This window comes from Dermacentor silvarum, chromosome 6 (genome assembly GCF_013339745.2).
Source record: "Dermacentor silvarum isolate Dsil-2018 chromosome 6, BIME_Dsil_1.4, whole genome shotgun sequence".
NCBI classification, from domain to species: domain Eukaryota; kingdom Metazoa; phylum Arthropoda; class Arachnida; order Ixodida; family Ixodidae; genus Dermacentor; species Dermacentor silvarum.
In genome coordinates this window covers 117692640-117836818 of record NC_051159.1, presented here as the reverse complement: position 1 = coordinate 117836818, position 144179 = coordinate 117692640, and positions in this window count along the sequence as shown.

Below are 144179 nucleotides of genomic sequence, written 5' to 3'. Positions count from 1 at the left end.
AGAAAAACTTCCACACAAAGGGGGTCGCAAACCTTATATACCAAGCATCGAAGCGCAAAAAAAAATAGTGCGTATTTTAAACATACACACGGCATATTAAATGTGACGTATTTAGGCAACTTGGGGCATGTTCCCGGCGCCATACATTTACGTCTTCGACCTTCGACGAGTTAACGACTATTGGTTATAAAGATGTGCAGATGCGATACCGATAAAAAAATCCTCATCAAGGCAAAGCACTTGGAAGTGCGCCGCGAGTAACACTATTTATGAACGCAAGCGTAGCTGAGTCTGAGCTCGTGTGATTCAATATGGCGGCGCCAGCGGGGTTGTCTCCACCCTGAACGGCGGCGCTGGCATCGAGGCACCCTAGAGTGGGACCGATCGCACTGCCTCGATGCGGTGATCTTGTGTACTTCGTAGACAGGATGTGACGAGTCAAGAAGTGACGCTATCCACCATACTGTGGTCATTGGTTAACTATGTAATGTGTAATTTACGTTAGCATGCTATTGGGAGTACTGCACAAAAATCTACGAAATTGCGTTTTGCAACCACTTTAAGTATCGCGCACTTTGGTGCGTCAAGAGCCGCCTCGCGGAAGCTGCTGTATCCATAAAAGTGACGCCTCCGAGATCGGACCACACGCCGCCCGATTGTGGAGGCCATGGTAACGCCATCAACAGGCTGATCAGGCTTGGTAACCGTGGTGCGCCAGCTTCCGCGATTGCTCTGCTGCTATTGGTGCCACCATAAGACGTCATGGAACAGTGAAATGTGGCTTCATCTAGAGCCGCGGAAATTTGAGTGGCGGGTAAGTCCCACTTTGCTTGCATATCAAATTTTCTGTGACCCATGACTTGGGACTGTGTGGGTCAATTTTCATAATTCCTCTTGCTCAGCGTCTCATGCTGACGTGCTCAGTATGGATACAGAGCAAATATGGTGACCAACAAAAAGCGTTGCAATGCCCATTTAATCAAAGGCGAGGGTGGGCATGTCCTGATTTGAGTGCAAGGCAAGGCATACAGGGTGTCCCAACTATCATGCACCAAACCTTAAAAATATGCGCACGCGATGTAGCTGGACAGAACCAAGGTAACCTTGTTTACCGTCGCTTGGAGATACTCAGATTATTAAGGCGAAAGCCTTATGTGTCTCTTCGTTCAGTCGACCTTCAGCGTCCTTCAGTGAAAACGATGACGACACGGTGTAGTAATTCACATGCTACACCCAAGGAGGTTTAAAAAAAAAAAACATCTTTTTTAAACCTCCTTGGCTACACCGCCCCGGTATTGTGTCTTACCTATATATACAAATGCTCACGCAACAATTCTGATGGTGCGCGGGTCACCGGTCGTCGTGTTAATAAAGATAGAGTTAATTCAGGCACTCGAACCAATGACCTTCGGTGGGAGTCGAACCCTCGAGCTTATTTTGATTCGAACCCGGCCACCACCTTTGGCGTTAAGTCAAAGTTAATTAAGGCACACCAAATAATTAGAGTTAATTAAGGCACTCGAACCCGCGACCTTTGGTAGGAAGAAACAAGTAATAAGAATTAGCAACGCATTTGAATGAAAATGTCAAGTAATTTAACTTATGTCTCTTGAGCGCGCAGCCTTTCGACTTCACCTTCTTTGGCGTATGCTAAAGTGACTGCCATTTTTTTTGCAATCTGCCTAATTAAATAATTAGTCAAATATTATAATTAGATGAAACGTGTCAATGAGAAAATCGTAGAGCGGCGTGAGAAACTTCCGTTACAGCTTTCTGTTGCTCAATACGTGCTGCATAAAAGTGTTTTTCTGAGCGTGAAAGTAGCCCGCGGATACACACGAAATTACCGCGCGACTGGTCGGTCGAGGCACTTCGCGTGTATTCGCGGGGTTCTTTCACGCTCGGAAAAACTTTTTCTTTTTGCAGGCAAACGAACTCCACGTCTCTGGCGACCCTATAACCCACCGCCCTGGAGCCGCGCATGCGCCGTCAGCGGGACAACACGACAACGCCGGCGACACCGACGGCGTGAATGCGCCTCGAGCATCCCTATAATTGCTATCGCAAAAATAATGCTTGGCTTCACACAGATTCCAAGGTGGGCTTTGGAACTGCATAACATTTAGGGCACGTTGTCACTGACAGGAGTTTTTTTTCGGTGACCGATGTTATCGGCGACTAGAAAATCCACGTCGCGCGACCAGAAAATGCCCTCGTCGTGCCAATCGGTCTGAAACGGATTTTCGTCACCGGAACTAAAAAAAAAAAAAAAAAGCATCGCTTCTCGCAAGCCAATCAGAGCGCGCGATTTTGCCATGCTGACTCATGACAGCTAAGCTGCCCTATTCCCACAATGCATGGAATGTGCATAATTTCTTTTGGATACGCGCATTGACAGAATACTCTTGCACTAACCATGCATTTGAAACAAACCTACGCAAAGTGACCTCGAGAGCTTCCGTGCGCATGGACAGCGTGTCTCGCGAGAGTTGGCGGGCGGCAATGAACATTTCGTCGCTCACGACGTCGCGCGTCCAGGAATGGCCCTATCAGTGTGATTGGGGCTTTAGAAATTGTCACTTAACTGCGAGCGTGATGACGCTCAGCACCGCAGCAGCCGAAGTACAGCCGTCATCAATAAGAAAGGGAACGGCGATTATATATATATATATATATATATATATATATATATATATATATAAGTAACTGGATTTTTCAATGGGCCAAGCGTATTTAGTTGTGCTTCTGATTTTCCTATATATATATATATATATATATATATATATATATATATAAACGTTGATAACCCCTCATGCATCTGTTAAAACATGGGGAAGTTCACACCTAGCAAAAATAATTAGGCTTTCCTTTTCATGTTGATGAGGACCGTGCATAGCCATTTTGATGGTTAATGAAGTCAAATATGTGCTTGCTCTGCTAACATACGCAGTCTGAAAAAAGCATTCGTGCTTTCTCTGGTTGGTCTGCAGATTTTGTCTACATACCTAATTAGTATTAGGCGCAAACAGAAAACTAAGGTCTAAAGATAAAATTATTTAACCTTCCTTCATATCCTTTCAGTTGACATCTCAATGCAACGTACATATATGCCTCCAAATGCTGTTTTAATGTTTTCGACTAGCCGATACCGACAGAAAGAAGGTGCTGTGGTGTTGAGTCTGTGCACGGCCGCTGGAGAAAAAGAAAAGGTGCTGCCTGCCGAGTCGGGCGCGCTGCAATGGGAGCGAACGTGACAGCCGTAGTTGCATTGTCGGCCGCTTGGCTGGGCCGACGGCGCTAGCCATCGGTGATGGAACGCGTCGGCTTGCACGCGCGACGGCGTTCCAAGTACGTTCCTGACGCTTTTATTATGCCGATGCCAGGCAACAGCCCCCGACGTGTGGCGCCGCGGCGGATCACACCGTTTACGATACACGCGGTAGGACGAACATGGTCTGGGACTCGTTACGATATAAATGCACGTTCAAGCCGCGGCCGGGCTGTCCGGGTGTTGATGGCGCGCGCGCTGCCCGAGCACCGCGTGTGCTCACATGATCACATGGTCGCATGATCACATGGTCACATGGTCACATGATCTGCTGTGGTGGCGAGGGGGTCATGCGAGCGCAAGAAATTAAATCGACAAGGCTAGTGCCTCTACTATTATTATGCGATCCTAGAAAGTAATGGGAATGATGGGAATGATTACGTTAGAACTCACTACAGGTGGGCCGAAAATGGTTTGTTTCGCCAAGAATGCTAATGGTGCCAGCGAATAGCGACGTTAGGACTCAGCGTTACGTCCTCTATCAGTTGCAGAAAACATTCGCAGCACCGCGAGGACGCAAGGCTTAGGAGAAGCGCGACTTTTGCTTCGTTCACACACGTGTCGGACATTGCGGAGGCCACCTTAACACCTCCCATGTCCTCTGGGGTTCCTGCTATAGTACGCAACTCCATCCCACTGACCCCGTCCTCCGCTGAACTCACCAGCCTGTACTGTATACAAGACCAACAGGATGTGGCGGATGTCGTCATCGCAGCAGCTGAAGTAGCCGTCAGCGAGACCCATGGACGGAAGTGTTTTGACGGACTTAACTCCAGGAATAAGAATATATTTTTCTCTCTCTCTCTCTTTGTCCCTAATTTCCCTTTGAGAACCTTTATTTTATTTTTTAGGTTGAACGCTGCTACGAAGTACGTCGGCCACCAGTGCCCCTGTTTCCAGCTGTTTCTCACTTACGTCATGGTTATGTGTTAACAGTATACGCATTACGCGTTCGATTTCAATTTCTCGAATGTCATTGATTGGCAACACTGGACGCATGTCATGGTAACTATAGTGTGCAGTTGGTTTCGCGAACAATAATACGGTAGGAGCGTTTATCGTCTCTGACGTCACAAACATAATACATTGTTCCTCCATCAAATTCTAGAGATCATGTGCCTTCTACAGAGCTAAAGTTTCGTTTTTGTATACAAGTCCTTTTTGTTTTCAGCACTGGTGGACGCAAAGGGTGGGGCCTTGCGGAACGCCCCCACCCCCCCTCCCGCGCTCCCTCCTTACCTCCATTTTCTCTAAGATTTGATGAGGCGTCCCCCAGAAACTGGATGGAGGAGAAGGAGCTTGGTGGGGGATTAAACAAGGTCATTGACTCTTTGCTTCTTCGCTTTCTTCTGCCTCGAACACCTGATCTTTTTCTGTCTTCCGAAGAAAACTCTTGAAAACTTGGCCTGAAGCATTAACCTTGTACTTCGGAAAACCCACTCTGGTTGAGCTGGAGGGAGTTGTGCAAGAAATGCCCACAAGTTTGAGTGTGCTGGTTCCAAACGGGTACTGTCTTCTATTATGCCTACTTTGAAATTCACAACAGCGTTGCCTCGTCTGGAGCTTGTACATAGCGTTCTAGGACAAAATAAGCACCATAGACGTCCACATAGTTGAAGGAATTAAAGGACCTCGTAATGCGAGAAAAAGGTTCTATATATTTTCGGTCTGTTTTCAGAACTGCGGCCGCTCATACTTAAGGATGCATAATTTTGCGGACCCATGGCGTTCGCAGCAAAGCGTTTTCATTCTTGCAGGAATGCTTGCATGTTGAAATAATGAACGTCACTAAGAGCGAGAAATTGCTCTGGAAAAGAATAAAGGGAATGCAAACGTTTCATTGGTCCATATTCGAGCGCGCATTGCGAAGTAATGGTTACGCACGGAAGGTCTCTGCTCCCGCTTGATGCGGACCTTGTGGAGTTTTGCTGTAGCAGCACCTAAATGATGCTCTTAGAGGAGATGCAGGGATAATAGTGCTTTGCTCGGTGATCCTCACTGCCATTAAGTAAATCACCTACGCTTATTTCGTAGGTGCAATGTGAAAATATGCTGCTACAAAGAGTGTATATACGGTATGTTAAGGAAAAAGATGGGAGGCACGAGAAAATTGATTTTATTTGGTTTTTGCGTATAACAACTAATTCACGTAATTAGACGTATAGACTAAATGAAGTATTTTAATGAGTGTATTATGGCGGCGTGTATGCAACGCTATATCACGCTCAAGAAGACGCCAACTTGCTTCAACGCCTGGATTAACTGTCGCCATCACGAGGTTCATGTGCTTCGTCCTAAAAAATAAAGTAAAATAAAGGCTGAAAAACATATCAATGTAATGGAGTAGGTGGCTTCAACTGTATGTACTAGTACTGGTATGTACAACTGTGTGTACTAGTATGCCTTACTTCATTGTTTTGTGGTACACATTCGGTGATTCCCTGTGCTGCCTGAACAACCAACAAGCACGCTGTGCTTAGGTTGGACAGGAAATGAAAACCTATGTACCAAATGAAGATGAATAAATTTTGATTTGATTTGAACTGGGGAGCTGTGTTTTCTAGGTAAAATGAACAGACGGAAAAAGCGCCACCGAAGCCCTACAGTGACTGCTGCATTCTCATTTTATCACAACAGAAACACTATGAGAGAGGAAAAAGAGGTCGACTTGTCTATTCAGAAATGAAGTAGAAAATTCCGGTTCTTGGCCAATCCTCCAGAGTGGGTATGTGCCACTAACACCAAGGCTCTACATGTACATCTACATCTACATCTAGAAAATTCACGAGAGCACACTGATAGGAACCCAACTTAATCGGCGAAGCACACGCTTTCATCCCCATATCCACATATACCAGACCCCTCCCACCATGTTCGTCAAATGTTATTAAGGTAACATCTAACCAAATGATTTCAGCGGATATCTTCAAAGTGGATGTCGCTTGCCAGAAATAAGAAAAAAAAAAGAACATTTAGTTAAGTACGGGGCTATGCGCTCTTTCTTACTTCTTGTATTTGTATGTTTATTTCAGAAAATGCCAGCACCAAGTAATCGCCCTTAAGCTCTACCGGAGTCCTTTTATACTTACGCTCCACTTATTAATTAATTAACTAAGTAATAATTTACCTACCTGTTTCTTAAGCTCTTATGAACTCCGCGCTGTTTTAACTTACACACTTAACCCTTGTCATATTGTGTTCTCATATCATATCAAGGGTCATATCAAGATCATTCCTATCCCCTCCTCGTTCCTCACCCCTGACTCATTCTTCGGAATGATTATACTGGCACACACCGGTCGGAAAGTGCAATGGCGGGTCAGCAAACATTGAATTTCTTCTTTTTTAAAAGCGAAGCTTTATATGCCTAGGCGAAATCAGTATATGGCTAGGCTAAATCGCCTATGTACAGAAAACTATCATCATCAGCATTGGCTCGAGCGTCGTCGTCTTCTTCCGCAGCTGACTCGGTGGGGCCCCTCGGGTTGCGCTCTTGCTCGTGCCACTGCTCCCGCTTTCGTCGTCGTCGTCTTCTTCCACAGCTGGCTACGTTGCCGCTCATCATTCCAGCGTATAATTTCACTTCTCTTCTGTCGTCGTAATGGAGAGGCCGTGTTTACGAGTGTATGAGCCATTGCTTAAGGAGGTATCAGCCATTCACTGTCTTACGTAACGGACAGATTTAATTTTGAAGCAATTTAATTTCGAAGAATCGCAAGCGGCAATGGTGGGCGAATGCTGCTAACCCAACACCACCTAGATAGCACAAGGCCTACGCACTCCCTTCCATGACGTCACGCTACCTGGCCCGACTGCCATAGAATCTAATAGGGATGCTTCCGCGTAAGCAAACAGTGATTGTGACGTCACCGCTTTCGTCACGCCAGCCTTGGCAATGGAAATTTCGGGCCAGGTACTATGACGTCATATATCGGAGTGCGTAGGCCTGTGCTATCTAGGTGGTGTCGGCTAACCACGCCGCCGAGCAAACTCGAGACATCGAACGCAAGCGACAACGGCGGACTGCGGGCATACCGTCAGCGACGTCGTTCTCTCCGTCGCAACCGAACGTGTGTGTAACCTCATAATTGAGGAATACTTTAATGAACCGTTGGAATTAACCCAGTCGTAAACACCTGGGCCGCACGTTTAAGCTTCGCTGGTTAACCATCTTCACGGACTCGAAGGGCCGGCGAATTTTTTTTTTAATTTAAAGCGAACATTGTCCGCTTAGCGGGGTTATTTTGCTGCCTGTAAGGCAGGTTGACTTCTGGCGTTACCTAGCTAGGTCGACTTTTCTAGCCCGTTAATTACTTGGAGTATTCCTAGACTACATATCTCATCGAGATGACCAACAGCCTACACTGTAGATTTTGCAAGTGCAGCGAAGCGATCGCACATACTTCTTTGTGAATGCCCTCGTTTTAACCAGCAAAGAGCAACTCTCTGCTCTACAATGGGGCAGGTCGACAAACGCCAACGCAGCGAAACCAAAATTGTGGGACATGTGCCTACACGTCCGTCAGCGTGAGCGGCCGTGAAGGCACTACTACGCTACGTAAAATATACAGGATTGCGTGGCAAATTGCAACTGGTTGACGCAGCGTACTCGGCAATGTAGTATGTTTGTGTACGTGACACTGACACTTGGCATAGTCACACTAACACTGTGTGACAATGCCGTTACTTGACAGACGCTGTCCTATGTTGTTCATTCTTCTTGTCTTTACTACCTTTTCTCACCTTTCGTACCCATGTTCTCCTTCCCAGCGCAACGTAGCCAACTGGCGCTACTTTCTGATTAACCTCCCTGTCTTTACTTTTATCTCTCTCTCTCTCTCTTCCATTTCTAGGTCGAGCATGCTAAATTGGTAAAACACTATAGAGATGGCGAGATACAAGCTATGGAGAGACACAGTATTTTAACAGTAGAAATTCAGGTTGGCATTTCGTCCCGAGGGGTGGGGGAGAGAGTTAAGTCGGAGAGAATAGGATTGTGAAGAGCGACGAAAATGGGTAAGACGAAGGACGTGGAAAATAGGGAGGTAAGGGGGCACGCAAGCGAGAAAGTGGGAAAACAGTCACCGGGTATTACAACAACCTTGTCTCCTTAAAGAGCAAAACTCAAATATAACATCGGTTAGATAAGCTGGAAACAATATTCTTTCGGCTTACTCGAAATTCGTTCGGGTGCACAGAGAAAAATTCAGCGCGTAGCGGCTTGAGACAAACTACAAAAGCCTAAAGATGGATAAATGTCGCAAATAAAACACCAGAGAATAAACACGAAAAAAAAAGTATATATAGAGAATTAAACGCCAGAAAGGTTTCACTTGATATTCGTACGCTTACACTGTAGCGAAGTTAATTTTAGAGCGTGATGAAACTTAGAAAGCGAGTACGCGTGGCTCAGGGAGTCAGTAATATTGAAGCTGCGCCGTTTGCTTATGTATATACTCGTATATAAAATATAGAAGACAGGGCTGACACTTCGCTCAGGCTGAATAGATTAGCAGGGTTTTGCGTTGAGTGTTCAGATCGCGTTTCGTGCTTATTACTGCGTTACATATGCATGCTTCTTTCGGAATACAAAACACAACAGTTCATACCATGCCACCATGCCCACATATATAGTGACGGTTCATACCACCAAGAGTATAGTAGCAAGCAGGCCAAAAAATGAAGCCGAAGACGCAGCAAAAAAAAAAAAAAAAAGAAAAAAAAGAAAAGAACAAAACAAAAAAGCAGACATTGCTAGCTGCTTAGCTAAAGAAACCTATTTTGAGCCTCGTCAGATGTGGGCGGCGTCAGACTTTTTAATATCGTGCCTACGCAGCTGCCGTCTCACGGAACGGAGTGAAACGAAACAAGGGCCGACATATCTTCCAGCCGCCAGCACTCGTTGCGCGCATGAGGCCGTCAGGTAGCGCGTAGTAAGTCGTCTTGACATTTTATGCAACGATGTACTGGTGCACCGGCTTCGAAAGGGATCGCAAAGTGAGCTAGTGGCCGTGATAGCCATACTCTATGGTGATAACCAACTCTATGGTGATAGCCGATGATAACGTTGAAATCTATCCCAGCAGAGCATCTTGCTGCCCTAGTTGGTGTCTTCCACTCACGTTCCGTGCTGAGCGATTCAAGCGCGATAATATGCCTGTGCTTCTTGCGCCATAGAGTTTTCTGCAATAATTACTAGAGGAAAATCTGGCGCTGCAATGGTTAAGCTACTGTGGGAATGATAGGTAGTTCATGGATTTGTCAGATTTTCATGGTTGTCGATTCAGACATTCTTGTGGCTTTGTTTATCGCGCTTTATCTGCCTTCAATGTCCTAAAGTTTACAGCAATCTATACTTTTTCCAAGTGCAGAAGTCTCCGCGAACACGCGCAATCGCTACTAATTGCAGCGGTTCAGCCTGTCGAGGTGGCCAAATCGAAACGCGCCCAGTGTCTCAACGCGCTGGCTTGCCCGCGATAAATGCCCCCTGTCGATGCATGCATCCGTGGCGTAATGGTTTTAATATCGGGCCTCTCTGCTAGAGGTCCCGCGTTCGAATCCAGCCGTCGGACAGTTTTATCAACGCTGATTTAACTATTTCTTACACCGTACTTCGTTGAGAATGACGAGGCCATAATCCATGTACTGCCGTTATTACTAGTACACTGTGCCATTATTCCAATATTCCTTGCAGCGGCCTTTGACACTAGCGACAGAGTTCCCTCTATATATAGAGTAATATACATATATGTAGAGTTCCCTCTATATATTATAGTAATTATCATATGAAACCATATCTTGTGCCACCGGTGAGCGCTGGTTTGGCCAAGTGCAGTCACAATGCGTCAGAAATGCCCTCGCTTTCATCGCATACCAGAATGCACCAGCTCGGTGGCGCGGAAAGCGCCGGCCTTCATGCGGGCCGATTATCGCGTTTGAGCACTTGATCATGATTGTTTTTTTTTCCCCTTGTTCCTCACAAAATACAACAGCTGACATAGAAGAGACAGGGCGAGTGGTTTGTCTTGCCTATTCTATGTCAGTTCTTTTTCTCGGCGAAAAAATAAGAGAGTTCCGAACAGCAACGGTGATCTTTCTAAAGTGAATATTTTACTTGGAGCACACTGACAACTCAAAAAAGAAACGCGCAAACAAATATACATACGAGCTGACCTAGCACTATACCAGGACTTATCAACAGTATATGCCCATACAACGTGCATTAATAATAATAATAATAATAATAATAATAATAATAATAATAATAATAATAATAATAATAATAATAATAATAATAATAATAATAATAATAATAATAATAATAATAATAATAATAATAATAATAATAATAATAATGATAACATGTCCATAATCAATTTTAACACGCACGCACGCGCGTTGGCTTTCTCTCTTTCTCTTACTCTTTTCGTTAATTTTTTTTTTACTGCAAGAGCAGTTAAAACTTCACATATAGATTTGCAATGTTCGTCTACCTGTGCGCCTGTCCTCCGTTACGCTGACGACGGCGACGGCCGCTATTGTCAAAGCGTAGTCAGGCCACCTTCCTCATCCTGATCAATTCACGATCGCAATAATATAGGGCAAAGAAAGCGACAACCTTGCTCACGAAAGCCGCTGCACTGCTCGGACTGAGAAAAGCCCAAGCTCGAATACTGAGCCAAGAAATATGGTACCTGCAAATTGCCTCATAAACGCTTCTGTGAACACATAATTATGCTCGGATCTGCAAACAGAAGAGTGCGTGATATTAAAGCGAGGCTTTCTCTTAGCCTCTTCGCCACGCTTTGCGGGGCCTGTCTGTTGCGTGTTTTGGGCCACTTGATACATGCCACTTATATGTGGCCCGAATAGACAACTAGGTATGTGTGACAGTTCGTGTGCAGCTGGGTGTGTCAACATTCTTGACAACTGCCCCAGAATAGGTACATGCCACATGTATAGACAAGCAGAGCAAGAGGCAAGAAATGAGGTCGGCAACAGAGAATATGAGATTTCGGCTGCATAGAAGTGAAGAGGAAGGAGGAACGAAGTGAACACATTTCACTCAACATCCAAGAAAGCTTCGCTTGTCATCGATTCACACGTATGCGTGAGATGCGCCAATTTTATTTTTAACGATTTCATTATTTCAGCACATTACGCGTTACGTACGAACGTCCCGGAAAACGGGTAGCCGAGTAAACGATTGCGCACTTAAGGCAAGACATGGCCAAACCCAGCCACTGGGATTCAAGTACCCGAATCAAGGTACCCTTTGGAATGAGACGCGTCACCACGGCCCTATCACGGCCCTATCAGACCACGGCCCTATCAGACGAATTGCCCTTACGAAGACATTTTTTTACACAGTTTATAGAGTGTTCATTGACATTTGTCTATAGTCGATTTAATAGACTGCTCATAAACAAATTTTATAGAGTAGTCTATATAGAGTCGAAGAACTTATAAAGATTACACTTTTTATCGGCTGTTGTCGGTAGAATGTCTATAGAGAAATCGCATAGACTGCTCTATCGAAAAATCTAAGGGCTATGGTTTTGCACTTTTTATGAACTATCGTCTAGTAAATTTCTATACACAAATGCATATATAATATTTACAGACTCTTTATAGACATTGCTTTACGCTTTTATCGAATATTCCTTATACAGTCTCTATAGAAAAATTGTACAGAATGGTCTATAGACTGTTCAAATTAATTTTTGTAAGGGAACATTCGCGCTTGGTAATTCGTGCAAGGTGTGGCGCCGTACACAGATAATCTGTGAGTAGTGGCGTCTGTGCGTGTGTTTCGGAGGTCACGACATGGAATAATGCAGAGGACGAGTACGACGCTGTGTGCATCGCAAAAGAGCTGTTCTTCGCAAGCTAGTGACGTCAGTGGTCGACAGCCTGATACTGCCTCAGTAGACGAGTTCAGCACCGCAACAATCGTTGAAGTCAGCTGTTGTATTACTATTTTTAGAAATACTCTTGAGGTACGTACGTCGAGCTAAGGGCGGTCCCTGAAAGGTTCACGTTGGTCGGAACGGCATTCTCCCACTTTCCACACGTGCCTGTACTGTATAGCGATAAACATCTCAAATAGGAGTGCGACCTTTCGCAGACGTAAAGTATTAGAGTCGCCGCTGAAGGGCTTTCAGACGACTTCGTCTCAGCTTCATCGCGTCTTTTGTCTTCTTACTTAAGCCGCGGCACTACTGTCAAATGCCGTTCCGGCAAGCTGGCCTGACAGCGAGCGGAACTTCTCGAGTATATAGCCCGACACGGTGGGTGAGATCGGGGACTTATACTATACGTGGGAGACCCACATCCTTCAGATTCTCTTATGTCTACGCTGGGAGTTCAGGAGTTTGAAAAAAAAAAAAAAAAAGGACAGAAAGTGTCGGCATTAAAGTGGATGGCGTTCTTTTAGAAGGAAGGTGATCGTACTGAACGTGGATGGACGGAAAAGCGGTATTTTTAGCGGGGTTTCCACGGTCGGCTTCTCGGCGCCCAAAAGCGGCGCAGCGAAGCGCGCAGAACTAACCCCGCGCTGGTGTGCGATGGATAGCCTCAGATGTGCGGAGCGAACTTGAGGGAAAATCCAATCTCCAATGAACTGTGTGTGTGTGTATACGCTATGTTATCGCTGCCAATTCGAGGGCGCTGCGCGGCGTAGCTGGCGGGCCGGGCCGGTGGCCGAGCTGCGCGGACGTCTGTCCGTCCGTGTGGGTGCGCGCCGGTGGACCCCGATTACCGCCCACTCGCTCACTTTCACGGAATGGGGGCCTCGGCAGTCGCGCGTGCCAGCTTTCTTTCTCTATCTTTTCTTCCCCTGCGTTGAGCGCGTGTATATATGCGTGAAAAAGGAAAAGCTGTTTTTCCGATTGGTGTTCATGCGCAACAGGGACGAGATATGAAGCTTAGGAAGAAAGAAAGAAAGAAAGAAAAAAAAAAAAGAGATCCTATTATGAACTTTGCTTTCGCCGCTCTGTTTCTTGTGCCGGCCCTTGAGAAGCAAGTGTGTAGACGATGCCGAGTTTGGCGCCACTCGAGAATTTAGCCACGCTCCATTGTATAATGCATAATATGCTTGCTCTTTCCTTTTAGTGCTTCGCGCCTTTCGGCTTCGCCCTAGAGGCGTAGAAGCAAAGCTGTTTTGTCCGATTCGTGGCGCAGATCTCTGCGAAGTGTTGCATCTTTCTCGGAGCTGCCTTTGTGGTGGTCCCACGGGCGTGTAAACACGTGCAACCAAATCGATTCGAGACTTTTGAAATGGCTTTCGTGTATCCTGAAGCCAAGGTCATAATGAGATGGCTCTGCTTAAACTTAAGAAACCGCCACACCCGACGCCGCAGTTGTCGTCGGGGGAAGAATGCAGGTGTACGCGTAAGACTTCAATTTATAAAACGCTCTGGAGATTTACAGGGCTGTCTTACGTGCTGTTTTGAATTTTGATGAACTCACGAGCGCGATTGGAGTCCCGCCACAGGGTCCGGTAACAATTCTTGCCACTCGTGAAGAGCGCTTGAAACGTTTGGCAAGGCGCTATTCAGGAATACAAAACTTGAATTTGGCTATGAAAGACATATTTCACGCCCCCACTACGGCGTGCATTATAATCAAATCGTAGTTTTGGCACGTAAAACCCCAGAATTCAATTCATAGTTCACGCACAATAAAGGGTAATCTGTGCCTTTAATTACGACAGTGCACGGTTGGCCCAAAAATCGAAGTCGCCATCCAAGCTCAATGTGACTAGATGCTCGAAAAAAAAAAGATAATCAAATTTACCCTGACATAAATCTTCACAGAAAGCAACAGATTCGTCCTAGTACCGGAACCGCCATCTTAATGGGGCAGTCGCGCTATTAAATGAAGTAACCAGGAGGTTAACACCTGACAGGGGCAGAACTAATTATTTCATGACTCAAATCGCAGTGCTGGTTGTTTACCAAACAAACTATCGCTGAAACCCGCAAGGTGAAAAAAAGATCCATGAAATGGTAGTTGTGAAGTGATAATGGGTACCAAGCAGAGAACTTTCCAATGATGATGATGATGATGATGATGATGATGATATACTCTCATTTGGAAGGGGATCGTGGCATGTGCCACTACACTCTCTTAACCTTTCTGGTGTATTTTAAATTTCAAGTCTTCTGTTAACAAACGGTTCTCCATCTTACACGTTTTTATAGAAGTAATTTGCCTAACGGAGTCTCAAGAAAGGGAAGCACAGTGGGCTGAACCTGCGGCAAGCAAAACTTTAAGACTGGCAGACGCGCGCAGCACCTGCATAGGATATCGAGTCTGTACTGTGGCTTATGACGACTCCTCTCAGGTGTGCGCAAATGCTCTCGATCCTCACCAGCATGTTTTTCACACCGCTTGCACGTGATCGATGACTCTTATCCGCCCGAACAAGTGCAACCGTTGTTCATGGTTAGCGAACTCGGATAACGAATCATCGTTCCAACGCTTCCAATGATACACCACCGTATATACCCCTACCCTTGTGTTGTCGCTTATAGTCATCCCATAGACTGACTGTGACTGAGTGAACGTGCCGCCGACTATGTGCATGTACAATTATACAATTAAAACGGAACTTGTGAGAAGGGTTGCTCTCAAATGCGCATGCATGAAGGGCCCACGTGAAAGTATACGAGTACTGCTTTGTTGATGTAATTTTAGTAGGCATCTAGGCGGCCGTTATACGCTGTCTAATTTAAAGAGTTTGCATGCGTTCATATGGCGAACGCCCATATAGAAGATAAAGATATTGGGATTCCTTTGATCATCATCGGCAGGTAATCAAACGCTGGTTGCTGGCTTCTGATGGCGCGCTTGCCATCGCTCACATGCCTGTTTAGAACAACGTATCTCGCTGCAAAGGAAAGGCGAACTTGTGTCCTATACGAGTACTGTGTGCAAGTATGACAGAGAGTGCGATCAGTGATTGTGAGAGTGTTATCAAATTCTAGCAGACAAGTACGTCTGAGCGGCAGCGCGTTTGTGCAAGGCTCTAGAACGGAGCGATGACGGCTTCGTTAGCTAAACAAACGTCTCGACGAGAGATATAACGCCTCGTGGCACTTTTTCTTATACCTGCGCTTTTCTTTTCTTTCTGTGCAGCCGTTACCATACATTTAGTTGGATCTGCGCCGCACGGCTCGATGCACTGCTTTTGGGACGTCATGCGTGTGACGCAGCGCTGTGTCGCAAGGGCTACAGGACTGCGTTAATGTTTCCACGTCCCCCCGACTCGGCCCCGCGGGAGGGCGCAGCTCCAGGCAGTGTGAAGCAGCAGCTGGCTAAAGCCGTGCACAGTTGAGCAAGTTACGGGGTGGTTGGCGGGGCCGCAAAAAACGTATCCCTATAGTGTTCGAGTGTTGAACACCTTGTACGATGTAGAGAGGATCATTCAAAACACACGCAATCGCCAATTACGGTGGACGGCCTTGGCGGTTGCCCAGCAGTCTGAGAGCAAGGGCTTTATTCATTGCGAAGTTTATTTTATTACTGCGATAGCAATTTTACGGACTCTCCAAGCGAAATTTTCGCTTCAGCGTCGGCGTCACTGTGAGGTTCTGTATATATTTAGGTATGTTATATGCCCCACCAGGCTACATGACATGTGGTTTATGCGGGTTATATTTCCTCACCGGTCTATCACTAAAGTTGCTCCTACTAGACCTTACATTCTTGACAAAATTATTCCCCAGAATTTTGAGAATGGCAACCCACAAACAAATGCCATGAAACAAAGCACCGACAGCGCATGCTTTTATCTTAGATATTCTCGGACTTAATTATTAAAAGTGCGAAGCAATAACAGAGCACTAGCCTGAAAATGATGCAATTTTATTGGCGTGACTGTGCACTACCTCCAGGATCAGCCCAGGAAAGAAGTTTGAAACATATCCGATAAGGAAAATTGCTGGTGAAGTCGCCAAGAAACACGTTGGCTTTAATTAATAAAGATGAATGAAATTGTCTTATGACACGATTCAAACAGAGGACCCCTATAGCACAACATCTCGTTTTTACTTAGCTTAAGTTTACATCAAATCATACTGCCACTGCTGCTACGAGTCTTGCACCTCAAGTAATATTCTAACATGTTGCTATTGCACTCATTGCTTCGCCCTTATAACAGAAGTGTGATAATTTTTCGGCTTTGGTAGGGGCTATTCGCTGGGGAAGTACTGCGAGGAAAGAAGCATGACGCCTTAACAGCCTCCCTGCTTCCTTTTAATGTGAGACTTCAAACAAACCACATGTGGCTGAGCCATCCTGCTCTTACAATTGATTGAGCAGTGCACTGTTTAATGTTTTATCTCATTTATTTCACTCTCTCTCTCTCTCTATGTGACACTGACACTGTGCGTGACTATGATACGCTTCGACAGATTGTGTGCGTCGGCCACCAACACGGATAGTCTTAAATAGTTTTTATTGTGATAGCAATTATATGGACACTCTAGGCGCATTTTTACCGTCGGCGTCGCCGTGATGTTCCGTGTAAGGTCCAAGGGTATAACACTGTCGCCACGCGCCGCATGCTCTATGTGCGAGTAAAAGCATGCGAGGGGAGCCGATGATCGCGGCTCAATCTCGCGCGCGCAAGGGAGGAAAGCGGGGAGGAAGCGCTCCGTCTTCTGTCGCGCGCAAGGCACCGGGGGGAGGGCAGGGAGTGGGTGGCGTTCTACTGCGGCAGCAACTGCTTATTGCGCGGTCGCGCGGGATGTATCTTTAAAACGATATGCGTTGGGGGCAGACTCAAGGTGCGCCGACGGCTCATACCTTTGTGCGTGCTGTGTTCTCGTCGCTCAGTTTACGTTGAAGCGATAGACAGCACGAAGGTCGCTTCGTTGGCAGCTGCTGCCGCGCTCCCTCACGTCAGCGTTTTGACAGCGAGTGTCCGCGGTCATCGAGTGTGTTGTGTTTATGTTTTCCTGTGCGCGCTGACACTATGCTTGTTAATGAAGTAATTGAGTGTTTACAAGTTTATACGGCCGATAAAACTCCTATCCTTACTTCGTATAGCTGTCTACTAATTTGCTATCGCGATCGATGCTCTCCTTCCGGGCGAAACTGCGACTTTTTTTCCTTCATTTGTTTTCCCCTTATTTGTTGTACCATTCTTCCCTCTCCCCTGTTCAGAACAGCCATCCGCAGGTATGCTTTGCTTAACCTCCCCGTCTTTCCTTTCCTTTTATTTTTCTCGCTCTCACTTTCTCAATTGTCTCCCGCAAATTGGGGCTAAGGATGCTGTTAAGGGCCTTGCCCACCGGCGTGCTTCAGCATCACATCGTCCTAATTGCACGGCCGGCTGTTTGTCGTTCTCGACACCAGAGGTCACGGTAGGCTCAAGTGCACGCTGGGCATAGAGCGCCGCCGACTGGCGTAAACCTCACCTTCTCGATTGGCTGGAGGGGTCACTACAGCTGCCTCTTTGCCGCACGGTTTTAGTGAGACCAGGTATACGGCAGCTCTCAAGCAGCACTTCACACGAGGAGGAAGGTGGGACGAGGGAAACAAGACAAAAAGATTAAAGAAGGAGCTAAACCCGGACAACGCGCTAACGCGGGCAGCTTTGCACGGTGCTCTCTCTCTCTCGTTGCGACGACGAGCGCGAGCACGCGTGAAGGAAGAAGACTCCAACCGCGTCGGTGAATTCCTGCGGCTGCCGCGTTTATCGAGGCCGGCCCACGTTAACGCGCGTCCGCACGCTGCGGCGCGCTCACCGCAAGCGAGTTCGCTGCTGCAGGGTTGCACGGCGGGCTTCCTAGCTACCTCTTCTCGAAACGCCACGCGCTGCTCGTTCTTTTCACGACGATTCAGCCTTTCTTTCTATTTCTTACTTTCTGTCCCCGCATGCCTTGTTCTGTTCGTGCGCTAGCGCACCCGTGTGTGTGCGTGTGCTCGTGTGTGTGTACACGTGCCTTGTAAGAGCCTGCAGGGACCGCGGTTCCCGCTTCCTCCTTGACCCAGTGCTCTCTCTCCTCCTTGACGTGGCTTCTCTGTATCTCTCACATCGCTCTCCACCGTCTTCTCGGAGATCACGCTGAAGCGCGTCAAAGAAGCGTGCGAGACAGAAATTACGCCGTATATACATGTAGTGCGCGTTATTTGCAGGCTCGCTCGTACTAAGATGCTGGAGCGCGGCTCCTGTCGCTCCTTTGCGGACGTCCGCGTGCGATTTCGTTGCCGAGGTCCTAATTGGGCCCTTCCTGGCGAAGGGCAAAGCCTACCGAGAGTCGCCTACCTACCGAGCGAGCGGCTTCGATTTCGGGCGGTGGCCCGCGATATACCCTTGATTTGCCCGTGGCCCAAGGTTCGCGCGCGTCTTTGCTCGTTTGCATGGTTCGTCTACGGCAACGCGTCGGGGCTTTAAGGAAGCCGATTGCAGTGCCGAGAGGCTTGTGAGCTCACTCGCTACCGAGGCTGCGGATAAAACTATTTTTACACGCACCACTGCCGTGCACAGAAGTGCAATGCCGGTGCAAGAAGCGCACGGGTCAACGCAGAAGGGTCTTCGGACCACGCTTCGGGCCTTTCGATGCGCACCTGGTGCAGTGAAGTGGCACGCGGGAGAGAGGAGACCATCAGCCTAGGCAAGCTGAACTCGAATAAATGCGTGGAGGTCAATTCACTCGCTAGGAAGCCACGACATTTGTTGTGAGAACGAACTCGGTCCGGTTTCAGGTGTGAGACGTGCGGACTCGGAGGTCATGCTTTAATACCGCCTTTGTTGTCACTCACGTAGAGGCTGTGCTGCAGGGGAACGCGCGTTGATGAACAGTGGAGGAAAAGTACCGGAAAGTCTACAGCAGAAATTATGCCGGAAACATTAATAGCGCGGAACGAAAAATCGTTAAACGCATGTGGATCTACATATACTGACATGGTCAGCCATGCTATGCTTTCGGGTTTACAATAATTGCTGAAAAGTGAACTTGTGTGCGGTGGAACCAATAAAAGATGGTGGGAAAATTGGTGGAAAAAAGCAATTTCCTGCCATTTCTTCCAGCGTATCCTGCTATATATATTGCTAATCTCATCTGTTGGTTCATTTCTTCAGACGTTCAGCTTTACTTGTGCTTCCGGTATCGGAAAACAATTGCAGGCAGCTTAGCGAAATGAGCAAGAGTAATTGGCAGTGAAAGCCGGCACTCGTGGTCGCCGCAAAATGTAACACGAAGAACGAGAATTAAGCAATAACCTCATGCCGAAAGTTTGCTAGGGCACTGCACTGGCTCAATTCATCACGCTGGTGCTCATCCAGTGTAAAAATGAACAACAAGAAAAAAAAATAACGCAGTGTTTACGGACTCTTCCACTTGCGGGGAACATGAAGCAATAGATAATTTTCTCATTGATTGTCAAAGATATTTCCATATATACCTATTCACAAATTTTGTTTACATTATTTTATCATTCATTTTTCTTGTTGTTACATCCAACTACCTGGTTCTTGGCCAATCCTCTATACTGGATATGTGCTACTAACATCTAGGCTCTACGTATACGATATCTGTCAGTCGTTAAAGGGTGACTTTATGTATCATTCTTAGTGGCGTCACTAGGGGGGAGGGGGGCGTAGGACCGCTCCTGGTGCAGCCCTCTGAGCTGGCGGCTGTGGTGCGGTCGCCAATCGAGCCTGCAGAGGGAGTGTGTCGCAGGGTCTAGCGGGCACAATTTCTAGAACACCTAGAAAATGTGACATTCCAAACTGCCAACACATTGTTTCTTTTCATTTTTACAGAAATAATTGCTGAATTACAGGCACAAGTGGGAGCCTTGCTCTTTTAAATTATTTCACATTCCATATACAATGTGTACCTTACGAAATGGGAGAAATAGGATGCAGTGGCAAGAGACTGGAAAAGGAAGGGGGGGGGGGGGGGGGGGGGGTGACACGCCGAGCAGCCGAACCGGGTGTCGGGATGCCGGGTGACATCACTGATTTTTCTTTCTATTTCTCTATTTTCTTTGTAATGCATGTGACATGTACCATTTGTGGGCGCACTTAAGACCTCTGAACGGTAGACGATCATTCACGTAGGTTTTGTCTTATTTGAAAGGCAATTAACACTTGCCTCAACGTATGAACGTGGTCTATAGCTTGATTGCTGGATGCTTCTCTTAACATGTGCTGTATCTCTGCATGCTTCTTTCCAGATTTTGATCATTACTTTAATAATTTGATCATCAAAGTGAGTCATGGCGCATATTGCGGGAGCTATTCAGTAGTAATTAAATTAGGAAAAATGTTTGAATAAACACAGTGGAACGATGCCTTGGACCACGTTATTTTCAGAACATTTTGGCTCGCACAGTGGTAGACTTAAATATAGCTTGTAGCGATTCTGACATGCTTTTGGCTGGATTCGGTATGTATGAATATTGGCTTATGGCAGGATGAACCGAAATGGGAACAAGAGTAGTTCCTCTAAATGTGAGCTATCCTGGTCAAAATACAGAACAGGCTTGCTTGTTTTCATTGCTCTTTTTGTGCCTGTTTTTTTTTTTTAAAGCGAAGCTTTTCTTTGTTTACCATTCCATCGTTTCGCCTGGCTTGGTCTGTTTGTCGTCGGTCGCTGGTCGGGTTCTTGCCGAGTAGATTCGCATTCACTTAAACATTAAGCGCATCCGGTGGCAGGATTCCAGCCTCGGCCCACCAGCACAGCAACCCGATGTTCTAACAATTAGGCCACAACTGCACTTTTTTATTTCTTTAATAGATGGGAAATCACGTATGGAAACACCACAAACAAAAGTTAAAAATCAGTACATCTTAAACAAAATACCTAAAAATCGGGCAAGCATACGTGTGCATTCGGCATCTCCGTCAAATCTGGCGGCTGCTCCTGCAATGGTCGCCGCGTGTCGATGATTATGATAGGCACGCCTACAACACGAGTTGGCTAATAATGACCACGCCAACTAGTTTTGGTATGATCACTGCTTTTGATGATGGTGATGATCTCCATACAACAGCACATGCGCATAACTGGGTGTTGGCCAAGAAATGAACGGGCTGTAGAATGGCGTAAGCCCACAATGGGGTATTGGTCAACAAGCGGGACGCACATATCCTGTCAATGCCAACTACCTCTTTGAGATCGTTGCCGCGTGTTGTCGATGATTATGGTTTCCCTACTATGGCACATACTCACAATATGGACTGACCGAGAAGTGGCCGATGCATTCAAAATAATATTTGTATATACGACCTCGCCAAGGCTTTCGACACCGTCAAACACAAGCACGTCCTCTACTCTGTGTCGAGATTGAACCTCGGCGAACGCTTTCACGCGTACGTCAGCTCTTTCCTCAGGGATCGTAAGGCCACGATCAAGTTGGGCGAGATCAAGTCGGACGGATACGCGCTAGGAGCCCGCGGCACGCCTCAGGGTGCGGTGCTATCCCCACTGCTCTTCAACATCGCCATGAGAGACGTATCGGTCCGACTCGACCGAATCGGGGGCGTCAATCTCAATCATGCTCTCTACGCGGACGACATCACCATCTGGTGCGGCGGCGGGTCGGACGCAGCGGTGGAGCGGGCTCTGCAAGAGGCCCTGGACGTCACGGAAGTATTCCTCGAGGGCACGGGACTGGTCCTCTCGCCGACCAAGTCGGAGCTCATGCTGTATCGGCCCAACAGACAGTACCGCAAGTTCGACACGCCGCTGGATCAAGTACCGATCGATCTCAGAACGAAGACGGGTCGGCGACTCCCGAGGGTTGATTATCTCAGGGTGCTCGGACGGGTCATCAACGCAAAGGGCAGCAACGTGCAAACGATCGCGTGCCTGAGGGCGAAGACGGAGAACATGCTCAGACTCGTTTCACGAGTGACGAGCCAGAGGGGTGGCATCAGCGAAGCCGACCTCCTAAGAATCTACCACGCCTTCCTCATGAGCCATATCAACTACGTGGCTTCCGCACTAAACTTGTTGCGATCTGAGAGTTCAGAGAGTTCAGAGTTCAGAGTTCATTTATTGCATGTACAAAGAAAAAGAGCTTACATATTATATACAGTATCAGGAGGTCCCAGAGTAAGAAACTGCCAGGGGGACCTCCTATCATTAGTGGATACATAAGAGTATTAGAACAGCAAGAAGATGGCGAACAAACAAACAAAACAAGAGAGGAGAACAAGATTGACGCACTCATCAGGAAGAGCATTAAACGAGTGCTCGGTATTCCTGTGACGACCAGCACGGAGAAGCTAATGCAGCTCGGGGTCCATAACATCCTGAGCGAAATCGTAGAAGCACAGAGAACGGCACAGATCGTTCGCCTGTCTGTCAGCAAGTCCGGCCACCGAATACTCGAGATGGCGGGCCTCACCGCCATGGCCGCGGAGTCGTGCGCCGTCCCCCTCCACCAGGAAGAAACGGACGCCTTTCGAGTCTCCACATTCCCGAGGAACGTTCATCCACAATGAGGCCAGGCGCGCAGCCAGGGCCCGAGCACTCATCAAAACTGCCCTGCAGAACCCAGAGCTCGCGTGCTTTGTCGACGTGGCGCAGTATTCCAGATCAAACTCGTATGCGGCCACGGTGGTTGACCCCCAGGGCAAAATCCTGAATGCAGCGTCCATCCAACACTCTACGGCGTCCGTCGCAGAGCAAGTCGCAGTGGCGCTGGCTCTGTGCGATCCCGGGCGCACCCAGATCTTCACGGACTCCAGGTCGGCGGCGATGGGCTTTCTCGCCGGCTCCGTCTCGCCCGACGCTGCGGCGGTGCTTAGGCCCCGCAAGCCAGGCACCGTCCGTCACGTCATCACTTGGTTCCCGGCTCACATGGGCCGGAACGTCTCTCCCGGATCGATCAACCCCAATGAGCTGGCCCACGACCAGGCGCGAGGTCTCGTCAACCGCGCCGGTCTGAGGGGCCCGGATTCGCAGGGGATCGACCGGACCACGGACCCGCTGATTACTTTCCACGACATCACGGCTCACTACCAGCTGGGACGCAGGCAGTTCCCGGCTCCTCACCCGAAGCTTGGCAGACCCCAGACCTCGGTGTTGAGAATGCTTCAGACGGGCTCATTTCCGTCTCGATCCAGGCTGAGCCACTACACTCCGGGTGTGGATCCCCGCTGCCCCGACTGCGGCGAGGAAAGGTCCACCTTTAACCACATGCTGTGGCAATGTTCTGCGTTGCACCACTCGCCTTTCAACAGGCAATAAGACTGGGAAGAAGCCGTCAAGAGCGACGACCTTCAAATCCAGCTTTGGGCTGTCCAAAGGGCCTGCGAAAGGGCTGAAGATCACGGTCTTCCGCCCCCGGTGCAGGTGCAGCCCGCGACTACGACAAAGCAGTCCCTTAGGACAAAATAAACTTTCTTGTCCGCCCGCCCGTCGAACCCACAGCCTCCCGCAGCCGAGGCGGGCGTTCTCCCACTAGGCCACGGCTTAGTATACGACCTTAGTATCTAAATTTTCAAGACTTGTAGACTAAGTGCCTTCGGTAGGCCTGGGTCGTGCCCATTCATACAGTCGCAGGCTTGAGTCGGGCCTCCTCATGCAAGCCTGGGCCCGAGTCTAACCTTGGCTTAGAACAAAAAGCACCGCATATCCACGAAGTGAATGATGATGAGTGGGCGAAGCACCGGGGGATCATTCGGGTAACCGTGAATCCCTCCCCGTACATTGCCCACTCGAACATGCAAGTGAGTGACAACACATGTGTGCAGTATATACAACGTTGTTTTATTGGTCGTATATGGTATTGAGGTGCGGACTTCGTTTTCCCTTCATTAAGACTGCCTTGTGATCGGTCAGTGCAGCAGCACGGCGACGCCGGCAAGCGGACCCAGAGGCGGCGAGAGTGCGGGAAGCGACGGCAAAATCTCTACCTGAGGTTGGTGGCGCCGATGCTCGGTTCAAGCGCGAGCTTCGCGAGCCCGCAGTTCCGGGTCCGCTTGCCGGTGTTGCCTACTGATGCAGCTTTGCGAGCCCTCAGCTTCGGGTCCGCATGCCGGCGTTGCCGTGCTGTTGCAGCTTCGCGAGCCCTCAGCTCCGGGTCCTCTTGTCGGCGTTGCCGTTTTGCTGCAGCTTCCCGCGCCCTAGACTCCGGGTCCGCTTGTTGTTTGCGTCGCCATGCTGCAGCAGATTTGCGAGACCTCGACTCCGCTTGCAGTTGAGCCGCCACTCTCACCTTTTCATCCATAGCGGGCGCGCCGTTATTAGAAGCGACCGTTATGACATGGCCGAAGAGAGAAATAGAACGCGCGTCGGGAACGAGCGCTTATATAGCCCTTGTGCACCGCAGCGGCCCTAGCGGACTCCATGCAAACCAGAGCTACGGACGACGAGGGAGGGACAAGGCTTGGCCCTAAGGTGCTTCGCCCCTAAAAAAAGAAAGCAGATCCCACGCCCTGTGGGAATCGATGTTGGGCGAGGCAGTGTGCGGGGAGCCTACTATGTTAACGAAACGACCATGAAAGCACCAATACGTGGGCGGCTCTTTCAGGACCCACATGACGCGCATGTCATGAGTCCTCAGGAGTCCGTTTAGCTACACCTAAGACCTGTTAAGGCGAAATCCTTAGTCATGCTCTCGACTATGACATCGACCATCAACCTCTAGCCTTTTCCTTAGTAGAACATCCGAACCCATTTGAGTGGTTTTTGAGTGGTATTCTTTTTTCGATGACTCATTGTCATTTTTTCCGAGTCATGCTCATGACTATGCTTCTACCATTATCCTTTAGTGTTTTCTTCACCTAGTACCCACGTCAGAAGTCATTTGAGTGGTTTTTGAGTGTTAATCTTTTTCGCTTAGTCACTCTTATTTTTGCTGAGTCATGCTCATGACTAGGACTTTTACCACCATCCTTTAGTGTTTCCTTCACTTAGTACCCATGTGCAAACCCATTTCAGTAGTTCTTGAGCGTTAATGTTTTTTCGCTGGGTCATTGTCGCTTTAGGCGGCTGTTTTATGACTTACATGACACGCATGTCATGACCTATCTTTTGTGTTCGTCATAAACTGTTATCATACTATGCCAATTTTGGTACCTACCAAGTTAACGAAACGACCATGAGAACACCAAGACGTCGGCAGCTGTTTCATGACCTACATGACACACATGTCATGATATTCTTGTCATGACCTATCATTTATGTTCGTCATGCATGCACTCTTGTCACAGTATACCAATTTTGGTAAATACCAAGTAAACGATACGACCATGAGAGCACCAAGACGTAGGCGGCTAGATAGATAGATAGATAGATAGATAGATAGATACTGTCAAAGTGGTAAATGTTCGCCAAGAATTTCTTCGCATTTAATAAAAATTCACCGACGATTGCGGTACTCCCTAATGCGAAATTTGAGCGCAGTTTTACACGTGTTTTCATTTCGCGATACGCGGACAATCTGTTTCGTGCGGCTCGTTGCAAACGTATCGAAGCGTTGTGCGACTGCCTCGCTAATCGGGAGATCGCGAGAGGCGGCGCGTGGGTGACGCGTATGCGCGATTCACAGCAGCCGCCACCGCCGACAGACGGGCCATACGACACGCGCTACTCTGGCGCCATCTCGTAGCCATCGTCACCGCACTACGCTTTTTTTCTCACGCTTTCGCTATACCTTCATCCGCTTTCCGCCTTGCGTCTTTCATCCGCCATTGTGCTCCGCGTTCGCTTTCATCTTTCGATGTGCTTGTTCGCTCGGTTACGCCACCGCCGAAGCTTGCCGCAGCTCTAAAGGAAATGTAGAAGCACGAACTTATCTAAGATTTGTCGCATTGCGCAGCACGGGTACGCGAGAGCACACGCACAGGTCACTTTCATTTGCGCCAAAGACGCAGGAATAAAATGGCCAAATGTTGTGTTCGTCTGCGTTCGTGGCGTGCGTTTGCGTGCGCTGTACGTGACACTCGAGTACGGCGCGAGGAACGGCCGGCGTGCCGGTGGCGGCGCCTGCCGCGGTGCTCCGGAACTGATGGCGCTTCTCATAATCGCCGGAACATGACGACTGCATGGTACGGCAATGGAATGTAGCCGCCGAGTCGGATTTCTGGCGGGACAAGAACTGGGGCGGTATTCTGTAAGAGTCTACCTACAGTGGACTGTCCATTTCGGCGGCCGCTGATTCGCTGCTGCTTGATGTGCAGGAAGGTGCCAGCCAGTCTCCTTCCTGCACGTCAAGCAGCAGCGAATGAGCGGCCGCCGAGATGGACAGTCCACTAGGTACGTAGACTCTTACAGAATGCCGCCCCTGGAGAGCAGTTCTGTGCGATCGGGCGGTGTCGGTGCGGTCGCCGTACTGGCGTTGTTCAAATCAAAGAAGCTTAATTAACTTGACAGCAAGTTTATACCATTTCCTCAACCGCTTCACGAAAGCTTCGCTTCACATTGATTCCAACGTGTGCGTTGGATCTACGCAATCTTTATTTTGCAATTTTCGTCAAACGCATAATAGGGTAAAGTGATTTTTTTCGCAAGTTTTGTAAAAGTTACATGCAGTCGAACCCGGCTATATCGAATCTGAAGGGGATCACAGAAAAGTTCGATATACAGGTAATTCGAAATATATAAAAGAAAAATTTGATACAAACATTTTCAAGAAAATGTTACTGCCATTCGTTATACACAATAATTCGTTACATGTGGGTTTGATATATCTGGGTTCCACTTGGTGCTTTTTTTTGTCTTCTTTTTTTGCGATACTGCATGTCTGTACTTTCATGAAGCATTTTTTTTCTTCTTTCAGTTCAATTCCGAAGAGGTGCGCGCGACAACATCTGACCACATGGCTGTCGCTTACTGTTATCTTAGCAATTATTACAGGGCCCCGAGTTTTAAAGCAGTTGTCACTGAAGTTTAGCTATGGCGCAAATGCAATATACGCTTAGCTATCAGAAGCAACTAACTTATTCCGCAAGCGTTACTACTAGCAGTTATCTTTTTCTCCGCTCTAGTTTGCAGCCCGTTTCACCGGCTGGACTGTTGCAACCGACTGATGAAATGTCGGCTTGCTCAAGGGCACGTGTACATATCTTAGCTGCAGCATTCCAAAGCAATATAGCTCTTGATCTTTACAGGCATGCGCAGGTCCTCGTGGTATGATTTATATGCTCCAGCCGGCCAACCTGTCCGCAATGTATTATGCACATTTATTAGCATGCTGGTCGTTCGCTTCTCTACCCACCTTCCTAACTACGTTTTCGTACAGGTGCTCAGCCATGATGATCACTATGGCGTGTGCGCACGTTGCAGAAAGTGAAACCACACGTTAGCTCGTAGTGACCTTTCGGGGCTGACAGACCCGACTGCACGGTTGCTTCTGAACCGCGCGCGTTTAAAGTCAGAACCTGCGTCGGCGGCATAATTTACGGCATTTCGCTTTACGAGCCACGGAACAACTTCCTCTTCCTCCTAGGCGGCGCGCGCGCGGAAAATCATTCGGCTTACGAGCGTGTTCCCCCCCTCCCCCTCCCTCTGATCCGCCTTGAACCGTGCAACAGGTCATGAGGGGTCACAGATGTACACTGTGGGCAGCGTTTCCTTTTTTCGACGCCTGTTTACGCTGGAGCTACTTGAGACGTTGCACTTATAAAACGCGTGGGGGGAAGCGCCATACCTGTAACTTTCAAATGTAGGCTTCTGTGCGGAACTTCCATTAAATTGCCTGCATAGTTCAAAGAAAGGGGGCACTTCTTTACATACATACATGCCGCGAGAAGAAATCTGCCGTTCGGCAAGGTGTGATGACACCATGACGGCAATGCGACGCGCACTTATCGCCGGTGCTTGCCAATGAGACGACACATAACCTGTCACAGGCACCGCACCTCGTTTACCCGAAATTCAGTCAGAAAGTGACTCAGAAACACACAATTCTTGCTGCAAACATTTGGGAATGGGTCATGAGTCCTAGGTGCGCTCGCTCAACGCTCCTTGCATCCGCTTTTCGTTGTCGTATTTCTTACGGTATACTATCGACTGGTCGCTTTCGGACGCTGTATATACGAGTACATTCTTAGCAGTACTTGTATAGCTGCGCTTGTTGGTGCATATGGTGTTGGTGCAACCGCGCTCGTCCCGTTCTCTTTCTTCGTCCGTGTTCCAAGTTGCGCTCCTTTATATTTACTGTATATACACTCGCCTGGTTGAAATCAAGTGCTCGGAACACATTGTCATGTTTCATTCTTCCTCACAATGTTTGGAGGCACTCTTGATAGCCATTTCACCCTGTGATCACGAGTTGCAACCGCTTATTATTGTTATTCTTGTTGTCACTGTAAAAGCACTGAACTCGCTGTGGTCTTACGTCATTATCGAAATGTTGAAGTATTTACGTCGAGGTTGGTCGACATGTCCCATATCAGCAAGTCTATAGGCCATACGTTCTCTTCAGCTTCAGACATCGCTAAGGACGCCATTATTAATATTTTGACTATGCACGTCTGAATGCTATGCTACCATGACGACACATGATCACCACATGCCTAGGGTTGCTCAGATGAGTGACTCACTGAGGACAGCGAGTCCTGGAATTTTCCAGTGAAGCTGCCAGTACGACTAGAAGCACTCGAAAAAGTTATATACGTGTTTTCATGGTGTCCTGGAAGAACTACATCATTCAGCGAACTTATGTTTAAAGGAAATGGGGGACAGTTAGGTGTGATGGGCCGGCAAATTTTAAAGCTTGCGGGTTAATAGAGGGCTTAATGACAATTTCTATAGCCTCGTTCACTGCCTGTTTAGAGGCGTTATACGGAACACTTAAGAAGTATACCCACTGATCTTGAAGGACCAAAGACGGCATCAATTTTACATTTGGGCATGTTATGAGTAACTTGTATGGAAAGTGTGAAGTTTGTAGATTAATTATGTGCTTATAAACTAATTACTTATTTTGCGTTTTTTTTTTCTATAGATCTTTAGGCTTCATACGAGCGGCGTAGTTGGTTTTCCATGTCCCATCGGTCAACTTAATATAGGTGTTGTTGTTTACATTTCATTGAAAGAGCAAGCATGTTGTGGGTTATCCAAGCAAATCTTTAAATTTTGTATGTTAAATAGTCTTTGTAGGTAACCTTGTAGTTTGCAGAAAATATTTTACAAACGCTCTACAGCTTAACAAGCGCATATTACAAACCGCGTACACATTTTTGCAAATGTCCTGAAATAACTCAACGTGCCGCAAAGTTGATATTTTGAGGGAAGAGGGCCGATATTCTGGGAGATGTGGGGAGAGATAGAGAGAGAATAAACTTTATTTGCGCCAGATAGGTGGACAACGTTACAGGAGTGCCAGTTTCTTACAGGTTTTGAAGAAAGCATTTTTAACGGAAATGCTCAAAAGCATTATATGGCCTTTAACCGAAATGTTTCCCCGAGTTCGATGAGAACTGTACGGGAAACAAAGTTCAGATTTGGTTAAAATAGGGGCCACCTTAGGAGTGATGTGGCGGAGGAAGGGTAAGGTATCTCGCTTAGTTTCGAACTTTAGAAATAACTACTAAACCATTGTTTTCTCTCTATGCGTTATACCAGGCGCCCACGCGGTGACCTCGGGGAACTAAACAAGTCACCTTTTTTATATTTTGTGGAAGTAGGCGGCAGTTTATGTGTTATTTGTATAGGAAAAGTTAAAGGTGTGTACGTCGATTACAGTCCTTGCAGTAAATTACCTGTTTAACTGCTCCAGAGCGTTGCTATTGCGTTCTAGGAAATAGGCGTAGGTTTTAGCGGGGTGTAGTAGAAGAACTATAGAAGCCACCGATATCAAGTTTGTTGAAACGGGAGGAAACGACATGGCTGTTGGGCACGCGAACTTAAATGTGTGTGCGCGTGAAGTAAGGTGTTCGCTAAAGGTTTCGTAAGCAAGTGCTCAAAAGTGCTATCCACGGACAACGTTTTTAAGTGCATAGCTTATTTATACGAAGAAAAAAATTGGAGGACGCTTAAGCTTCGTCTTTAAGAGTGGAACATGATAGCGTTATCGGGCCCCGTTCACATCACATTTTTCTTTGTGAGTTTTTTCTTCAATGCATCACACAACGTGGGAAAGTCAGCTTACAAACACCAAGCTTACACCGATGCCGTTAAAGTCGGCTTCACTTTTAAGTACAAATGTATTGCTGGGAAGATATTTTAAGCCGTCTTATGTGAAAATGTGAAGGCCCTAGGACCTTTTTTATTATTTTATTGATTGTTTGCTGTTGCCCCGAGGCGCGCGCGTGTCCAAAACGCATTAGGCAGGTTAAGTGCCAGTTTGACCTGCCGAGGACGCGAGCGTCATCTGGATGGTGTTTTAGCAAGTATACTACCTGGGTGCGCCGCTGTTCTATGGTAGAAATGCTGGAAAAGCGTTTTTCTTCGAGTTTCCTCGTCACCGAATTATGTTTTTCTCGTACATACAAATTACAACTCGACGCTATCATGTCAGCAGGTTGTGGTTAATTCGTACTTTACAGTTTTCTGACGAATATTACATTGAGAAATTCAATTTTTGTTCACTAATGCCTTGCGCCACATGGAGGGACTGCGCGGTCGGGGTGGTTCTGTTTTTTTTTCCTTTCTGGGGTTTTATGTGCCAAAACCAGTTCTGATTATGAGGCACGCCGTAGTGGAGGGCTCCGGATTAATTTTGACCACCTGGGGTTCTTTAACGTGCACTACAACGCAAGCACACGGGCGTTTTTGCATTTCACCTGCATCGAAATGCGGCCGCCGCGGCCGGGATTTGATCCCGCGATCTCGTGCTCAGCAGCGCAATGCCTTAGCTGACTAAGCCACCGCGGTGGGTGGAGTGGTTCGGGATGGTTTTATTGGCTCCCGACGCCGACAATATATTTTCTGCAACACGGGGTCCCTAACGCTATCGCGTTAAAGTATTCAAGAACCATGCATGGTTAGAGGCAACTGAAATTTTTAATGCTAGCTGCTTAAAAGAAACATCTTCACTGGGAAATGGGCTGTGATTCGGCAAGATGGCACAGGTTCGCTGTCTTTTTAACAGCAAAGCTGTTAAAGCTGGAGGAGAAACGTCCGAAGTCCGCAGAAAACTCCGCGCCGTTGCCTAGCAACAACCAAGCCACAGCTGCGCACTACCTGCCCCAACCTCGCCTAGCTGCGCATGCGCCGAAGCAGTAGCAACGCAGCAGCCGCCGCCAAGCCGCGCCCCCCGACGGGAGCACTCCGTGCAGCCGCCGCGCCGAGCTACTGCAACAGCTGGTAAACCTTCTCCCGCCACGCCGAAGCTATCGAAAATAGCTGGTTCGTGTCACCTAGCAACCATCTACGTCATAACTGACGTAAACACCCGGTGTGCATGCACTTGGCCTTGGAGTTTGCCATAAAAGGGACTGCACCTATAATGTCAACTTTCGCTAGATATCGAGCGGCTAGCCTCCAACGCTTTCGGCGTCGGCAAGCAACAGCGTTCTTGGCACTGTGTCGACTTGGTTAGCCTGCCTGCGCTTGTGGAATGCCATGAACGCTGTCGCTCGTAGGCGCCGACGCATCCAGCGCTAGTCACGCGAAATGTCACGAAAGGGAAGATACCTCCGAAAATGATCGCTCGAGAATACCTTCTCTACAAGCGTAGTTAAGATTAAAAAAAAAGTGGGCAAGTTTGCACTTCGTCGTGCAAAGCTTAGGCACAGCGAAACTGTCGATCTTGAAGTCCAGTAATGCGAAGCGATAGCAAAATACTAGGCCAAGCAAAACCTACTTACAAACCTAGCAGCAACCAAGTTAGAATTTGTTTCCTCCAAGCGCGCGCGATAAAGATCGCCGCGGTGCACGACCGACAAGATCCTGCTGGTTGGAACAAAAACGCCATTATTTAATTAAATGGATACCCACGCATGATCAATATCTAATACTAATCAATTTATTTGAGACTACAAATAAGCTCGAGAGTTTACGACCTTGTCCTTCCATCCTTTCTTTCTTTCTTTCTTTCTTTCTTTCTTTCTTTCTTTCTTTCTTTCTTTCTTTCTTTCTTTCTTTCTTTCTTTCTTGTAGTCTCTTATCAACCGCTATTGCTGCTAGCGTTGGGAATGACGCGATCGTGTAGAATAAAGCTCAAGATGCGATGGTCGGTGGGCCGACGCAGTGACGAAGTATATTCGGTCGAAGGAACCAGACAATGGGTGGTGGCGTCATGCCTGCTGTGCGCGCTGCAGTTTTTATGTTCCAACCAACCTCAAAAAGGACCGCTTGTTTGCCGACGCTTCGTTCGAAGCTTTCTGTCGTGCCACGTTTCTTGGCAAAAAAAAGGAATTCATGTGAGAATAACCCTCGACGCAGTGCCATTCGCTTCTACGAGCTGCCGAAGAAAAGCGTGCGCAAGTTTTTCCGATTATATACGCATGAAGGACGAAAGGTAAGTACGCCGTCTCGCCTGTATGCATGTCCGCACGAGCACATTACAGTTCTGTGGGCACACAATTTGCATTTTTTTGCAACGCAAGAAAAAAGCTCGTAAGTTTTTTAGCGGCAAACGAACACCGCGAATCGCGTGAGTTTTTCCCAGGCCAAGTTAATGAGACGTATAGAGAAATGTTTAATACCACGGGTAATAAAATTATGAATGGAATGCCGTTTCCAGTTCTGCGCACGCTCGTCTTTCTGCGCGGCAGACAATGAAGGATTCTAAAGCCTAAACGAAAATTAATGAAAGCTCATCCGTTTCGCCACCACTTTATAAGCTAACTCAGGAGGCGTCCCGCTTCGTTATTCGTTCCAACTTTCAAGACATAGCTGTGCCTACACGTCGCAATTTGTTTTATAAGCATGCACATTCCGCAGAGACCGAGTTGCAGATATCGCACTAAGATGCCGTGCGGCGCTCGCGAGAAACTGGCGCCGAAGTGGCGTAAATTATGTCTCCTTGTTTTAGCTGCACTTACTGCACCAGTTCTCGAGAGTGCCGTGCCCGTTGCCGCAAGAGCTCCTGTCATGCGAGTGCATCGTGTCACTTGCATGCGTCGTGACAACGCCTTCTAGATAGCATTCCTGTGCACTCTGCTCTGTGACGCAACGCTACTTGGGTCGAAGTTTCGACTGCCAAGCCTGGCGTAAAGAAAGCTGTAACGTCGAAATCACCTGAAGACAAGAACGCCGAAGCTGCTGTAAAGTGTGCGAATTGCCCTGGCAGCCACTAAACTACATCAAATGACTGCCCGAAGATTAGAAATGAAATGAGTATTATTTGAAAGGTGATTCGAACACATTCTATGTAAAGAAGTCGCAGAAATTTTCAGCCAGCGTAGGGACCATTCGCGATACAGACACCAAAAGAAACAATTGCACGTTCCATCGAAATGAAAAGACTCTTCCAAACCAGGCATGTCTCTCCTACCATGTCTGCCTTCGCCCATCAGGCAGAAACCTATACCTAATATACCTCAACGGTTTTCTTTTTCTTTTTTTTTGGAGGGGGGGATGCTAGCTAGAGCCGCTTGCGTATGTGTAACAACAGCTGAACAGCAGGCCTCATGCTTTACGTAATCTTAGGAGCAGGCAAATGGCTAGTAAGCATTCAGTGAATGCACCAATGCGACCAATGTCTACATTCCGTTTCGCGAAGGCTATACAGACTTCTCACACGGCTTGCATTCGTGACCAAAAAGAGTAAGCTACATATGGAAGAAAGACATAAGTGCGCGTCAAGTAATGCGATGTAACATTAAGTCTCATGCTGTTATATCGGATTATATGGCGCAACGCTTACACAGTCGTTGCAGATCTGAATCTATATTTACTGTCGAATGTATGTTTGAATCTATATTTACCGTTTCTGCTACCAGTAGACGTAGCGTGGTGCTTGCACTCGCGATCGTTACATAATGGATCGCATACTGGTAGCCCAAAGGTGGCCAAATAATATGCGACTTGACGAAGCGTTACGTCCTCTAGTTGTAGTTGTAATATATAAAGTAGAGATAGCACAGGGTCGGTATTTTGTAGTGATGCCTTTCCGGTGCTAATGCCTTTTCGCGCTTATTGCACTTTGTCAGTGATCAGAGCAACGGTCCACTCACGTTATCAGCGGGATCAGCCAGCCGTGAGCGGTGGATGATAAGACTAGCATAGAATAAGTCATAAAGCAACACTACAAAATACCGACCCAGGGCCGGTATTTTGTAGCGATGCCTATAAAGTAATAATGCCTTTTCGCGCTTATCGCGCTTTGTCAGTGGTCAGAGCGACAGTCCGCTCGCGTTATCAACGTTGGTATCGTGAGCGGACCGTCGCTCTGACCACTGACAAAGCGCGATAAGCGCGAAAAGGCATTATTACTTTAAAGGCATCGCTACAAAATACCGGCCCAGAATTGCGTCGCTGATCAATAACGAATACAACACGACACGCGTGGAGTGATACCTCCGCGACCACACTACTTGCATAGCTTCTGCGGGGTTCCCTGCTAAGTATGAAACAGAGTATAGCATCTATCAACACGAATGGGCAATGGGTCGATCCAGAACACCGGAGTGGTGGGAGGCGAGGGAAGCATTGGTGGGGTAAGGCGCAGAAACAACTATTCTCTATAGCATCGACATTTCGTATCGAACTTCGCACAACAACAGGAGGGTTAAAACTTCGGCACTGCGTGATATTCGTGCCTCAAGCGCGTGCCCGATGGTTTGGTCAAAACTGCTCGCGCGCCGCCGGAGGCGGACACGTTTGACACCCGGCGCATATTCCGCCTCCGCGAAACACACAGGCGAGGCGGCGTTTTGTGATGCGTGCAGACGAGGAAGCACGCGCAGGCGCGCGCGCTGTGCTGTGCCGACGCGCGTTTCTTGCAGGCGCGACTGTGCTCGCGTCGGCGCTATCTTTGGATCGGTTGGGAAGTTTTCGTTAAACATTTTTTGTTCTTTTATCATTTTTTTATGGCCCCTGCCCGGCCGTCGCTTCTTCGAGCGCGTGCGTAGTAATGCACCGCCGCGACGGAGGAGGAAGAGGATGTCGTTATTCAAATGCGGCGGGATTCTTGACGTGTGTGCGCACGCCCCCGCGTTGCCCGGTGTACGGGGTGCAGCGTGCGTGACGCGACAGATACGGCCAGCGTAGGAAAGTATACGAGCGGCTTCCGACGCTGTGTGTGTAGCAGCAGGCGGTGCGTTCCAGGCACCCGTTTACACAGGGGGAAGAGACCGCGGCAAAAATTTCGCGATTAGGTAGGCTAAGAGGGTCTTAAATAGGTAAGAGAGAGAGAGACAGACATAGCTGATGTCAAGGATGGTATAGGTCGGACAGCTTTTCCTAATTGGGCCTGTCGTGGGTTATAGACGTGTGGTGTATGCTTGAGTGGGCTGGTAGTCGTGACATATTTCGATTGCGAATGTATAATGCCGTTTGAGCTGTTTTGACGGCTGTTTGGTTCGTTATTTCTTCTTTTCTCAGGCTCTGAACGTTGTCTTCGTGCCCTCGAGGCCCTTGCTCGTCGCATGCGCTGCGGTTCGCGAGGAGTATACGTTTGCTCTTGCATGATTAAGGGCGCGATTGAGTGAGAGTTACTTGTGTTTTTGTGGCTGTTCCAGCCGGTGCTGTAGACGTAAGCACGCCTCGTTTTGATCTACAATCTACGCTAGGGTAGATAGCTAGAAAACGAATAATGAATTTTCCAATAACCAAGAACACGGCACCGCCACGCGTTACCGCCACACGAGCAAGTTCGCAGAGGCCGGGCGAACGATGTTTTGCGCAGTAGACTACACTGGAGGAAGCATCTTCGAGAGAAAAGTAGTGGTGCTTGCGCAAAGCGATCCGGATGAGTGACACTGTGTGCACACAAATGTTTCTGAAGGATTTTTGATGAGACATTTGGCAGCACCGAGTTGGCAATATCTGTAGACACTTACCAGATTATAAAAAGCCAAGAGACAAAAAATGATATCGTGATAGCGGCATTTCCGTGACTAAAAGCGACGTGCCCGATGTGCCATGATCACAAAGGTCATCATAGAACTATTAAATTTCACGCCAAACTAAGGTCTTTAAAAAAAATTCTCCACTTACCTTTTCCTGTGAAAAACGCCCAACCTACCCTACGCCTGCGATTTTCCTTGTTTCATCACTAAATGTGTCTCGCTACAGTCTTCAGCTGCCTTTCTTTTCTGCTCATGCTGTTACTCTGATGGGACGGTTGTCATTTCCACGCATAGGTCGCCTGTCCGACTCCATTTCTCCACCAAACGTCGACTGGAATATCACGTACTCGCTTTTGATGCTTGATTCAAACAGCTTCCTTTCCGTGTCTCCTTGTTACGCCTGTCACATTTATCATGTCAATCATTGCGCGGTTTTTAGGCTTCTGAGTAGCTTTTATTGTCAGTTTCCTGTTTTCCATCCCGATGTCAAACACTCGCAGGATGCAATGGCAAGGTGCTTTCCTCTCCAAAAATATTGGCAGAAAGGTTTCGTTCGTGACATCGGAGCGCCTGCCAAAATACCGTGGCTAATTGGCAAGAGCTGTCTGACTGCTAAAGCTGCCCAACCTTCCCGCGAGTCCATCAATGTCGCGCAACGCCGAAGTTTCCACCACTCTCGAGCATCGAGCAATTAATGGAACGAAGCGGGCACTCAAGCTCTCAAGCGTCGCCCATAAAAACTGAGAGGGAGTGCGATATGGTTGAAAGTAAAGAAAAATGAACGCTTTAAAAAAATAACGATAGTTGTTACATTCGCACGACCATGAAGCATCTCCTGCTAAGTTAACGAAGCCTCTTGCACGTGGATATGTGTTCGCGTGGGCGACAGCGGTCGAAAACGCGAGCATGGGAATGCAGAACGGTCAGACTGGCGCCATGCTGACATTGAAGTTCAGCGAGACTCTAGTAACCAGCAGGATGATCGGCAGCGTAAACATTCTCGCACGGAAGCGCTGTCGTGTCGCCGTTCCATTTTCTGCGTCAAGGGCTAATAGAAACGCCAGCCGTAGCTCTAATGGAATTGTGATGCATTGCGATCTACGCACATCTGGAGAGAGACGCACCCAGACGTATAGCGACGTTGCTATTAGTCGCTGCTGGACGTGAAAGCAGCTTGACTAATGGTTTTAATACAGCGTGCGAATGCTGCTACACACGTGGCTTCAATTATCACCCACTGCACCAGCTCTAATGCATTTCTTGCGTAAGCTGAAATGTAGGGACGCAGGCAGCTCGGATTCCTACGAGCTCGTTAATTCATATGTTTGCAAAGTATGATATGTCCTTACTCCGGGCAATAGGCCGACTCAAGATGTCTCGTCCTAGAGGTCAATACACGTGCCATAGTGTTAAAGTAGTTTATAGAGTCAGAACTATTCTTAAATGATAACTTTTTTTTAAATCTCCGTGTGAAGAAATTTTACGGCGACGCTCTTAATGCGACTATATAAACGCTCAATACCGCTATATGCGTGTCTTTACTGCGTTCTGCAAAACTTTATCACTCACGAAGTTCATATTGTCACGAGACAATGAAGACGCTGGTACGGACGACACAGGATTTTTATGCGGAGTCATAGTGATGCAGTCTCCTCCGGGAGCTGCACGGCATAGTTTTCCGGAGCGTAGGTGCCAGGCCGCGCAGGAGACGAGGACCGGCTGTGCTTGCTACTATAGAAATCGACGACCTTGTGGTGACATTGAACGGCTAAACCTGGAATTTGGAACGACGGCATCAGCCTATTGAAAAATCCATATGCCCCATAACCCCCATATCCAATAATCCGATATGAAACATATAGGATCCTATACAAAAACCTGTTTTTCCTATATGTCGTATGATGTTATTGGATATAGGAGTTATGGGGAATACGGGGGTTTTTCAGTAGGGATATATATAGCCTGTCGATAATGGTGAGAAGAGAAACTTAGAATGTTGCCTTCAGGACGACGCCAAGCTCCAGTGCTCCAGTTTGAAGGCGACGACCAGAGACTGCGTCTGTGATGGGCAACGTGTCCAACACGAGAGCATTTGAAGCATATGGATCGAATTTCTCAGTGCTCCAGACAGCCGGGTTTCGGTTGCGCGGAGGGTAGACCTGGTTTAGGGTGGCAATTCTTAAGAGTGCTTTCCTGTGTGTACGTATAGAACAGACTGATCATAAACCCAGGTTCATGAACTCCTGGCGGACGACTGGTTGCATGAGTGACACGGTCGGCTGGTTGGCTGATTGAGCGTCTGCAAGAACGTCGGCAAGGGTCATTGCTTTTTGTTCGCGGCGGGCGATGCTGGTGGGACCTTCTGACGCTGTAGACGGAGTCAACATTGGTGGGTCTTCACTCGGCGATGTGGCGACGCTGTTGGGCAGCCGCAGGTGGAGTTACTCTCTGTAGGGAGCAGAGTTGCGCATCTCATTGAACGCGCCGCTCGCGCCCCTATTCGCCAAATCTGGTCACATGCGTAAAAAAATGTGGTTGATCCCTCTTATATAGGAATCGGTATAGAACACGAAAGTGAAACGTGTCTTCACAGAAGTAGTGTAATGTTTATTGCACATTGATATATAATGTCTATTGGTGTTTTGTGGCTAAAGCGCCCTTAGGCGTTGATGCACCCACGCTGACGCCTGGTGGCACGTCTCCTCCATCACGACTACCAACGTCGATGACCATGAGCAACCGTCGTGCATATGGAAGCTGCACTACGCTGCACACGCTAGCACAACGCGAAAGACGAAGCACGTAACTGACACACTAATACAACGCGCAAGACAAAGCACGTAACTGAATCGTCACCGAGTCAAATCAGCGCGTACAGCGCGTCGTAATTGCAGCCTCCGCGATCAACTTCAGAAACATTTTCAGAGCTAATTGCGGAGGCCACGCTCCGCTGTGCTGAGTACGGTGAACGCCACCTAGGTGGCGTTGGTAGTGCTTCTTGATGCCAGCGTCCCTTCGAATGCTGGCATCGAGGCGTCGTAGTGCTGAGACCACCGAAGCGTTCACTGTCGGTGCGCATTAGTGTCATAATGCAGTACTTCTCTTTCTGCTCGTAGGCGGCGGCACCGCCCCGAGCAAGAGCGCGGGTACACGGAGGAGTGTTAAGCCCAGACCACACGTACGCTTGCGGACGCGCGCAAGCTCGCGTCTACGCGCCTTGCGGTTGCCGCGCCTAGCGAGGAATGGCGTTTTGCATCCACAAAAACGCGCGACAGCGCGCGCTCACTGGCATCACTTGTTTACACCTTGGCAGACGCCACTTCGTATTTCGTTGTTGGCAGTGCTTCAAAATGCTTCGATATTTATAAACGTAATTTTTATCTTTTTGGAGCTGTTAGATCAGCCCAAAAAGTGAAGAAGAAGCACTTTCTTGCATGGTATAATTCTGCTTAACTGAGAGTTGAATGTACCGCGCCGTCGCTGCGTAGCCAGGCGCGCCGACGTGAGGCAGCCCAGGCGCGCGATAACTGAGAGGAGCTGATCAGCGAGATCGCGCCGCGTTTCGACGCGTACGAGCCGTGCCGCACCGTCTGCGCATGCGTGGGCGCGCGGACGCGAGCTCGCGCGCGTTTGCAAGCGTACGTTCGGTCTGGGCTTTAGATATATAAGGCGCGTCTGTGTAGCTCTCTGCAAATGCGTTTGTGGCGCAATGGGTTAAACGCTCGGCGATCTATCGTCGCGGACCGAGAGGTCGTGGGTTCGATTTCCAAATTTTGCATGTTTGTGGAACTTTTTCTTCTGGTTTCTTTCTTTGTATTATGTTCACTGACGTATTTCCGTGACGGAAATACGTCAGTGAATGTTGGTGGACCCCGGCATAAAACACTTTCGTGTTAAAAGCATCATTTTGAGGGAAAGGCAACATCATGGCTCCGCCTGCACCATAGAGTTTCTATGGCCTGCACTGATGTACAACGCGCCACCTGGCCTTCGCGGAATGAAGGAGCGAGCACACTCGGCAGCTGAGCCTCGCCGTATCCTGCACTCAAGAGGAGTGGCTTTGCTGCTTCACACAGATGCGTCGGTGGGCAAGATGGCGTACCTATGCGCAACTCTGCTCTCGTAGGGAGAATATACAGTAACTCTAGCCGCAGGAACTGGCGGGTGATGTGGCGACTCTTCGCTTGTTCGAAGCGTTGACATTCCTTAATAATAGCGTCGACCATGGTAAAGTCCTTGAAGACAAGTAGATTAAAGTTGTCATCGATTATTACCTTCAAGATGTGAGAAACCTTGTCAGATTCAGCCATTCTGGTGTCAGATTTACGCTCCTTTATAGCGACTGCTGACGACCGAATGGCGAGAACACGTAGGCCTGCTCTACTAGGTCTTGACAATTCGCCAGGACCGTCCCATCCCACTTCTGGGCAGTCCGGCAGTTGCACAATGGATTTATGAAGTGGACAGCTCGCATTGTGTCGAGGATTGCGTTGCTGATTTGTCGAAAAGAAACGAGAGTTCAGTAAGCGCTTATCAAGTAATCCAGTTGTCCATACTTCTAAATTCAATCAATCAATCAATCAATCAATCGGTCGGCGGTCGCCATTTCTCGTGCTACAATTCCTTCTGAACCGACTGTTAGCACTAGCCCACGAGGGCAACATGAGTATATTACTTGATAGAGGGGCATGGCACGGGTAAACGTCTCCTCCCTTGCCAACTAATGACTCGGAAGAAGAAAGACTTCTTTTCTCTGACGGTCGGTGCATTGCTTTCTCGGTGCGCTGTTCATGGCACCCACGTCGCGTTGGAGGTAAGCACGAATGTCGACGCCAAGGTTGAATATGGAGATCCCCCTCCGCTTCCCCCTGGCGGGCCGGATGTATTCCTTTCGCTCCAAGGTAGTGCGCGCCGCAACTGAAGTGTTTGAATAACAAAACCGCCCGCGGAGGCCTCTTCACGAGCTCATGACCTCACTCTACGCGAGCACCCTACGCGTGCTCGCGCAATGGCATTATCATTGGCACTCACGCACTGGAGTCCCACGGCGGTTTACTTGGCGGTCGCGTCTCCACTGCATCTCCTTGGTACGGTATGCCCACAGTTACGTTCGCCTCGTCAAGGCCTAAAATCGAGCCAGGTTCGCCTGCTGCAAATTCACGGCACTCTTCGATAAAACTACGCAAGGACAAACGGTACAATAATGAAGGATTGCGTTCATTTTGCGTTCATTTGTTGCATAGCATAAGCAACACGCCCTTTAACATTGAAGTGTTCGGAAAACGCCCAATCAGGCGCTCAGGTTTCACGTTCACGCAGCTTTATCCTGAAAGCAAATAATGGGCTTGCTTTTTTTGAAAGGCGGTCTGACGGAAACGCCTCGCTCTTCTTCGTGTCTCTGGTTTGTTCACGTGATGAAATCTTTGTGTCATCGAAAGAGGGGCTCAGGTGAAGAAATTGTCTGTCGAGCGTGTCAGGCTGAACACCCCCGTTGCAACTGCGCTGCAAATACCTTGACCGCTATTGCTGGAACACTAAAGCTCCGGAGATGTAGGAAGCTGTAGTGGTTCTCTTTATGGCAAGAAAGGAGCCAGTTTCTTCCATAAACCAGTGAACCTCCTCCAGTAGACATTACGCGAAGATATTATATAGAGACTACCGCCACACAGTCCGTACCCTTAATTGAGACGATTATAGTCATCGTACGCGATTGCTTGAGGCGTGTTTGGGCGTCACCAGCTTCAACCATCTGTATGACACATCACGATTTCGAGGTTAGTGCTGGAACAACAGTTCTTAACTAGGCTCTAAAGTGGGCGGTTAGCTGTGTTGATGTGACTTTACCATTTCTTCTTTTTCTTCTTTCTGGTGTTTTACGTGCCAAAACCAGTTCTGATTATGAGGCACGCCGTAGTGGAGGGCTCCGGATTAATTTTGATCACCTGGGGTTCTTTAACGTGCACTACAACGCAAGCACACGGGCGTTTTTGCATTTCGCCTCCATCGAAATGCGGCCATGCTGAGCTACCGCGGCGGGTAACTTTACCATTTCGAAGACGCTTAGCTACCAATATAAATATTTTCTCAGCGATGGTCCATATCCCATATCGCTAACATCTTGCGTCGGTAAACTCATGGAACATGTGGTTCTCACACGCCTCACGAGATACGTGGATGATGGAGGACTTTACCCACATAGCATGGTTGGATTTCGACCAAAGTTATCGACGCAGGATATTATGCTCCAACTGAAACATCACATTATAGATGCTGGGCGCGAAAACTCTAAGATACCAAGGCGATACTAGGGCTTGATCTAACAAAGACCTTTGACACTGTCACGCACAAGGCAGTACTACAAAATCTCCAAGAGCTGGATGTAGGACGTAAAACATACGCGTACATCAAAGACTTCTTGACGGATCGTACGGCAAAGATTACAATTGGGGGAACCAAATCGAGGAGACAAAACTTGGTAATAGGGGTACTCCGCAGGGGTCGGTCCTATCTCCTTTTCTATTCAACGTGGCAATGATTGATCTTCCTGCGGGACTCGAAAAAATTGAAGGACTCGGACACAGCCTATACGCGGACGACATTACCCGCTGGGTGGCGGCTGGAAGCGATGGGCATGTGGAAGAGATCCTCCAAACAGCAGTAAACATGGTCGAAGACTACATCAGAGACAAGGGACTGCGATGTTCCTCTAAAAAATCAGAACTTCTGCTCTATAGACCCACATGCAGAGGTCGAAAAAGGATTAAGGAAAGGCCGGACGTTGTCGTCACAGTAGAAGGCACCAGGATACCTATAGTGGAGAGCCTAAGAATACTGGGACTCCGCATATCCGAAAACGGTCATAATGGAGAAACCATTAGACTACTGGATAATAGTGTTCACCAAACAATTAGACTAATAAAGCGGATATCCAACAGGAACTATGGCATGAAAGAGCACAATCTTATTCGATTAATAGAAACATTCGTAATCAGTCGTATTGTATATGTGGTCCCTTACCTTAAACTCTACGCTGCGGAAAAAGCCAAGATAGAATGTATCATTAGAAGGGCGTATAAGCAAGCCTTGGGACTTCCAGCAAATACGTCAAACGACAGGTTGCTAGCACTCGGCATGCACAACACATTAGACGAACTTATTGAGGCCCCAGAGAGTAGCGCAGTATGAAAGACTTACGCAGAGTTTGACGGGCAGACACATCTTATACGACATCGGAGTATCCTACGAACCACAGCACGGACTGCGGGGAGACATCCCAAGGAAAATAAGGGAACATCTCTCAATACTCTCAATCCCCAGAAACATGCACCCGGAGATTCACGAAGATAGAAGAATCGCAAGAGCGAGAGCTCTCCGCAAAAGATTCAGTAGTGCTAGGGACGTGGTCTATGTGGACGCGGCGGAGCACACAAACAGACAGAGTATGTCGATAGTTGCTACCAGTCTAGAGGGTGACTCCAGAGTTAGTGGCACTATAAAAACAGGAAAGGCTGAGGTGGCGGAGGAGGCTGCCCTAGCACTGGCAATAACCTCCACGGAGGCCAACATCATAGTCAGCGACTCCAAGACCGCCGTCAAGAACTATGCGGAAGGAAAAATTTCGCCGGAAGCGCTCAGAACTTTAGCCAACTTTCGTGAAGATCGAGATGTTTGCATTATATGGGCACCCGCACACTCATCCCTTCCCGGGAACGAAATAGCGCACAACCTGGCTCGAGAACTGACGAACCGAGCAGGTGACACGCAAATACTGGGAGCGGAGAGAGACCGGATGACCAGCTTTACCGAGATAACCAAACACTATAAATTGGGCAGGGCCCGTTTCCCCCCGGCACACTCCTCGCTAAGTAGACGGCAAGCGACAGCATGGCGCTTGTTGCAAACAGAAACATATCCGAACCCGGTAGCCTACCATCGTTACTATCCAGAACTTCACACCGATAGATGCAGATTCTGTCAAGAAAGGGGCGGAATTACAACATACGGTTTGGGCTTGTCCTGGGACGCCCACACAGAATAATATGCACAGGGCCAGAGAGCAATGGAGACCGCGCTGCTCAGCTCTGCACCGGAAGACTAACTTAAGGCAATCCAGCAGGCCGAAGATGCCGCCAGAGCCAACGGACTCGATCTCGAGGCCGTCATCTAGGTAGAGAGGCTTAGGTCTCACAAATCTGCTACACAAATAAAGTTTATTCCTCCTCCTCCTCAGCGATGATCATGATGGTGAAACTCAATGTCAGTGCGCGTTTCAAGAAGAGCGCTATCCACGGTGATGTTGGCGTTAAAATGTACAATTTCAAATGTCTTCTTGTTATTCCTTCATGCCGTTCGATGGCCAGATGGTACTGTCGTGTTTTGAAAAAGTAATTTCACCGACATCGGCTGGTATCTATACAAAATAACAGGTGACCAGGCACAAATAACAGGCACAGCTGTGACATGACCAACATTAGACAATATTCTCGTATTTAAATGCGTCATGACAACACCTTCGCATCAAAAGCACAACATGGAAGTATAACCTTTGTCAATACTCGGTGGAATATACATGGACCATTTAGCACATAATGATGGCCATGTTTTGATACTTCAGTAGCTTTTGGGACACTGCTTTATTCGGGCAAGTGAGAAGGCGGATGAAGTAGCTCGTAATGGGCATCCTGTAAATAAGTTTCTGAGGTGTATTTCAGTAAGAGCGGCATCTGTTTTTATACTGTAGCTATTTATAGCTGCAGTCGAGGTTTCTTCAATACTGACGTGGGAACTTGGAAAGCTTCTGGGCCGCTCACTTCGATACCCGACTAAACGTACAGCTCATATGAACAAACCTACTTTTGTCTCAGTAACCAATCTGTATTTCACTATTACGACAACTGCAGTGCCGCGGTATCGCTTGAGCACATGTTGCGTGAAGGCAGAGTTCGTATGGGCGATCGCTCGAACTATCTACGATCTTAACAAGGTAAAGATTCGACCAATGCCCTCAACTTCAACGCTTATATTGGGTCGATGGCCCTGTCCACCAAAACTGGGCAAAGCTCTGCACTTCTATAGTTTCGACACCTTGATACAGCAGGCCTGTTCTCGAATCTGTGTCTCAACCTTCTCCACTTATCAAATATGTTTGCACAGTATTAAGTGCTAATATTACACGTTCTGAACTAATAACCTGCCTTTTCATCATCTACTGCGCTCATACTAACGACAAGATCACACGAAATCTGAGCTTTATTTTTTTCTGTAACGTTTTCTTTTTGTTCTACTACCCACATTGTTCTAGTGCCTTCCTCTACGCCTGTGGGGGCCTTCCCCGAATACCTAGCTAGTCGCAAAGATAAACTATTGTGCTCCCTGATGCAATAACGCGATTATGAAGACGGCCGCGTATTGTTTACCAGAAACACACAGGCGCAGAAGAAACAAAAATAGGCTTGTACTTAGCACTAGAACACTCTAGGTATTGTGATGTGCACGGTGGATTTCCTAAGTAGTACGCGAACTCTATAAGTAATGGATTTGCTCACGAACGCGTCCAACAGTTAGTCTTCCCGCAAGGATCGCGAATAGTGCTCAATGAATCTTCACGCATTCTTTTCACATTTCTTTGAGAGGCAGAAATGATGGACACATGGTGACATATTTGGCGCCGAACGAGACGCCCAGGCGGAGAAACTGCTGGCCAGGTCTGCCCGGCTAACGCCAGCTGTCGCAATATCACCACCACCACCACGACCACGTATATGGAACGATTATCGAATCATTACATTTCCTCATGATTTTTAAGAGGGGTCACTCAGTTCACTGAGAACTACAACTACTGGCGGCCTATGCGGTAGCCATGTAGTATACAGGGTGTCCCAGCGATCACGCAGCACGATTTAAAAAAAAGAAGAACGGCGTTGCGCGAAGCAAACCTAGCGCGTATTGTTTCCAATACAGTGAAGTAGCCGCCAGTAATTTTTTCGTTCATGAGATTTAATTAGGTAATTGTAATTAATTACCTAGCTCGAGAAGTACTGTCCTAATTATCAAAGTTTCAATGAGAAAATTGTAGAGCAACATGAAAAACTCTCGATACAGCTTTCTGATGCTCAATACGTGCTACATAAAAGTGTTTTTCCGAGCGTGAAAGAAGCCCGCGAATACGCGCAAAGAGCCTCGAGCGGTCAATCACGCTGCAATTCTGCGTGTATTCGCGGGCTTCTTTTACACTCGGAAAAACACATCTATGTATCACGTATTGAGCAACAGAAAGCTGTATCGAGAGTTTCTCATGTGGCTCTACAACTTTCTCATTGACACTTTGATAATTAGGACAGAACATCTCGAGTTATATAATTAATTACAATTACCTAATTAGATGTCACTAACGAAAAAAATATTGGCGGCTACTCCACTGTACTGGAAACAATACGCACTAGGTTTCCTTCGCGTAACGCCGTTCCTCTTCTTTAAAATCGTGCTGCGGGATAGCTGGGACACCCTGTATATACAGTGAAACTCGGCGTGAGATCGATATATTAAGTACTTATTACCATATTGGCGATATCAGCTTGATCGGAAACAGAGAAGTAATAGGCTGCTGTTCGTGTTGAGAAATGTGCATGCGAAAGGCTTTGCACCTGAACGGTCCCAAAACAAAATTGGGCGATAATTAGCCCGGCATTCCGATACAGTCACGACGTGCACGTAGTAGGTTGCCCTGGGCAGACTAGGTGTCAATGTGACTGCTCTATATTATGAAAGCTTGGCACGCATTTCTGCATCGCCGCCATCGATCGTGCCAATAATACTAATTAGGCGAGAAACTGAGGTCGTGTTCCCGCGAAATATGAGCAAAGAATCAAGTGGAGCGAATCAAATTACCGAGAAGGCCTTGCGCGATTTCACGGGCGTTGTTGGGAGGTCAGCCATAAGGCAAACCTGAGAAATCGTGGATGTGAGAGTGTGAGAGAAAGATAGAAGAAAAAAAGTAACGAAACACAGAATTTTGGTTATTGATGCCAAAGGCTTCTGGTGACTGAACAAGTCAAAAGTTAATTTACGTATGGGAACCGATACGGGGTGCCTTGTTTTTATTGCGACAGCAATTATATGGACACTCAAAAGCAGATTTCTGCCGTCGGCGTCGCCGTCGCCGTCGCCGTCGCCGTGAGGTTCCGTATGACGTCATTTGGAGATGAAATCGTCGCCGCGCACCGAACGCTTTATGTGCGAGTGAAAGGGCGCGAGGGGCGCGTCTTTCACGGGGAGTGAACGCACGGCGGAGAACAAACGCGCGTTCTGCGCCGTGCTCGCTTAAGGGCTGCAGAAGTAGGCGTCTCTTTTCTCCTTTACAATCACCATATATGTAGAGCAAACGCGCCTTCTTCAGACGCGCGAGAGGCCGTGGGGGAGGGGGAGGGAAGGGAGGCGACGTTTAGCTGCGGCACCAAGTGCCTATTTATATCAGAGGCTCCAGCAACAGTCACCAACGCCGCACCCATTTTGAGCTAACGCGGGCAAAACGCCGATGGCGTCGACAACAGTTCTGCGTGTTGTTGCTACCAAAGCCGCTCACCTTACTTCGTATGACATTTCTGTGTTGCTATCGCATTCATTGCTTCGCCCTTAGGGCGAAACTGTGACATTTTTTTCCTAAGATGTGTTTGTTTTCTAGCATTCTACTTAACGAGACGAGTGTTCGTCGAATTCTTGACTACGCGAACTGCAGAATCTCGGTGCGTCCTGTATACTAAGAGGCGGATGTAGCTTTGAAATTCCTCCGGGAGAGTAAATTGTTCAACGATTCTGTTCCTATACATCACCAAGTTGTTTTTGACGACGAGCGAAATGCTGTGTAATGACAGACACTATGGGAAAACCGACTAAAAGATAGAGCCTGTTATCAAAAGACAAAGTCAAAAAGTATAGTTGCCTCCAGTATGATACGCCTTATTTCTTCCGAGATGCCTATTTTAAAAGAGTTGCGTTGATATTGTGACGGGCAGCTGTGTCGAGAGAAACCTGCGTTCAAAGCAGTGCTACACTACGCGCCAACCATCGATTGGGTCAGGATCTGTAGACAGCGATTCGCGATGTTACGTGGGCCACAGTTAACAGGTGTGGCAGTGACGCCATTTGAAACCTACTACTTAGAACAGCGCCGTGATGCTTGAAGTATAGGCTGAGGACCTATAACCTATGGGGCACTACGTTCCTACTAGCTTTAAAATCAATAGGACAGGCCAGTAGCCTTCGCATTCACGTTTTCATGACTGCGTGCTTTGCAGTAGAAATAGCTCGCCGAAATGCCATCAACGCTGAGAGTGCTAAAAGCTTGCCTCGCCTATGATCATGGCCTGTACTTTAATTCACATTAAGATCGCGAAACCGGAACCAACATGACAACGCTACTTTATAGGGCCCCTCACTATGCCTTATTGCAAATTTTGGCCGCACATTGGAAGTTGCGGTCGCCATTTATGAAGCGTATTGCAACAAACATTTTTTCAAATTGGCTCATTATTAGAGGAGATAAGATAAATTGAAATGCCGCGTTGCCATGCTGCCTGCAGGCTAGGTTAGCTGCCAACGTAGACACTCTACGCCTTTGCCTCGGCTAGCGTACGCGAGTTCCATTTCATCCCGGCCTTCTCCCACACCTTAGCCGAGAAACAGCTCCATGTTTGCTTCACAAGTTCCGCCTCATTTACTATAGCGAAGCTGTTTATGGTTAGGCTCGTGTGCGTGTGCAAAAATGGTGGCCGACCCTGGTGATAGTGCAGAAAGGGTCGAAGCGCAATGGCACATACCCCTCTAACACCGGGTGGTGGGCTCCGGGACCTGTAACGCGCCCTTGAACTATACCCTTGTCACACCTGGGACCCAAAGAGGTCGCAGGAACAAGGGTAACAACGATCAGATCTTAGCTTGAAATGCCGACGCGCGTCGTCCATGTCTACGTTCGCACCACCCTCTCTTTGTCGACGTTCCACTGCTTGCGTGTCTAGTTTCCTGCGCTCTCCCGGGGCGGCGGCACCGTCGCGCGTGCATATGTAGGACAAGGTGCCGTTGTCCATTTTATTGCGATAGCAATTATATGGACACCCCAAAGCAGATTTCTGCTGTCGGCGTCGCCGTCACCGTCGCCGTGAGGTTCCGTATGACGTTAATGGAGATGAAATCGTCGCCGCGCGCCGAACGCTGTATGTGCGAGTGAAAGGGGGCGAGGGACGCGTGTTTTCACGGGGAGCGAACCCACGGCGGAGAACAAACGCGCGTTCTGCGCCGTGCTCCTTTAAGGGCTGCAGAAGTAGGCGAGTCTTTCCTCCTTTACAATCACCATATATGTAGAGCATACGCGCCTTCTTCCGACGTGCGAAATCCGTGGGGGTGGGGGGGGGGGGGGGAGGGAAGGGAGGCGACGTTTAGCTGCGGCATCAAGTGCGTATTTATATAAAAAAAGTTGTCGCAGTTTCACCTGAAAGGTGAAGCATCAATTGCGATAGCAAATTTGAAGAGAGCTATACGGAGTAATGATAGCAGCTTTATCAGCTGTATAAACTTGGACATGCAGCAGCACCGGCAACACGCAGAACTGTTGTCGACGCCGTCGGCGTTTTGCCCGCTTTCGCTCATAATGCGTGCGGCGTTGGTGACTGTTGCCGGAGCCTCTGATATAAATAGGCACTTGGTGCCGCAGCTAAACCTCGCCTCCCTTCCCTCCTCCTCCCCCCCACGGCCTTTCGTGCGTCGGAAGAAGGCACGTTTGCCCTACATATATGGTGATTGTAGAGGAGGAAAGAGACGCCTACTTCTGCAGCCCTTAAGGGAGCACAGAGCAGACAGAACGCGCGTTTGTTCTCCGCCGTGCGTTCACTCCCCGTGAAAGCGCGCGTCCCTCGCGCCCTTTTACTCGCACATACAGCGTTCGGCGCGCGGCGACGATTTCATCTCCATTGACGTCATACGGAACCTCACGGCGACGGCGACGGCGACGGCGACGCCGACGGCAGAAATCTGCTTTTGAGTGTCCATATAATTGCTATCGCAATAAAATTGTGAGGCGAGAAGGTGGTAAAGACTTCCGACGCTGCTCGACGAGTGTCCCGTTCTGATGTCGAAAACCTTCGAGCCGCCCCCAGAGGCTCCGGCAACAGTCACCAACGCCGCACGCGTTTTGTGCGAACGCGGGCAAAACGCCGACGGCGTCGACAACAGTTCTGCGTGTTGCCGGTGCTGCTGCGTGTCCAAGTTTATACAGCTGATAAAGCTACTATTATTACTCCGTATAGCTCTCTACAAATTTGCTCATGCGAATTTGTAGAGCGACAACTTTTTAAATTTCACTTCTTTCGTCGTAATGGGGAGGCCGCGATTAGTGCGCACTGCGCACTCCCGGCGACGATTGCATTCTCGTCTCTGTTCCTACCGTCGCTCTCCGTAGGCGCGCTGCCCCTCGGGAGCCCGGGCTATACGCGGCCTAACCATTCAAGCGTGCGGTGGAGGCCGCGGAATCCCAAGGGATCCCCGCCGACCTCCTCTAAGCCAGCGCAACCGGTCCTTGGACTGGTCCCCTCTTTTTGGGTGAAATAAAGAATTCACCACCACCACACCCATTCTGTGTCACCTGTGTGTCGTGTGCTAAACAGCTTCGCTGGTCATCCACATTCCCAGAGTGGCATAGCTCTTGCTTTTTAGGGGCGAAGCTCCTTAGGGTGTGGGTCGTTCCCTCCTCTGTAGTAGTAGTAGTAGTAGTAGTAGTAGTAGTAGTAGTAGTAGTAGTAGTAGTAGTAGTAGTAGTAGTAGTAGTAGTAGTAGTAGTAGTAGTAGTAGTAGTAGTAGTAGTAGTAGTAGTAGTAGTAGTAGTAGTAGTAGTAGTAGTAGTAGTAGTAGTAGTAGTAGTAGTAGTAGTAGTAGTAGTAGTAGTATAGTAGTAGTAGTAGTAGTAGTAGTAGTAGTAGTAGTAGTAGTAGTAGTAGTAGTAGTAGTAGTAGTAGTAGTAGTAGTAGTAGTAGTAGTAGTAGTAGTAGTAGTAGTAGTAGTAGTAGTAGTAGTAGTAGTAGTAGTAGTAGTAGTAGTAGTAGTAGTAGTAGTAGTAGTAGTAGTAGTAGTAGTAGTAGTAGTAGTAGTAGTAGTAGTAGTAGTAGTAGTAGTAGTAGTAGTAGTAGTAGTAGTAGTAGTAGTAGTAGTAGTAGTAGTAGTAGTAGTAGTAGTAGTAGTAGTAGTAGTAGTAGTAGTAGTAGTAGTAGTAGTAGTAGTAGTAGTAGTAGTAGTAGTAGTAGTAGTAGTAGTAGTAGTAGTAGTAGTAGTAGTAGTAGTAGTAGTAGTAGTAGTAGTAGTAGTAGTAGTAGTAGTAGTAGTAGTAGTAGTAGTAGTAGTAGTAGTAGTAGTAGTAGTAGTAGTAGTAGTAGTAGTAGTAGTAGTAGTAGTAGTAGTAGTAGTAGTAGTAGTAGTAGTAGTAGTAGTAGTAGGTAGGCAGTAGTAGTAGTAGTATAGAGTAGTAGTAGTAGTCTTAGTAGGAGTTAGTCGTATAGTGTAGTAGTATAGTAGTAGTAGTAGTAGTAGTAGTAGTAGTATAGTAGTAGTAGTAGTATAGTAGTAGTAGTAGTAGATAGTAGTAGTAGTAGTAGTAGTAGTAGTAGTAGTAGTAGTAGTAGTAGTAGTAGTAGTAGTAGTATAGTAGTAGTAGTAGTAGTAGTAGTAGTAGTAGTAGTAGTAGTAGTAGTAGTAGTAGTAGTATGTAGTATATGTAGTAGTAGTAGTAGTAGTAGTAGTGTAGTAGTAGTAGTAGTAGTAGTAGTATAGTAGTAGTAGTAGTAGATCGTAGAGTAGTAGTAGTAGTAGTAGTATAGTAGTAGTAGTAGTATAGTAGTAGTAGTAGTAGTAGTAGTTAGTAGGATAGTAGTAGTAGTAGTAGTAGTAGTAGAGTAGTAGTATAGTAGTAGTTAGTAGTAGTAGTAGTAGTAGTAGTAGTAGTAGTAGTAGTAGTAGTAGTAGTAGTAGGAGTAGTAGTAGTAGTAGTAGTAGTAGTAGTAGTAGTAGTAGTAGTAGTAGTAGTAGTAGTAGTAGTAGTAGTAGTAGTAGTAGTAGTAGTAGTAGTAGTAGTAGTATGTAGCACCTGTAGTTTTATGAAGTGTTCCCTAGATGGCGTTCCGGTTCCGGTTCCACTTCCGGTTCCGGTTCCGGTTCCACTTCCGGTTCCACTTCCGGTTCCGGTTCCACTTTGCGCGCGTACGGGGCGAACGCGGGCAAAACACCGACGGCGTCGACAACAGTTCTGCGCGTTGCTGGTGCTGCTGCATGTCCAAGTTTATACAGCTGATAAAACTACCATGAGTCGACCCCATGGCTGCTTCGCATACTACTCAGGATTCCCCTACGGGAAGATGGTGTAATTTTCTCTCTCGTACCCGACGCGCATTCTCTTTATATCGCGTCCGTAGCTGTGGTTTACCCGAATGATCCCCCGGTGCTTCGCCCACTCATCATCATTCCATTCATTTCGTGGATATGCTGTGATTTTTTTTTTCTTCTTGGCAGTATTGCGCATTTTGCATTAGATGATTTACAGAACTCACGTGCCATAATCAGTGATGTTGCCTGCCGTGCACCTCAGGTAGAGACATTTATACTATGTTTTGTTGTATTTTGCCCCCCCCCCCCCCCCCCCCCCGCCCTTTGCTTGGTACTTGGACTGCATAATATATCTGCAATAAAAGACACCTGTACATGTGAACTTGATTCGGGTTCGAAGCGGAGCTTCCTCGTGAGAAAGGGCTCGCGGTCTTCTGCTTAAAATTTGGGCAGGTTTCGTGCCGTGGAACCATCCGATACTTTGCAGACACGATTTCCACCGCGTGACCTAAGCGCCGTGCTTGTCTGTTTGAATGCCCAAACCTCGTGAGGGGCCCCTTAATGACTGACCTCCATATTTTAGAATGTTCCTGCACTCAGCACTCTAACCTCGACTCAAGAATGTACATGGTAGCGACGCACGTCAACAGAAGGGGTCACTGCTCTTTACTGGCACTCAACAGCAATTCTTTCTTGAGGACTGTAGCGTCTTCTTATGTCGAGGCACGGCGCTGAATGCGCTCAACTCGGTCGAATGGATGAAGAGCTTCGAGTCGAGGGTCGTTTGAGAATACCGGGTGTAAGTATCGACTCACTAATTAATCCAGCAGCGTGTGTTAAGTTACATTAACCATAGGCGATTTATGGCAACCCGTCAACCAGGATAAATACCCGCCGTGGTTGCTTAGTGGCTATGGTATTGGGCTGCTAAGCACGCGGTCGCGGAATTAAATCCTGGCCACGGCGGCCGCATTTTGATGGGGGCGAAATGCGAGAACACCCGTGCACTTAGAATTAGGCGCACGCTAAAGAACCACATGTGACACAAAATATTCCGGAGTCCCCCAAATACGGCGTGCCTCATAAACAGGTCGTGGTTTTGACACGTAAAACCGCATAATTTAATTTTTCTTCATCTACGATAAATGGTGGTTATGGAAGTCGACTGACTTCCACGAGCTGACAAAATTTTCTGCCTCACCGGTGCATGTGGTGCCAGCAGTTTCACAGACCGAGAACGCCCTAACTGCGGCATTGTAACCTGCGGAACACACAGCTTCGCGTGAACCTCTATGAAAAAATAGAACAAGTTTTGTTGGTGCCCATAGTGTTCGAACCCGAACCCCAAAGGTCCCACAGTCCTCCTCATCTCACGGCCGGGACACCAACACGGCTAGCGCTGCTTATTGTGAGCATTTGTATGACATATAATAAGAACCTGTCGTATTTATCTCTGTGTCCTCCCTAATACTAGCCACACACACACACACACAAAAAAAACCGTTTAAGATGAAATATAAAGCGCAGTAGCGAAAAATTCGAAGGAGAAATAGCGAAAGCATTCGAAAGCTGAGGTGAATCCTTTTCCCCAACTTCCTTAGCGCGAATAATGGCGCTGCGCCATTATTTCATCCGTTTCTGCTCTTCTGCATATTTTTATCTCATTTTCTACGGTAATCATTTAGCCCAGTGCGCCTAGTAATTTCACTCGGCTTACATGTACAGCTTCTATAAAAATCTTTTCCTTTCTCTTTCTCTCTCTATCTATCTAGCGCTGTGCATCAAGATTGGCGTAACTCTTCGTAATACTGCGCACTCACCTGCCCGCCTTCACCCTTCTCAATGGTGCATGTCGGTGATGTTTCGGCAAGCAGGGAAGCCCGCTGCCTTGCATCTCGATGCTGCAGTGGCGATGGAGAGCACGCACGACGATTGTCCATGGCATTTGTTTGCCGGTTATGGCGAAGAATACCGGACGTTTCTTGATTTATATTTCCTCTTTAATGCTAAATCAATTCTGGCGTATTACGTGCCAATACCATGATCTGATTGTGAGGCACGCCGTAGTGGTGGATCCTGGTTAATATTGACCACCTTGGTTTCTGTAACGTACACCCAACGCGCGGTACACGAGCGCTTGTGCATTGCGTACCCATCGCAATGCGGTCGCTGCGGCCGGGGTTCAAACCCGTGATCTCTAGTTCAGCAGCGTAACGCCATGGGGCTACCACGGTGGGGGAGATCCTTCTTGGACTACCGTACAGATTAGACCAGCACCGACTTATACTGACCTCCGTTGATCTTCACTCGACTGCGCACTCCATTTCGGAAATGCTCGTCATATTAGCAGGAGCTTCTACGTCCACAAAAGGAAAAAGAAGCAAAGACCGACATCATGCATGTCCGGCAAACTGGAAATGTCGGCGAAAACAAACTAAAAGAATTTTACCGGCGATTACGGTACTCTCTGAGGTGAAATTTGAGCGCAGCTCTATACGTGTTTTCATCTCGCGATATATTGGGTGGCGCGTACAATCTGTCTCGTGCGACACGTTGTGAACGGAACGCGACTGCCTCGCTAATCGGGAGACCGCGAGAGGCAGCGCGTGGGTGCAGCGTGGCCGTGATTCACAGCAGCCGCCGCAGACAGACCTCCTCACATGCAGCACTTTGTTTCCATATATGGTGTCGGTGGCATAATTGGTGAACCGACCACGCGCGCTATTCTGGCGCCATCTCGTAGCCATCGTCGCCGCAGAGGCCGTCTTGCGCGGCACTGTGCTTTTCTTCTCACGCTTTCGCCATACCGTCCTCCTCCGCCTTCCGCCTCATGGTACCGCTGCACCCTCCTCCTCCGCTTTCCTCCTCACGATTTCTTCGCTATCACCGTCTTTCATCCGCCGCTGCGCTTCGCTCTTTCATCCTTCGCTGTGCTCGTTCGTTCGGTTGGTTACGAGAGACGCCGACGCTCGCCGCAGGAACGGGCGCCTAAGAGCAGCGCTATAAAAAAAAAGTACACTCGCACTTCTACCCGGGCGTCGTTACTATTACGTCGCGAACCTGACCCTCGAAGGATGAGCGGTCGGTGGCTGTCCGCACGAAAAACGTTTCGGTGCCGTTGTGAAATATTCTCCCGCACCGGCGGCGTTATAGAAGCCCGTCGGGGTCGTGAAAGCCGTGCAGCATCCCACTTGTCCGATCGTGGCGTTACGCAAGGAACGCGGCGCGGGAGCTCGTAAGCGAGAACGACGGACAAGCGGTATAGGGCATCGGCCACGCACACGCACACACGACGATGCGTTCGAGCAAAGCGGAGGACCGTGACGCCGTATACAGAACGCCTTTCCTCGGTTGCGTGCCCGTGCGCGGAGCCCGTTTTTTGCCGTTATACAAACCCGTGCTTGCCCGCTCCTAGGCCGGTCACTTCTCTCTCTCCCCCTGCTCTCTCTCATTCCTTTCAGTTGGAAGCTAATGCGTTCCTCCGCCAAAAGCCAGAGGCCGGATTGAAAACTCTTCCTGCTTCTTTTGGAGCACGACCCAACAACAGAGCCATTTTGTACCACCTCGCAAGTTCGCCCGGGAGGGGGGCTTTCGTGTTCTTCGTTTTCGCCGCCGGGCGGCTTGATTTGTTTTCACCGAGTCCCGAGCGGCGTGCCAGTCGCTACCTGCCCACACATCGCAGGCAAAAGTTTACAAAGGAAAATGTGGACCATCATCGCGAGCTCTCTCTCACAGCTATAGGGGAGTGGCGTGCTGAGCCCACGACGTTTCGACTTTTCTTCAGGAGGTGCACGATGGCTGAGCGCTCGTGTGTGCAAAGGATGCCGGCAGCCCCTGCATTTTCTTTCCGTCGTCGGACCGAGGCGTGGGAGTCTTCTTCCGCGGCGTGTCCCTGACCTCACCCCCGTGTCGGAGAACTGAAAGCAGGCACGCTTCCTTTCGCGAGCCATGTGGGAGGACGCGGACGAGACTCGACGAAAAGCTACGAGAAAGCGTCTCGAAAAAAAAGAAAAGAATTCGTATTTTCTCGCGTGTGCGTCAGCTTGATGCCCTTGCACGTCTTGTTTTTGAATCATGGCGCTTGCGTGAGTGACCGCGCACTATTGGTCCCCTTTTTTTTCTCTCTCTCTCTTTTAAATAGAGCCCTGGAAGCTCCGTTATGCTGTGATGTTAACTGCCTGTTCTACATTTAAGTGAACTTTCTCGACGTATCGCACACCCTGACGGAATAAGTTTACTGACCGTTCGCACCCATGTCGAAGTGAACGCACTCGTTCGGAAGGTACGAGAACTCTCACTTATGCTTTAAAAAAATTGTGGCAGAGCCAATGCCCACCTGCTTAGGCAAAGCTTCCTTGAATCGCTTCAATTCAAAGCTATGCAAAAAAAAAAGACACATGATGTGTGAAATTGCATTTTATTTCCCACTTTTACAATTATTTGCACATTCTGATCAAATGCGCGCAAGTTCACACCACGTCGTGGTATTCGACGTGAATTGAGCGATTACTTGCAGGCTAATGCGGTGTTCTGCGAGTGGTGCGAGAAGCATTGCGAGCAGAGGTGTATGTACAAAGAAGTGTGAAACATGGCGGTGTATCTTTAACGCTTCAACACCTCTGACAAACACGTGATCAATCACCCCCATTACGTGGCGCACGCGACGCGGATGCGTCCCGCTTGGTCGGTCCGTCGAGAAATTTGTATATGCATTTTGTCCGGTGATAATTAATATATTGGTCGAACAAGACATTCCTCTGGGCACATCTTGTTCGACTATGTGTGTGTTCCGATACCGGGGTCGTATGACACAGAACTATTCCATTTTGGTTTTATTCCGTTTTCCGGAAGTCACACTTACGCAACCGCAGACGCAAGCATCGGGCGGTGACCCACAGTGTTGTTTGAACAGCCCAGTCAGACGGTCTCCTCGTTTCCAAAAGGTCACATTTGTTTGCTTTGAAAACAAATAGCATTGTATACTTTAACAGATTTTTCTAACTGGCTGACAAGAGGCGAGGAGTGAGCAGAAGTGATGAGGGTTTCGATGGGTCTGAGCTAGGGCAGTGAAATTAGATAACCGGATGTAGAGGGTGGTGCCTGCTTCTGCAATTGGTCCGCTTCCCCTTGCTTAGCTTGTGGCGGCTGGTCGAATATCGTGGCGACGTGCAAAAGAAGATTAGAAATGTCGCTAAAACAGATCCTAACCGAAGAAAAATGGACAGAGTGATGTCGTATACGTGCCGAAAGGGCTCAACAACGTTATTTTGCCACGCCAAAATGTTTATTATATACAGAGAAATACATTCTTCCGGCAGCTCCAAGCAACCAGTGCCAGAGGGATCGGCGGGCAGCGATATTTTATTCATCTTGGAACTGGGCAGTCACCGGCTATTTCGAAAAGAATATAAGTTTTTTTTTTTTTCAGCACAGTAATGCAGCTTTAGTGCGTACACCTCACTTTAACGTGGTGAGTTTTCGCAATTTTGTTAAGTTGCGTGACAGATAGGCGAAGTGGTGGCAGCCCGAAACATTTCCATCAATAGAGGGCTAATGGCGAAAAAGGCGTAGAATCGGGAGAAATTATTTTTCTTTCGTTCGGCGTAGCCACGTATAATCAGTCTGTACACGTCACAGCAGATGGGGTTTTTCCGCGGTTTTTGTGATGTCACGTGACAAACAGGCGAAGTGGTGGTGACCCGAACATTATTTCACCACTCGTAGAGGGCTAGTTGCAGAAATAGAATAGGAACAGTTTGGAATACCTTTACTCTATAGCGCCCCTGGACAGCTTTGAAGATGGTCCACCTTGACAGCCAAGAAGACAGCTTCGAGCACAAGTAATGGGACGCATCTGGAACCGTCTGAAAGACGTCTCTGTGACATGCCGGCCACTCGCATCGACAAGAAAAATATAATAAAAACACATATTAACACTGTACTTTAACACTTTACGTGTGCGAACACATTACTTGAAGAACACATTAAAAACGAAGCGTCGCTTACATTAAGCCCGTAAGAAAGCGTGTCTGTGTTTTCCTGTGAGCAGGTGACTCTTCCCGTCTAGTTTCCAAACCTTCTGCTCAACCCTCATCTTGCTTGAACAGCAAAGTAGCCCGCGTCGTTCCTGTCTTCGATGCTAACCCTTTCAGACGCCAATGAATTCTGTTGATTGAAAACTTACTTTCACCGCATTTCTTGCACAATCAGAATCGGAAAAAAGCATACAGCTGTAGAATACATTAGGAATTTTTGATTTTTTAGTGAGTTTTATCCGTCTTACAGATCATGGACTCCATGCGAAAACTTAGTACAGGAACATTACATATGAGAACATCAACAATTTCATGTCTAGTAGGCCTCAAAAGCACCCATCGAAGCACTGGCAAATTATGCCGGATGCAACCCACTGCGAAAAACAATGAAAGGAGTACACCCACTACATACAACGACATACTCTCGCCGAGCAAGTATCCACAACTGTCTATCTTACCACTCGTTTTACTAAAACATTTTGAACCCGTTCTTCAAACTGGCAACACGGTTCCAATCAGCACAGTTTCAAGATGTAAGCGACACATTCTAAGTACCATTACTTTCAGCAATGATACTGCTGTTGAGGCAGTTTCTTGATGTTCACAACTGTGTACACAGCGTCTTAAAGGGCTAATTTAGCGAGGCTGTCTCTCCTGGCCGTCTACGGTGAGTACTCGAACGCAGCCACTGTCAATTTCAGGTCTCCATCTTCCTGTGTCTATTTGGCGATAGGCCGATGGGAAGCACGGCGAAAAAGGCAAAGAAGTAAAATTCAAGAGCTACACCGGAATAACTAATGTGATAGCATTATCAGGATTGCACTTTCTGCCATATCGGTCCGTGTTACAAACATCATTAAAACCTTTTCGGGGAAGCGTATCATGCACTGCGGTAAGGATCGGCCCATAAGGTCACACCTTGCCCCAGTTTATGCCAAACAGAAGACTTGACATACTCTGTATACAATGTCTCCGGGACCGCGCTGTTTTACTCGGGAATAAAGCGCCAGTCAGGAAGGATACCAGGGGCTGGAAGCGTGGAGCGTAGAGCGTAGGCAAAAACATCTTCGCTTCCATACAGGATAAACAGGTGTGTGTGTGTGTGTGTGTGTGTGTGTGTGTGTGTGTGTGTGTGTGTGTGTGTGTGTGTGTGTGTGTGTGTGTGTGTGTGTGTGTGTGTGTGTGTGTGTGTGTGTGTGTGTGTGTGTGTGTGTGTGTGTGTGTGTGTGTGTGTGTGTGTGTGTGAAAAGAAAATGTATCTCCCCTTCTAGGTGGTGTATTGTCCGTTACACGATAACTAAGCAACCTGATCTTGTCGCGACATGTCGGTGGCGGCGACATTTTGTTTTCCCGCCGGCAGCCCACTAAGGCTACCAGGCGCCTCTTTCTCCGGAACCTGATACTTCCGGGAACTTGCTTAAGCCCCGCTTTGATGGAGTGCTCCAACGGGCTGTGCGACGGGTGAGAGCTACAAAGGAAAGACCGCCTCCTGTCCTCCTTCGCACAGTTTAACGTTTCAAGCATTGCGACGCACTTATTCTTCCCGGAATAAACAGTGCAAGCCTTCCTTAGAAACATCTTCCAGCGTTTGCGGGACGGAAGTATATCGTGCTGAGGAAAGATAAAAAAAAAATATTCGTAAGATTGTACGCGTGAAAGCAAAGGAGCGGAGACGGGATGCGTATCTTGTCACTCGACTTCTCGAAATCGGTAATGCCGCATGTCAGGAGGAAAGCTGGCCCTATACGTTCCCTTATTTCCCTTTCCCTGCTTGCTGAAAGTGTTTACATCTCACGGGCGCCCAAGCAAATGTTCCTGCGGGCTTCCCAAGTGACAATGAAATTCCATGAACTGCGCACACGATTATCGTTCGTTTCTACAGACATCGAATGACGCTGTGTTCAACGAAATATTTAGCAGGAAAGTAGTGCTCGAATAAAAAACTGCAGAATCAAACAGCGACAGGAGAGAAGGTGGCAAGTAGGCATACAGAGATGACTACGTTAAAGGTTGTGTCAATGCAAGAGAAAGCGGCCGGCACGTGTAACTCGATAGCGAATCTGTTTTTCCCTGAGAGCGCGCGTAAATTTTGTAAGTACATAACGTCGGCGACTTCAGTGCACATCAACATTTTACTTTCTCTTCTTCTCTTACTCCTTTTCTCTTCTTCCCCCAGCGCGAGAAGAAGACGACGACGCTCGAGCAGCTCTGAGAGCAGCTCTGGCTCCGAAAGTTTTGACGTTTTTCGGTGGGACGTTTCCTTGCTACCGCCTGGAAACCAACATCACTAGATCCGAGAAGTGCTCCGCTCTCCAAGGACACCACTTTTTCGGAGATTGGACCTTTTTTCGGGAATTACGGCCAAGCATCCACTTGCACCTCGTAGCGGCCCCGCTAACCCTAACGATAAGTTGGGCGGCGGTGGCGACGCCGGTGAACACGCGCTCGACGCCGGCGGCTTAGACCCCGACGGCTTCGACCCCAACGATGGCTTCGACGGCTGACTCCGGTGCAGCGGGAGCCTCTACATCGACCCACGACATCCCACGAGGGCCCTGCGGCGATGAAGGTATGGATGTATCCGACCCTTATGCCAACCGCATGTCGACCCTTCCCGATAGAGATTCCAACTTCCAAAATGGCAGCGCTCGTTCAGCAGCGCTGCAAGACACTGAGGCGGAAACGGGATGGGAGAAAGTCTTTTCACTACGTGAGAAGAAACGGCAGGCGAGGGAGCGCAAGAACGCGCCAGGAGAAGACACCTCGTCGCACTTAACCGACAAACTGAGCAAACAACGACACCGACCACGCAGGAGGCGTCTGCCACCGCTACCGCGTCAAGATCTGAAAGTGGTTATCCGCCCGCATCAGGGCTTACCCCTTAAGAACATCAGCAGCCAAGGACTGGCCCGGGCCGTCGTGGAGGCATGCCAAAACAAGATACGAAGTGACAATTTCATCCTACGTATCAAACCAGGATCGAACATCGCCGTTGTGTCGACACCGGAGAAAGAGGACGCACGGATGATGCAGAACATAAAAACGCTGAACATTAATGGACGACCCCATCCCGTTAATGCGTACGTAACGACTGGAGAAGGTGCAGTACGAGGCGTAGTGCACGGAATCGAACCCCACACGTCACCCGCAGTTTTAAAGGCAAACCTCCGGATCCGCACCCAAGGAGTGGAGGTAGTGGAAGCCCGAATGCTCGGCGACTCCCAAAGTGCAGTGATTACTTTCTTCGGAAACGTAGTACCGAGATACGTATACTACTACGGTGGAGAGAAGGCCTGCCATCCGTACCGTAACGCAACTCAGGTGTGCAAAACCTGCTGGAGCGTAGGCCATCGAACGGATGTGTGCCCACAACCGGACTTGTCTGTGTGCCGCGTGTGCGGGTTACAGGACCCACCGGAAGGACACGAGTGCAGCCCGAAATGCGCTGCCTGTGGGGAGGATCACCCCACGGGTGACCGCAGCTGCCGAAGACGACTTAAACCTGTGCGACTTTCAAAGAAGACTCCGCTAGCAAAGCGCACACCACGGTGGTTTGCCAGCGAGGATGAGGACTCTGAACTAGAGGCCTACCCAGGGCTCTGGTCTGAACATCGACGCAGCTGTTCCCGTTCGAGGTCGAGGGAGCGGACCTGGTCCGGGCAACCTGTAGTGCAACCACGACCAAGGTCCCAGTCGCGACCGGGAAACCAACAGCAGCAACATCCCATCCAGATGGAAGACAGCGCCAAGGCCGCAAAGGGCCCGCTGGCACAGAGCAAGTCACAACATAATCAGGTGAGCTGGGCACAAGTCGCGTCTCACACTGCCAAACCAAACTCTCCCAAAAAAGCGCCGACGCCCATTACACAGAACCCCGAATATCTTAAAATAGTGGAGGAGAACCGTGCCCTCAAGAGTAGCTTGGCGGAACTCAGAGCCGAGTTTGAGGCATTTCGTAGATCGGTTGCTCACTACAATACAAATGCACACACACAGGCCGACACAAACAGACAGGTGATCACAACGACAGCGCACACACCGGCTGAAACTAGCTCGCCGACGACGACGCTAGACCAGGTAGCCCAAAATGTGCAGAGACTATTCGCTGAGATTCACACGCTCAAAAGACATGTCGATGACTCTATTGCGTCAGTTCGCGCGGGACTCCGCAAGCGCACGAGCGTAAGCCCGGGAGCGCCGACGCGGGGACCAAAGGGTATGGATGCGACTGATAGCGATAGTACCATCCATGGCTAAACTAGGAACACGTATCGCAGAAAGTCTTGAGGTGTGGCAGTGGAACTGCTGCACGTTTCGTACTAAACACGCTAATTTCATACAATATATGGAGTCGGTGCCTATTCCTCCGGATATCATTTGTTTGCAAGAAATAGGAAAGCACAAGAGAAATCTTAAAGGGTACGACTTGTACACCCATCCCGATTACCCACAGGTTGCCACTTTCGCCAAAAAGGGTGTCGCGCTAAGTGTAGAATACATTCATGGGGAGATTATACAACATCAAATAATCACGATATGGCCACATAAGCGCGGCAAGCCGAAAACAGTGATTGTAAACATATATAGCCCTCCCAGAGACAGACTGGCGGACTTTGAGGATGTGGTTTCCGCAGCGATGCGTTTAGCGTCTAGGCGGGACAGAGTCTTGGTTTTAGGGGACTTCAATGCGCAACACTCCGAATGGGGATACGCGGCAGACTCTCCGAAAGGAAAACTTTTGCTGGATTTGACGGAGAGGTACGATTTAACCCTGTTAACTCGTCTTGATGAACCCACCAGAATCGGTAATAGTGTCTCGAAAGATACCTCGCCGGACTTAACCTTTACGAACCAAGCGGATGAGATAACGTGGACAAATCTAGGGGACAACCTTGGAAGTGACCACTATATCCTCAGCCTTTCGGTAAACTCGTCCCGTATAAGACGCAAGGTTGGGCAGGCCACACTGACAGATTGGAAGAAATATCGCGATTGCCAGGGTAGCACAGGTCCGATAACGAACGTCGGAATCTGGGCGCAGCAGCTTCTCAACACGCTGGCGGGTGTGACGAAGGTTGTAGACACAACGCGAGACACCCCGGTAGTGGACAGGCACCTGCTACATTTATGGGAGGCCCGCCGTAGCCTCACCAAGAGATGGAAAAGGCAGAGGTTAAACAGGAAGCTTAAAATCCGCATTGCTCAGTTAGCTCAGGAGGCGAACACGTACGCGCAGGAATTATGCGACGGTAACTGGCGCCAGCTCTGCGATTCCTTTAGGGGGACCCTCAGTACCAAAAAGACATGGCACATTCTCCGCAGCATGATGAATCCCGGGGGAACCAAGACGGCAGCGCACATGACACTCAAGCTACTGGAGAATGAATTCAAGGGCAACGACGAGGAACTCATTGATTACTATATTTATATAGGTACAAATTCCAAAGAGGCGAGCCGATGCGGTAACTATACGGGGCCGGAACAACCCAATCTGGACGCACCGATAACTACGGCGGAGGTTTATGCCGCGGCGCAGTCCTTCAAAAGAAACACGGCGCCAGGGCCCGATCAGATTACTAACGCCATGATTCGAAACTTGAGCGACGAAACCATAGAGCAGTTAACTGAATACTTCAACGAGAATGTATGGGTGGATCAGGGAGAACTACCTGCTGAATGGAGGGAAGCAAAAATCATCCTTATTCCAAAACCGGGGAAGCCCCGAGATATTCGAAACCTACGACCTATATCGCTAACATCCTGTGCCGGAAAGCTCTTTGAAAAGGTGATACAGACCCGGTTATCGCGCTACATAGAAAGCAACAATCTTTTTCCCCCAAACATGTTCGGATTTCGTCCAGATGTGTCGGCACAGGACGTTTTTCTGATGCTTCAGCAGGACGTTCTGCACCCGGTAAGGGGTTCCGAAGACAGCATTGTGCTTGCTCTCGACGTAAAAAAGGCATTTGATACGATTTCCCACGATGCAATACTGGAAGGACTAAAAGCAGTAGGTTGCGGGACGCGCATTTACCAGTATGTACGCAGCTTTCTGAGAAGCCGCACGGCCACCATCGGTCTGGGCTCAACTAGGTCGAAACCCTTTGCAGTTCCCGATCGAGGAACCCCACAAGGGTCCATACTCTCCCCTCTCCTATTTAATCTGGGAATGCGTAAACTCGCACTAGAGTTGGATGCGAAGCAAGCCCTAGGGAGCGCCATTTACGCTGACGATATTACGCTGTGGGCAAATCGGGGATCCTACGGGGATAAGCAGGAGCTTCTCCAGTGGGCGATCCAACAGGTCGAAACCTTCACGCAAGGGGCCGGCATGACATGTGCCCCAGAGAAGTCCGAATTTATTCGTATAAGAGCGAAGTACGCGAGACGAGAAAATCGTCCGAGTTTCGAACTTTTCTTGGACGGGGGGCGTGTAAGAGAGGTGGATAAACTCCGCGTCCTGGGATTATGGATCCAACAAACGGCCGGAGTAGCGCACACGCTCCGCCTCCTCAAAGGTACTACACATAACGTAGCCAAAATGATCCGTAGGGTTACGCGAACCCGCGAGGGCTTCTCGGAAGAAGAAACGATTCAACTGGTACACGCCTTTGTCATCAGTAGGATAACGTATGCACTCCCCTTCCAAAGCATTACCAAGCAGGAGCTCAAACAGCTTGAAGTGATCATCCGGCGGGCATTTAAAGCTGCTCTAGGACTCCCAGAAAATACCAGTACAGAACGTTTCGACAAATTAGGAATCCACAATACCTTCGAGGAATATGCGACGGCCACCCTCATCGCGCAAAAGGAACGGCTGTGCACATCAACGCAGGGTCGGGCCATATTAACCAAACTGGGCTTTGCCCTCCGCCCCCAGTTCAGTGCAGAAGAGACAGTGCAGATGACCCAGGAAGTCAGGCAGCACATAATAGTGTCCCCAATTCCGAAGAATATGAGCCCGAGATATCATGTAGGGCGCCGGAAGGCCCGAGCGAGAACCTTGCACCAGAGATTTAGAGGACAACCGGACGTGTACTACACAGACGCGAGTCAAACGGACAGGGACAAGTATACGGTGGTAGCCACGAACCAAAATCGTGTGATAGCTGCATCGGTCAAGGCGAAATCTACCAGCACAGCAGAAGCCGCAGCGATTGCACTTGCAATTAGGGACGCGGAGAATAGGGACGTATCTGCTGCCATACTCACGGACTCACAAACCGCCTGCCGCCTGTATCTCTCCGGGACGGCGCCGCGCTTAGTACTAAAAATTCTAGGGAGTCAAATTACCGGATTCTACAACCTCACTTGGTGCCCCGCACACGAAGGCATGGAGGGCAACACAAGGGCGGACCGGCTAGCTCGCGTACTAAGCATCCGAGCTGCGGACCGACCCAGTGACGAGCCTCCTTCTACACCGCGCGACATCCTCGAACACCAAAGACAGGAGCGGAGGCAATATGGACGCCCTCATCCTAAGTTAAACAGTCAACAGGCGAGGAATTGGCGCCGACTTCAAACACACACATACCCAAACCTACATACACTTAGCCGTATTCACCAAGCACGATACACTGACGAATGCCCATGGTGTGGGGACACGCCAACGTTACCGCACATCACGTGGATATGCCCAAACAGACCAAAACATATAAACTCCACACTACTAAAACCACAAGATTTTAACAGGCAGTGGGAGGCGCGGCTTGCGGACGAGGACCAGGACAGCCAACTGGCTCTCCTGGACCAAGCCCAGCGAACCGCTCGTGCCAGTGGAGCCCTGGACTAGGGGCCCCAACCACGGGACCTAAAGTTTCATTTTATTCATTAAAGTTTCTCTCTCTCTCTCTCTTCCCCCAGCGCAGGGTAGCCAAGTGGCTTCAATCCTGGCTAACCTCTCTGCCTTTCATTCATCCTTTCCTGTTTTTCTCTCTTAAGGAAAACTGCCCCTTATAAAACTGAAGAGACTCGAGTAGATAAGCTCAACAGCATGAGCTACTCGTAACCATATGAATGAGCTGCTGGTAAAAAAATAAGATAGCAAGGCATAGTAAGTGCCGTTGGGGTGACGTAGCGTCTCCACACAGTTCGTTGTAAAAAAGTGCAGGTGCGCATGCGCTGACGTAGCGTCGCGTCACTCGGTTTGAGGTGCGACTGTTTTCACAACAAATTCGTGCAGGGGCGGGGCCTCGCCTCGATCGCGGCACCTCGCCTCGATGACGTATCACTATTTCCATTTTTTCCTCTGTTTTCCATGTGACGTATCACATTTCCATTTTTCCTCTCTGGGCGTTTGTTTTGTAAGCCTCTGCGCATGTTTTTTTTTTGTTTTTTTAACATTGGAAAAGAAATCGTGCGCAACACGAGACATGAATTGCGGTGGGGCTGTACTATGGTGGCTAGAAGGGCCACCATAGTAAAGCACAGATGCATACAAAACAAACGCCCAAGCGCAGCTCTGAAGCATTTATGTAAAAAGCACAGGGGCAGACTTTCTCATTTTTTAAATTCACAATTAGCTTGCATGCGCGGTTCTAATCATGACTGAAACCGTAAAATAACAGTTCAGTTATTTTTACGTTCATCAAAATTTCTGAGGATCGGGTCATGTCGCAGTAACAAGAACAATACTCCACTCAAACCGAAATAAATCGGTGCCAGGGGAACTCTGAACCGGTAACCAGAACAATGATAACCCGATCTTCAAAAAGGCGAATCAAGATAAATAAATTGTCTCGTGTTGCGCACTAACCGCAACTGAAAACAAGTCGTCCTGCCGGGTTGAGTCCCTGGTTAAAATTACTACTGCCTTTTTCAATGATAAATCTACGCGCAGAGCGAAACATTAGGAAGCAGCCCTTACATTTAGACGACTTGTTCAGGTCTCTTGATGTCCGCACAGCCTACCTCTCGTTGACGGCAGCCAAGGAACTCTCAAAAAGCTTAAGCTCATTGTCTCACTTCAGGTAGCCATGGGAAGTAGCCATCTTCATGATGATGTAATCCTTGGAGGTACTTTTCGATCACCTTTTGTTGGTCAGAAGGCTCGCTCATCGGTGCATTCCGCGCTTTCACAAGCGAAACAAAACAACGCACTCCGCGAATATGATACGCGCGCCAACTTCTCGCTCACGTGGAATGAGTTGATCCGAACTGAGGTGCCGCACACCAACCGCGCCGCCAAACAGAGGCAAAAAAAAATGTAAATGGTGATACGTCATCGAGGCGAGACCACGTCATCGAGGCGAGGCCACGTCATCGAGGTGACGCCCCGCCCCTGCACGGATTTGTTGTGAAAACAGTCGCACCCCTCGGTTTGCGATGCAGTGGCGCAGTAGAGCTCGGAGCGTCACGCGACATGGCGCCTCGCAAACGACCACCACCTGCAGCAAGAGAAAAGAAATAAGAAACCATCAAAAATGAACACAAAGCTTACGCATAGCATTTGCGTCTTCATATGGTTAAGAAATGCTTCGAATCAAGTTATATAATCATCGTCGATGGTTTCTGCCGTCAGTTCTTGTTACCTTTTTTTTTTGTTTAGTACGAGCTTGTTATTTCATACACTCAGTATACAGTCGAACCCGGGTATATCGGACCCACATGTAACGAATTATTGTGTATAACAAACAGCAGTAAAATTCCCTTGAAAGTTTTTGTAGAAAGTTTTTATTTGATATATCGAATTACCTCTATTTAGAACTTTTCTTCTGATCCCCTTCTGATTCAGTATATACTGATTCGACTGTATTCGTTCTATGTGAAAACAAGTAGCCGGTGTCGCCTTGGCGCCAATACCGCCTAAGTATAAAAGCCGGCAGATCCCACTCCCTGTGGGACTCGATGTTATGCGAAGCAGTGTGCGGGATGCCTACCAAGTAAACGAAATGACCATGAGAGCACCAAGGCATAGGCAGCTGTTTCATGACGTACTTGACACGCATGTGATGACATTCATGTTATCAGTCCTCAGGAGTCCTTTTAGCTACACCGAAGAGACATTAAGGCGAAAGCCTTAGTCATGCTCATGACTATGACTTGTACCATCATCCTTTAGTGTTCCCTTTACTTAAGTGCCCACGTCCGAACCCATTTTTGTGATTTTTGAGTGTTAATCGTTTTTCACTGAGTCACTGACGTTTTTTCTGAATCATGCTCAAGACTATGGCATTTACCATAATCTTTTAGTGTTTACTTCACTTAGTATCCACGTCTGAAACCATTTCAGCGGTTTCTGGGTGTTAAACTTTTTTTCGCTGAGTCATTGTCATTTTTGCTGAGTCATGCTCATTACTGTGACATTTACCATAATCCTTCAGTGTTTCCCTCACTTAGTACTCACGTCCGAAGCCATTTCAGTGGTTTTTGGGTGTTAATTCTTTTTTCGCTGAGTTATTGTCATTTTAAGCGGCTGTTTCATGACATACATGCCAGCAATGTCATGAAATTCATGTCATGACATTGATATTGATATCACTGATCTCACTGTAACCGCAGCGGTGGCCTAACGGTAGAGCATCCGCCTCGTACGCGGGAGGTACCGAGTTCAAATCGCGGTGCTGCCGGGAAACCACCGGTTTTTATAATGGGTACAGATGTCCCCTGGCCTGGTGTTCGGCTGATATGGGGGTTCACATCTCAAAAAAGGGCCCAATAGAGATTTCAGGACTTGTCTCTAGACGCCTCTTGTACAATCACAGACGTCTTTGCTGACGAGCACCCGCCGCGCGGCTGTGGGAGGCAAGCGCTGCCGTCGGGTACCTACCGGTAAAATAGGTACAAGCGCGCTCCCGGCCTGGTGCTCGGCCATTATTGGACCTCAACGCTTAGAAAGGGGTGTTTTTCCTCATCCCGAAGGCGTCCCCACCTCAATAGGTGCTTGGGGCGCCACATGGGAAATGGCCGCCATGGGAGCGGCCCAAACATCACTTTTTTTTTTCTGTGCTCACGAGAGTTTCGACGGGAATTCAGGGCGCAGGCTCCTTTCCCAGGCGTATGACCCCTGAGGGAAGCCGAACGCCAGGCCGGGGTACGCTTGTGCCCATTTGAACCAGTGCGTACCCGGCGGCGGTGGAAATCGAACCTACAACCTCCCGCAGCCGAGGTGGGCGCTCTACCACTAGGCCACATTGTGATAGTGTAACTTTGATATCATTGTCATGTCATGAAATGATATCAATGATAGGTCACCTATCATATGTTCGTCCTACACTAATGTCATATCATGCCAATTTTAGTACATACCAAATTAACGAAACGACCATTAGGGCACCAATACGTAGGCGGCTGTTTCATGACCTACATGACACGCATGTCATGACATTCATGTCATGACCTATCATTTATGTTCTTCATCCACTCTTGTCCTACTATGCCGATTTGGGTACATACTGAATTAACGAAACGACCATGAGAGCATCGACGTAGGCGGCTACATAGATAGATAGATAGATAGATAGATAGATAGATAGATAGATAGATAGATAGATAGATAGATAGATAGATAGATAGATACTGTCAAAGTGGCAAATGTTCGCCAAGAAATGCTTCGCATTTAATATATACAGTACAAAAGCGCCGAGGAAAACTTCTTCCGTTTTTGAAACCAGTTGCTAGTGCGAATGTCGCGTGCGTGTCCCCAATTTATCGTTTCCACCCTGAAATTTCACCCGCCGCCCCTTTAGGCTCCAGTGAGCGAGTGCGTGACGTAATGTCAGCCGTCAGGTGCTTACGATTGTATGCCGGTGACGCAAGCCAGCGAGTATTTAAGGAATCCGAGGGCGCGTTGAACAGCGAAGACGGCCGCAAGTGTTTTGGCTTGTCCCGTACGCCGTTACGCAAGCAGCGCGAAAAATGCCGGTGTCCTTGCGGAACGCGTAAATATAACGCTGCTCTCAGCACAGCGCTGAACAAAAGCGCGCGCTCACACCGGACAAAGGAAGGGTCAGATCCACCCCCCCCCCCCCTCCCGCCTCCACCGTTAGCCTCAATATCTATCCGATGTTTGTAAACAACGGATGCACAGTTCCAGTGCAGAAGAGCTTCTGTAGTCATATAGCCAGGCACGTACGTATGTAAAAAGATCAAGCTAGGGAAATGTGTTCAAGAAAATGGGCTTGGAGGAGACAGAGAGAGAGACAAGAGAAGGCAGGACGGTTAACCAGACGCACGTCGGATTGGCTACCCGGCACTGGGAAGGGGTAACGTGGTGAAAACAGAGAAGCAAGGGAAGAGAGAAAGCACTAGTCGTGCGTACGCTTGAAGGAGCTTAGCAAGTCTACAAACGATCGCAGAGACCTGTCGACTTCAAATACTGTAACGAAGCCTTCGTTGCTTCCTGCGCCAACGACACGCACGGCCGTGGTCCAAGAGTCTTGGCTTCGGAAAATGGCATCGAAAACGAATTTAAATTAAGGAGATAGGACTAGTTATGACTCTCAATGGATTACACTTGGCATTCGAAGCTGCATAGTAAGTTTTACATTGTTAGTCTGTTCCGGGGGCCGGATTCAAACGTCACCGTTTCGGGCCGGTGTTTATCTTGGAATGGCGCCACTACCGTGCATTCGCTATCTTGATGGTGCAGGTTTGGGGTTACTTCGGTGTAACACGCAGAGATAAAAATTAAAACAAATTCGAGTGCGCTCGCGCTTCGCATGTTCCTGGTTCTTATTCCCATTCAACGATCAACGTCAACAGGAACAGGAAACTCTTTAAAACTTACCATGGAGTGTTCACTTTTATTTCGTGTCATACAGAGTCATCATGTTTGCATCGAATGTTTGGAAGGATGAAGATGAAATGGAGAAATTTGTTGTCAGATTTGGATAAACCAGAACCAAACGGCGCATATTTTTATTAGATATGTCAAAATGGCTGTTTACAGTACTTTTTAGGCTGTTTTTCGGTCTAACAAATGTTTACATTTTGCGAAGCACTCATCTGAAATAATAGCCTTTCTGTGAATCAAGCTTATTTGTTGATATTTTGCAACTGACGTCGACTGCGTCTGTCGTTATGTGAAGTCAACTAAAACGTCAGCATAACTCCTGGGTGTTGGGCTGATTGCGGCTGAAATGTGCTTGAACCACAAATGCAACCACAGGGGCCTCCTTAGAAGCGAGAACGGCGGTTGCTTGTATATACATTACTTCATTTCAACAGAGAGGGTTTGTTTTTTCTTTTTGATAGAAAATAGTAGGTCGGTATGCTCGCGTGTGTTTATGTCGGAGATGTGGAACATATATTTTCTCATTGATCTTAAACAATGACGCTCAGCCATGCCCCATCGGCTTTAAACAAAAGGTCCAGCACGATTTATCAGGCATACACAGCGTTGAACTCATCCTCACACAGATTGTCGAGCCCCAATTTTGTGCTGACCTAAGCCGTATCGGCACGCCACGATTATATACATCAAGGTCGTTCTCGAGCCCCCATTGACTGGACCTCGCGCATTCGATGAAGTTTTCTGCCCTCAGAGAGGAACGGACGTCTTCCTAGGCTATCACGTGGCGAACACTTCGTATTAAATTAGACCACACGGCGCTTTCTATAACGAGCATCGAATCGTCAGTACTTAGAAGGATCCGAACTCTGGTAATTTCGAAAATCAGCTAGCTTCGCGCTGCCGGAATCGAATCAGGCACTTAACGATCGACAGAAGCCCACCCCATTCTCCATTCGGTGGGTTTGACCGCTCCCCCCCCCCCCCCCCCCCAAAAAAAAAAAAGAAACGGTCGTTTGCGGATCTTGCTGGGCGTTGAGCTTCTTTCTTTTTCTTTCTTTCTTTCTTTCTTTCTTTTTTTACATCGCGAGCATGTCGTATAGCAAACGCGTGTTCCTTTTAATCGTGTCTTCGTGGCATGTAGGCGTGTCTCGGCGACCATGCCCCTTGGAAGAAGCGTCCGCGGACGCTCAGTGCAGTCAATGGACCCCGTTTAGTCGCCGTTACGAGGACAGGCGAGGGAATGTGACGTAACACAGGCGGCAGCGTTCGCTCGCTCGCGGTGACCACGATTAAAGTAGGGCACGGGATCACGTAACAAAAAAGAGACGCGAGGAATTCAAGCACGCGTATAGCTGTTGCTCTTGCATCCGAGCCGGAGAAGCGTATCGTATAAACGACCGCCACGACGACCGAAAGCGATTTATAGCCACGCACGTTTTCTTTTTTGACTTTTCTTTTTTTCCCGGTAGCCGTTCAAGGCCAAGGCGCTAGTCTTATCGAATTCCAAGGGGCCGCGCTGGAGCACGTTTTTTAGATGTCTTACATCGTACTTCGAATGGACGCGTAAGCCGAAGGACGTATAATAGCCGCTTTGGCGCGACATTTACATGTAGTGGTACGCCTTAGCGCTCCTTTCCCACTGATTGATCACTTTTACGCACATCCTTGTGCTACGCCTATAGGCGCTGCGAAGGAAATAGCGATGGTACGTTGCTAATTAATCTTAACTATCCGTGATTCTGCAGCAGCGCCCTGAAATCTCGGTCCACAGAGCCCTTTGCGTTGTGACCTCCTTGTAACGCGGCCATCGTTACAGGGAATTGAACTCGCTACCAGTCATCTTAGTAACCAGCGATCCACTGAGGTGGAGAGGCTTTGCTCCTTTCTACCGCTGTGATACGCCATCGAGCGCTTTCAAGAGAAACGGTATAGGCATAAGTATTTATAGCGTATTCTTCTTTATTGTTCAGGCCACTACAATGCATATGAAACCATGCAGTCATCTTGAATCAAAGCTTACTTATAATAGGTACGAGGTGCTGCGGGGTATGTGGAAATGTGTAATGGTTCCAGGTCTTACATAAGTCAGGGGTACAATCAGGACTCAATGGCAACAAAAGGTCTGTGGGACACCTGGCATTGGGCGCTCACGGGAAGACTACAAATGAAGCTGGATAAGTTTTGAAGTGAGGGAAGCTCAGAGTAAAATTGATTATGAAGAACGACTGAGAAATATGGAAGAACGTAAATGGGCTGGGAGAGTGTACAGGAAAAACATTAATTCGCAGTGGACAAAAATAACTAGGGAGCTTACCAGCAAGTATGCGACCGGTATGCTGAGCAACATCGCAACAAAGAACGTCAAGCGGAACGTCAGAGAGGCCGAGATAATCTCAAGGGTGGCGGCGATGGAAAAGAAACCTACTATGCGTAACTATAATTACACTTAAGAGGAAAAAAACGAAATGAGAAAAGAAACAATTTATGATAACTCAAAGGAAAGCTCTTTACTTTTCGAAGCGAGATCGGATGCCTTAGAACACGCACTTATAAAGCGAGATACAACAAGGAAGACGAAGCATGTGCTCGCTGCGTCAAAGCTAGGGAAACGATGGAGCATATGTGAACATATCTGCCCAGCGGTCGATTTAGGCACCTCTAGCTTCCTTGATGCCCTTAGGTTCAAGGATAGCAGAGGGAAAGTAAACATGTCCGCAATAGAGATTAGTAAAGTCGATTGGAAGATTGGTGGAACAAAAGTATGGAAACGACAAACAACGGAGGCGTACAAATGCCGTTCCCAATGGGGGTTCAGAAAGTTTGGTGAGGGGAATTCTTCGTTCTTTTTTTTTCTTTTTTTAAAGATAGGCAGGACATTAGGCAATGTGATAACAAGAGCTTGGTGATGCAACCAACCGCCCCATTCCAAAGGGGACGCTTCTAGCATCCATCCATCCACCCATCCATCCATGGAGTAAATATAGTGGGAAATGACGATCTTAGTGGGGAGCAGAGGTGACTTAATCAAGTTGCCTTGATAAACAATGTGAGCGATTCCGATGTAAGTTACCGGAGAAGAAGAAGAAGGAATGAACTTTATTTAAAGAGCCGGCGCTTTGCTTTTAGTGGCCTCAGGTGTCGGCTCGAAGTCCTTGGGCTCGGGTGGCATCTTCGGCTGGCCGGACGGTCTAGAGGTGGTCTTCCAGCTCCGAACTTTTCAGGGACGCCTCCCAGCGGCGGCGACGCCGACGGAGAAGGTCCCCGGCGGCCTCAGCAGCCGGGGCAACGGAGGGAATGAGCGAGCTCGAGGCTTCCTTTAATCTATAGATTAAAGGAAGCCTCGAGCTCCATTCATATGCCCCATATCTCCCATATCCAATAATCCGATATGAAACATATAGGATCCCATAGAAAACCCCGTTTTTCCCATATGTCATGTGATGTTATTGGATACAGGAATTATGGGGAATACGGGGCTTTTTCAGTAGGGTAGTAACGCCTGCCGTTATGGTTACCGGAGAACTAAAACGCAAGATAAGCGTACGCCAAAGCTTTACATGATGGCTAAGGGAGGCGTTAAAGAATAAAATTTTTTTAAAGTTCTCTGAAGTAGCACTGTACTTTTCGAAGCAAAGGCTCGGTGCTTGTGTACTAAAAGCTACAGGACAGGTGCTGACAGTGTAGACAATATTTGCTGACGGTGGTATGCAAACTCTAGGAAAAGAATGGAACATGTTTTAATAGTGATTCCTTACTCCCCTAAGTGGACGGGGAAAACACGGAGATACAAACGGAATTGTATGTAAAAGCCACCTTGAGAAGATTAATATGCAAAAATGTTGATATACACAAGAGGAAGTTGGAATATTTCTGGTGAAGAGAGGCAGATTCGTCTTGAAATGAATGAGGTCCACGTAGATCTTCTTTTATGGTATGGGACATTTCGCCACCCCGATAAATAGCGAAAGCCTTTAAATATCTATAACGAGATATCTATCTACCTCTGAAGTCAACATAAAGTGTTAAGCGAAGAAAATGTCTAAGACCAGGTCGTCAAAATGCAGTAAAATCCGGCTAAAAGGAACCGGTTCCTGCGCTGAAAATAGTTCGAAATGTCTAGTATATCCAGTGCACGTGTATATCCAACTCTTACGACGAGTTAGTTTCACACGAGTATAACGAAAGCATGACAGTGCTGAAACACCACATGGTGACCCGACTCTCCCTGCAGCCCGTCGGCAATAATAATGAAAAAAAAAAAAAAACAAGGCAGAAAATTTAGGGAAGTCTACGTGGAAAAATAGGCACTGTGGACGATTTTATGGCGCAGGTTGTAGGCCCTCGGAGTTCGATACATCCAATATCCAGTTCGTTTTTGCATAAGGATGACGAAGGCGTCTGACAACGACACCTGTCTTTTATATACAGTCCGGATGCTTTTAAAGAACGCTTACTAGAGCTTTCAGAGCAACTCGGGCTGATCACTTCTAGGACTACTGAGGAACAATTCTGTTTTTCGTTAGGGGACGATTGTCAAGCTTGACGAGCGTGTTGCAGAGCGCTTTCTTGACTTTTTTTTTCTTATTTTGTCCACTGATACACGGGCAATCACACAGAAGGGGCGCAGTCGTCTCTTTCCGTTCACATTCTGGACGTTTTATAAGTACGAACAAGTGCCCAAAATACTAGGAACGATTTTATGCGGTAATGGCGTTGTTCGTTGTTGATTATTGGTATCGACCCCCCATTTGTACGTGTTATAGTTTCGGAGAGCAAAAGTTTCCCTTTTATTAGGATTATTTTTTGCTTTATTCATTGTCTGAAGTAAGTTTATGTTTTGCATATGAATGAGCTGGAGTATAGCCGTACTTCCTACAAGCTCTCCAGTTAGAGCCCATTTATTCCTGCCTACCCACGATCGGGACTTCGGGCCATTCCGATGAGGAAGGAGTAGGCATTTGCGAATGCTACTCTAAGCTTTGGAAACAGCAGTATAATATCAGGACACCGTGAACTTGGTCGACACCGGGGATAATGCGCGCATTCCAGCACGCGAAAGCCAGTGCGAAGCGGCTTGTTTTCACAATAGTATATCGACGCCACCCGCAGCCGTAGCACTTCTATATGGGGGTGTAGAACTGCGAAATAGTGTACTCAAAGATACGGCTCACGCCATCTGCTCCTTGCCAGAAAATGTGCGTGTTATTTTTTCCCCTTACTTTTTCTTTTAGTCTTTCTGTAGAACGCAGCCAGTAGATAAATGTCGTCGTTTCGAAAGGACGGAGCGCCTATGACGCTTAAGACCCTCGTGAAGTCGTGACAGAACTGGTAACGATGAGATTAAAGAACTTCGAGGAGACATCTGTATCTGGTTGACGTTGGGCGGCGGCATTTCGAAAGCATCGGTAGATGTGTTATTTGAAAGCAGTCTAGACAAGGGAGTGGTCGCCTTACATTTCTTATCTGTCTAATGCTCGCAGCCGTATCCTTTCAAGTCTCTCGGAGCAAACTGAGAGCCGGCAGATTCGTATAAGCCGCACATTGCGGGTGGATAAGGCGAAAAAGTACACATGTAATGTTGCAACTTGTAAGACGCCATGATGAAACCGTCCGAAGTGCGGAGTGTAAATTATAGTTCAAGTTTGTGTAGAACAACAATGCTTGCGCTTGCAGAGTAGCGCCGTCAGACTTCTGCAGTTCAACAGTTTTGCTGTTGCAGTGGTTCTGATGGCAATTCTTAAACGTATTTTTTTCCTCTTGTCGTGAAAATCGCGACCTCTGTCGTAACGAGACGAAGTGATACATTTTTTTTATGGGAATCTCTCTCTCTTTATACATATATGTGTAGCGTGCTTGCTTAAGTGTACAGTCAACCACAAAAGTTTGCGGACCACGCGAGCGCGTGCCAGACTGCCTATCCGCGCCACCTAGCGGTACGCCACCTAGCGGCGACAGGGGCGCTCTTCCCGGATATGAGCCCTCTTGGTACTCGCCTGCCTGTTAATTTTTTATTCCCGTGCATGACATTGTTAGTTCGTTGTGTTGACGCAGAGCGCTGTCTGCGATAAGACCGCCACATATCTGGCTTGATAGCAGTATCGGAGCAATCACTGCAACCTTTGTCGACTGGTGTGCCAGTGGGTAGATAAGTTTCACGAAGCGCTGCGACGATTTTTTTACGCGACGTTTACTGGCGCACTTTGGTTGGCAGCATCTTGGTCCAATGAGTGTTGCTGCTTCTGCGTCTTGAGAGAAAGGGTAGGGAGGTGTTTCACTGTCATCAAAAATAAAGAAAAAGCGATGCATAGAAATTTTTCTTTCACACATAGGCGCATCTTCGCATCAGTCGCTGAAAACGTAGTAGACTTGCTTCAGGCCACGTGGTGATTGCCTATTTGGAAAGATGCCGCTGCGTGTTCCACTTGACGAAAGAAGGCACATTGTGCGTTTATTTATCGAGGGAATACCTCAGCGCGAAATCTGCCGCCGAACCAACAGGAGCCGGACTGCCGTGAATAGGATTATTCAAGCTTTCCGCGACGATGACAGATTCACAGATATGGAGCGCAGTGGGCGTCCAAGGGCCACGACTGAGGAAGAGGACCGCCTGATTACGGCCGCCATCGTGGCTGATCCTTTTCAAAGTGCAGAGGATATCCGAGAAGCGCTCTCGCTCACGGTATCGTCTGAGACTGTAAGAAGAAGGCTGAGTGAGCTTGGCCTGCAGTCTTTCGTAGCAACACAGAAGCCCTGACTCTCAGACAGCCAGCTACAAGAACGACTCATGTTCGCTACAGCAATGAAAGATTGGACAACAGAGAAATGGGGCGATGTCATCTTTAGCGACGAGTCAACTTTTTCCACGCGCTGGGACCAACGGAAGCGGGTTTGGCGTCCACTAAACTGCAGGTGTGTTTACAGTGTATTGACAGTTAATTCACGAAGCTAATTCTGCATCACAACATGTTTCACGTAAAATGAGCTTTTGGACATTACGAGATTTTTCTGTAGTGGTATTATGTTGAAAACATTAACGATTGTTTTATAGTACTACTTACTCTGAAGCTAATTAAAAGCTGCCAGTGGGTCTTTCAGTACTATCTAATGATGTTTGCACGTTTTCTATTGCAACTCTATAACAGCATTATAAAGTTCATACGCAAGAGGAATCACAACATTTTTAGACGCGCCGCTGGAACCCAATTGTATGCTATTTCTTGCAGATATCTGCCTAATTACACACAGAGTGTTCTATCCAGTGGACGGTGTTCCGTGAGCGTGTGGGGAGCAATCAGCAAAGATGGCCTTGGTCCCCTTGTGCGTCTGGAAGGGCCCTTCACTGCGTCACGGTACTGCGACGTCATCACTAGACACCTCGTTCCGTATGCGCTGGACGGTCCCTTCAGCGACGGCTGCTATTTTTTTCAACACGACCGCAGCCCGATCCATAAAGCACGTATCGTCCAGTCATTGCTAGAAGAACATGCTGTTTGCCAGCTTGAGTGGCCTCCATGTGGCGCCGACTTGAATCCCATAGAAAATGTCTGGGGCATGTTGAAGAAACGGCTGTCCACACGAGCCAACCGCGGCCGCACGGCCGATACGCTGTGGCAAGCGATCGCACAAGAATGGGAAAGCCTGCGCGGTCGACCGGAGATTACTGAATCTTTGTACGAGTCGATGCCCACACGCATCAATAAGGTGCTAGAAAACGGCGGACATTTCACTTCCTACTAGATCATTGAGAGACCTATGTTTCATGACACTTCTGTGAATGTCTTGTGAATAAATTCATCCCCTGCAGACACGAATTATGATGCACTGTCTGCAAATGCGGCAAATGCGCATGGCATCATTTCAAGACGCTCACTATTACATTCCAAGAAAGAAGACGAAGCAATGTGCTGTTTTGTGCGAGTTTCAGTAAAAAAAATTAATTAGCGTATAACTCATTATTTAATTATTCTGAAATCCGTCAGCTTCAATGCTTGCATAAAAAGAATCAACTATTAGGCCCGAAACGCATGCACACTTGCTTTTTCGGTTGTATTCGTGTCGACCGGAGAAAAAAAAAAAACTCTTGACGTTGGTCTTGGAACGCGGCACGTCGAACGATTGTCTAACATGGTAGTGTCTCCAGCAAAGTGATCATCTGCAGCAATACGCAGGACAATGAAGTTAACTGACCGCTAGTTGTCCCATCAGGAAGCGGACACGAATGTGCACACTGAGTTTTAGGTCATTTGAAGAAACACGTGGCGTGGGACGCGCCTCCGAAGTTCGAGTCCCCAAACGAGGACGCCGTGTCGCAAAGGATTATAAAAAGAGTCATCGCACCTGATTATTTCTTATTTTGCTAAATGTAACCACTATAGCAGCGCGGTGGTTCGGGCTTTGCGCAGCAAAACCTGGGCGCAGGCGATCAAATCCCGGCCGCTACTGTCACTTAGCGATGGGGGAGGACCGGAAAAATTCTGCCTACTGACTAAGCATCTGTGTCCCATGGCTGCCTCACCGCTCACTCACGCACTCACGAAAAAAAAAAAAAAAAAAAACAGCGTGGCTACGCGAAAATAGAACTGATAACAGCCGAAGAATACGCTGTCTGATTACTTGTACTGATATTCTGCTCTCAAAATATAAGCAAGTAGCCCTGGCTAACAAAGAGCGCGTCACGTTGAAAGAGATAGGTAGAAAATATTTGCGCACAGTGCGAAAATAGACAGGCCATAGATTTAAGGAGGGATGCGTCTTCAACGTAGCGCTGCTGTCGATCGCTGGTGACGTAGCGGAAGTGTCGCGAAGAGGCTCTTGGCCACGCGCTCGCGTGGTCCGCAAACTTTTGTGGTTGACTGTACATCAGTGTTTTTAGAACGCAGCTATCAATGGCCCGCTCCTGCGGCGAACGTCGGCGGCGACGTAACCGAGCGAACGAGCACAACAGCGAAAGATGAAAGAGTGATACGGACCGCGGAGACCAATGAGAGCGGCCCCTTCAGTGACGTGCGCGCGGGAAACTGGTTTCATGCGGACCCGCCCAACTACTCGCTGCGTATTCGTATCTGGTCTCAGCCGGAACGCTCGTTTCGTACTATCGTCTGCTCGCGCCAGCTCTAACTCGCGCTTGTTTGGTTTGCTTGGTTTGGTCTCGTTTGCGCTTGTTTTGATTGTTATGGTTTTCGATTGTTTTGTAATCTGATTGTATGCGCGACGCGAATTGTGTAGTACTTTTTGGAAGCCGAGCGGCACCAGCGATTACAGTGGAACCTTCGATGAGTGATGTATAAAAGCCGACGCGCTTGATCACCCGATCAAATTTTCGACGATTGCCGACTCTACTACATGCGTCTCCCAAACTATTTGCCTCAATATATCGCGAAATGAAAACACGTATATAGTTGTGCTCAAATTTTGCATTAGGGAGTATCGTAATCGTCGGTGGTTTTTTTTTCTTGCAGTGGAACGGTGCATATCAAAGCAATCGCTCGTTCATAGACCAGAAAAATACCTTATGAGTAATAATAACTATGGTGTTTACATTTGAAATGGCAATTTCATTTGTTTTTCCTAGTGACCAGCGCTTATATCGTCGTATGCATCGGTGTTTCTATTAAGTCTGAGCGCAAGGAACATTATTGGGAGGGTTCCATGAGATGTCAGTATCGCTCACCAAGTTTTTTTAGAGAGGTCTCTTTATACAACCGTAGGAATATTGAAATGTTTGAACATACAATATTCAATATGCAACATACTATAATAAACAGGCTGATGATGATGATAAATAAAGATGAAAGAATGTAATTAAATAAAACTGGAAGAAAAACGAGCAGGGAGCATCACCTGACAGGACCATATTTTAGCGTGTCTGGGCACTCCTGAATGTTTTACGTAAGAGGAACTCAATACCGTGGGCTGTCAAGCTGAAAGAAACTTTACGTTGCTTGGAGCAACGCTAGCACGATTCTTGTTTTGGTGCGCGATACCAAATTAACTTTGGCGGAACCTGATTAAGCGGCTGTCAGAGCTGTCTGAGCCAATATCTTTTTACGCAAGTGGTAAAAAAAATTCGGCATGAGAAAGAAATAATAAGGAATATCATATGGCGTGAAGTGCAATGCGTTTCTGCTTTCCGTGGGTAGTACAGCGCAAACACGCCGGTACGGTGACCAGCGCTCTAACGTCGACACGTGAGAATTTGCTCTTTCTCTATATAGGAGACACCCGTTAAATCTAACGTGTACGTACACATTGTTGAAGCGATGGCTCATATATTCTGAATTACCCGCGAGAGTTATGGAGGTGAACAAGGCAACGCTGACACCGGTAACAAAGCTTCGTGATATACGGGCGGGTTGACTAATATATATATATATATATATATATATATATGAACGAGAAGAAAGGAAACAGAGGCGCCCGATTTTTATTAATCATATCATAAGAAGATAAAAATGACACCAAGGGCAACATAGGGGAAATTACTTGTACTTACTAATAGAATTAAAGAAATGATAAATTAATAGTGTATTTATCACTTTAAAAATTTTATTTTTAAGTACAAGTAATGTCCCCTATGTTGTCGCTTCTTATGATATATATATATATATATATATATATATATATATATATATATATATATATATATATATATATATGTAGCGCCCACCAACGCCGCAGAGCGGAGCGCTATGGTCGGCGCTGTAAAGAAAGAAAACTAAAAAAGCGCAGCGCGTGCTCGAGGCGCAAGCTCGGCACGCGCAGTGTTGTTCCAAAAGCCAGCCACGCTGGTCATCGCAGCCCCGTCGCTCAGCTCGCCGCCTTCGCCCTTCTGAGTATAGGGACGACGGCACGGCTCGTACAGCCGCCGTCACGTCGCTCCTACATTGGTGACCCGGACGTTGGTGACCCGGGGGAACGCGCGTTCCACCGAGCGACACGCTGCCATGGCTCACTGGCCGGAGCCCCAGTTCGACCCGCCACTGCCGCCGTTCTCGTCCAGCTACGTCGGCGTCTGGTTTGCCCAATTCGAGGCTGCTCTGGAGCTTAACCACATCTGGATTCAGGACTTCAAGTACGCAGTACTCCTTGACGTCCTGCCACTTGCTCTCCAGCTCCACCTCGGCGTTCCATCGCCTGGCCCGCGCCCGTACGGCGAACTGCGGCAGCGCGTGCTCGACTTCTTCGGTGCTGTCTACCACCCTCTTCCAGAGGTAGACCGTGCGGTGCGCGAGTCATCTCTGCCGGCGTCCTCACCGCCAGCACCAGACGCGTCTGCTCCTGCGCCCGTTAGCCACCATCAGGCAAGCTTTCCTCCCTCGACTTGCCCCGATACCGTCTCGGCGACCACCCGGTGCGCTACCGCACAGTCCCTGGCCTCCGGCTCTCTCCAGGGGTCTCTTTCGTGCGAGTACGCGCACAATGTTGTCGCCGAGGGTATCGTCACGACCATGACACCGGCCACGTCATCGCCTTTCTCGCCCCCAACGGTGGCAGGCGACAGTGGAGACCTCGCCGTCCCAATGCCGGCTACCGTGCCTCACGCCATCGGGTCTGGCGCCAATGACGTCGCTCCTACTATTCGGTCCCCGACCAACGCTTCACCCGAGTTGTCTACGCTGCCGGCTGAGCAAGCCTCCGGGTCAACGCAAGAGCCCTGCCCCGTGCCGTCTCCGCTGCCTCCGACCTTGGCAACTCTCGATACACCGCGGCACCTACAAGCCATCGAGAGCGACGCAGCAGCTGTAACCTTCGGCCCTGCCCTGCGCTGCCCGTCCTCTCATTCGACCGACTTGCCATTGGGCCCTTCTGGCGACCACGCTGCCAAGTCAGACGTTGGGGGCTGTGCACAATCGTCGCGCGACGAGGATAGGGCAGCTAGACTGACACCATCATCCCGCGACGCGAGCCGCGATACAGTCTCGCGTCCACCGTCTCATCCTGTCCTTCGCGTCGTGCCCACGTTGGATATCTCCAGGCAACATGACTCGGCTGCTTCTGCTCCGGCTGTATTTTCGACTACCCGCACCGGTGCCATCATCGAGCGTCGTCCGACGACGCCTTCCTGGCTGTCACGAGCGCCAATCCCGTCCAAGGCCGTTGACCGTGGCAAGACTGAGACTCCGGCCCGCGCGTCCCGGACCCTCTTCTCTTGACTCGGGTGGTGTCGCGCGCAGATGTTTGCAGCTTGTGACCTCTACGATGGGTAGGGCAAACCCTGACAAGCGCGTGCTTAAGCCACACCCACCAGAGCTGACGCATCAGCGAGCGCGTGGCGACCGCGCTAGCGGCTTGTCGTGCCCACCAATGACTGCGCGCGGTTCCCGTTCGTTCCGCCAGGTCTGTGTGAACTGCTGCAGAGGCGTCTGCCTTCACCCTCTCCGTGCCGGCCTTCTGTGTACCGTGCGTCCGAAACGCCACTCGCAGCCTCGTTCACCGGAAGGACTTGCCAGTTCCAGTCGCCTCCAACGGACTCGCTACTTGGACTGACCCCGGACCATTTTGAAGCTTTTTGCTGGCATTTAATGTATCGCCGTTCCGTCTGGGCTGGGGGCCCTGTAGCGCCCACCAACGCCGCAGCGCGGAGCGCTATGGTCGGCGCTGTAAAGAAAGAAAAATAAAGAAGCGCAGCGCGTGCTCGAGGCGCAAGCTCGGCACGCGCAGTGTCGTTCTAAAAGCCAGCCACGCTGGTCGTCGCAGCCCCGTCGCTCAGCTCGCCGCCTTCGCCCTTCTGAGTAGGGACGATGGCACGGCTCGTACAGCCGCCGTCACGTCGCTCCTACACACACACATATATATATATATATATATATATATATACTACATACATACCCGCAGTGGTTGCTCAGTGGCTATGGTGTTCGGCTGCTGAGCACGAGGTCGTCGCGGGATCGCATCCCGGCCACGGAGGCCGCATTTCGATGGGGGCGCAATGCGAAAGCACCCGTGTACTTAGATTTAGGTGCACGTTAAAGAACCCCAGGTGGTCCAAATTTCCGGAGTCCCCCACTACGGCGTGCCTGATAATCATATCGTGGTTTTGACACGTAAAACCCCATAATTAATATATTACTTACAGCCGCAGTGCCTTGCGGGAGAGACCTGCGGAAAACGTAAGTGCGCTCGGCCTTCCTATTGGCTGAAATGTACTGCAGCTTCCACAGTGCTTCAAGGGACTGCAGCACTGTGCGAATACCCAAAATTCTTTTGGAAGTTTGTCAAGAACCGCAGAAAAGGTGACACAGCTATTCCCGATTTATCTGCGAATAAAAATATAACGGCCGGACGACTTGGGAAAAGCAGGAACATTTAATGCCTATTTTCAGTCGGTGTTTAGTAGAAGGACTCAACATTCACGGTGTTATCCCCTAAGGATGTTGGCAATGAAATGTCTGAAATCGGAATTGAATTTGCTGGTTTGGATAGCTTGCTGCGTGCTGCTTGGTCTGGACCCCTCCAAGGCTACGGGGCTTGAAAAGTGTCACACTATTGTTACTCAATATCTATGCGCTCTGTGCAAATTGTCTCTTGATACTGGCTTGGTTCCAAAAGATTGGAAGACAGCAAATGTGGTTCCTGTGCAAAAGGCAGGTAGCAAGAAAGTCTAGCAAAATATTATTGTTCTATATCCTTAATTTGAAACTGTTGCAAATTATTAGAGCACATTATTTACAGCGCGTTGTTCAAATATCTTGAATCTATTATTTTTTTTCACTAACTTGTAGCATAGATTTCAGCAGGGTCGCTCATGCATAACGCAACTAGCTGAACTTCAACACGACATACTAACTGCGCTTGACAGTAACAAGTTAGTTGATGTTTTGTTTCTTGATTTTCGAAAGCATTCGACACAGTACCTCACAATCTGTAAGACATAAAACTTGCTTCCTTAAACATAAATGCTAAACGACGAACCTGGATCCGGAATTACTTAAGTATTCGCGAACAGTGTGTCGTTTTCAATGGAGAAAAGGGATCGTATGTAAGCGTGACTCCAGGCATACCACAAGGTAGCGTTTTGAGTCCGCTATTATTTTGGTTGACATAAACGACGCAGTAGACAGTATACAATCCCGCATAAAATTATTCGCAGATGACTGCGTGATCTATCGACAAGTTGCTTCAATAGCAGATGCAGAATTATTACAGTGTGACTTAAACAAACACCTTGGTGTATGACTGGAAAATGTGCTCAAATACCTCCAAGTGCAGCTACGTTAGATTTGCGAAAAACATTCCAAAACTCCAGTCGTCATACAGCATCAGTAGCGTTGCAGTCACAAAAGTACCGGGATGCAAGCATTTGGGAATTTGTTTAACGGAATCGTTGAATTGGAACAGGCACATAGACCAAACGGTATCAAACGCTAGCAAAATGTTAATCTTTATTCGGAGAAATTTTAAGTGTGCAACAAAAGAGGTAAAGGAGACTCCCTACATCCTACATGTAAGATCAATTCTTGACTGTGCATGCGTTATTTGGGACCCGGCTCAGAAGTATCTTGCATGCAGAAAGAAAAGGTTCAAAACCAGGCAGCCCAATTCATCAGCAGTATTTACAATCGCTTTGCCAGTATGTGGGAAATAAAGTCACACTAGGTTAGGAAACGCTATATTCTAGAAGACGAAATTTCGATAAAAATTGTTCCACAGTATATTTACCACCAAACAGGAATTAATAAAACGGAAAATCTCTTGGTGCTAACGTACTGTTCAAAGCATTGTCAGCACACGAAAAAAGTACAGGAATACTTCTTCAGAACCACTAGTTTTGCTAACTCCTTTTTTTCTAAACACAATTAGAGAATGAAACCAACTAACTGCCTGAAGACATAGTAAACATAACGGATAACACTGTGTCTTAATAATCGTTGTGGCATGTGACATGTGTATTATAACTTTTCATCGGTTTGCCATTTGCATACTGTACAAATTGTGTAGTGATATATTTTTTGTTATACTCGGTTCTCTTTTTTCGTCGACACCGTCGAGCAATACTTAGGTCTTACATGCTCAGCCGAAAAATCTGAGCTTCTACTACATTGACCAACATTAAAGGCCGACCTCCCGAGCCCCGCAACACGCAGACATACAACTCGCAACACAAGATGGACACTCCATACCCATTATCGACAGGATAAGGGTACTGGGGTTAATCATAGAGGCTAAAGGCACCAACAGGGAAACGGTTCCCAATCTAGAAGCGAGGGCGGTGTCTCAAACGATGCGCTTAATCAAAAGAATCACTAACAGGCATAGCGACATGAAAGAACCGTCATACGGCTCATCCAAGCGTTTGTCATTAGCCAAATTACGTATGTGACCGCATGCCATAGATGGTTCACGGCGGAAAAAGAACTGAACTAAACAGCCTGATCAGAAAAATATACAAACAAGTGCCAGTATTCATGCAAAGAACAAGTACAGAGAGGCTCCTAGAGCTAGGTTTACATAACACACTTGAGGAGCTGATAGAGGCGCAGCGTATTGCAGTATACGAGCGCCTTTCTAAAACCAAGGCTGGTAGATACATACATCCTAGAGAAACTAGGCACCAATTATCATGCACAATATGGCACGAAATACGATATTCCACGAGACATACGAGCTAAGCTCACAGTCCCACCATTACAAAAAACAAAAAAACAAAAAACAAAAAACACCGCATATGTATGAAGTGAATGATGATGAGTGGGCGAAGCACCGGGGGATCATTCGGGTAACCGTGAATCCCCCGTACATTGCCCATTCGAACATGCAAATGAGTGACAACACATGTGTACAGTATATAAAATGTTGTTTTATTGGTCGTATATAGTATTGAGGTGTGGACTTCGTTTTCCCTTCATTAAGACTGCCTTGTGATCAGTGCAGCAGCACGGCGACGCCGGCAAGTGGACCCAGAGGCGGCGAGAGCGCGGGAAGCGGTGGCAACACGCCGGAAGCGTTCTCTACCTGAGGTTGGTGGCGCCGATGCTCGGTTCAAGCGCGAGCTTCGCGAGCCCTCAGCTCCGGGTCCGCTTGCCGGTGTTGCCGTGCTGCTGCAGCTTCGCGAGCCCTTAGCTCCGGGTCCGCTTGCCGGCGTAGCCGTTTTGCTGCAGCGTCCCGCGCCCTAGGCTCCGGGTCCGCTTGTTGTCTGCGTCGCCGTGCTGCAGAAGCTTTGCGAGCGCTTGAGTCCGCTTGCAGTTGAGCCGCCACTCTCGCCTTTTCATCCATAGCGGGCGCGCCGTTATCAGAAGCGACCGTTATCATCCATGGCTGAAGAGAGAAAGCGCGCGTCGGGAACGAGCGCCTATGTAGCCCTTGTGCACCCCAGCGCCCCTAGCAGCCTCCATGCAAACCAGAGCTACGGACGACGACGACGACGACGACGACGAGGGGAGGGGGGGGGGAGGGCTAGGCTCGGCCCTAAGATAATTCGCCCCTAAAAATGTGGGAAGCTTGCACTAGTGGGGCAAGGCTGGAGTAAACAGCGGAGCTGGTGATCGACCTAGCTTCATCCAGGTTTTACTAGGCTTGGCTAAGTTTTGCTAGGAAATGCTAAGTGCTGCTAGGCACGGTATTTCGTATCGGCTCGCCACCGACGCGCAGGTTCTCGCTTGAGCGGCTTCTCGCATGAGCGGCTTCTTCTTCGGGTGTCCGGATCTTCTTTGGTCGTCCCATGTCAAGGCTACATGTACTCGCCACAGAGTCAACGAAAGTTCTGCCGCCTTTGCGGCGGCTCCAAGCTTTATCTCCTCGGTGACGTCACTGCTAAGCTGCGCCTCCACACTTGCCGGGGCGTGGCTTGTCGAAACCTGCCGAGCCGCCGCCAGAGGTGCCTGCTGTAGTCACGGACAACGCACGCGTTCGGAGCGAACGCGGAGCTCTGCAAGTTGCCACGAGCTCTTCGCGTTGCCTCGTTGGCGCTGCTACAATTTCTTTCTATCTCTCTCTTTCTCTCTCCTTTCTATGATCTCCTTCCCTCTCCTTAACGTCCCATGTCAAGGCAACATGTGCAAGGCGGGGAGAGGAGGCGAAGCACACGCCGCTCGGCGAGGTGGTTGCTAGGCGACGTGGGGTGACGTCATTGCCGGGAGCAGTTTTTCTTCGCACTACGCGTCGCAACCAAGAGCTTAAACAGCTCCGCTGTTAAAAACATGCACCCAGTACACCACGATGGAAGAAGGCAAAGCAGAGTAAAAACCAGGGTAAAGAGCTTCGGAAACAACAAAAAGGCGGTCTTCGTAGAAGCCGCCCGCTACAAACACAACGGCTATTTCGTCGCAGCAGTAGTTGACCACAATAAACAATGCAGCACATGTCTGACAGTAAACACGAAATACATTTAAACTGCGAAAGAGGCAGCTATAGCACTGGCCATAGCACAAACTGACGCCTATTATATAGTTAGCGATTCACAAACGGCAGTACGCAACTTTGCAAATGGCAGAATCTCACCTGAGGCAACGCGTATTCTCAGAACAGGCAAAGCAACCCATGACGACAGATGCGTCCACATTCTATGGATTCCATCACCACCCCCGACCCCATGGGAGAGGATAACCCTAACGAGGCAGCACACAACGTAGCTCGAGGACTCACTTTCCGAGCTACGACAGATGTTGATTCCTTGTCAGAGTCCCCCGACGTGTGGGAGTGGGAGGACAGAATGGCTAGTTTCAATGATATTACTAAACGTTGTAAAATGGAGAGATGTGTTTACCCACCACCTCACCCAAAACTCAATAGGTCGCAGTCTGTCCAATGGAGACAGTTACAAACCAAGTCATATAAGAGTCCGGCACTACTACACATTATATATCCAGCAATATACTGATAAATGCAAAGATTGTGATGCACGAGCTACCTTAGAACACATAATATGGGAATGTCAGAGATTAATACACAGCAATGAGTACGCAGCCTCCACCGACAGCCTCCGCTCACGTTGGTGGCCCGCGCAGGCTCAACTCAGCCATGGACGAGCAACTCGGGGCAATCCAGCTGGCCGAGGAAGCCGCTAGGAGGCAACACCTCCTGTCCGACACCTAGGCGGCGAGCCCAGTCCACAAACACGCCGGATATGAAATAAAAATTTCTGTCTGTCTGTTTTCGTATTCTATTTTAGGAATGCGTTTACGCTATGTGGACATTGTGTACGGCGTTGTAGGAGTCTTATAAATAAATAAATAAATAAATAAATAAATAAATAAATAAATAAATAAATAAATAAATAAATAAATAAATAAATAAATAAATAAATAAATAAATAAATAAAACTATACCGAGATAGTTCCGGCGTCGACGAACGTGGGCGCACGCGTGAAATTTATCATCCGACGGACGAGTTTGCTGTCGTCAACGATTTGGTAGCTCACGTGACCTCCATGACGTCGGGTACACGACATTCGCGTCACTCAAAGACTATTGACTCCTTCTGGCGGGAATATTGAAACGACAAACTGTGCGCTGGCAATTGCTTGATATTCATTACTGAGGACACGATCGCACATATTAAGCCGGTCGTTATAATGGTACCTCAGATGTTGTGTAATACCGCAAGAGTAAAAATTTAGGGGAAGCTTCACACTAGTGGTGCGAAGACTGGACAAACAGCGAAGCTGGCGACCCAACCAAGCTTTATCTCGGTTCGGCCAAGGTTTTGCGAGGTTATGCTTCCAGACTCGGTCACGTTTTACGCAAGATCACCTGTGAATCATCAACAACCCAAGGAGCAACGAACACTCGGTCATTAAAGTATCTGGACACTTCTGGACGTTCAAATACTTTTGCTCGGTTTCGCGGGCTCGTAACTCTGGATTTTCTGCGAATCACCGACGTTTCGCCGTCGCTTCGGCGGCGCGATACTTGGGATCAGACCGAAGTCGTCTCACTCGCTCTCAAGTAGCGGCGCGGCGGCTTTCGCACCGCGCTTCCTCTTCTTCAGGAGTGACGCTCTTCTTCAGCCGCCCCATCTTCGCGGCGATGTGCTCGGCGCGGAGACACCGGGACTTTTGGGTCGCCGCGGCGGCGACGCGGAGCTATATATCCCGTGGGTCGGCGCAGTAACGTCACGGCTTAGCTCCGTGTCTGCGCAGCCGCAGCAACCACTCCGCATGGCGCGGTGACGTCATGGCTCAGAAAAAAAAAAAAAACTAAGGCGAAGCGATGCGCGGCGCGAGATGACGGGACGGCTCACGCAGCTTTGGCGAGGCTCGGCGGGGTCGGTGCAGCTTTGGCGAAGCGTTGCTAGGTGACGCATGGTGACGTCATCGTCATGCGGAGGTTTCATCGTCATGCGGAGGACACTGGATGGCCCATCCTCGAACTTAAACAGCTCCGCCGTTAAAAATCGTCACACGTGAATTTGGTGTCTGCAACTCCTCTATAAGGACGGGCCACGGGTAACGTCTCTTAAGACCACGGTATAGGCGGTCCTCTGGAGACACCATTACCCTATATCACTGCACTCATATTTATACGCACCCCTATAAGGCATACATTTAAATATTATTTCTCTTATCAGTAAAAATAGTTGGAAGTTCGTATCTGCTCTCGTCATCTTGTGTGTTTTGTCTCCCGTTATTCACTCGATCGTCGTGACAACAATAATGTATATATCGTGCTTTCTTTTTTCCATGCTGAATGAATAAGTACAGTGTTTAAATGCAGGACGTTACCCCGGACTTGACTGAGAGTGTACTACTTTCTCTTTAAAGCACACAAGACATGTACTTGAGTTTCTGATTACGCGCAGTGGTTGCGCGCTAATATACAGTCCCGTCTCCAGCTTCTGCTTTCATCCTCATCCATCAAGCTCTTATTTAGACCTTTCTACCACGATGAAGAGCACCCGGCTACGCGATATGCCTGAGGGTGTTGCCTCTGCCTTTTCTTATGAATAAGGGTGGTTTATCTTTGTTTTGTTCATTGTTTTCAATTGTTTTGTTTACTTGTTTAAAACGCCAAATTATATCTTTTCATGAAGTGCCGTATTTATCCAGACGAAGTGCTCGCTGAAAGCCCGCAGAGGCGATATTTGAGTCGTCAAGCTTTTTCTTCAGATATTCTGCTATACGTAGAACGCCGTGTTCATATACTATAGTAAGCAGGGGCGATCATAAACTGCTACATAACCCGCGTTGAGGGAGGATTTTTGATGAGCTCACTTCTGTGAGTGATGCGCTATGGGTAGGAGGTGTAGGCGCCTACGGTATTGTGAAGCGTGCCCGCATTAAAATGATGCGTTCACAGCAATCGCACGTAGTGCGGCTTTGAGAAAAATACCTTTTTGAAACGTAGATCATACATGGCACCACAAAATGGAGATAAATAACACGCTAATATACAATAGAAGGAGAGGGAGGTGGGGAAGGGTATATGTTACACTCAATTAATGATTTCATCAGTAACAGTTCCGAAGCGAAGTAGGATGGAACGGCTCATGACGACAGGGCACAGCTCGTGTGTGTCTCTTCTTGTTTGTGTTCGATAGTATTTCCACTACTTTCGCAAAAATCAGTGAAGTGGCTTGGCGACGAACTTGAGTGGCTTGGTGTGAGTCAAGGCGAAACTAGGGTCAGGTGCGACGTGCTGTGACATTACACTGCGATTTGTACGAAAGAAGAAAGATTAGTTTTAGGTTAAACTTTAGTGACGTTAGTGACGAAGAAGCCAAGTTCATATGTATATTTATCGCGATATTGCGCAAAATTTCAAGTTATTCGCATACGTATGTGTGGGATTGGTGAAGATAATAAGCAGGGTAGAAATAAATACCTCATGTACAGGCGGTGTCGCTTTGCTCCAAGGGAAATTCAGCTTCAGGACACAGATCAAGCTTGTATCTAATGAAAACTTATGCTGACTGTCCCTGGTCCGAGCACAAAGAATTGCTCGGGATTGCTACGTTTCCAAGCTTGCGCTGCTGAGTAATGTGCATGCTTTATGACCACTACTGCGTGCATTCAAGCGCTCGAGCGTTCGCACACAGGAAACTGAAATATGTAGTTACAACCACGGCAGAAAAAATGTAGAGCTTCAAAGCAGACGTCAAGAAACGTGCCGTCCTACGGTTGGCCAAATTTCGCCATCTGTGCCAGCAAGGCACAACGTCGAGCTGGCCACTGCCACTTCGTGGGGAAAAGCGAATGGCCATAATTCAGCGGTAACCTTGCGAGTTGATTCTTCCTCTGCGCATTTATGTGTGCACATTAAAAATGCACGGTAGTAAAGCGGTGAACTTAAACGCGGCCGTGTGTTTTACGACCACTATGCGAAACATAACGCCTTAGTTTAGCGCCAAACGAACCATAAAAACAATCCACGTCCAAAGCCCGGAGAGCCACCGATGTTGCAAACGGAGTTGCCCGTCATAACGTTGGTCCCGCTCTTGCGGCGCGCGACAGCAGTACACTCTTTGTTCAGACACATCTGCAGCGTCCGTCTGTTTTTTGATGCAGGTCGTGCAGTTCGGGAACGCGCCGAACTTGTTTCATCTTGTTTCTCTCCCATTTCCTTATTTAGAGGAAGCAAACTTCTTTTTTTTTCTTTTTTCTCAAGCACGACAGGGCATCTTTCGACCGGCGCTGGAGGAAAGTTATGTCAGCGCTTGCTATGTAATGGTTCGACTGGGTCCGAAAGCCGACCAACCGAGAACGGCGCGAGCGATTCTGTCGGTTGGCGAGTCGTGACCTTAGCCTCTTGCGTGAATGCATGCTTGCGGTGGAGCTTTTTTAATATGGTTTCGCGGTTTCTTCTTGCTATCTTTGCCCTTTGTCGTCGCCGACTTTCCAAATCGCCCCACACATCTCGGCTCTGCAGTCTCCTTTTCTTTTTCCGCGCTCGAAAGGCTTCCCCTTGACCCGCTTTGCACCGAAGATCGCGTTTCCGCCTTTGGTGCTTGCAGCTCTTCGTGGAGCTCTAACCAATCATCATAAGCAAGATGACCGACTACACTGTCTCTCAGCTATAGACAGTTCTCCCAATTGGCTACTTTCAAGATAAGTGCTTGAAAAGTATATATATATATATATATATATATATATATATATATATATATATATATATATATATATATATATATATATATATATATAGCGTCAAAAAATGAGAATGACGCACTTGGAAACGCGTTCTTTACTGTCCACACGTTTCGGTTGGTGGGCCAGTCTTCGTCAGAGTTTGACTCATAACTCTGACGAAGGCTGGTGCAGTGTCTGACGTTGAAGAGTAAAAAAATGTGTTTCCACGTGCGCTGTTTTCCGTTTTTTACGCTATAACAACAGAACCGGCGCGCTTTTCCCCCCCTCTCTTTATATTGTTACGGGGAGAATATATATACAACGGATATATTTACAGGGTAAGGCGCACAATGCTGCAGCAATCGTTCAGGAGAGCGCTTGCTTGCTTGCTTGATCCTCATCCGTGGCGCTTACCCACTACGGGGGATTGGCCAAGAAGCCGGCGGTTAAAGGTTAAACGGAAGGGGGAGATGGAATTTTAAAAAAAACAACTAGACGGAAAACTCAATCAGGGTGAAGTATAGTGTTTATGATAATTTGGAAAGAGATTTACAGGGCAGAGACAGAATTAAAATCATTGTAATTGTATAAAAACAGCACAACAATTTTGGTGGTATTAGAATAATTTCGAAACACCAATTAGCGTTTTAATGAGTTATCCAATTATTTATTTCGACAATTAACTGGGTAGTCTTTTTGTGTCACAGATATAGTCACAGAGGGCCACGCAGATGTTCCTGTGGCTAAAGCCCATTGAAGAAGCCCCGAAGGAGAGGATATTTTCAGTAGTTAGTGAAATACCCAATTTACGGAATGAAAATTCGAATTTCTTCCTCTGATTCCTAAAGAGATGAGAAAATAATAAAAAGTGGTCAATGTTTTCGGGTTCCTGGCAGGTAGGACACAGAGGGGACGGTGCCAGACCGGACCTGTGTAGGTAAAAATTTAATGGTGGGATTCGGCAGCGTAATTTTGTTATGGAGATTTCTAATTTACGTGTGGGGCACCATTTATTGTCCCACGAAAAGGACAAATGATTAAATTCCGACATTTGGATTTTCAGTTTTGTAGAATCTTGTAATAGGGAAAATTTTCTAAACCTAGCCGCAGTGACATAAGCCGAACTAGGCATGACAGACATAACTGGTCCATCAAGAGATATCCGCGCAAGTGTGTCAGCCATTTCATTTAAGAATATACCACGATGGCCTGGAACCCATACCAATCGTACCAGACTTAAGTTAGGAGGGGTTAACAATTTAAATGTATTGGTTACAGTAGTGTCTGCAGATGAAGTGAGCGATGTACATACTGACAGTGAATCAGTCACTATAACCACTGTTGAGTAATTTGAAGGAAGTTTCCGCAGAGCTAAGATAATCGCTGCTAGTTCAGCCAAAAATATGGGTGTGAAATCCGGAAGGCGTACTGCATAAGACCAGGATAGTGATTCGGAGAAAATACCCACACCCGCTTTCTCTTCATTCATTGACGCGTCAGTCGCGATCACGTGATCTATTCCTAGTTGCGTGAAATGATCTCGTAACATGACGTTTAAGTATGTAGTGGGCAGGAGTTTGGCATTCGATGGAAATATATCGTCAAATTCAATCATTATATTAGGTAAGGGTTTGTCTGACCAAGCGATCTCGCGTATATTAACATTTAATGGATCGAGCTCAGCTTGTACAAACAAAACTTGAGGTCGAAATAGGTGGGACCAATGCTCATCGAAAAATGCCTTCATTTCCCTAATAAATACAAATTGTGATCTTCTCAAAGAAGATTCATAAATGTTTAAAGATGTTTTTACCGTTAGAATGCGGAATCTGCAGGGAAGTGTAGGCAGTCGTGCTTCTTGATATAAAACATTGTTAGCTACAAATTTTGGCAAACCGAGACAATTCCGAATTGCCTCCCGCTCTAGAAGAACCAGGGGGTTGATTTTGTACGCTGGCCCACCAGAGAATAGCACGCTCCCAAATTCCAATATCGGACGAACATACATACGATAAATCATCATTAAAGTGTCTCTGCGTAGCCCAGAGCGATGTCGGCCAAGTTTGCTTATCATGCCAACCGCGCGTGTCGCCCTAGATTTAACATGATCGATGTGATTTCGCCAGCTCAGGTTTGTGTCGTATATTACACCGAGATATTTGATAAAGTCAACTTGCGGAATAATTTCCTGATGATATTGGAGAGAGATATTAATTGGTACATTCAATGGAAACACAAGCAAAGCGCTTTTGTTAACATTGAGCGACATTCGAATATTCGCAAACCAGGCTTCAAGTGTTCCCAAGTATGACTGTAGTGTACTCTGTAATGAGTGAATATCACTCGCAGACGCAAAGAATGCTATGTCATCTGCATAGACATATACTTGTACACTACCGCACAATGGGATTGAACTTAGTAAAATGTTAAACAAAATAGGAGAAAGGACAGATCCCTGGGGAACTCCTCTTGTTTGACTATATTTTTGTGTCACCAAGCCACGCTGAGAACAATAAAATTTTCTATCTTTTAAAAATTCATGTATCCAATTGATAATATATCGAGGAAAATCCATGCTATTTAAAACGTTTAGGAGTATGACATGTTCTACACTATCGTAGGCTTTAGCTAAATCAAGGGTCACTAAAGCTGCATACTGCCGCCTGTGCCGTGCAAGCTTAATGCGTTCCTCTAAATCGACATGGGCGCACCATATCGAGCATCCGGGTCTAAATGCAATCTGACATGGGCTCAATAATGTATTATCCGTTAAAAATTTCATAATACGAATGTGCAATACCCTTTCTATTAATTTCATAACATTTGAGGTTAATGCGATTGGTCTGATATTATCTGGGTCCAATCCTGCTCCTTGGTTTTGAGCAGGGGGATTATTTTTGCGAGTTTCCAGTCAGGAGGAATCCATGCGTTCATGAGGGAGTAGTTAACGATATTGGAGAGGTCTCGTGGGGAGAGGTCAAACAATATTTTTAACATGCCTGATGTAATGCGATCTGGACCTGGAGCTGTGCCAGGGAGCAGCCGAATAACGTGCTGAAGTTCTTCCATTGATACCTCTATAAAGTCATCCCCTGATAGAACCCCTACGAAGTTTACTTGCAGCTGAGTTGTAAAATGCTCTTCTAAGGCTTTTGCGATCTCATTTAATGATTCTAATAATTCTTTTGGTGGCAAAACCACTGAATTAATATTTATGGGCACTGGAAAGGCCTTACGAGAGCGAAGAAACCTAAATAATGCTTTTTTATTATCACTTTTCGATGAAAAGTTGTACCGTTTTTCATCATAATTATCGTTCGCTAAGGAAACTGTTCTTTTAAACGTAGCAGCAGCATATTTATAATTACTCCAATTAGTAGGGCACTGATTGGAAATAAGTTTCTTCCATGCAGCTTTTCGGCGTCGATAATCTCGTGCGCAATCACTATTCCACCATGGACAATCAATGCGCTCTTTTGTTGATGATACTACAAATTCAGATTTTTTAATAGTACCCTTCAAAATTGCACTAAGGCTCATCGCTTTAATATCTGTTTCCATATCTGTTCTAGAAGACAAGGTTGACTATAAATTGTTTTTAAATTTTGAATAGTCCACGAAAGTATGCGTATGTTTATTTAAAGAAATGAGGGGGTTGTTAATTTCAATGACAATCGGGCGGGGGTCACTACTAGTGGCGGCATCCACTACAGTCCAAGAAGAAATGGAAATGCCTGAGCTAGCAAATGTCAAATATAGGACAGATCGCGACTGCGAACGCACGAAAGTGGCAACTTTAGCATTTAAACATGTGAAAATTTTAACATTAGCCCAATCCCATAAACGTTTTCCAGATGAGTCTGTGCGGAAGCCCCATGACACATGATGTGAGTTGAAGTCACCCGCAAGCAATATGTTCTTTTTGCAGTATGTTACTGCGACATCAAGTGGGCGTACGTTTTGCACTCCAGCGGGAAAGTAGGAGTTAATTATAGAGAGTGGGGCGCAACCCGGAATAGTTATTTCTAATATTAAGATTTCACATTCGGATGAAAGCGTATGATGCGAAATTTTTGCTTTATGACAGAATTTAGACGAAATGAAAAAACCTAATCCGCCACCTCGTGAAGGCCTACCCAATCGAAAACACTTGTAATTGTTTAAATGAAAGTCTTGGTCAGCGGACAAACAAGTTTCTTGTAATAGTATAACGTCTGGCGATTGTTGGGAGATTAAATATAATAAATCTGTAGTTGCAGAAAGTATAGATCGGCAGTTCCACTGCAGTATCCTTAGGCACCCTATGTTGACGGTAGACAAGCAGCCGCAACTGCTTGGTCCAGGATACTGTCTTTTAGAAAGTCAGTCCTCGTAAGTGATTCTTTCACACACTTTTTTGTTTTGGAGTTAGGAGAACGAGGCATTTTGTTGTTAGGCGATCTTGTGCGTTTAAGAACTCGAGTGTCCATATCTACATCTCGATTGCCTAGAGAGTCTGAATCGGAATGGCATTCATGATCAACCAGAGCGGAAGTCGAAGGACGTACTGAATCCACACTGTTAGAAGGAAGAGGCGTCTGATATTTAGGTGATGTTGCAAGTAAGGCGGCCGTATTTTGTGCACTGTTTGTTAGTGTCTGAGATATACCAGCCAATTGCGTTGATATTACTGAAGCCAAAGATTCAGAGAGATTTAGTAGAATTTTTTCTAATGCCTTTTCCATCGCTTTTTCTATTGCTGCTGTAATTGCCTGAGGCAGTGACTGATCCATGCCGAATGACTGACGGGCTGTTACACCGGCATAACCCTGGGTCCTGCTCTGAATTTCTTCAAGAGCTTCTTGATGAGAGCACCGTCGCCTCTCAATTATTTCAATCACCTGGATTTCTTTGGATCTGGCAGGGCAGTTGGAGTAGTCTGCAGCATGATTCGCATTGCATAAACAGCATGACTGCTCCTGAGACGTGCAATTGTTGGCATCATGTTCTTCACCGCATAATCGGCATCCAGCAATTGAACGACAGGCATTAGCGCTGTGTCCGTACCGCCAGCACTTGAGACATTGTAGTGGTCGTGGAGCTAAGGGTTCAATCCTGTAGATTAACGGCCATGCCTTTATCTCTGATGGGCGAGCCGTCCCTGCAAATGTCGCTATGATTGTTTCTGTAGGGACCCTCTTATTGTCTACAAGTCTGGTACAGCGGTACACGGAAACTACACCTGCTGCAGAAAATATCTCTAGGATTTCTTGTGGAGTTAAGCTTATGTCCACACCGCGGACTAGGCCTTTGCAGCAAGCTAGATGAGGAGGGATGAAAGATCTCACCGGCTGCATGGCAAAGTTAGTGCACTTGAGTAGATCCTGTACACAGGTCTGGTCTGGTGAACAGCAAAGGATTCCCCCACGTCCAAACTGTCTGACCTCGGTGATTTGCTGAAAGTGGGATGAGATAGCTCGAAGTTCTGATTGAATAACCTTGGGGTTCTTCATACGGATAATTCCCCCATTGTTAGGTACCAAAGCCACAGGAACGCTACTGGCTCCACTGCGAAGAAACCATTCACCGGTAGATCCTGAGGGAGAATAGAAGCAGACCAGAGGGAGCCCTCTGGCCTGGAGATGAGACAGACATCACCTTATCAATAACCACCACTGTCTCTCAAGGGGATTAGAACAAAACAATAAAGGTTAGAAAAGTAACCGCCGGCTACTTGTCAGCAAACCCGGATGAGGACCGGATCAGGGCACACCAAGGCAGCGTCCTTCGAACTGGAACGATCACCGAGCGGCTTCGCCCAGTCTCCTGAGGACGCGCCCGAGGTGATGATGATGATGATGATGATGTCCTCAGCACATGGCTCGTACCCACTTCGGGGGATTGGCCAAGAATTGAGCATCTGAACTTTTAGATATGCATTCTGAAACTACAGTTGATGTGCATTTTAGTAATCAGAACAACAGACAGATTAATTTTTCTGAACTGCATAATTTATAATACTAATGTCATAAATTAAAACTGAAATATCTCTCAGAGAATTGTAAAAGTGGGAATTTAAAATTTTATTCGTTTTGTTGATTGAATGAAACCACAAACGGCATCAAATACGTCCCTGTGGCTAAAGCCCAATACCGAGGCACCGAAAGTAAGTACTGATTCTGATGTTAAATTTAACCCTAATTTAGCAAGCGGTATTTCAAGAAGTCTTTTTCTTTGTAATTTATACTGACGACAGATTAAAAAATAGTGTTCTACGGTTTCTATTTCTAGGCAGAATTGGCACAGCGGCGATATCGCCAGACCAGCCCTGTGTAAATATACATTTAATGGTGGGACATGGCAACGTAATTTTGTAAGGATGACTTCCGATTGTCTTGATGGACACCAATGAATTTTCCACGGAAATTTTAGGTGCTGAAATTCAGTCCATGATGTTATTGTTTCCATGATATCTCTACGAATTGCATATTTCCGATATCTGATCGCTGTTATTTGTGCCACCACTGGAAGGACCGATAGTATCGGTCCATTCAGGGATGCTCTCGCTAATGAATCGGCCATTTCATTTAAATGTAATCCGCAGTGCCCTGGTACACATAATAATTTTATAAGATTCATCTGGGGGGGAACTAATGTTAGAAACGTCTTTAGAGTCGGTGAATTTGTTGAATCTGTAAGCGCAGTACAGACAGAAAGGGAATCTGTTAGAATTAACGCGCTGGATTCATTTAAAGGGAGTTTCCGCAAAGCTAGAATCATTGCTAGGAGCTCAGCTTAAAATACAGGAGTGAAATCTGGTAGTCTGAAGGAGAATGACCAGCCAAGCGAAAGCGAGAAAATGCCTACGCCCGCCTTTTCGTCATTCACGGAAGCGTCAGTGGCTATTATGTTAATTGTGTATACGTGTGCAAGGTAATCTTGCAACATATTATTTAATAACCGGACTGAATGAAACTTAGGGTTCTGCGGGAAAATGTCATCTAATTCAATGTTTAAATTCTGATTTGAATCATATGATGGAATAACGTCTCGAATTTTTACATTCAAACTGTCTAATTGCTTTTGTACAAAAATAACCTGTGGGGTGTGAAAACGTGGCCAATGTGCAAGAAAGAAGGAGTTTGGATCGTTTATAAATACATATTCAGATCGTCTAATTGGAGAACTGTAAAATTTGAGAAATGTTTGTATCGTTAAGATGCGCAATCTGCAGGGCAATGTTGGTAGGCGCGCTTCCTGATAAAGAACAATGTTTGCTACAAACCTAGGGAGTCCCAGGCACAGGCGCAGGGCTTCACGCTCCAATAGAACCAGAGGCTTAGTTTTATAAGCAGGGCTTCCCGAGAACAATACACAGCCGAATTCCAATATTGGACGCATGTACATTTTGTATATCATTAAGAGGGCTTGCCTACGTAGCCCACATTTTCGGTTGCTCAGTCTGCGTAGTAAACCTAAAGCACGCTGAGCCTTAGATGCCACGTTTTCTATACGTGGACTCCAGTTGAGTTTTCCGTCATAAATGATACCTAAATATTTAAGAGACTCAACCTGCGGAATGTTTTCTTGATTGTAAATATGCGCCCGAGGTTCGGTCCTAATTCTTCTTCTTCTGCGTGCACACCAGAAAACCACCCGTCGTCGTCGTCATCGTCCAAGCACCGACCACAGGATCGCCGCTCGTGACAATATATATACACTGTATATTCCGGACTATAGGTCGCGCGCTTGCAAGTTTGCAAGTTGAAATTCGCGGGGGTGCGGACTATACATGATTTATCTCTTAAGATTGGAGGCACTCTCGATTACGTCGGTCGCGGGGTGCAGGGTGCAATGTCCAGGACTATACATGATTTTATCTGCGGAACTTAAGACTTGAATTCCCGCGATAGTCTGCATGGAGCATACCCCGCATTGCACGAAAAGTGTAAGGTTCTCAAAAGTACACCAAGATCATTGATCTCGCAGACCTTACACAACGGCACAGAATCTATGATAACTTGCTGTTTTGCGTGTGAAAGTCATGAGGCTTAGCAGCATTCAAGTAAGGTTATTATCCTTGCATTTAGAAAAGGAAAACAGGTCAGACTCCCGACAGTCATCAACAGTGTGCTAAATCATCGGCATATAGAAGGAAGAAGAGTTCCGAATAACAGAAAGAACGTCATTAATAAAATTAAAAAAAGGAGAAACTGACCCTTGAGGGACGCCGCTAGTTACCAAGTAAGAAGAAGACGTTTGGCCAGTTAATATAACAGCTATCAAGAAGATAACTGATTCACAACTGACGAGTCAACAAGGTTGATGATAATGAGGCCAGGCTCCCGTGCTAAATCACATAGAGAAATCAGAGCCCGTGTTGCAAAAACATCTTATGCTAGTATGTACGTAAGAAAGTTTCACCGAATCCTGATGCTGGTCAAATTTTTAATAATAATAATAATAATAATAATAATAATAATAATAATATAATAATAATAATAATAATAATAATAATTATTATTATTATTTTAAACTCCTTAAACTCTTTAAACTCCTTCATGGTAACCTACATGTCCCGACCTTCTCAGCTGTGTCATGTTCCGCATCCCACGCAAGATCACCAGAGAACATAGACCTTTCCATGTCCCTTGCCTGTCATCACGAACACTCAACTGTCCACAGAATACAGAATTTTTATAACGCTTACTTTCGTGAACTTGATATCTTTCATAATTCCTTGTCATCGTTCTTTTCCGAGCTTTGCCTTGTATTATAATTTCATGTATTGTTCAAGCGCCCTTCTCCTCCTTTTTCTTTTGTATTTACTTTGCGCTTTGTTGTCCGTACTCTCTTCTTTTCGGAATTTTTATTTTTATTCATGTATTTTTTAATGATTTTTCCCTGAGTGTCTTGTTTTTGGTTTGTAATGTATGCGTGCGCCAGCACTCAGACCTTAGGGTTGTTCCTGGGCACGTTAAATAAACATGATTGATTGATTGATTGATTATTATTATTAAATCCAATCACGTCACAGTTACATATCCAGCCTGCTAATGGCAAAAAGCACTTGCGAACGAAAAGCTTTGTTAATTCGACCCGAACTCCGGAATGGTCGTCGCTGCGCGCGAGTACTATTTTCCGCTTATACAGGTAGCTCGTGATAATGTTAGGCTCTGTGAAACATACGCCGTGAAATATGAAACACTGTGACAATATGGAAGCGAATGCTGCTCGCGATACTTATAGTAGCTGCTTTTCAGTGCTTGGATTTTTGAACACATGCGCAAAACCTCGTTGCAAAATGCACTACGCAGCTTCGTATTTGCGCAGAACTGAACGAAGTTTCAAGATCTAATTCACTCACGACTTGCCACCTAGTCATTATTATTATTATTACTGTTTTTTTTTACTTTACAGTGTTTTTTTTTTCTCCGGCCATGGCTGTTGCTATTTGCTTTTCATTGCGGAGGCCTTAAGTTCTCCTAATATGTAATAATGTGTTTTCTTTTTAGACTCATTTTGTACGTTACCTATGTTATCACTCTATATTATTTTCTGCTTTCTTTTGTTTTATTTGTTAGCATGATGTGTAATCTGTGACCAATGCCTGTATGTATTGGGTAAGGCGGAAATGAGTATAAATGATGAGAGAACAGAAAGGGATGCCGGATGCCGGTTATATTTCGTACTGATGATATCTGCGTGGGCACTGTCACACAGCCGTACGTCAAGTCGACGCGTAGTCCCTCGCAGGGTCAGTGTCCCACACACAGAGATACGGCATCGCACAGCGTGCCGTGTCGCCCACACACAATTCAGGACTCCATTGGAGTTGAGTAGCATGCAGCCACGTCACTTGACCTTGCAGCGGAGGGGCAGCGACCTACACTGGGTGCCTTGCTCGTGTGGGGTAACGCACCGGTCGGTTTTCTGCGAGCATTAAAGCTGCCTCCCCGTGGTGTTGCAAAACGGCGTTGTCGCACGTTGCCAGTGAACCTCGATGTCCAACGAGACGGAATGTCCAAAGAGTTATGTGACCGGCGAGACGAATCGTTCAACGCTACGAAATGTCCAACCGAGACGGAACGCCCAACCGAGATCCAATGTCTGACGAGACCGAATGTTCAACCGGACGGATTCCACTATTGAGGACGAAATGCTCACAATTGAACATTCCGCCTTGTCGGGCATTCAGGCCGCAAGGGTGCAGGCCGCCTCAGTCTCCCCGAGAGTGTAACACCGAAAAGAAAGGCAACTCGAAATGGAAAAGTAACAGTGGCGAGGATGAAACAGAAAAATAATGCTGAGGAACAACATGTCTAAAACGATGAAAATCGATGAGAGAGAAATATAAAACTAGATATAAAGGTATCTAAAAGGAGATACAAAGATGCACCGATATATCCTGGTGAAACTAGGCCCCGAGACAGGAGACGAAACACTTTTCGGCCTGAAGAGTTACATCATCGAAGTGCGTTCAGGACACGCACGGATCAGGTCGACCGGGCCGTGCGCTGTTTGGGGGCGTTTCGCGCCCATGCATACAACAAGTTGGGGCGCGAAGGCGCTGCTGCAATAAAATTAAAAAAAAAAAAAAGCGGGGCCCACGGTGAGTTTGGGTCCGTGGTGCGTGTTCTAGACAGCGCGACTCTCCAGTTTGCCGCCGAGGAGGACGAACAACTCACGAAACAGAAGAACGGAGAAACGGGGCTAAGCGTTTTCCTTTTATGGGTATTGTTCCGTTATGCAGTCGTGAGCGCGTGCGCGCGCGTGGTTTGGCATCGCCCGCATACACGCGCGGCCGATAGCGGCGGTGGCTGCCGCCCGTTCGTCTTGCTGGTCAGCGCGGTCTTCTTCACGACGCCGAGACGGTCTCTTGCTTGCTTGCATACTTCGGGAGAGGGGCGAGAGTGTGTAGCAGCAGCAGAAACAACAACAACAACAACAACAACAACAAAATGATATACAGGCATGATCCAGGTTGAATTGTTCTTTAGTCTCATGGTGAAGATGGAGAACAGATGCATATATATGCATATAGAGAGGAAGGAGGAGCAAGATACCTACAGACAGAGAGTAAGCGATGAAGGACCAGAAACAACTACGCCGTGAGATTCGGTGCGATTCTGTCCGCACGCCGCGTTGTCCACAACCACCACAACATGGCCACCACTGAGCAAGCTACAACAGAAGAAAGGAGGGGGAGGCGAGAGGGGCAGATGGCGGCAGCCTGCTCGCTCGGGAGCGCTTTCCTTTCGGCACGGAGCGTTGCGCGTTATCGAGATTGTGCGCGTGTGCGTGCGTGCTCGTGTGTGTGTGTGCGCATCTGTGTGTGCACGTACTTGCGTTTACGCGTTGCGTTGTGCGCGAACCGAGCAACGCGGCGTCGATCCAGCCCGTTTCGGGGTCCGGCGCCCTTAACGTTGGTGCACGCGTGTTTATATGGACGCCCGCGGATGATCGTTGCATGCCCTGCCGTTCCACGTTTGGGTTCTACGTACTCTTTCTACGGCGGCCACGACGACCGCGTCGTTGGCCCAGATGCTGCTGGGCTGAGGTGCGCGCGCGCGCGGCGAAGGGCGGGGCGAACTCGATTCTTGCGCCCTGAGTGTATGCCGCGCGTTGTGTGCAGTGCAGTCCAACATGGACATTCGAGACACGCGAGCATTACTCGGCCACTGGTATGCGCTGTGAGACATGACATTGTAGCTGTGGGAAGCTCAGGGGCTATATAGAAGATGGCTTCGAGAGAATTAGCACTATATAGATTGATTAGAAGGGCACATATATTGGAATTAGCTTTGTTCTAAATAGGCGTGTATTATCGATATAGTATACGTTTAATCTAAAACGATAAAATAAAAATGTCGGCCAAGTCTCCAGAGCTGTGTAAATAAGCACGGCGCAATGCATTATGATCGGTTGGCGTTGGTGAATTGAATTCTGGGGGTTTACGTGCCAAAACCACGATTTGATTATGAGACAAGCCGTAGTGGGGGACTCCGCATTAATTTCGACCAACAGGGGATCTTTAACATGCCCCCAATACACGGGAAAGGGGCGTTTTTTTTTTTTTGCATTTCGCCCCCATCGAAACGCGGCCACCGCGGCCGGGATTTGATCCCGCGACCTCGCGCTTCGCAGCGCAACACTTTATAGCCGCTAAGCCACCAGCGGTGGGTGGTTGACATTGGTGTGTTATCCGATAGGCGATAAGCAGCAATCATCCGTGGATGGCGCCATTTTTGGCGCGATATACTCTGTAGTACATGCGTATGCTTTCTCGCTGGCTTGGTTACGGCGTCCTGCGTTCGCCAGTACCTTCGATTTTCGTGAACTGGTTCAGGGCACGCGTCAGCGCAGCGCTGCCCCTACACGTCACGAGAGATAAAAAGACCGCTGCATGCGGCTCGCAACCTCAGCGTTTCTCCTTGCACAGCCGTCGGTCCAAATGCGAAATAACAGGAAATGCACTGGGGGATTCTCTCGCTAAGCGTACAGCTCACATGACAAGTGCATCTTGATCTGGGCCCAGACAGGACAGTGCGTCACCCTCAATCCAAGCTTAATGAGAAACGGAGGCCACTGACGTCCTATGCACTGACACCACGGTGCTTAGCTTCCATCAAAAAAAAAAAAAAAGAAATAAAAAACAGAGAATAGGCAACGATGTTAAACATGCATACACATCCGGCTGGCAGCTGTTACTAGTGAGAACAATGCCACCGAATGTCAGAGGAAACAGTGCATTTGTCGACAAAAAACAAGTCGCAGTTGCACAGACGTCTCTTCATTTCCGTATACTGTAGCGTTCAGTGCTGAGCGGACAGAAGCTTAGCGTGCAGTACGCCGGAGCGTGGTTACACGCACGGCACGATCAAGCCGTTCACTGGCTAATTACGCTAATGCTTTCCGATGAGTGCGCGTCACCGTTTAGGCGCACGCGATGAGCCACGTGGTCGACCCAGAAGCTGCGTACAACGACCGAGTAGGAATGGCGCAGCGTGAAGGAGCGGCAGTTTTTTCGGACACGGGCGCACATGCCTCTCACTGCGAGGAAAAGTGATCGCGAACGCGCGTTCCAGTTCGCTGCACAGAACTTGCAGCCAACGAGCTGGACGATGCGCGTGCCCGTGCTCTTGTCGGAATGGTGCCGCGCGCAACGTAACGCGCGATGCACGCACACGGCGATCGCCGGCAAGCACAACATGTTGCAGCGATCGTTGTGCAACGAGACCGCCGCCGTTGGCCCGCAGTGAAACGCTCGGCCTTGTCTCGCGTCATCTGCACTCGTCTTTCCGTCTTTTGTTTCTGCGGCACCCCTCCCCTCTACCCTAGCATGCGCCGAGAGAAGCGACACAGAAAATCGGCACTTGTCTGTCGAGCGAGTCTTGTTCCTTGACTGGTTAAGTGGAGTCATTTAATTTCGTCAACAGGTAATAGCTGCGGGGTAGAGCTGGCAGCTGTTCGCTTATTAAAGAAACTACGGAAAACTGCCCCCCCCCCCCCCCCCCTTTCCGTTTATTTAGTGGGACGTCAGAAACAGTCGTACTCTCTTGGCAAGAAGGTGGCAGGGTGGTACAACATCAGTCAGCCCCTGTAATGGCATGCATGGAGAGAGAGAGAGAGAGATAAAACTTTATTTTGTCCATGATGGGGTCTGGGGGCGGCGGGGGTTGGGAGACTAACCCCCAGGCCCCCCCCCTTCTCAGACGGCGGCCAGCCCTTGTTTTCTGGCGGCGTCTTCGGCCATCCGGACGGCCCAGAGCTGCTCTCCTAGCTGGGTCCGAGCTGAGCAGCAAAGTCTCCCACTGCTCGGCCGTAGTTATGATGTGTGTAGTGTTAGTGCGGTGAGTGTTGGTGGGTGTAGCTTTCGGGCATGCCCAGATGATGTGATCGAGGTCAGCGCGGGCCTCGCAGGCTTTGCAGAGTGGGGAGTATGCATCGGGGTAAATTCGGTGGTATAGCACGGGGTTTGGGAAAGTTCGCGTCTGAAGTAGTCGCCAAGTGGTGGATTGTGATTTATTCAGTGTTTTGTGTGCTGGTGGGTAGCGTAATCGCTCTCTGCAGTAGTGGAGGAGGATTTCTCTGAATGTGACCATGCGGTCGCATTCATGCATGGTCGCGGTGCATGCATGCATGGAAGCGACTGAGCAGGGGCCGCTTACTGAGAATTTTACTTGCGGTGAAAAGAGTCGGCTACCGTGGCAGTAAGTTGCCCCACGGTAAGATCTATAGCAACAAACTTAAACGCATCCTGCAAGTATTACTCCACTGTCTCGCGACGACTTGCTTTGCGGCAACTTACTGTCTCCTCCGGGAAGCTATTTCTTTTTTTTTTTGCCAGTGGATGAATTCACTCGCATCCCAACTTTTTTATTCGCAACCTCAGTAACTCAGTGCTATCCTGATTGGTTGTTAGGTCTTACAGGGCTTTACAGTGAGTGTTTGCTGTCGCAGTCTTTTGTTCTGAAAGCTGTCATTATCAGCCTTTTTCTCCTTTCAGTGAAGATTTATTTTTGTGTGCCTGGTCGTTCACGTATTAAGTGTCAGCAGTGCCAACCGCGCTTCTTCAAAATTTACCCTACTCCGTTGAAGATTCGAGAGCCAGCATGCCATAGCGTGCCGCCACTGCTTTTCGGCAAGAAATAATTAGGCAGACCAACGTGCTTTATTTCTCATTTCTATTAGCAAATTTTGTACAGCCAGAGATGCAATACACAAAACAATATTACAAAGCTGAGTGTCTCGTATTTACAGTACAAACTGTACATTCCATAGGTGCATCAGTGCGTGACAAAGATTCTTACAAAATATGAATAGCAACTCATTTTCTTTTGCTTTGCATGTGACAATAATACAAAAGCAAAACGTTTGTCGCAACAGTTATTTGTGATTACTTATGCAAAAAATATCAGTAAGCAAGACCGGTTACAAGGCTGAAGACAGGCCATTTCGCATACTCGGGCACAGACGAGACAGCGATTCAGTGATGGTGGAGTTGTCTGCTGCGGGGCTGTGGTCTGGACAAGAGTTGAGGTAATATGTTATCTTCTTATGCACAACAAAATTGCTGTAACGAATTGTAGCAATGTTTCTGCAAAGTAGTGTATTCAAGTCATGTACGTCAATTCTCATAATATTTGTTGCGGCATTTATGCTAAAAATATGGCACAAAAGTTTACCAAGCCAATTTCTTATTTTAACTGCTACTCTATTGAAGTAACAGGCTTGGTAATGCTGCTTTCTCAACAGCTGTCTGACAATACTGATCAGTTTCTGACATATAAATTATCTTGAGCCATGAATTTCTTATTATTTGTAAATAAGGCACTGAGGAATTAGTTTGTTCAACCTTTTATTTAATCCCTGTCTTCTTCGTTCTGCCGAATTCCTATTACAGCAAGACTCACTTCCAAAAGTTGTAAGCCATTGGTTAACGGTCTACGAACATTTCCTACTCTAGAAGAATTTGTGTTGCACAGGCGGAACAAAACTTTGCGAGAACACCGGAGCGCGTGGCTCGCTATTTTAAGCGCCGACGTAACCACCTTCATACTCATTGCGTGGCAGCGCGACTTGCCGCGAAGGTAAATTCGTTCTTTCTCAGCAGAATCTGCTCGGCTGCTTAGTTCTCAGTTAACAACTGCGAACATCGCACGAGGATATTCGATAAATAAGTGCAGGCAGGCAGGCAGGCTGGCAGGCTGTTTTTTGGCGACCCCCCCCCCCCCCCCAAAAAAAAAAAAAATGAAAAAAAAAATGCAGAGAACGCAGAGAAAGCAGCACTTGCAGTGCTTCGCGGACCTTCACAGTGCTCCTTCAATTGGTTTGCGCACCTCGCGAAGCTTTAAGCGGCTTGGAATATCTAACCAAGGATTCACAAGCCAAGCAGTGTTCTCTAACCTAACCATCTCGCCTGTGCCGCACGCATTTAAGCATCTTCAGCAAAGATAAATGCGTCTTTTTTTTTAATTCCTCAAGGAAACGAACTGCAGTCGCCGAGATATAACGAAGCACCATTTCTGTCAGCGGGTTAGCTAGCACTCACTCGACTCAGGAGCCGCTGTCGGTACGTAGCTTCAATGCATTTACACACCACAGGAAAATGTACTGCGTGCAGAAGACCCTTCCTTTGGTCTTATAGCCGTTTCAGAAAGGACAGTGGCTATTCGCTACATAACGACTGCATAAAAAAGTGTGATTACCTTTAATTTTCTTGGAAGTGGAAAAAAAGCGGCCCTGATCTTCCTTCCCGTGTTGGCCCAACGTATAGCCACGTAAAACGCCTTATGGCCTTTCTTCTGTTTTCCTTACGTTGCTGCAACACTAGCTGGCCGATACAAAAAGAAAATCTCGCAGCGCACGATAGACGGCAAAGGCGTGCACGTGTGCAGAGAGCGCCAGGAGCAGACGAACAGAATGACAGCCGAAGAGATAACCGTGATAGCGCCGCCCGTTGGCGCAACGAATGAAGCGACCAAATACAAAAAGTACGCCAAAAAGAGACAATCCGAGGAAACAGTTTTATTGTCCACATAATTCCGTGATACCACTTTAATTTATCGTAGGTGCACAAGTTGGAGCGAAATATGTAAAAGTGCTTACTTTTATTGCGATAGCAATTATATGGACACTCCAAGCGAATTTCTGCCGTCGCCACCGTTGTCGTCACCGTGAGGTTCCGTATAATGTGAAACGGTGATAAAATCGTTGCCGCGCGCCGTACGCTGAATGTGCGACTGAAAACGCGCGAGGGACGTGCGCTTTCACAGAGAGCAAACGCGCACATTCTATCACACGGCCTGATTCTTTTTCGTATATAGATATTATTTTAATGACGCCTCAGTTATGAGGTGTCATTTTCGGACGATAGCGTGCGCCGAACATAAATGTTGCGCCCACATTACAAGGTGCGCTGTCTTTGTAACCGCGCCGTCTTCCGTCGTGCGAAATGCCGTGAGGGGATAGAGGGGAGGGAGGGAGTTCACGTTTAGTTGTGGCACCAAATGCGTATATTGCGACAGGGCGCAACGGGAACTGGCGACTGAATCTCTCACGCGAAAGGAAGAAAGCGGGTAGGCAGCCTGGCTCCTACTCTGCCAGCAACTGCGTACTTGTACTTTCCGTGGCAGAGGGCCGTCGCGCGCACCGTATCTTGAAGGTGATCTCCACACGGCTCTTATCTTTGTGTGCGCTCTGCTTCTCGCCGCTCAGTTTCCGTTGAGGCTATAGACCACACGAACCTTCACTCGCTGCTGCTGGCGCGCTTGCTCACGCCAGCTTTTTAACAGTGGTTGTCTGCTGTCATCGAGTGCAGTCTATTCATGTTTGCTTGGTCGCGCTGACACAATGCTTGTTAATTCAGTTAGCAAGCGAATGTGTCCAATTTTATGCAGCCGATAAAACTGCTGTCCTTCCTCCGTATAGCTTTCTACTAGTAAATCTGCTATCGCAATTGATGCTTCGCCTTTTGGGTGAAACTGCAACTTTTTTTCGCTGTCCACCAGAAACATGGCGACGTTGTATGTGCCAGATACCGATGCGTACCAGATGCGCTACGTGCCAGATGTGACAGATAGCCCAGTTGTCCACCCAGTGATTCAGCCAGCATGGGAATAATTCTAGTATGCATAGATTTTCGTAAACTTCGTCCTTTTCGCTCTTAGACGGGTTCTTGGCTTTGCAAACGGATAATTTTCAACAAGATACTGCGCTATAGAGAATAAAATTCGTATTATTAAAAGTGTCCGACCGCGGGATTCGAACGCAGGACCTCTAGCGCAGGAGCCCGATATCGAAACCATTGCACCATGGACGCGTGGACGAGCAGAGCCACAGGAATTATCAGCGATTATGCGCGTTCGCAGAGCCTTATTGCCTTCTCCATTAAAAAAAAGTACAGATTGCCTCGAAAGTTAGGCCAATAAAGGAACATAAATCTTAATAAACGAAGCCAGAAGGACGTCTGAAGCCACAGGCTCGAAGATCAGACAAATCCATGTATGCTCAACATCATTCCCATGGTGGATCAACAATTGCAGCGCCAGTGTTCTCTCTAGTGATTATTGTAGGAAACTCTATGGTGGGTGCATGTTTATGACCAGAAACGTGGCGCAGCAATCAGTAAATGAGCGGTAGAAACAATAGCACCTGCCAGTGTCCTCTCTATTGTTCGCGTTTATTACTGCCACCCTCTAAGTCTGGTGAAAACGATTACTTAAAAGCACTGCTTTTGTCAAAGTTCGGAATGACTTTATTTGGGCCCGCAGAGCATTTAACGTCAGTGGCGAGGCGCTAGAACTCTGTGAGGTGTTAACCTGGATTATTACTTCGCCGGGTGTAATTAACGCGAAGTGAGAACTAACGACGACGCGTCATTTTTAATAAGCGAACTTATTTCGTTCGTGTTTGAGCGCACTTTGTAATGCGGGCGCAAAATTCATGTTCGGTGCACGCATTCGTCCGAAAATGACGCCTCATGACTGAGGCGTCATTAAAAATAATATCAATACGAAAAAGAATCAGGCCGTGTGATAGATTTCGGGGAATACTCGCGCTAAGAATTCTAGTCACGCTGTCTGTAAACGTTGAAAGGAGGAAAGGCTTCGCGCATGCGTGGAATAGGGGATCGATTAAGTGCTTGCTGATTCTTTCTGTGGATTGCAATTGCTGCATTCCACGCATTGTTTTCAAGTTTAAAAAATTATGTGGCGTGTGAAGAACGGAGTTTCAGCGGGTGTGACCGATATAATAACGTTCTGTTGGCGAAGACAGTGCAAATTATAGCAAAGCGGGCAAAAAGGGATAATGACGACTGAGTTTGACACCTTGTGTAATTTCTGTGCCGCTCACTTGGAAGAAGCAAACGGGTGCAGATTGAAGACACTGCAGATCTCGAACATGTTGTTCTGCACAACGAAACAAACAAACAAACAAAAAGTTCTTACATTTTTTCTTGTGCATGTTTGCATGAACATTCTTCTTCGAATTACATTCTATATCGTGCTATTCAAACAGACGTCACGAAAGGAGTTACGAAACAGCATGCTCGATAAAAGAGAGGACGAAAGAAGGGAATCGCTATTTGCGCCAAGGAAAGCTCGTGAGGAACGTACTTGCAATCTGTGGCACGCTCCGTCTTATTCTGTACTCTCTCTGTCAAACTGCCAGTGCAGTTAAAAGTTTTAGTTTGGAAGTTCGTATGAAAAAAAACAAAACAAAATAAAACCGTAGCATTATTCAACCTGGGCATTGTGAGCCATGACAACTTTAGCGAGACACCAAGATTTTACAAAACTTTCAGAAATTGCATTTCCCATTGTGTCAGTTTACGCGTAAACATGGTAATGAAAACAAAATTGTCTTGCAAACAGTTTCCCTGATCTCACATGGTCATGGCCCGATCGTCACAACCTAACTTGAAACTAAACATCTATTGTTACTTCACATTGCTTGAAGATATACCGTAACCAAGGGAATAAAGTTTTGATATGAGCTCTTAAACTTAACAGTACAACAGTTGGTGAGAATTTATTTCTCGATAAAGATACTGGCGAGTGAGGTGCGTACGCTCCAGTAACCTTGCCGATTTTACCATGCGATTTCGTGATTTTGTATATTTTCTGCAACCCATCAAGGAGGCCTTGCGAGTAAACTGCATACAAGTGCAGGGTAGATGTCATTATTCAGCGAGATATTTCGCGAAGTGAAGTCAGTCTGAGTATTATTTTAGAGAACGGAATTACCTTCATCGAAAAGCGTTTTATCGCACCATCTCTAGGGGGATAATATGAACGTGCTAACCAACAATGAACTGCTGAAGGCTATGCCGCCGTGCTCAGTTAATCAAATTCTAAAGACTTACCCATTTCGTTCCTGCTTATGCGCTCTCGCGAACTCGGGTTACGCAGTCTAACACAAACGGTGATCAAGAGCTAGTTGTCGCTGGACTGACGCAAGTCTGAGTGCGATTGGGGCCTAAATATATTTTAGGCCCCAATTGCACCCAGACTTTGCACTCAGTTGTTCTCGCCACCACTTTGCTGCGCGAAAATACTTTGTCCTGCCAGGACAGGATGTACTAGCTCGTGTGCGTAAAATGGCCTCTGCCTCCATCTACGAAAACGTTCTCTTTTAAATTACATTCTGAGACCTCGCCTGTCAGGATTAGGCTACGTTCAAGAGACATTCTCGGGATGTCCATCAATTGTCCTTTGTGTGATCTACCTGAAACAATTGAACATTGCTTTGTAGGCTGCAGGGATGCTATTTTATTTTTTAATTTGCTTCAACGTACTCATCACAATGGCTTTGATTGAAATCATAATTCCATGCGATCATCATCATCAGCAGCAGCAGCCTACATTTTATGTCCACTGCAGGAGGAAGGCCTCTCCCTGCGATCGCCAATTACCCCTGTCTTGCGCTAGCGTATTCCAACTGGGGTAATTGGAGATCGCAGGGAGAGGCCTTCTGGCTCTCCATGCGATATCTGATGCCAACTATAGTTGTGACTATGTACCCCTTGACATGTTTCTACTCATTGGAATGCATAGGCCGTGGAAAATACGCATGGTGGATCGAAGTGCCGAACCTATAGTACAGTGGCTATAATGGGCATTGTAGCCACTGTACCTATAGACCTTCTTTTCATGGGCGCCGCCATATTGCGTAGGCAGTGGTGCCATCTATGGGCATTTGGCATGCTAGCTTGGGAATGCATTTGACATGCTAGCTTTGTATACCAGGCGTACGCTCGGCGGCAGTTTCTGGTGGTTGTTTTCGCGCTTGCGTGGTTTACTTAGAAAAAAAAAATGTCGCAGTTTCACCTGAAAGGCGAAGCATCAATGGCGATAGCAAATTAATACAGAGCTATACGGAGTAAGGATAGTAGTTTTATCAGCTGTATAAACTTGGACATGCAGCAGCACCAGCAACGCGCAGAACTGTTGTCAACGCCGTCGGCGTTTGGCCCGCGTTCGCACCGAAAGCGGTGCGGCGTTGGTGACTTGCCGGTGCCTCTGGGGGCGGCTCGGAGGTTTTCGACGAGATCAGAATGGGACACTCATCGAGCAGCGTCGGAAATCTTACCCACCTTCTGACCTCGCAACGTTTTTATGTAAATACGCATTTGGTGCCGCAGCTAAACGTCGCCTCCGCTCCTTCCCCCCTCCCCCCCCCCCTCCCCACCTGTCCTTTCGCCCGATCGAAGAAGTCGCGTTTGCTCTCTATATATGGTGATTGTGAAGGAGGAAAGAGACGCTTAATTCTGCAGCGCTTCAGGGAGCACGGCGCAGAACGCGCGTTTGCTCTCTGACGTGCGTTCGCTCCCCGTGAAAGTGCGTGTCCCTCGTGCCCTTTCACTCGCACATACAGCGTCCCGAGCGCGACGACGATTTCATCGCCGTTGACGCCATACGGAACCTCACGGTGACGGCGACGACGACGACGACGGCAGAAATGCGCTTTGGAGTGTCCATATAATTGCTATCGCAAAAATATGGCGTGGTGCCTTCTAATTGAGAAAGGATTCTCTGACACTTACTGAAGGGATTTAAGACAGCACCTTCGGAATTTCTGCGGCGTTGAGGCGGGCGCAGATCACCCAGCGCGATGTGTGCGCGCATGTTTAAACATATACAATCAGCCTCGGAGGGCACTTGTGTACTTCTGAAAATTCGTTTCGCTAATGTGACCTTACTGCAGCCTTCTCAGGGTATCTCTAAGCTTTGGATTAGCAGCAATGAGTAGTTATGAAACATATGACGATCCTAACAGCGTCGGTACCATTTTGTTACGAAATACGTTATACTGTTTACTTTGACAAGCGTTCAAATTCTTATCTGTAGATACATTCTGCAAATACCTCGTTCTTTGGGCCAGGTTACCGCCCATGAAAAAGGAAAAATCACGCAGAAGCTCCAAGTATGCATAAGCATTATGCCACTTGCTCATCTCCACGCAGCCTGGTGTCATTATCAATGTTATGAAACTTGATCCGACTAGTATAAACGACAGCACTGCAGCGACACAAACCGCTGCGGACGGCAGCGCAAGGTGAATTGATGACGCAAACTACTGCAGGTGGCGGAGTCAGGTTTTCTGATGACGCTCCGATCACCATAAGCCGTTATCCCTCTTCAGCGCCTTATCAATACGCGTCGAAGTATTATGAACCATGATAAACCGTACTCCTGCAGTGGCTGCGCATGGACAACACCACCTAGATAGCACAAGGCCTACGCACTCCGATCCATGGCGTCATGCTACCTGGCCCGAAATTTCCATTGCCAAGGCTGGCGTGACGAAAGCGGTGACGTCACAATCACTGTTGCTTACACGAGAGCATCCCCATCAGATTCTGTGGCAGTCGGGCCAGGTAGCATGACGTCATGGATCGGAGTGCGTAGGCCTTGTGCTATCTAGGTGGTGTTGGTATGGCGCGGCCACGCGGACCCTATCTGGTAGGTGATCTGCGATGGGGACAGAGTGCGCCGAGTGCTGATAGCTTCGTGTACGCTGTGCTTCTCGCCGCTTATGCGTTGAAGCGTAAGGCGTCATGAAGGTCAATTTGCTCGCTGTTGTGGGCTTTATCTTGAAAGTGAATGTCTTACGTGATGAACGACTGCTTTCGTCGTGGGGTAGGTATAGAAATAAAATATTTTTAACAAAATTTAATAGATATTTAATAGTTCACGCATTTAATAAAGTATTTGAGTTGGTAATAACAGCATAGCGTACAGGTCTTGTTCGGCCCATCCTCTACGACACATGCCGTCACCCGTCCTTACCGAAATTGTGTCCTGACAAAAAGCGGTCGGATTCTTTTCACTGCAATCCCCGTCGCATATTATGTCTTACATGGCAAAAAAGCAATGCCGAAGCACAAAGCTTGAATGTATAATGCTGGTTTACGGACCACCATGATCGCTGTGTTGAGTAATGCCGTCGGCCTCATACAGGAGGCTAATGTAGACAGCATAGTGATTTCATATCTGCTAGACTTGAAATGCATGCCGGTGGCTGAGGCAAATGTTGGATAAGAATTGGCGCTTACATGTTTCGGTGTTGCATTGGGTGGGTACGAGCAGTCTTATATTTTAGTTCCCAGGCTAAGCTATCAGATAGTGAGATTTTTCAATTGAGGCTGAAATTCACCGACGCCATGCAGTTCTCTTGCTCGAGAGAAATCCCGATGCAGCCAAAATTGTTCCCAACAAAACATACACCGCGGTTGATGGTGGACGTGGGATGCTTACGCAGCCAATAGAAATTCCCGCATACTGCAGTTGCCGCTGCACCTAAAGCCTACACAGTGATTCTTCGACGATGTTATATGAACTGGAATCACCTAAATTTTACGGATAACGAGCTAAATAATCACCAAATTGTTCCGCAGCACGCGAGGAGCAACACATTGAATCAGCACCAAACCGGCTTGCACAAGCCAGAAGAGGAAGAAAGGCGCACCGCGCGCCCTTTTATCCTCGCCCGATGAAAATGTCTATAATTTCATCAGCAACTCATCTTATTCAAGTGATCGTCCAACTGAAAGATCTGTACGAACAAATCAAATTTCGTCCAGACTGGCATTATGTATTGGTAAGGTACTTATCCTTACCGACATTTTAGTGTTTCATGTCAAGATTGACCGCAACCTGTTTCAAGAATGAAAGATGAACTCTATGGTGCTCCGTGTGTGTGTCTTCGTCATCGTGAAACCAGAAAGACTTCTTAGCTCGTTCATATGTTTGTTTCCCGCAGGAGTCATGCGTGCCTGAAATAAATACTATGAAAGAAAGGAAAAGAAAATTGTTGCCTAATGGTCAGAGCATCAGACTGCTTTGCTGGGGGACCCAGGTTCAATCCCACCATCGGGCCCATAATTCAGCTTCTTTTCTTTTTAAACGTGATCTATTCGGCAAGACAGCAGCAGGCCCAGCAGCAGCCTGTAACCACGGTCAAGAAAATCCGGGAAAATTTGCAAGCGGAAGATTCACTTAAAAAAAAAAAAAAGAGCGACTGATTGCGCACAACTATGTACTACGGAATTTCGTCTCAATGTAGACCGCACAAATTATCTTTGAAGTTTTGCGCCCAGGCCTTTATAGCAGATGCAGAACAAGCCCATGAAAACAATAGAGGGAGCTTGAAACAAAGAAGTAATGTACGCAGACGCAGGAAAACTTGGGCTAATGGGTGGGAGTTTATACCGTAGGTGAGGTTTTAGCTGTTTTTTGTTGTACCATGGGGCACCGTCGCGCATGTAGTGCTTTTATGTTCGTAACTTATTTCATAATCATCTTAATCTTCAATACGTGCGTGTTCTCTCTTTCACCAATAAACGTGTGAGTCAGCTCTCTTATGTAGGGGTATAATTCTTCATCCGCGTCTGCTTTTGTGCTGTTCGTCGTGCGGGGCTAAAGGCGATCGCGAGAACGTCGACGTCATTCTCAGTCCTTTAGAAATCACCTACGCATTCGTGTCTATAAAATGCACTGCATTCCGACACTGTTTACGTGGGGATGCAAGTATAGAACCGTCACCGAATTCTCCATCACTCGCCCTGGTACTCAGAGTATAAACTGAGAGTCTCTGGTACGGAGAGTATAAAGCTCTCCTGTGAGAACGACCTCCTCCGTACCAAGTAAGTATACATTCAGCGGAAGCATAGCACCGACTTGATGGAGCGCCACCGGAACGGTAGCCGCTTTTCGTTCGAAACTACGCCCATTGAGCGCTGCTTCTTGTACGCTTACGTTAACATCGATAAGTAGCTGTATGTTAGAGAGAGATATAGAGAGATACAGAGGTACAGAAATGGTGCGATTCTAAACTTCCCCAGTAAGGAAGTGCATCGGAGACGGCTATTTTCTACGACACCACGCGTGGAGTTTTATTCCGATGCAACCAGCAATCACGTTTACCTATAACAACGCGGTTAGCCTCGCTTGGCGCGGGAAACCACAAGCTCGGCATGGCAATTCGCGTGTCCATTTCTTTACAGCTTTTCTTACTGTGTGGGTTGGGCAAACTGAGGCGGTATACGCGGCAGCAACGGCGCATTTCGGCCGCAAATCCAGGAAACGCGCCGCCCGCTGGGTCGCTGCTTTCGGACAAGCGTCGCCCGAGCACAGCGAGCAGTATTTGGAAGCGGAAGTGTATAGTCGACGACTTGACTAAAAACCCGTGGCACGCTTCATTGGGCGCTGAGCTGTGGCCACTGTCATCTCTCTTCTCTCCTTCTCTGGTTTTCTGCCTCTTCGCTTCTCGGCGGGCAAACGTGCGTCTTGAAAGCGGCAAGGCGTGGATGAGTGATCGAGCCAGCCTCTCCTCGAGGCTCTCTGTTCGGTCGGCTACCAGCGGGTGTAGTATATGCACGGAGGCACGCGTCGTGTAGGCGTTAAAGGAATAATCACGAAGCGCGCCGACGTGCTGTTGAAGCATCGACGATCCGACCTTCACGGAAACGCGTTCTACGGGCGAAGAAGGGGGGGGGGGGGGGGGGGGGAATACGCTGTCGCTTGCGGTGAGCCGTGACACGGGGCTTGCTCGTTGCTCTTACCAGTGGTTCTCGTTTGCGACGCGGAGACGACAGTCGACAACTTCCGGTTCCGCTCTCGCCCCCCTTTGTTGAACAGTGGCGTGTGTCGCTGTTTGATTGAGAGCTCGCCGCATGCAATGGTCGCGTTTTGCTTTCGGAAGTGGTAGCAAGTAGACGTGGGAAGGGAAGTAAACATTTTTTAATATTTTATTTAGGAGGAATGCCGTGGGTAAGGGCTGCGGTTACATAAACGCAAATCAAGCGTTATTCAAAACGACAAAAAAAAAGGCATCTGCGTAACAAAAGCACTATTCGTACAACGCAATAGCACGCAAGTTCATTAATTGATTCGCTCATTGTAAAACTTGTTTTCTGCAAACAATCTCTCTCTACCCAAAAAGGTAAAGTAAAGCAAAAATATGTTGCGCTGCGCGGCGAATGGGGAAATGGTGCCGGAATGACAGCATCGATGAGATCCTTGCCGAGTTAGCGTGTGAAGACGTTAGAAGAGCCAAGTGAAAAACGCTCTCATAAACCACCATAGCGCGGAAGGGCCTCTTTAAAATAGTCACCGACTAGACAGTCGTGACTATATAAATAGTCCGACGACTTGCGAAATCGAGCAGTGCTCCATGCAGTGTAACATGCAAAACAGTTCTAAAATGAGGTGACTGATGTCACAAAGATAAAGAAAACGACAAATAAATTGCCAAAGGAACAAATAACCAATCCGAGCCGACCTACTGGAACACGCCCGGAGGACTTGCTTCGGCTTGTCCGTTTTCAGATCGAAACTCAGATGAAGCTAAGTGTTTTACGTCCAATTTTAGGTATACGTGATTAAGTATGTTCAATTTCATGTACACGTGTCACTCTATCGTTATACCATTCAGGCAGTAACACTTAACATATGGGGGATTGTTTTCCACATTAGAAACAACTCTTGTTGCTAACGTTCTGATAACAGTAAGACGGTAGGAATTGGATCCTAAATTTAGGCTGATTATTGTCACACTATTAATTTGCGATGGCACAGTGGAGGACGCAATGGTGGAGGGCTACGGATTCATTTCGACCACCTGGTGTTCTCGAACGTGCACCCAGAGTACGGCACACGAGCGTTTCTTTATTACGATCGCAATTATACGGACACTCCAAGCGCATTCCTGCCGTCGCCGTCGTCGTCTACGTGATGTTCCGTAAAAAATCCAAACACGATAACATCGTCGCCGCGCGCCGTACGTTGCATGAGCGAGTGAAAGCTTGCGACGGTCAGCCGACGATCGCGGCTCAAAACGGGCGGGAGGCGGGGCGGAAGCGCGCCGTCTAGCCCGAGATCACTGCAACTGGGCACTGCAAGAGACGCCAGAAAACCCCAGTCCCCATTTACTACACAGTTACTATGAGATACTTCAGCACTACCGCCGTTCGAGAAGATCGATGCCGCCACCGCACCCATCCCTAACCAGAGCTGAAGCAGCGACCTGGAGGTAACTCAAGACCAACACCAATCCTATAGTCCGACGGCTGATACTTACGAAAGCGATCTCCGACGTGCGCAAAGTGCGCGCCCGCGCGGGCCTCATCTTCAAAGCGTTTTGCGGTGTGGACAAAGTATGCCACGCCGAGTACCGGTCTATGTATGCGCTGTGCGTTCGACATTCGCGTTGAAACGAGAGACAGCACGAAGGTCAATTCGCTCGCTGCTGCCGCCGCGTTTTCTCACTCCAGCGTTTTGACAGCGAGCTTCCGCGGTCATCGAGCGAGATGTGTTCATGTTTACTTGTGCGCACGTGACACCGTGTATGCTATTTTAGTTAGTAAGCGAATGTTTGCAAGTTTATTCCGTTGTGTTAAGACGCAACTAAGGACGGAAAAATAGAATCAGGACAGGAAAAAGTGCCTTTTTCGAGATGGCTCCGGAGAAGAAGGAACTGAAAAAGAAGGGCTCACTATAGTAGAAATGTAACGTGAGTTTATATAGCCGATAAAAATAATATCCTTACTTCGTAGAGATGTCTATTAATTTCCTATCGCAATCGATGCTTCGTTTTGCGGTCGAAAGTGCGACTTTTTTTGCATTCTGCTGACTTTGGAATGCGGCCGCGAATCGAACCCATCACCTCGTGCGTGGCATCCCGCTGACATAGGCACTGAGACACTGACCCCGGAGGGTTCATATTATATTAAGACGAGCAGCCAGAAGGCTGTTTGAAGTCAAAAGAGCGAAGTTTAGTCAATCGTGCCCATGCTGTATGAATCGCTGCTCTGGCGGTATGCGAAGTCCATTAACGCAATAATTCCCCTCTAACCTCCTTTTTTAATTATGGGGTTTTACGTGCCAAAACCACGGTCTGATTATGAGGCACGCCGTAGTGGGGGACTCCGGAAATTTGGCCCACCTAGTGTTCCTTAACGTGCACCTATATCCATATAAGTACACGGGTGTTTTCGCATTACGCCCACATCGAAATGCGGCCGCCGTGGCTGGGATTCGATCCCGCGACCTCGTGCTCAGCAGCCCAACGCCCTAGACACTGAGCAACCACGGCGGTTCCGTCTAACCTCTTTAATCATGGCGTACGCTTAGGTGTACGCGACTTAGTTTTGCCATTTCTGTTCAGTGGTGGCAAGAAATCAACTACTAACTATAAGCTTAGGGTAAATTGAACATTCTGTATAGTTAAAATACAGCCGAACGCCTTTATAACGAAGTGCTTAGGGCCTCCCAAATTTTTCGTTATACCTACATGGTCACTTCGTTGTAAAGATCGCGCACTGCGCAGCTCACAATATAAGCGGAACAGAATTATTCCTCCGTTATACAGGTCATTTTATTCTAGAGGCGTTTGTTGCAGAGGCGCTCGACTGTACTTTCATTTTACTTCTGAGGTAAATGCATTGCTACGTACTACCGCTTTGGTAAAGGCAATACCGCGTTTGACGGGCCGTTTGACGTGAGGCGTTTCCGTAGCAGTTGTGAGATCTGTTTCCCTTTCTAGAAGTGCGTGGCACCAACAATTAGCTTGTGCATGTAATCGGAGTTGGTGATTCAATTCACTTTATGAAGAAACGTAGCATGGCTGACAGTAAAAAAAAGACAGTAAAATTATTATATATTTAGTTACTTCCTAATTATGATGACTCATCGTAAAATGCACAAAGAGTAGTTCTACTACCTTGACTTGCTTTCAATGGAGTCTCCAGCATCTTGGCACAAATTTATGTAAACTTCACACGCTTATCGACACTAGACCCTAATTCGTGACTGAATGGGCTAATATACCTTATACATTGGCACACCCGCATACTGGACAAGTAGAGCATAATATACGGGCACTACCGCTTAAGAAGTATAAATGGTGGGCACAGATGGCGGTAGTGTTCTTGCAATGTGCCGGCCTTCCTGAATCAGCCGTAGCGCGAGCGGAGAGTCGGTAGCAGGGAGCGGAGCTCACGAACGTGCGCGCACACAAATATGCGGGCACTTAGCATGCAACCCGCTAAGAAGAGTCACGAATGATCAGCGCAACAAAGATGCAAGTGGCGATTGTTCGACGGAAGTGCAGTGCGTGAGCGGTGATGCAGGATTATACCAGAATTCGCATCGAGTGTACAAGATTTCGGTACTAATATGGAACAACAGACAGTCCTCAATCTCAATGATACTTACGCTCGCGCCATAGATGCACTTGCACGATAGTTTCGATGAGACATCCAAATATCTTTTCGTAAGATATCATTATAGTTTTAGGTTGTTTCGTTATTCGTAGATTTGAAGAAAGCTTCCTAGAATGTGTGTATTTTGCTCTGAGAACCTGTTTTTGCCCGTCAAACCGCTGCATTTTGCCTGCGTTGCAGTCATTTTCGCGCTATAACGTTCAGTAACTTCAACCTGTTCGAAAAACTTCCCCAAAATACGCTTCTGGTGTCAACCTGTCCCGTTGCTCAACGAAAATGGAGAACGAAGAATGACAAGTTATTTATTCCAAGTGCGATTCTTCTGTGCTTTTGACGGAGTGCCTGAACGCGTTGTTTAATCGCTGGGCCTCCGTCCATGATGACAGGAAAAAATGACGGAAGGGTTCTCGTCTTATCGAATGACATTTTTTTTTTGCACCATTTATTCTCAAGTTTCTAAACGAATCAACGCTCGTGCCGCTGTCGCAGCTGCCGTATACAAAAGCGCGCGCGCGACACGATCAAGGCGCGCTATTAATAAGTCGTCACAGCCCGCTGTATATATAGATAAAAGAACGCGCGCGCCCCCTTGCCTGTTTGACAGACACGCCCCCGATGTTTGCCGGTGCGCACGCATCGGATACGTCATTCGCTGGCGTCGAGTTCCGGCACGGCCTTGCTCCCCTCGTGACCCGCACGTCGGCTTAGCGCCGTGAGCCGAACCCACGAGCCTTTTCTTTTCTACGGACGCTGACGCCGTTGGCATTTCAGCCAGCGGCGCGCTGCGCTTTATCCACACCGACAACAAAGTGAAGGCTGCGCGCGATTTTTGATCGATTGGAACGGTCGCCCGACCACCACCGTTCGGCGAACGACGTATTGACGGGCTGGTGGGCGGGTGACTGGAGGGCATTTCTGGACTGGCCCGAAGAGGTCAGGATGCGCGCTGAGAGGAGGAATTCAGGTGAGGGGAAGGGAGGGAGGAAAGGGAGTACACGAGTGGCTGGCTTCATACGATTGTTGCGATATATATATATATATATATATATATATATATATATATATATATATATATATATATGCGTCACAGAAGGCTACTCTCCGTGCGCGGCAAGTGGCGTTTTTTGACATGCCCTGTCAAGTTTCCGAGGAAAGGCCGTGAACGCGCACACGCGGAAACAACAAAGAGGGCGTGGCTTTGAAAGTACCAGTTTTTCAGTGCGCAGCTACGACGCAAAGTTCCCCTTTTCAAGAACACCTGTGCGCGTCACTCGAATGTTCGGAAAGTATCCTGTATTTTTCGTCAATTTTCATTCATATTCAGGGATTAAAGGATAAGGTTATTTTCAGTGATAAATGCAGTTAAGGAAAAAGAAAAAGTTCCGACTCTCGTCACAGAATGTCACCAAAGCTACTTGACTTGGTGTGGAACTTGTTCGCCTAGTTTGTTACGGGTCATCTTAGAAGAAATGGAACAATGTTAGCCGACGCAGAAGACCAGTCGACAGCACAGGAGGTAACTATAATGTTGTTTAGCCTTATGCGTCTTCTTCTTCTTCTGGGACATTTAAAAAAAATCTGTTCGCTATTTTGACTGTTACTTGCAAAAAATCGCACTGTGACCAGCTTCTGAAGAGGACACCTTTCCGTCGTCAGACGTATTCGGCAGTTTTCGAATGCAGGGGCGCAATGGTGCTGTAAAAAATATTGTACCGTTTGTTTTTATTTTTATTTTTTTTTTACGTGCAGAACGTAGCACCAGTTGACCTGCGTAGGTGGATAACCTAAAGAGTAGGCCATAACCTGCTCCTCCACAACACCCGTGTTTGCATTTTTTTTAGTATTCTGCAGACATATTTGAAGCTGTGGCCGCACCAACGAATGCGTTTGAATGGACACCCTGGCATTCGTATCACTTGCGCACGCACTATGCACACTTCCCTTGTCTACCGAATCGACATGTAGGGACCTGTAACTAGCGCACCCTGGCGACCCGGCTGAAACACTTTTGAAAAATCGCAAAGAACGGAAGCTTTGCGGAGAGCCATTTCTAACGATGCTGTGACCACACGTCTCAACCACGCCGCTGGATATTTTAGCTAAACCTCTCCCTAAAGAAATACAGAAGGCATGGAAATCACGAACTGAATGGTGTCGATGCAGAATATAAAAAATTCGAGCAGTTGGCGTTTCTAAATGTCCAGGAGTTTCTAAACGACAATGCCCAGGAGTCGTGCGACAGATTTGATATGCAAACTTTCAGTAACGAATTCGCCATGACTATTGCCACCGTATAAGCTGAAACCTCATTGCGTAAGGTTCTGTTATGTATCAGAACAAAATTGGTACTGTGAAAGTAATGAACATCGGAGTTACGCGACATTTGTGAATATTGTGCACAACAGGCAACCTCAACAGCTATCGCAGTCATTTTCCTTAGCAGTGCACCTAACCGGCGCTCGTTTCCTTGCAATCTATCACATAAAGCGTCGTCACGCTGGATTGGGCCATCGGTATTTGCATGAATTCATCATCAAGACGTAGCGGCTGCATCGTTTAATCAAGGAAGCAAACTTTCCGCATGTCCGAAACTTCTGGCGCAGCGCGGGTCGGCAGGTTCTCATCGTGCTACGCTAATAGATTACGACACAAGATTGCTCGAAAGCACTTTAGCCATATAGCTAATAGCAGCACTTGTCAATGCGAGTGTTCCTGGGGCGGAAGCGAGTAGTTCATTACCGGCATTGCTGTCATGGCTCGCACACGGAGATGCATATATAGGTATGCACTCGGGATTTCGCTTCAAGCTGCTGGCCCCCACGTACTCGTTTAGCTCATCGATGTGTCAACAATTGCCACCGGCTTGTTCCCTTGAGTGGGTATTCAGTGACACACAAAACGATCGAGGCAGGGATGAAGAACAGATGGCGTATGGGTTCCGAGAGTTCAGCAGTGCGCAAGTTGTCAACAGTGCGCCTAAACTAGCTCGTGGAAAATGATCACTAGCAAACGTTCAGACTAACAGCGCGAGACGTATACATTCGAGTTGAGGCACTCGAGCAAGCACAATGCTTGCTATCCCGGGAAGTACAGAGGTAGCCACTAGAGAAAGTGCAATTGCGGTGGGGGCTTGATGCAAATAGACGCGAGTTGGAAAGAAGAACCGGCCGGGAGAAAGTGCGCGATGAATTTCGTCAGATTATTCGATCGTTCGGATGAATTGAAGGTGGCGTAGTAGTATGTTTGCGCGCAACGAGCACGCTGGACGACCAGGAAATTTGAAGAATGAAGCGTGACTTCCGGTAGTCACGACGTGAAACTCAACCGCGTGACTTCTCTACAAAGCCCGCGCGCGCGTTAACACCGAGCGCGTAATTGAGGGGGGCATTCAAAACGCTCGGTGAGAAGCGTGCAACGCTTACGCAGGGCCGAAACACACATGGTAATACGCAATGGAAATGAAAAGGGGGCTCGCAACAGAGCAAACGAAGCCGTGCGTAACTACACGGACGGCAGTTGCCACTGACACTGTTCGGAGGCAGAAAGCAAAACGGCGTGCGCGTGCAAGTGGCTGTCGTCACTCTGTGCCTCGCGTCGAATGGCTATAAGGTCGCTTGAGCATTCACCAGAAGGAGCACTTGCTCTCCGGGTTCATGCGCGCGTTGCGCTTACAGTGGAAAGCGTCGGCGAACTCTTGCATGTTGCGGAGGGGCACCACGCATCTCGCGTGCCCCGGAGCGTACCTGCCCCTGCCCTTGCGGTAGAAGTGGCTCTCGCACCACTTGAGGCAGAAGCCGATAAAGAAGAGCTGCTCCGGATAAAAAGGTCCCGGCACTCGGACGAACCTCACATCTCCCGAGAGACTGCGGAAGGCCTGGTACGCTGCGCGGGCGCCCGCGAAGTCGGCGATGTTTTCCGAGTCGAGGTCGTCCACCAAAACCATGGAGCGCCAGGCGAGGACGCTGTCGTGCTCTTTCCGCACGCAGCGGGCGCTGTCCTCGTAGCGCTCCAACGACGGAGGCAGCATCCAGGAGACCGGGAACCCTCTCTCGTCGATGTTGATGCCGCGCGCGTCATACCCGTGCATGATCTCGTGGCCGATGACGTGGCCCAGGCTGCCGTAGTTGAACGAAGCCGGTGCGTCTCTCACGAAAAGTGGACGCTGCAGAAAGCCCGCGGGCACCACGATCTGGTTGGCGCCTGTGGCATAAAAGGCGTTGACCTCATTCGCGACGAACACTAGGCCCGTGTTCTTGTCGAGCAGCTTGCCAAAGTAGTGCCGCGAAGCGTTCAGCCACGCATTGAAGAACGGTCCCGATGGGTAAGCGAGGTCATCGTAGTATGCGTCCAGGGCAGCTAGTGAGTCCTGACCATCCGGGTAGCCCATGTGGAAGACCATGCGGGAAAGCTTGCTGATGGCCACCGCTCTGGCACGGTTGTCGAGCCACACAGAGTCGGCGAACATTGTCTTGGCTCCTTCCCTGACGTTGGCAGCAATTTCGTACGCCGCTCGTGCCGACTCGGTAGGCGTCACCGTAAACAGCGGCTCGGCGTGAAGGGCCACTGGCATGAGTCCGTGTACTCGCGTCAGGCACTCTTGGTCGTAGTTGTCATAGAGCAAAGTAGCCACCGACTCGTCTACGTATGCAGCGTAGTTGCGAAGTACGCTCCAGGACACTAGGAGCTTCAGCCCACTCGATCCGATGGTTCCGTACAGCGCCTGTAGGTAGGCCACCGCCCGCTTTTCCACGAGGATACGGTCGTCGGCCGTGTATAGGGCGCCGGCGTACTTGAGCATCAAGCGTGTCCATTCCTCGCGCGTCACTGTATTTGGCGTGAGAGTGCCAATGGAGCTAATTGGCACCGAGTAGAAATCGGAGGTGTTCCTGCCGTAGCGGGCGGAGATCTGCGCCATCGCAAAGTGAGCCTTGTTCTCCGTAGCGTAAATGGCCTCCATGATTGCCTTCGATTTGTCTCCGTATTGTCTCAAGAACGCGGTCATAAAGTACCCGATAGAATTCATTTTTATCAACTTCGAGCGATAGTCATACCAGGCCAGCTGGTTCTTGTCGACTCGGAGCAGAAGTTCACGCTTGGAGTTCCTCGTGATGAACTCGGCCAGGTTGAAGGCGAAGACCGCCGTGATGCCGTATTGGAAGTACAGCCGAAATATGACTTCCAGGGCACTTTCCTTTGCATCCAACGTGCTTAGACCCAAGCCGTGGGCGTCCAGGAACCTCGTGAGTACGGGCAGGTCCTTCTGCTTCTTGACAAGTACGTCCAGGCAGGATTTGTAGAGGGCGATGGCCTTGCGGCCAGCCGACGACAGTGGCGGCGTAGTCCTGTTCGCCAGTGAGGCACTCAGTAGTGCCCTGAAGATGCTGTTCGTGCGTAGAGACACCGCCGTAATCTGGTCCACCGTGGCCGCGTCCCCGTAGGAGCCGCAGACATACTCGTAGAAGTCGTGGCACGGGTCGACCGACGCGTTAATTGCAGCCCTGATTATTTCGGCCACGTAGAGGCAGTCGGCAGAGTCGCAGGTCCTTAGCGGGAACTTGAGAAATCCGGGCAGCTTGCCGTTGTAGACGAGTACGGCTGCGACGACTCCGCTTGTGATCAAGCCGAACACAGAACTGCAGGCGAACGTCAGCCGAATCACCCGCTGCCGGAGCAACCGCTGGGGCCAGTTCTCGGTGTTCTGCGCAGGACGACAGACCGTATATCAGTGCCTTCATTATCGGTTACAGCATACTGTGACTATACATGGCTGCAGCCACGTGCTATAGGACTGGTGTGCTCTACCGATAAGACGAGATCTGTTTCTTTGACGGATTTAGCGCAGGAATCGGATCTGGTATTTACAAAAAAGAAAGCTATTGCGCTAAAATTGTTCGTAAAGAGCCAATCCCAGCCAATCCTGATGATGGACATATTAGTGAATGCGGGTCAATAGCAAGGAGAATTTGAGATCGAAAGGCCTTGTGAATTTGGCCCAGCGTTCGCATAAGCGGTAGAGCGAAAAGCTTTTGTGAACTCCCCATTGGTGAAATGTTTTGGGTAGTCACGGAATGATAATGCCTTGTCAACACGTTGTACTGTTACTTTCACTGCTTACCTTTCCCTTCTCTTATACATATCCGAGTATTGACAGGTATACATAATGTTAAAGAAACAATCAAGACAGGCAAAACTTACGTAAGGCTTTCTGGCGGTCGCCCCAATTCACTCGTATGAACAAACGCACCGAAAGCACTGCACATAACTGCGCCGTGTCTAGGGGCCGAGTTCATACGGTGGAGCACAGAGGTTCTCTTAAATATACACTGTACGAAGACAAGCTCGGCTGCGTTATACGTTTTGTGTGACTCCTTACGTATATTCAGCGCGCGTTTCTCAAACACATATTCGCACAGCCAGGGAGAATACAGCGTTAAATCATTAACACCTAGATATCTTGTTGCTTATACCGTTTGAAAGAATAGACAAAGATTTTGGTATGAAATAATGCGGCGCGTGCAAGTTGCAGTTGATTACCCACTATATATCCCTCTACTTGTCGTAAGTCGTCCGCAAACGAAAATTTTGAAATCGGGTAAGACTAATGCATTTAGTTTGTCTTAGTGAAATCTATACATCTTCTTCTTCTTCTGAGTTTATGCTGCACACGGACAATTGCAATGCGTTTGTTAAGTGTGGGTTTGTTTTTGCAGATAAATAATGTCGCCATTGTATGTGGTAGATTCAAAGTACACCTCGCATCGCATTTGGCATATGGCTGTATACAAATAACACATAAGAATTCTCAGTGCATGTATAGAATGACGTTACCAGATCATGTATTTCCACACAGTGGTGCAACACACGCTAGCATCGAAACGGTCGGCTGAATTTCACCAGGTACGGCCAAAGGATAGCTTTCCTGGTTTACATATGAGTAGAATAAAACCTACCAGTGTTGTGAAAGAATTAACGAAGGGGTATAGCTGCAACAGCTTTCAAGGGATACGTTTCCTGGTTTACATAGAATGAAACCTACCAGCGTGTGAGAGAATTAACGAAAGAGGAAGCTTTCGAGCGTTGTGTTCTGTGTCTTTCATATTGTGGTACCCGTTTGTATGTTGGCAGAACGTATAACTCGGCGAGAGGCAATTATCTGCTTGCGACAGAGTTGCGAGCTAAACCTGCACTTGTAATTTTGATGAGAGTACATTCTTGTACCACGCAACGACAATGCTAGTCTTGCAATCATCACGTCCAAAGCTGCACTGCTTGTATAGTTTCCTGTTGGCGCTTGCCCGCATGCATACGCTCATGCCTGTAAAACTGAGCCACAGTGTATATGTGAAAATAAGACGAATTGCAGAGTGAAGATCACATATCGAGCCCAGTACTGTAAGCAGAATATGTAACATGCAGGCTGCTCGAAACCTTTTTCTAACAGATCATCAACGCCCGCCACCGGTGCTGACGTGATGATGATGATGATGATGATGATGCCGGTGATATTATCCGAACGGATTATCGGCGCCTACCGTAATATGTATACGCGCTATACGACTATTCGAAGTCGTTAAAATGGAAACAAGTTGCGCAGTCTGCGGGCAAGCAAGAGGGAGAGGAAGCTGTTGAGTGCACAGCGATTTGTCGTTGTGCATCCGCTTTTCTGCACGCGTGAGGTTACTCACTCGCTGATAAAATGGTACATGCACAGCCAGCGAAATTGCGTATTCAACGCATACATCGCGTATCATATACGTGGCTTGCGCTTATCGATAATCCAGGTTGGCACGTTAGAGGACCAATAGCCCGACGAGGCGCTGCGCCTAAATCCAGATCCGCTTATCTCCTTCTCGTGCCAGTTAACGCTGCGAAAGCTGACAATTGCGCTCCAATTGCGTATTCGTGACTCCGCGTGCAATTCATCGGTACCGTTAACCATCTACCGGTATATTCTTGCGTCGGAATAAGACTATGCGTGATGACACGCGCGCGAGCCGATCTATAATGTACCTATAGCATTAGAACGTTAACCATCTATATACCCTGCTTGCAGAATCGCCTATAGCGAGACAACTCACATCGTCCATTTGCGGGCGTTTCTCTCCTCTCTCCCTTCGTCTCTCAGTTCTTCGTTTTTCAGCGGAGCCGGCACACCGCTTTCACGGCTTACCGGCGGCGCGTCCGCTCAGAGTGCGTCGACATCACGCGGACGTGTCGCCGCGGCCGAAGCCGCCGGCAATCGAGGTCGCGAGGCGCCGCCGAACGAACTAAATCGGCGACTCCCAGAAGCTGCTAGAAGAAACGGCCGGTGGCAGCAGGTAGTAGCGACGTGGTGTAGCAGCAGCAGCAGTCGTGGCGGGGAATCCGACCTGGCCGCTGGAGCGGGTAATTGCGGGCCTGCTCTGGTGGTGCAGCGCGAAGCAAGTCCGCCCGAGGCGTGAGGAACACCGATCACCGCGGCAGGTGTTGGATCGGCCGGCCCGGTGTATCGCTGCTTCCCCTGGCGACACCGTCTAGATCTGGCTATAGCTACCCCTCTTCTTCTCCGCGAGAGCACGCGACGCGCTTAATAATCGTCGTTGTCTTTATTTGCTGCCTCAACTCGTGTGTAGCTATAGCTGCCGTGCTATAGGGAGCCTACATGCAAGCGCTCCCTAGCCGTGACCGAAGAACCGCGCCGCCTTACATTGCGTGCCAACGGGCAGTTTAAAAAACGCGTCTATTAGAGAGAGTGGGTGAGAGCAGTTGAGAGTATGGATGAGAGGCTTTGCGCTCACGTAACCGCTTATTAGCCGCGTTTCGAAAAGAGAGGGAAGGTTGGTGCCGTTGTTGTTTCGGTGAAACCGCGATGATAGCGCTTTATAAATAACCTGTTGAGGTTTTACGAGCCACGGGGTGTGCCCGCAAGCGGCCGGTGAGGCTGAATAACGGGCCGCCGAGGTGTTGCACGATGCTTGGGCTATTATGTCGGCCACCTGTATACATAGTGCTCGTTTCCGGGCAGCCCGGCTGTCGGCAGATGCGTCTTCCTGCGTCGGATTTTATTCCTTGTGATTATAGAGGGTAACGGTCGTTAACACCACGAAATGCTTTAACGAAGAAAGAGTGTACGTCTTATTTATTCGTGGTAAGCACGAAAAATAGCGCTGCCAGAACTTTAGGTGAATTGTAATGAATTTAGCCTGCAGCGCGCCTGAAGTTTATTAGGGGAAACGTGCACCTCCCGGTTACCCTGCGCCGGAGAAGAAAAAAAAAAAGAAAACAATGCCTTCTTAACCTTGCCTTTACCCTTGCAAATGCAGTGATGGACCTGTTCTCTCGCTATTTGTTGCCTCAGCCTTCATAACTGCCGATAGGTTCAGAAGGCGTTCAAGACTGCTTGAACCCATTAGTAAGAAGCAGTCTCGAACCCATTATTAGGAAGCTTTGGCACGTAAAACCCCAGAAAGAAGAAGAATTATTAAGAAGCCTATCTGCATATCGAAAGGAGTGAAAATTTCTGCCATGCTCAAACAACTGAAGTCGTTTTCACTGAAATGTGTTATCGAGTATTTGTCTTAAACTTCATAGAACGGTTATCGCGCTTTCCTCGCTGTACCCATTATGAGATGATGATGAGACGACGGATCGCTTCTTATTATGGCCACTGTGTCTTATTATCAAGAACAATTATTTCAGGAGCCCCCCATTGCTGTAGTACATTAACATTTCCTTTCTTGATATTTTGTCTTTGAGAGCCTCGTCTATTTGACATTGTCATAGGGATGTCTGCGCAGCCGTTGCGAAACTTCTATTTTATTCAAGACAACTTCATTGCTAATATTGGATCGCCTGGGTATAGGGTATCATACCCAACATGGTGTCAAAGTAGATATGTCCAGACACATCAGAGGCATGATAACCGTCTCTCCAATACCCAAGAATATGCATCCCACCCACCATCAGGGTAGTCGGGAAAGCAGAGCACGCGATATACAGAAGAAATTCGGTCACAGCAAGGACACCATATTTGTAGACGCAGCTAGATAAAGGCACAAGCGCGCCTACACAGCAGTGGCGATCAATTACGAGGGAAAATGCACGACGAGCGCAACAGTCAACACGCCACACGTAGAAACCGCAGAGGAAAAAGCTATTGCGTTAGCCATAGCACAAACACAAGCAGATATAATCATCAGTGATTCTCAGACTGCAATACGAAACTTCGCCTATGGTCGAATCTCCCCAGAGGCACTACGACTGCTAAAATTAGGGAAATAATAACGACAGAAGTGTCCATCTCATCTGGACACCCGCTCGCACACTACCAGACGGTAGCAATGAGGTGGCGCACCGCATGGCTCGAGAGCTTACGGACCGAGCCTCGGTTAGTCGGGCCTCAGCGACTACCGACGAGTGGGAGTGGGAAGATCGAATGACCTGATTTCATGAAATTACACAACACCATATATTGCAGAGGCGCACATTCCCGTCGCCTCACCCAAAATTAAACAAAAAACAAGTCTGTCGAATGGCGGCAGTTACAAACCAGATCCTATCCGAGTCCAGCTATCATGCACATAATACAGCCCAGATTTATACAGGACTGACAAGTGCAGACATTGCTACTCTAGAGCCACCCTAGAGTATATCACATATGGGAATGTGCGGGTATAACACACGATAACAGTGATGCAGCCTCAAAGAGCGACAGCCTCCGCGCGCGCTGGGAGTCTGCGTTGCTCAGCTCGAACCTGCAGCACCAACTCTGGGCCGTCCAGCGAGCCGAGGAAGCCGCCAAGGGACAACAACCCTTGGCTGAAGCCTAGGCGGGGTCCAGGCCCACCCCACCAAATCGCAGGGCACTCAGTAAAGTTATTTGAATGAATGAACTTCATTGCTAAATTCTTGAAATTAAAAAAAAAGAAAAGTTCCGGGGTTTTACGCGACACGACTACAACCTGATTATGATGTACGCCGTAATGGGGTATTGCGTTTTAATTTTGACCACCTGGGGATGAGCAGGGTCGGACAGAGGAAACTTCCTTACAAATCTGAGCAGATCTCCAAGCAATATATTTGGGAAAAAGAGGGGGAAAATTCGGCGGATCCCAAAGTTATGTGAGAATCAGTGTTAAACAATTACTGATATGATATTTTCGACTTTTCATTGTTTGCGTTAAATTATGATCCGCGAATTCTTAAAAACAAAAAAAAAATACTGGCGAACCTCAGAGCGCCCTAATAATTTAATATAAGAGCTTTTCTGCACCCAGCTTATTGGTTGAATTTCTGTTGTGTCGTGAGGTCATTACGCAGATAGTAGTAGTCGTATGGGAGCCGGGCATTGCGAGGTTTTGACACTCGTTGCTAAATCGGGAACATGGGCGCAACACATGGATATAAGTCAGCTCATATGTATTATATTTCTTGTCCCGTCATTTAACGTTGATCACAAGTTACCGACAATGCACCAACAACTCAAGTCGAGTTTATTTACAACATGTACGCATCACAGTGTTGAAAGCCACCCTGGCAAGAAAGCTTTAAGAGTACAGCTTGACGGAGTACAGGCGGCCGCCTCCGGGCAGTGAGCATAACGTTGAAGAATAAGTGCACGGAAATGCTAGCTGCGTTTAGTACCAATAAGCACATCAGATATTCCTGTTGTACATGCGCTTCCCCGTACACGAATACATCTAAATACATGTACATATTACGCGCCCATTTAAACATGTGAGTGTGCACAATGGTCTTCCCAAATTGACCGGCTCGCGAGAAAAACAAATACTGACGATTTGATAAAATATAACATAGCTATGATAAAAATACAGCGTTCACATCACCGGACGAAAGGGCCTCGCACGCGACCACGGCGAGGCTGGCACAATGTGCCCATGTGCCCTTTACCATTCTCGAGCAAGTATTCGCTAGCATGTCCACCCTCTCCCTCATCACACATACCATATAGACTCATGTAAGGGCCGCATCCATGTAAGGTCCGCACCCCCAACGCGGCAGCCCAAAATTTGGAAGAAAAAAAATTACTACAGAGAAGCAATCGCGTTCGCTGCCCCGATGCCGCGCGCGCGCGTCGGGCGAATTTTTGCGCGCTGCGTATTTCCGCTTGCCGCTGATATATGGCGAGAGCTGTGCGGTGACAACAGTGAGCAGTACTACATCCGGGGATCCAGGGTGTGCATAAGTCGCCGGCTGCGCCGGTACCATTTTGACCTAAATGTTCGGTCCCGTGTAACGCCCTCACCTCGTCAAAATATTGGCAAAAGAGTGCGGCCCTTACACAAGTATATGCGGTATCATGGTGCGGCCTCAACTGCGTCGCGTGCACAGCGACCCAGGCGAATCTGCGAAAGAAAGAGTTTGAACAAAATAAAGGTCAACAGTAAAGATAGAAATGTTCACATGAGATTTATTAAGAGTTTAATATATCTGTGATGAGCCCCCTCACCCTAAACACACATGCACATTCTGACAAGTAACTTTATGAGTTTAGGGCAGTCAAAGAAATTTATCAAAGACAATATGTCGCGCAATTGCATGTGTTATTGTACCGCATCCTTATTCATACATTTCTCAAGTTGATTTAACTGCACAGGTACACTGTAGCTCGGGGTTCGTCAAAAATAATTTGTTCTATGATACTTTATCACCCATTATTTCGAACCACGTGTTACACGGGTGCTCGGACGTGCCACGAGACCGGATACATTTCTTAGGAATTGCGCAGTTTTTCTATCTGCAAAATATAAGTGGTACCAGAAGACGGTATGCATAAATTCCATTGACCGTAGTCGCCGTACTTATTCTGTTTTCTTGAAATAACATTTTTGTGGGATGTCAATAGGGAACATTAGTTACACAACTCATAGCTTTTTTCTCCATTTAGTGCCAAAAGCTAGTTAATGTTACTGATCGTTATTGTAGCCATTGTAATGTCATACTAAGGCGCAGTATATAGCTTATATGTGATCGAAAAATGCAATGATAAAGCTGAAAGAGGACACGAATGGGGAACACATGACGGCGTCGAAATAGCACACATAGCGTAGCAGAAAATCTTGAATTCCTCATCACGGTCAATCAGTTGACATCATGCCACCTTCATTATGACATTATGCACATCATGCCAAATCATGGGCTGAATTTTCAACCCTTTTGACACTTGCCCCGGTAGCCCGCTATGCTGCTGCATCGGCAACCACAACGGGTAGCAACATACGAGGCGACAGAGCGAGCCGGAACGAATGTCAACACGTGGTAAATGTCCCGCTTCCACGTGACCATATTCTGCGTCATGACGTCACAAAACAGTCATCTTTTGAGAAAGGAATCCCGAACAGGTTGTACAAAAGCTATTACAGTGAATTATTTAGGGCTATCCGAGGCTTGCTAGTATTTTTTCTGGGTTTAGATAAAAGGCCGATGACCGTCACTTAACACCAAAAAATGAGCAGTGGAAAATAGCAGGAATCCTTTAGGCGAAGCTTTCTCAACGCTCCTCACTCAATGCGCGCGCTTTGCTTCCATTTTGTTCACTTCACCTCTGTAGCCACACTTTTCTTCACTTCTCTGTATAGCTCTGTATAGCTCGACGCTTCTCGCTTATACTTCTTTCTGCGCACTCAGCTGATTCTCTTTCTGCCAACTTCTTCTCATTTCTTTATCCAGTGTCACTTGCCGAGTGACACATAACAGCAGGCCCAATTTGTCGTCTACTCTGTAGGACGGCACACGAAAAGTGGAGGAGAAGAAGAAAGCTTGCCTTTAAAAAGGGCGCTGTCTCTCTGGCATGAGCGATGGCTGTGGATAAAACGGCGCATCTTCTGCCCCCTAGCGCGTTCATGTCCCATTCGTCCGCACCACCCACACCGCAACTTGCGAAAGTTGGACGAAAGGCCTAAGGGTCACACAAACGAGCGCCCCGGCAGTGTCCTTAATATTCAAGTGGCCACACAACCCTACTCACCCCTGGCGTTTTCGTGATCACCGGCCGTGAACATAACGATTACGCGGACCAAGCATCGCAAGAAATGCATGTTTTCTCTTTCTTGTATCGCAGGGAAATGAAACATTTCTATAAATGTCGCACGGCCCGTGAGGAAACCATGTCACTGCGTGGGGCCAACCGCCAAGCTATGCTCTCGCTGCACGCTTGCATTGTGCAGCCGGATGTAGGCGAGCAATATAGGTGCGGTAGTCGGGATCAAGGACAAAAAATCAATCGTGGCAATGGTTAAGAGGGTCCATTGGACTCACCGGGGAACACGGCATCGCAAATGAAGCTAGATTTGACCAGTTGCTGTTGAAATGTCGGTTTATTTAACGGTGAGCTTTTTTTTTTTTACTAAGGTTGTTAGAGGACAGTTTAGAGAACTTTCTGGATGTACTTTCGTTATGCGATCTTGAGCATTAAATAGCTTAAGGGCACAACACTTCTGCCTTTTCGCCTGAGTTGGCCTTATGAAAGGTTACTGTGCACCCTGTCTGCAAGTACCGGAGGGCGTTGTTTCCCGCGAGCACACATTTGAAGGTGCCCCAATTGTTCTCCTATAATAATATTAGAGCACTGGTGGCTCTCTTCACTAAAGTGCTAGTGTTTCATGGCTAAGGAAAGAGAACGCCATCAAAACGAAGAACGGCTCGTTGAACGTTTCACATTTACGCCGCAGGCTGGTCAGGCTCCATTTCTGCTCGATGGAAGTGGTGCAGTAAATACACCACAGGGATTTCAGCCAGCTGCTGGCATTTCTACTGGAATCTGTTGCTGCAGCATTACGAGTTAGCGGTGAAAATACAAGCCGATATGTCAGGCGCTGTCAGCCTGGCCCCCGAGCGGCTGTCAAAGTGGTTCGGGCATGCTGCAGCCGTTGTTCCGTGAAACAGCACAGTGAGCACTTGCAGTGTTACTGTATACGAGTTGCTGCTGTTATGAGTTGTCGCTTATCCCTCGCCGTGAGACAAACGCCATATAGCTTCGGGAGCAAAGGCGGATGTAGATAAGCAAGAGACGAAAAGGTCAAGCGTGTCGAGCTATACGAGGCACCTGGATAGAGGTGTGATGGGCGCAGGTGAGATGTCACTGTTGGAATATGTACTTCGATGGGCCCCTTGTGGTGTGGCTAACTGGTAACGACAGAAAAGGTATAGCACAGAGGGAGAGTGCAGCAAAAAAAAAAAAAAAAAAATGAAACGGAGCTTCGCTACATGAGTCCTGCGCAAAAGAGATATCGGTGACCGTTACTATATCGAGTGCACGTTGTTCGTGATCATAGTACTCCTTCACTAATTTCGCGTGAAATAAATAGAAGCTAACTTGATTTATTAATTCATATAACTTTACGTCAACCAGTTATCACTCACCAACCTGTTGCAGCTGTAGCCTGTTGCTGTTGATGTTAATTGTTTCCGATGTTACTTGATGTTGGAGGTGGTGACGCTATAGCGTGGGGGGGGGCAGTAACGCAGTTGATGAATCATAATTTCACTTATTACTTCTTCACACCACAGGGAAAACGAATTAAATATGCTGAAGCTCAGTAGATACGGATGATATATAAGGACAATATCTCTGTGTATCGGTTACCGATAAAGCCGCAGAGATACAAAAATTAGATAAGGATGCAACTTCGTTTCGGAACTCGTATTCACGACATTGTTCGTACTCCACAGCGCCTCGTATGAGAACAAACGCTGACCAATAGTGACACGACTGTGAAGGCGGCCGGCAAACACGCGAACTATTGTTACGAATTCAAAGAAGAAGAAGAACGTAAACTTTATTATCAAATTAATAAGATTTGAGTCCGGCGTATTTTTAGTGGGTCTGGGCACCCGCCGCGGACGCGGTTCCGAGACCTTGTCTCGAAGCGGCTTCCTCGACTCGCTGGACGGCCCAGAGTTGTACTGTCAGGTTCGAGCTGAGCAGTGCGGTCTTCCAACGCGAGCGGAGGCTGGCGGTGGAAGAGACGGAGGTGTCGGCACTGCCCGAATTGTTTGTTATGTCCTGACATTCCCATAACATGCGATTAAGTGTGGCAAACTCGCCACAGGATGTGCATCTGTTTGTAGTGTATACGTGTCTGGATACATGGCGTGCATGAGTCTACGAATTCAAAACTTTATCGAATTTGATTCATGTTCGCAGCCTTATCAACACTTCTTAGACACAGGATAATACTGTGATGGCCTCCTATCTCCTCTGTCAAAACCAAGGAAAGCTTGCGCAGAGTCAACCAGCTCGAAAGGGTGCGAGATCGAGCTATAGGTGACAGCACCATCGCCGCGTTAGTGTAATGTGGATAGGCGGCGCTTCACTGTGAGTTATTTACGCCAATTCTTCGGTAATTAAATGCGCTGACTGCAGTGAACTGATATTATATTACCATCCCACGCCACATTTCTGCTTGAAACACTCAGAATGTTCCTACTACACGTGACGGAAGCGCAAACAGTTTCTGCTCCGGTACTTATATAGTGTTCAACTTGCATTTTGTCTACTCTGTTGGCACTGCTGTTGCGCAACTATACTGTGTTCTATTCTTGTACTGGTTATGAAAATAGTGGTATTTCTGAACAATGAAGTTAACCTAGCTAGTTAATGTGATCTCTACATGAGCGTTTGTACACGTGCATAACACTGTTCTTTTTTTTTCTTCTCAATTCTCCTTTACATACAAAATAGTTACTAAGTTTAGTTAAACAAGGTACGCCACTATGCATGAGTGACAGTGCGTTTGCAGGATCTCGACGTGCCTTCAAGTTATTTTGATCGCTGGAAATAACTAGTCAAAACGTAGCATTTAGGCACAAAGATGCTTTTGCATGATTACTTGCCTGAGAGTGATGCGAAAACTTCAAATTATTTTAAGGACCAAACTTGCTACGTAAATAATGGCCGCTACTTTCCGTCAAGCTAACAACGCGACGCGAAAGAGCGCAATACAGGGTGATCATTTTTAAGCGTTATGAAATTTTTTTAAATCGCATGTTGCAGATAACATAATGCTACTCCTTGAGCTGGATTATTCAAACAGGTGGACATTACCTGCACGAGAAATCGAAATAAATATTAAACTAATTAATAAAAATCAACTAATTAACTTCGTAATAATTTATTTTACAGCCCATATTGCAATTTATGAATTATAGCTAGTAAATTTCTGAAGCGCATCCTCTTCGCATGAATTTACGGAGTGACAGAGCAAAATATACACAGTAACGTAAGCCTCACCCTGATACTGTCGCTTGCAAGTAGAAAGGCTCAAATCAAGGGCACCTCCACCTGTACCAATTACACGACCGTGGCGCAAGAAACCGATGTGTACCACCTTCTATAAACTTGCCCAGGCGCATGACACATCCTGAAGCCCTTGCATAGACGGCCTGGCCTCCACATTGACCGGCATGCTGAATTAAGCACGTGGTTTCAAGATGACTCTCATTACAGAGTCTTAACAGAACTCCTGCGCGATGCGGGCATTGCACCTATTTGTCTTTTTTACTACGGCCTTAAGTCAGCGCACGTCAAACTTTTCGCCACATCGCGTCGTATCAGCCATAGTATGCATTCGCAGATGTGCGCGAACAATCTCCTTTCGATAAGAAGTCCGAGTCGTCTTCATTTGAGGAACTGGCGCTCTGCGGTATAGCGCTCACGGAGGAAAAGATTCGTGCGTTAAACCCGTTAACGCAATGGTTATTCTCCGGCCCCTTTCAAAATTCGAGACACTTTTTTTTCTGTGGCGCGTAGAAGCATTAAGAGCTCTGTAATTAGGGCACTGACGTTCCCCCTTCGTCCATTAGTTATCGCAGAGTTGAGCGGCAACGTGAACTAGCAAGATGTGAGATAGCGCAAGCTGTGCAGGTAGTCCGTGTGCTCAGTTTTTCGACGCAGGACGAGAGCGCGCGGAAATGTCTGTGCTTGTCTCCGTTTTTCAAGTACTATAAGCTGGAGTCGTGAATGCGATGGCGCGACTACTCGACGAAGCGAGGATGAGGAACCATCCGCGAAACCAGTCACGCGAAACGTTCCCTTCTTCGTTTTCTTACTACAGGAGCACGACGTAACAATGAACAGTTTGGAGCCCTACCGAGCTGGGAGCTTTCGCTTGTATCTGTATTGCAAGGCAGGTCACTCTATTGCATCAACTGCCCTCACGGCTCTGAACTATGCCTTGAAACAATCCATTCCTTATGGCTATTACGCTGGCAAACATTTGTATGAGGTAGACTATTACGGCAGCTGCTTTTATGACCGTCAGGAGCCTAGCTTTGGAAGGGTGTAAATTGAAGCAAATCGCTGCCTGTTCTTTCCATCACCGTTCATCAATGTTATACAACAATGAATTACCAGTGCACGCAAAGGGTCTGCATATTTCTTCCTTTTCTGCTATAAAAGCTTGCAAAAGGCACAATTATATCAAATACCGTTTTTCACGTTTCAAACATTGACAAATATGTTAAGGCACCCTAGATAAGGTTTTATGTCATATATATATATATATATATATATATTGTCGTGACAAATAAGAAAGCCAGCAGAAGACGGGATAGAAGGCTCTTGTTTATGCTTGCGCTCCCGGAGCGCTTTCGTGTCCCTAGTATCCCTGCGATAAATTACGACCACTCCTAAACGTGTGCTTGCAGTATGTATATATGCTGGTAATATGTCGCTTTCCCTGAAAGCCAGTGGTGTCGGTAGTTTATGTGCACATATTTCACATTTAGACGCTGCGTTACTCGCCAAACAGCAAGGGCGAATTTGTGCCATAAACGTCGGGAGCAAGTTGGCGTGGTCTGTAGAAGGTGATGCAACCAGCAGATGCTGCATGTGCTAGAACTTTTCTGAGGGCAAACATTAAAATCGATTAAGCGGCTAATGTAACGTTGAATAGGCAACGACATCGTAATGGTTGCTAGTCACATTAGATGTTGCGTCACAGGCCTATGGTTCCTGGGGATCGTACTCGTTTTCTACAACCCAAAGTTAGTCATCGTAGCGGTAAGCACAAGGACATCAAAGGCACGCACAAAATTTCACGCTTTCTATAAAGTTAGGCACGATGATTGAAATGTACTGAGCGTCAATAAAATAAAGCAAGGGGCACAGGTGTTGAAGTGGACTAGAATATATAAGGTTCTAATACACTGTGACAGTGTGCCTGTATTGAGGTGGTCCGCCTTAAATAACAGAACACTTCGTGGCGGCGTTCATTGCGTCGTCGTCGTGACAGCGAAACGCGGTCGAAAATTCGCGCATGTTCCTCAGCTTGCACGATGCACCGAAGGGGCGACGGCGTGAATAGCGAGGCATCGCTTTCCTCGTGCTCGCAGTGTTTGAGGCACATGCCGACAAAGAACATTTGTCGCTGTTCTTCTTCGGAGGAATGGTGCGACGCCGTCCCGTTGCGGCCGTTCAAGTTGGCGTACGTTCTAAACGCCAAAGCTGCGCCGGCGAGGTCGGCGACGTTCTCCGCGTCCGAATCGCGGCGCTGCGGAAGCGTCGCACCTTCGAGCGCCTCGTCGTGTGAGCGCTTCAGACACCGCATCTTGTCCTGCATTGTGCCCTGTTCGCTGCGATAGGCCCGCTCCTTGTTAAATCCTTTCGTTGAGATCAGGAAGGCGTGAAAGATTTCGTGGGCGATGATTTGTCCCAGGCCGCCGTAGTTGTAGGACTCCGGTCCCGCTGGCAGGAAGACCGGCGGGCGGAGAAGGTCGGCCGATATGAAAACCGCGTTCGCCTGTCCCACGTAGGCGGCCGTCGGGAATCCGCGGTGCGGCAACAGAATGTTCCGATTTCCGAGCCTCTTCGCCCGCGTAAGCTTGGACGCGCGCAGCCAGCTCAGCAGAAAATGCTTCGGCGCGAACGGGTAGTTCAGGTAGTAGCTGTCGAGGTCTTCCCTAGTCCGCATTCCTTTCTGGAAGCCGATGTGGAACGTGATGTTCTGTATCTTCTTCAGCGCCTGGTGTTTCGTCTTCGCGCCCAACCACGTCGCCCTCGCGATGTCCAGTTCGGCCTGCCTGCGGATCCTGAGCGCCATGTCGGTGGCCGTTCGAATGCTCTTCGCCGAGACCTGCCTGAAGATGTAGGTGCCGTACAGAGCGGGTCCCATGACGGCCGCAACTCTTTCCAGGCACGTCTGGTTGTGCCTGGTGACGCTGTTGATGAGCCGTCTGTCGGCGTACGAGCCGTACTCCCTGAGCAGGCACCAGGCCATCTCGTACTTGACGCCGTCGTGGTCCAGTCGAGAAAGCAGGGCGTCGAAGAACCTCAGCGCCGCGGGCTTGGCGTACACGACGTCGTTCGCGGCGTAGGCGGATCCGCTGTGCACGGCGAAGGCGTCGACCCACTCTTGGCTGGATACCGTCGATTGCGTGAAGCGAGACAGGTGCCGTACTCGCAGGCGCGCAGGGGCTGCTTCTCTCTTGCGGAGGAAGGACGCCAGCAGAGAGCAGGCCACGTTGTCCGCATCGGACACCCTCGACAGCACGTCCCAAGTCTCGTTGCGACTGGCGTTGTGGTAGGCGTTCACGTAGTGCACGTAAAAGTGAGCGGCCCGGCTCGCGGCGATTAGTTTCTCGCGCTTTACGATCCACGCGTCGAAGCTGCGGCTGAAGCTGACGCTCACGAGTTTCTTTCCGTTGACGGTGATCAGGTCGTGCATCACGAACGACAGCACCGTGTTGATGCCGTACCGGAAGAAGAGAGCGCACATGATGTCGACGGCGTCCTTCTTCGACTTGTCGCTGATGGCGAGGAGATCCAGCCCCATCTTGCGCATGAAAGAGCGCAGGTCGCCAATTTCAGACCTGTCGTGGCGCAGCACATTGGAACACGCCCAGTAGAGACTCGCAGCCTTTTGCGCCGCCATCCCCCGCTTTTTTGGTGACAGCGGTTTTCGAAACATCCTTGAGACGGCGCTGTTCACGTCGAAGTCCATGTGGCCGGTGCGACTGAGCCAGCGACCGTCGCGTGTTTTGCAGACGTGCTGGTAGAAGTCGTCGCACGGCGCGCTGTCCGGAGAGAAGTCGTTCAGCGTACGCATCAGCCAGCTGCAGCGCCTCTTGGCGCAAGTTTGGTTGTCGGCGCCAGCCCTGCGGACCCGCTGTGGCGCGGCGGTGCCAGGGCCGGTGAGCGTCAGCGCTATCCCCAGCATGAAGATGGCGACCATGATGGCGACGAAGAGCACCGTGAGGCAGCAGGCCCAGCTCACGAAGGGAAGCGTTAGGACGAGAGACTCGCCCTCGCTGCTGCTGCTGTACTGGCTCGAATCGGCGGATTGCTGGAAGTTGGAGTAAAACGACAGGCAGGCATATATGAAGGCACTGAATGAACCTGCTGTGCGAACTTTCGTAGGCATGACAATACGATGGAACGAGGAACTCTTCCGTTCATGCCCACTGGAACATCTCGCGTACAGTTCAGCAGTCTGACAGGTATAATTTGCTTGCAGACATGATGTGTAAGAGACACGGAATCTATACTTATCATGCGAGATTAGCGAAAAAAATGACATGAAACTATTGAACTGTATGCAGAATTGTTTTACTAGGAATACAATAAATATTATGAAAGGGAAAAATTGTCATCCACCCGAATGCAGCACCACGCTACAAACGAAACCCATAAGGGTTTCTTAA